This window comes from Hippocampus bargibanti, linkage group LG10 (genome assembly GCF_051943395.1).
Source record: "Hippocampus bargibanti isolate YZ-2025 linkage group LG10, ASM5194339v1, whole genome shotgun sequence".
Taxonomy (NCBI): Eukaryota; Metazoa; Chordata; class Actinopteri; order Syngnathiformes; family Syngnathidae; genus Hippocampus; species Hippocampus bargibanti.
The window spans coordinates 6,196,249-6,340,427 of NC_142743.1; the positions used below are offsets into that span (position 1 = coordinate 6,196,249).

At 43.4% G+C, this 144,179-nt stretch overlaps 5 protein-coding genes across 8 annotated transcripts; 2 read left to right on the top strand and 3 right to left on the bottom strand.

The window, feature by feature from the left end:
• Positions 1–30,280: 30,280 nt before the first annotated feature.
• On the top strand, positions 30,281–49,540 carry LOC148892220 (high affinity choline transporter 1-like). 2 transcript variants are annotated; one of them, XM_089006341.1, is made up of 10 exons: positions 30,281–30,341; positions 30,445–30,604; positions 34,302–34,502; positions 34,751–34,864; positions 36,428–36,583; positions 45,532–45,680; positions 46,092–46,235; positions 46,421–46,574; positions 46,644–46,861; positions 47,244–49,540. In XM_089006341.1, the coding sequence occupies exons 3-10, from the start codon at positions 34,319–34,321 to the stop codon at positions 47,775–47,777; spliced, it is 1,653 nt and encodes a 550-aa protein (XP_088862467.1). In that variant the 5' UTR covers positions 30,281–30,341; positions 30,445–30,604; positions 34,302–34,318; the 3' UTR covers positions 47,778–49,540. The 2 variants fall into 2 exon arrangements, with proteins under 2 accessions (XP_088862467.1, XP_088862468.1); XM_089006342.1 differs by lacking the exon at positions 34,751–34,864.
• Positions 49,541–57,690: 8,150 nt separating this feature from the next.
• LOC148892221 (RIB43A-like with coiled-coils protein 2) lies at positions 57,691–59,749 on the top strand. Its single transcript, XM_089006623.1, has one exon. It carries the CDS (start codon positions 57,766–57,768, stop codon positions 58,768–58,770), a length of 1,005 nt encoding a protein of 334 aa, XP_088862749.1. The 5' UTR covers positions 57,691–57,765; the 3' UTR covers positions 58,771–59,749.
• Positions 59,750–61,590: 1,841 nt separating this feature from the next.
• On the bottom strand, positions 61,591–74,939 carry LOC148892222 (coiled-coil domain-containing protein 40-like). The gene is made up of 5 exons (XM_089006299.1): positions 74,868–74,939; positions 74,654–74,768; positions 73,488–73,676; positions 73,265–73,423; positions 61,591–62,517 (listed from the first exon to the last, which is right to left on the bottom strand). Exons 1-5 carry the CDS (start codon positions 74,933–74,935, stop codon positions 62,260–62,262), a joined length of 789 nt encoding a protein of 262 aa, XP_088862425.1. The 5' UTR covers positions 74,936–74,939; the 3' UTR covers positions 61,591–62,259.
• A 13,229-nt stretch (positions 74,940–88,168) lies between these two features.
• Positions 88,169–113,722, bottom strand: LOC148892223 (coiled-coil domain-containing protein 40-like). Its single transcript, XM_089006423.1, has 18 exons — positions 113,594–113,722; positions 113,417–113,504; positions 111,150–111,268; positions 110,761–110,844; positions 110,414–110,633; positions 109,909–110,066; positions 108,944–109,066; positions 108,421–108,542; positions 107,980–108,223; positions 107,721–107,903; positions 95,263–95,508; positions 93,984–94,197; positions 93,716–93,885; positions 93,554–93,645; positions 93,340–93,454; positions 92,143–92,331; positions 91,920–92,078; positions 88,169–88,210 (listed from the first exon to the last, which is right to left on the bottom strand). Exons 1-18 carry the CDS (start codon positions 113,720–113,722, stop codon positions 88,169–88,171), a joined length of 2,697 nt encoding a protein of 898 aa, XP_088862549.1.
• Positions 113,723–114,869: 1,147 nt separating this feature from the next.
• Positions 114,870–142,647, bottom strand: LOC148892224 (testis-expressed protein 2-like). Of its 3 annotated transcripts, none has more exons than XM_089006087.1 (13): positions 142,496–142,647; positions 141,027–141,118; positions 125,995–127,495; positions 125,640–125,840; positions 124,577–124,883; positions 124,153–124,376; positions 123,896–124,060; positions 122,400–122,499; positions 119,558–119,675; positions 118,923–119,036; positions 117,998–118,213; positions 117,736–117,856; positions 114,870–116,526 (listed from the first exon to the last, which is right to left on the bottom strand). In XM_089006087.1, exons 3-13 carry the CDS (start codon positions 127,474–127,476, stop codon positions 116,383–116,385), a joined length of 3,192 nt encoding a protein of 1,063 aa, XP_088862213.1. In that variant the 5' UTR covers positions 127,477–127,495; positions 141,027–141,118; positions 142,496–142,647; the 3' UTR covers positions 114,870–116,382. The 3 variants fall into 3 exon arrangements, with proteins under 3 accessions (XP_088862213.1, XP_088862214.1, XP_088862212.1); XM_089006088.1 differs by lacking the exon at positions 142,496–142,647 and adding an exon at positions 141,592–141,831 and having other exon boundaries at positions 118,923–119,030; XM_089006086.1 differs by lacking the exon at positions 142,496–142,647 and adding an exon at positions 141,592–141,830.
• Positions 142,648–144,179: the final 1,532 nt, after the last annotated feature.

Genomic DNA, 144,179 nt, shown 5'->3' on the forward strand with positions numbered 1-144,179 from the left:
ATTTTGGATGGGAGAAAGGTGCACATTTCTCCCCATCCAAAACAGTTGAGTTGGGCGACCACTAATTGACTCTGAGAAGGTGATTGCAACCACCTGGGAATGGCCAATTGCCGCTGGGACCTGATTGGCCAGAAGCTCAGGTGAAGCACCTTTAAAGCCAGCCTGAGCCAGTCACTTCGAGGAGGAAGAAGAGGGACAAAGGACAACCTGGAGAGTAGTGTTACCTGGGGTCTGCCGAAAACTGATATCAACTTCAAATAAAGAAAACTCACAATACCCTTCCTGCATCTGGCTGAGTGAACTTTTATCAACTTTCCACGTGCATGCTGTCTCACCGCACGACAGAGACAGTATGCATTTCAATTGCCCATGTCTGTTTTAACCTTATAGTTCCTTTGATTTTTGAAATAATGGGGGTGAGCGGGGTGTATGGCCTACATTTCAGTTGAGAATGTGCAATACTGTAAGTGTCAGAACGTGGGACATTTGAAAATATTTGCTGGCATTTTCATACTGGGACCTGTTTTGCTTAAAACTGGCAACATTGGGTAAATTGACCATGAACCATAATGAATGAATACATGTAATCGTTTTGCCACACCTGCCCCTTCTTTTTCGAAAGCATCAGTTGATACTTTTCACCCTTTGTATAGATTTACTATATCTCCTAATTGCAGAGGTGATATGACCTCATTCTTAACATTTGTTTGCCACTACAAGACGAGAATGCTCTATATTTATGAGACACAGTGTATTTCATGTTTACAAAATTGTCTTGGAATGACAGTCGAAAAACAAATGTCAATTGAAAAAACAAATGTTGATATTTGTTCGCCATATTTCATTTTTTGCAAGTTGTTCCTTGCAGAAAAAAAACAGCAGCTCATGATGAGAGAAAACTTTTGTGTGTGCGTGTGTGTGTGCTGTGCATGTGTTTGGAGGGGCAGGGTGGCTGGTGGATATGTGGGAAGATAATAGGTATATCCTGAAACATGGCGAGTCAAATGACATTCCATGGCAGCACATCTTGGTGGAATTTCCAATCTCACTCTAAGTAGGTGGAGAGTCTCCATGTTGTTCCTTCGTACATTCTAAAAACATATGTACATGTTAGGTTAATTCAGTGGCTCTTAGTTGCTGATTGATCTGCAGACATTCAGCGAGCGAGACATGGTCAAGGGTTCACTACCTTTTGGTGCGTACAAAGGGGAGTAAGCCTCTTCAGATCCTGACACTGTATCTTATAATGTTTGTTCATATCCATTCCTTCTAAAGGATAGTAGCAAAAAAAGCAAGCAAAGGAACAGACAAATGTTACAAAGATTTACAGTCATTTTCTGAACCGTTTTATGGTCACTCGGATCACTTGGAGTGCTTGAGCCTATCGCAGCTGTCTTCGATCAAAAACCCTGAATCGGTTTCCAGCCAATCAGAGGGCACACAGTAACAAACAGCCTTCCACGCTCACACACAGGGACAATTTGGAGTGTTCGATCATCCTGCAATGCATGTTTTTGGAATGTGGGAAGAAAACCGGAGGACCCGGACAAAACCCATGCGTGTGTGTGTGTGTGTGTGTGTGTGTGTGTGTGTGTGTGTGTGTGTGTGTGTGTGTGTGTGTGTGTGTGTGTGTGTGTGTGTGTGTGTGTGTGTGTGTGTGTTTTATGTAATGTCATGAGAGGCTAGCTCTCAGCGGGACAGGACAAGGAGCGCAATGGGCGACAGGTTTGTATACAAACAAAGGTTTTAATAAAGGGTTTCAGGGGGGAATTCACAAGTAACAAAGGCAAGAATAGTGTCTCTTCCAATATTTAAATCATAATAAAGTCTCTTCTGCGGTGAAACTGAAGACGGAGTTCTTGTCCATGAGTTTCTAGGCCTCACCCCTCTTGACGTCCTCCTCATGTCGCCTAGCCACCTTTAGCAAGGTCCGAATCCAGTGTCCTGTCGTGTGGTCCCAACTGGCAATGAGTTCCACGCGGCAATCAGTTTCTCCACAGAGCCCAGCAACAGAGCTTGTCTCCCCCCCGGGGCCCACACTCAGAGGCTCTCCGCCTTAAAAGCCTTGCCTGCCAATCAAGCCGTGATCAGCCACAGGTGTGGTGTTTGAATTGCTTCCTTCCACCAGATGGGGCCAAAACTCTCTCTGGGTGAAGCCATTTTAGGGGGATGTATTTGCCCTCCAGAACCCAGCCTCTCGTGACATCACAGTGTGTGTGTGTGTGTGTGTGTGTGTGTGTGTGTGTGTGTGTGTGTGTGTGTGTCTCCTGACAATCACTGAACATTTTAGACAAGGCATGTTCTGGGAGACACTGTCCTGCCATTTTTTCATCTCTCATGGTTGCAACACGCCTGGTTCAAATGGTCAGCTACTCAGTCAGCTCTAAAGTAGCATTAGAACAATCCTCATTATTTGACTCAGGTGTGTTGCGGCTGAGCGAGAGGAAAAACAAGGTCAGAGGCACTCAAGGACCAACTTTGAAAACTCATCACCTCACCGCTTCATACGCTAGCTTGCTTTACATCAATGGTGTCATTTTTGCTGGGGGCCACATTATAATTACCGTAAAGGACAACCACCAAGGCACATTTCTTCCGTTGAAATTATCTCGGGGCACACCCCCAGCTGAAAATATGGGGAAAAAAGTAAAAACTGTTAATGTATGCTTTTTTTCCACATTTTTTATTATATTATTAATAATTAACAATATACCAGCCACAGCATACACAAAACACATAATGTGCAACACAATATGACAGGTCCTAACATATTGTTAAAAAAATATTTATATAACAATATGTTATATTGGTAATACAGTGATACCTCGGTTCTCGACCATAATTCGTTCCAGGACCCTGTTCGAAAAGCGATTTTTTCGAACACCGAAACCATCTCTTTGCTCCTGCCACTTGCGAGTTGACAGCGGGGGGGGCTGCCTCTCCCGGCCGTTCTCCACCTGCAGTCAATTCTCTCATCACGGACACAGGGCATTTATACGGTTCGCGATCACCTCACCAATGCCGGATCATTGTCTCACCGCGCCACCGTACTTGGACTCTTCCTTCGATGCACGAGTGTATCCGGTCCGAGGTATTTTCCTTGCGTCTCATACATTTATGTCATCTTCCGGCATTGCGTAATTTTGCACCCTCGTGTGCCATTTGCTTTTTGGCGTAGTAAGCGGATCGGATCACTCCCTGCCTTCTTACTCGCTGTGTTTTCTTTTATTTGTGAATAAACATCCTGCTTGGGTAGTATACGTCTTTGCCTTGGGATCCCAAACATTCCACTACGTTCCGACGAGTCAGCTGCCGTCACTCTCGCTCGGAACGTGACAGCTACGGATGACGCGGCTACAGGATGTTCTTTTCTGTTAAAACATCTATCCAATGACACTTGCTCTCACTCCCACAGTCACACCCTAGCCAGATCAGACACTCGCACACGCCCTTCATATTTTGCGATTATTTCTCTCTTAAATGCAATAGTTCTACTCACTACTTTTCTTTTGTCACTTTAAGCAGCACTTACTTTCATTGGAGGCATGATTAGGGGCTAAAACTCTTCGTACACCTATATTAAACGCTAGAGCAAAACGGAGCACGTCCGCAAGCGACAACAGTTGGTCACGGAGAGAGCGATACACCCGTCCGCCACTCAGCTACCCACCCTCGCGTACGCACTCATGCGTCGTATTGGCGTTCGAACACCGATTGATGTTCGAACGCCGAAGCAAGAATATCTCGAATATTTTGTTTGAACACCGATTTGTTCGAACTGTGAGGCGTTCGAGAACCAAGGTACCACTGTATAAGCTTTTTTTTAAACATTGAAGAATGATGTTATATTATAACATAGGATTTAACTAAACACTTTATAATCTCTCATATTTATATTTACTCAGTGTGAAACCTGGGCCTGTTTGGACGAACATAGAGCTGATATCCTGGCCGGGATGGATGAAAGACACAGACAAAGCTCTTCCTCCACAGCTCTCAGTCTTTCTCTGTCTTTTGTTTTTACTGCAGTCAGGCTTGAAGAGCTCACCTCACACAGATATGTTGTGGAAAATGGGAGCAATGTCAAAATATCTTTGTTAGCCAGCATGGAGAACTCCTTGGCAACTGTAGGTATCAATTGCTCTGCCACAGTGTGGGACTTTTTTGATTTAGCCACAAGTTCAGCGACGTGGTAGCTAGCTTTAAGGCAGGGGTCACCAACGCGGTGCCCGCGGGCACCAGGTCGCCCCTAAGGACCACATGAGTCGCCCGCAGGCCTGTTCTAAAAATAGCTCAAATAATGCCACCGAACACCGGTGAGCTGCATCATTTTTTTGCTATTGTTCTTTAAAACACATTATAAAAAAACACATTTATTAAATAAAAAGTAAAAAATTACAAAAAAAATCTTATTTATGTTTTGGTTTCCTCCAACCAGGGCTGTTGGCTCAATGGTAGAAGGCTCAGCTCAGAGATCCGATAGCGTGAATTCGATTCCCGATGCCCACACTTATTTCTAAAAAAATGAGTGGGCTAGCAGACCCACAACATCTTAGATCAAGATCAAAATGATTAGTCAAAGCACCGGATCGTGTATGGCAGGGGTGATCCCCAAAAGGTGATTCTCTTTGGTTAGGTTATGTGGACATTGTTTCCCCTTATGTATATGTTCCATCCAAAATTTCAAGTCTGACTCACCCAGATATGATTAAATAATACACCATGTTTGTTTGTTTGTTTTTTTCCTCCAACCATACGCTTTCGCGCTTTGACTACCGACAAGCAACAATATAAAAAAACGCCTTGAAAAGTGTTTAATATAAATCAACTTTGACCTAGTATTGTTGAAAGGTCAGTAATGTGGGCATGCGTAAACCGCGGAGTTTGTGGAGAGCTAGCGGGGGCAGCGAGAACAAGAGGAGTTAACCTCAAAAATGGCTGAGAAAAGAAAGAAAACGTATCATTTTCACGATGACTGGGAGGTAGAGTTTTTTTTTACCACTGTGAAAGGATCCTGTGTGTGTATTATTTGTGGGGCGACTGTGGCGACGGCAAAGCGGCACAATGTGGAGAGACATTTCACAACGTGTCACAAAAGCTACCATGCTAACTACCCACCGGGCAGCGCACTACGAGCGGAAAAATCCCGTGAGTTAAAAGCAGCGTTGCGCAAACAGCAGTCTTTTTTCACGAGACCAGTTAAAAACTCCCAAAAAGCAACAGAAGCCTCGTTTAGAGCTACGGAATTCTTGATAAAGAAAAAGAAAGCTTTTTCAGACGGGGAGGTTGTCAAGGAAGCAATGATGTTAATTGCTAAAACTATACTTAAAGACGAGACGTATGGAACCAATGTACTCTCCACTCTCTCCGATGTTCAACTCGGCGCAACTACAATGGTAAGAAGAGTTTCGGCGATGTCTGGGAACTTGGCAGACCAGCTCGACCAGGATCTGGCGAGATGCAGGTGGTTTAGCATCCAGTGTGACGAGTCGGTGGACAGTAGCAGGACGGCGCAGCTGACGGTCTTCATCCGGCTGGTGTTTGATGATTTCTCCACCAAAGAAGAACTTCTGACAATACTACCCCTGAAGACAACTACGAGGGGAGTTGACATCTATAATGCGGTCAAGGAGTTTTTGGTGGAGAAAAAGGTGCCGCTGGAAAAGCTAGTATCAATGACTACAGATGGGGCTCCTGCTATGGTCGGCCGACACACAGGATTCATCGCTCTCTGTAAAGGTGACTCAAACTTCCCAAACTTTCTGCATTACCACTGCATTATTCACCAGCAGGCCTTGTGTGCAAAACTGATCGGCTTTGAGCACGTAATGACTCCCGTCGTAAAGATCATTAACAGCATCCGCTCCAAAGCTAAAGAGCACAGAACATTCAAGGAACTTTTGGAGGAGCTGTCAGCTGAATATGGTGACCTGCTACTACACACAGAAATATGATGGCTCAGCAGGGGACGGATTTTGCTTCGTTTTTTGTCACTTTTGGTTGAAATCAAAGAGTTCATGCAGTCCAGAGGTGAGGACACCTCGCTGCTGGAGGACACTGAGTGGACACTTGATCTTGCATTTTTGACAGACATTACTGGGAAACTGAACAGTTTGAACTGTGAGCTGCAAGGCAAAGGTAAAACCATTACTGATATGATTAGTGCTTTAAATGCATTTAAAGCTAAGATAAACATTTTCTCTGTGCACTTACAGAGAAAAAAGGCGCTGCACTTTCCCTCTGTGCACATGATGCTGAAAGACAATGCTTCTGCATCTGAGGCCTTTGACAAAGTTGCAGAAAAGTACTCTCAGGTCATAAACAGAGTTGGGCAAGAGTTTGAGAACAGGTTTTGTGACCTCGATCAGCTTGAGCCATGTGTGTCGTTCATTTCTAATCCTTTCATGAACGTGGACATATCATGTATTGCTGAACAGTTAAGTGCAATGTTCAGCCTGGATGCTGAACAGCTAGAGATGGAAATTGTAACACTGCAAAATGACCTCCCCCTCAAAGCCCATCAGACTGCACCAACTTTTTGGTGCTTTATTGACACAGAAAAGTACAGTGGTGTATGCACAGCAGCTATGAAGGTTGCAAGCCTGTTTGGTTCAACTTGTGTTTGTGAATCAGCCTTTTCTGACATGAATTTCAGCAAGAACAAACACAGAACACGGCTCACTGATGCACATCTACAAGACTTACTCAGAGTTGCAGTGTCAAGTTACACACCAGAGTACAACACACTGGTGAAAAGCATGCAATGCCAGGCTTCCCACTAACTGACAAAGAAACAGATAACAGATTTGGTGTCCAGTTCAAAGTGTGACATAAATTATTTAAAAATCTGACTGTTAATTTTTTATTCTTGTATTTTTGTATTTAATTGATTCATAGAAACACTGGATATGATGTTTTCATCCAAAGTGCTATGGACTTTGCATGCCAGGGGCGTCCTTCCCAAAGTAGTGCATGATTTGTCAAAAAATGTAAGTGGTTAGTTAAAATGAGACTTTTCCTTTTCCTACAAAAGTGATCATTTGAAAAAGTTTCGCTTAAAAAAAATATAAAGTGCTGCATATTGATTTTAATCTCTTTATATATTTATTGTGAGAAATCATTTAACATGATCAGTTTCTTCACATAGAGAAATATCACTAATTATTAATAATAACATAGATTTGAAGGTAAATTGAGCAAATTGGCTATTTCTGGCAATTTATTTAAGTATGTATCAAACTGGTAGCCCTTCGCATTAATAATTCCCAAGAAGTAGCTCTTGGTTTCAAAAAGGTTGGTGACCCCTGCTTTAAGGGCTCTCTCGTTTACTTTTGTGGTTTTTCTCATGAAAATTTCCTGTTTCCCCGTTTGTTCACGCAGGCGAACACAGTATTCCACATTTTTATTTTGGACTGAGGGGTGTTTCGTTTTTCACCACAGACCAAGCACAATGGAGTCGTGCCGCTGCATCTCCGGTAAAAGTAAATACAAATGAAACATAGCTTTCGTTGGATTGCCTCGCGCCAGAAACTGCTCGACATCACTGTCTTTGCTTTTTTTTTACCTCCATCCATACTAGGTCCTTCATTTGGGTCCGGGTTTTGTCCAGGGTCCACTTCTGAGTCAGCATTTTTCCTCTTCAAAAACCTCTCCATCACTTTCACCGTCATCCAGCGAGCCACAATCTACACTTGCCGCGCTATCAATGTGTCACTAATTCGCTTGTCTCAAAGCGAATTAGTGACGCACAACTACCCGCTATTGCCACCTGCTGGTATGGAAGAGTACTACATGATTACTCTGCCAGGCGCTAGACTGCATAGGCACACAAATCGGATAATTTCCCGCGGCACACCTGACAATAGCACAGTGGTGTCCCGCGGCACACTGGTTGAAAAACACTGCTTTAAAGGGCCATCAGGACACAAACAAGTCAAGATTAATGTTTTCAATGATTGTTGAAGTAACTGATGTGGGGTTTGAAAATGCTTCCAACATGTCACTGACTTGGACATTTTTAAAATTTTGCTACAGATTTTAGCAACCTCATGAAAATTGTCACCTTGATTAGCTTTTGCGCACGGGCCTTGAGTTTGACACTTGCGCTTTTGATGGACGGACATGTAACTGAGATCTTCATATGTGTCTGTAAAAGAAAAAAAAAACTGTACGTAGTGCAAGTATAAGAAAAACATATTGATACATATATAACTGTATTGCATCAACATAAGGGGGCTGTGCTATTTACAATACAAGAGTCCAGGTTTTTTTTTCAATTAGCAGTCGGTAGGAAAGTGTCGCGGTACCTCTCCTTCTTGCAACGCGGGTGTAACAGTCTCTTGCTGAGGAGCTACCCAGTGCTGTCAGGGTGAGCAGGTGGGGGTGGGAGGGGCTGTCCATCATAACTTTTAGTTTAGCTAGCATCCGTCTGTTGTTCACCCCCTCCAGAGAGTCCAGCGAGCAGCCCAGGACGGAACAGATAATAAATAAAAGCCCTGAATTGAGCAGGTAATATTCCGCACAGCACAAGAACAATGTCACAATGAGCTGGATCCCGTCACAGCCTATTTTGGCCCAAAATACAACACACATACCGTATCGAGAAATCACCAAATTGACACCCATGGGTAATTTGAAAATTGTATTTAACCCTCACATGAAAGTTTATGAGCTGTGGGGAGGAACCTAGACTATGCATATGACAGTCCCAGACAGAGGTCTGATCAAGCAACCCCAAACCATCCAGCTGGAAGGCAGACATGCTGTCAGAGAAGTTTGTTCGGACACTGTGAACAAAGGCTTCAACACAGGAAGATTGCATTTTACTGCCGGTAGGGGACGCAGCCATTCATGACCGACGCCCAACGTCTGCAGCCCTCTACCAAGCTATTTATTGAGATAATATGCAAATGTAAGTGATACATTGGTCAAACACAGTCTTCTTGATTTGAATACCACACCCCTGAACGTCCGAAGCAGCAAAATACATAAACCAACAGAACATAATGAAGGAATATTGCTCATTATAGTTTGTTTCGTTAAACCTCTGCCTTACTATTTTGCTTTTCTCAAGATATGTAATGATGTGCGTTGATGTACATCATAAATAATGTCATGATGTGTGTCTTCAATAATGTCATGATGTGTGTCTTACGCCACATTTACTCAAGCCTGTATACCCTCCTGATACGCAGAGTGAACCAAGTTCATTCTTGGAGCCATCTGTTAACCCTGATACACTGCTTACTGGAGACTTTGTGGAGACAGATTGACAAAAGCTCGGAATTGTTTTGGAAGAATGCGCCATAGTCTTGATATCGCCCTTCTGATGAAATAAATGTTGTGTGTCCATGATTTCCAGCTACTTCCCTCAGGCAGGCGCTACCGTTCCATGCGCACCAAATCCAGCAGACATTTAAACAGCTTCTTCCCCCAAGCCATTAACTCTTTGAACTCTTTCAACAGTAGCCAAAATGGAACTGTATAGTGCCACTTAGCAGTTTTTTTGACGACGATACTACACTGTAAACCCGAACAGTACTACTGACTCAAAGTCATTGAGGTCAGTCAACTCAAAAGCCGATTTTTTGTTTCAAAAACTCAAACGTTTTGAGTTTTTGAATGAGTCCTGCGTTTTTAATTTGCAGTAGATCAATACTTTTGAGTTCATGGCAATCGTTCACTCAAACATTTTGAGTTCACGGCAGGAAACTGCGTGATGACGTCACTGCGCGCTCTCATTGGACGCCATTTGAGTTGAACATCTCAACGGCTGAATCTGGCAGAGACCGACGGATTATTTATTTTAAATTAGGGTGGAAAGACAAACAATCGTATTTAATATACTATATATGTATATTACAAGGACCCGGTGTGTCAATGCTGTAGTCGCTCCACAGGAAAGGAATATTTTGAAATATCCGTTTGGGGCTCTTGCCGCCTTTGCTGCGAGCAAAGCTGCTAGTTTGTGGTGCTTGCGACTGACGACATCATCCACCACCCTAATGTTACAAGCTCTTCTGTGGTAAGTAGGAATTTTTCTTAAACGTCTCTTGTTTGTTGAAAGACACAGCAGGGTTATTAAGAGAATTGTACCGCGAAGGTTTGTTTGGGCGGTGGTGGAGTAATATCTATCACGGGGTGTTGCGAGTTATGTTTGTGTCCGCGAAGGTTCGAGAATAATAGTCAAATGTGTTGCATCTCTTGAGGCTTGGAGGCAGGACTCAAGAGACGAGGGAAAGCGGGGATTCGGATCCAAAGTACACGGCGAGACAGATACTTGTGAACCAAGAAAAGTCTTTACTGTGAACATGTGCAACAAACAAAACCAATGGCGATGAGTGAGGGAAAAAGAATGCAGACCTGACAGAAGGGAAGTCGCGAGGGTAGCTTTCTGAATACTCCGACGGAGACTGTATTGCGCGATCGGTAGATATAGTCAGAAGGCACAATCAAGGGAATGACAAACAGCTGTGGGAACCCAGGTGCGTGATGATGGGAGGGGCCGTCTCCAGGGAGCAGCGGAGGAGGTGAGAGGAGGGGCGGGGCGCGCCCAGGACGGCGACGAGATGTCACAGTGCCCCCCCCTCAACGGACGCCTCTTGGCGGCCCACCAGGTTTGGAAGGGTGAGCCGCATGGAACGCCCGGATGAGAGATGGGTCGAGGATCCAGGCACGTGGGACCCACTGTCGTTCCTCCGGTCCATAGCCCTCCCAGTCGACCAGGTACTGCACTCCTCTGCCCATGCGCCTGGAGTCCAGTATCTCCCGCACTGTGAAGACCGGTCCGTCGGCCAACATCCGGGGGAAAGGTGGGGGGTGGGTGTGGGGGCTAAGGAGCTGGTTTCCACTGGCTTGCGGAGGGAAACGTGAAAAACGGGGTGGATCCTCATGGTGGGTGGCAGCCGGAGCCTCACCGAGACCGGGCTGAGGATGGCCTCGATGGGCAAGGGACCCGTAAAGCGTGGGCCCAGCTTGGCTGAAGACCCTGCCAGCCGAAGGTCCCTTGTGGACAGCCACACCTCCTGCCCGACCTGGTTGCTTGTCTCCGATGACGGTCCGCCACCCGCTGGTTCCGTGATGCGGTGCGTGTTAGGGCGTCCCTGGTCCTCTTCCAGACTTGGTGGGCTCGTCTGAGGTGATGTTCAATAGACGGGACCTCCACCTGGCCCTCCTGTGTGGGAAACAAGGGCGACTGATAGCCACAGGCGGACATAAATGGGGACCGACCTGTGGCTGCGGAGACCAGAGAGTTGTGGGCGTACTCCACCCAGGGTAGGTGCAGGGCCCACGATGCCGGGTTGTGGAGGCACACGCACCGGAGGGCCGCCTCCAGGTCCTGGTTCTTCCTCTCCGTCTGTCCGTTGGTCTGGGGATGGTATCCAGACGACAGGCTCGCCGACGCCCCTAGGGACCGACAGAAACATTTCCATACCTTTGACACGAACTGCGGTCCCCGGTCCGACACGATGTCCGTCGGAATCCCGTGGAGACGGATGACGTGGTTAACCAGGAGTTGAGCCATTTCGATGGCGGACGGCAACCTGGTTAACGGGACGAAGAGGGCCGACTTGGAGAATCGGTCCACAACGGAAGGACGACCGTCTTGCCACGGGAGGGGGGGAGGCCTGTCACGAAGTCGACGGAGATGTGGGACCAGGGTCTGGACGGTACCGGTAGCGGCCGGAGGAGTCCTGCCGGGGGCTGATGGGAGGCTTTCCCACAGGCACAGGTCGGGCAGGCCTTCACGAAGAGGGTGATGTCCCTCCGGAACCCCGGCCACCAGAACCGTTGGGCGATGAGTTGGATCGTCCTGTTGACCCCCGGGTGACAAGCTATCTTGGAGGTGTGCCCCCAGACGAGCACCTCCGTGCGAAGAGGGGGGGGACGAACAGGCGATCCTTAGGACAGCCCCTGGGGATGGGGGTCGTCCCCTGGGCTTGCTGTACTTTTCTCTCAACCTCCCACCTCAGGGCACCCAGGATGCGTTGGGCCGGCAGGATGTTGGTGGTGGTCTCCTCCCTTTCTGCCGGCTCATGGATGCGGGATAGGGCATCGGGCTTGGTGTTCTGTGACCCTGGGCAGTAGGTGAGAGAAAAGTTAAACCGGGTGAGGAAGAATGACCATCGGGCCTGTCTAGAGTTTAGTCTCTTGGCCGACCGGATGGCCGCCAGGTTTTTATGGTCCGTGTAGATGGTGAAGGGGTGTTTCGCTCCCTCAAGCCAGTGTCTCCATTCCTGCAGGGCCAGGACGACCACCAGCAGTTCCCGGTTGCCGACGTCATAGTTGGCCTCGGCGGGGCTGAGCCGACGGGAGAAGAAGGCGCATGGGCGTAGCTTCTGGTCTGTGGAAGAGCGCTGGGACAGGACGGCCCCTACTCCGGACTCCGATGCGTCAACCTCGACCGTGAACGGGAGATCCGGGTCGGGATGACGCAGAACAGGCGGATTGGTGAAGGCAAGACGGAGGCGGTTGAATGCCCCCTCAGCGTCGGGCGTCCACCTGAAGGGAATCTTGGAGGACGTGAGATTAGTGAGGGGGAGTGCCTTTTGACTATACCCGCGAATGAAGCGGCGGTAGAAGTTGGTAAACCCCAAAAACCGCTGGAGCTGTTTGCGCGTCTTCGGGATCGGCCATTCCACCACCGCTTTAGTCTTAGTGGGGTCGGCCCTGAGCTGCCCCTGCTCCATGACGAACCCTAGGAAGGACAGAGAGCGGACATGGAACTCGCACTTCTCTGCCTTCACGTACAGCCGGTTTTGCAGGAGCTGCGCCAGGACCTGTCGGACATGTTGCCGGTGCTCCTCTGCAGAACGAGAAAAAATAAGAATATCATCCAGATAAACGAAAACAAAAACATTGAGGAAGTCCCTGAGCACATCATTGATCAAATTCTGGAATACGGCGGGAGCGTTCGTGAGTTCGAACGGCATCACCAGATACTCAAAATGTCCTAACTGTGTTGTAAATGCAGTTTTCCATTCATCCCTATCCCAGATGCGGACCAAGTGGTACGCACTGCGGAGGTCTAATTTGGAAAAAAATGGTAGCGGAATGAAGGGGCGTGAAGGCTGAGTCCATGAGGGGGAGGGGGTATTTGTTTCGGATGGTGATGTCGTTCAGACTCCGGTAGTCGACACACGGACGCAGGGTTCCGTCCTTCTTGTCAATAAAGAAGAACCCTGCGCCCAACGGAGACCGTGACGGCCGGATGAGTCCCGCCGCAAGGGAGGAGTCTATGTAAGTGCTCAGGTTGTGAAATGTGAAAAAGTCTGGAGTCCGGTAGTGGAGCCCCTGGCTGCAAGTCGATGGCACAGTCATACGGTCGGTGGGGTGGCAGGGATTGGGCGTTGTCTTTGCTGAACACCTCCCGCAGGTCATGGTAGCATTGAGGCAGATGGCCTCGGGCGGGCCAACGCGGGAGGGATCTCGCCCTGCCGTAGCCGACCGTAGGCAGTTGGCAGTAGCAGTAGGGGCTCCAGCCCTGAATGGTGGGACCCTCCCAGGAGATGGATGGGTCGTGGGTATTGAGCCAGGGGAGACCCAATACCAACGGCGCATTCCGGGAGGGCATGACTAAAAATTGGCGGTGCTCAACGTGGTTCCCCGCTACCCGGAGTTTAAGCGGGGCCATGACGTGCGTGACTCGTGCTAACAGTCCTCCGTCCAGGTCTACGATCTCCTTGGGGGGAAGGAGGTCGATAAGCTGGCAGCCCAATGAGTCCGCCAACTCGGGATCGATAATGCACCCGTCGGCCCCCGAGTCCACGCGTGCCCGCACGGTTTGGGAGCTGGAAGGCCCAGTTAATTCACTTTCCAGCTCCAATCGCGTTACGGGGGTAGGGGGTTTTGCCTCCCGCGGTCGCCGTGGTCGCTTCGTCGACTGGGATTTACAGGTGCCGGAGGTCTTTGGTTGGGGGCCTTGGGTGCGGCGAGCCCCGGGATCGATGCGGTCGATCCCCCCACCAATCAGCATTGGTTCAGGGGAACCCTCTCGACGTCGCACGCGGTCGCTGCTGGGGTTGGTTGTCCTCGACCGGCTTCGTGGCTCGTCGGGCCGCCGACCGCTCAGCTCCCTCTGTCGCTCCCGGAGGCGGTGATCTAGGCCGATGACAATGTCGACCAAGTCGTCGAAGGTGGTGCCAGAGTCGCGTGTTGCCAGTTCGTCTTTGAGACCGCGACGAAACACCCCCCTCAACGCTCGGTCGGTGTAGCCGCTGCCAGCGGCCTGATTTTGGAAGGCGACGGAGTACTCTGCAGCCGAGCGGGACCCCTGGATGCAGTTGAGGAGTCTTCCTTCCACCTCGACCTCCGTGACCGGATGGTGGAATACCCGGCGTATCTCGGCCACGAAGTCCTGGTAGGAGGTGCACAGCTCTGGTCGAGACTCCCGGATGGCCAGCACCCACGTCTCGGCGTCTCCCCTCCATGCATACCTACGAGAAGATGACTCGCAGTTCTTCAAAACATGCAATGTATGTATTGGCTGACTTAACACAAATCTCTATTGATGTATTTTGCAGTGGGAGGAGGATCCAGACATTGAAAACATTCCTGTCGCACTTCTCTCCGTGACAGCTGACAACTAGCGCCATCTTGTTTAACCCCAACAGCATTTCTGGTGATAGAAGATGGCATTATTGTGAGATGTCTCCCCAGGTTGGCTGATACACACCTCCTCTTGTTTGGTTTAATGTATGCACTGCATTGAGATTCTCCCAAAAAAAATTAATCCACACATTCACCTTCATTCAGAAAATACTGCTGTGTCTTGATGATAACAGACCACTCAAACCACGCCTGCTAAGTTTGAAAAATGCTTCGTTCCGCAATATTGAAGGCACCAGTGCCTCCAATATTACGGAACAAATCAATACTGGATAAGTAATTTCATAGTTTTCTCTGCTTTGTATACCTAAACATTGATGTACGGTTTGTGACTGATTTTCTATTCATAATTTGATGTGTAAACCTGGATTTCACCAAAATGTCTTTTTTCATTTCATGAATACTGTTTGTTTTTAGTAAGTTTTACTTTGATTTGCACCTTATAACGAGTACATTGAAATGTATTCTCTTGTATTTATCCAAGTATATGCTTGTCAGAACAGCCGAGTATAATTTGTTGTTTTTTCTGTTGTACAGATGACGGCTGAAGAAACCTTCTCATCGATGGACCACTCCTGTACGACTGAGAGCTTACACAGACGTTTTTTCTGTTTTGTTTTGTTGTGTTTATTTCACATCTTTATCACGATGTTGTGTTAATTACTAAAAAAAGAACTGCTCAGGGGTTTATTTGTTGTTGTTGGTACGTGGACATGCTGTGCATTTGATACGGTTATCATGAATGTTTTATCAAAGGTTGTTTTAAACCTTAATAAAAAATGTGCACTAAAACAGACGTGAGGCGGGTTTTTGTTTTTAGACATAGAAGGCAAATGTAAAGACAGTATCCATATATTTTTTCATGTAACATTATAAATTTGAGTTGGTTACACTTAAATATTAAACCTAATTTTAACTTAAAAATTAAGATAACAAGAAAACATTAGAGTAAACTGAAAGTACATCTTTTAAGTTCAATCAAACTCATAACATTTATGTCCAAACAAACTCATAACATTTAAGTTCAGTCAAACTAATAACATTTATTTCCACTACTCAAAAATTTTGAGTACAGTTTACTCAAAAGTTTTGAGTAAACTGTACTCAAAAAATTTGACGTAATCAGTTGCCATAAAAATTTCGAGTACTTTCAACTTGTTGGGTTTTACAGTGTAGTGCAGCATGTTCTACCGGAAACAAATTCCTTGTGTGTTCTACATACTTGGCAATAAAGATGATTCTGATTCTGATTCTGATTCTGATGATGTGGACCCATTTGTGATCATGCAGCCATTGTCTGTAAATCCCGTGTGTCCGGAATATTCTGCGAACAGTACCTTCAAAGGGTTTGTTTGCACTCCAGCCTTTATTTGGATTACCAACATCCTCATCATCCAATATTAGCGAACATACGGAGGAAAGAAGGCCGCTCTCCTCCAACAATAGCCATCTTAATGGGTGGCCTTTCCATGAACGGATAGATTTGTAACCTGGCCACTGAGCTCTTCTCGTACAAGAGCGTACAAAGTACTCCCTTCCGCTCTGGGTTGGGTATCAACAAATACTCCTTTCTGCCCACGGCTCGATTTATTACCCGAGGATGACAGTTTGCTCTTGTCAAAGTGCACATTGTATTGTAATCATACATGTTCGGCCAACTAAGCATGAAAGGGATATTTATCGTTTACCTATACCATTATATTTTATTTAGGTTTTACATTTACCATTTTATAATTTAGCTGATGATATTTTACATAACATTTAAATTGTTTAGAGCATTCATTCGGAGTGGAGCATTGTTGCACAGACATGCTCTGTTCTCTGCCTAGACCTGAGGTCACATAACTTTGGGTGATAAGGAAACCCCCAGCCTTTGCTGAGACTCCCTGGAAAAGTACTGAGGCGTGGACACCAATCTGAAGACGACAACTTTGCTTTCTGTTTATGTTATATTGTCCCCCCTGCCCCATGGGGGTGCAGGAATACACACAGGACTTATAAAAGTGCTGTGTCTCCCTGTTTCTTTGTTCTTCCATTAATTGGGCTGGTTGAACCCAGATCTGCTTAGAAAACTGTTAGGGCAAATACAATTTTGGATGACACTTCTGACTTTTGGTTTTCTTCCGATCTCTATGAAATGAACACGCACAACTGCTTTGGGTGAATGATAACAAAATTATTAACCTCACAGCATATAACAGGACAAAACTTTTAAACATGATAACTACTCTGTCTATTCTCTGTCACATGCGTACCACATGTTCAGCCGAGCAATGACATTTCTCAGACTTTCATACACATCCAGAGGTCTGGACTGGTGACCTCGATGTCTTAACACATTTTTGGGAGGAATTTTATAAACATAATTGGAAAAGACGGCAACCCATGAGCCAAGTGGTTAGAATGTCAACCCCACAGTGCAGAGGTCCAGGGTTCAATTCCTACTCCGGGCTACCTTGTGGCGTTTGCGTGTTGTACCAGCGTGGGTTTTCTCCGGCTCCTCCGGTTTCCACCCTCATTCCAAAAACATGCAAGGAGCACTCCCAATTGGCCCTAGGTGTGAGTGTGAGCGCGAATGATTGTAAGGTGTCATCATAATGTCCCTTTTAGAGGGCTAAAGCGCCCACAATTTTTTGGACTGAGCCAAAGCTGACAGCAGAGGGCAGTGTTCTACTTGTCAGACGGACGAACATGCAATGCATTTCAATGTCGGCGTTTGATAGCGTCACATGCCTTATTCATACCACTGAGAATTTTGATAGCCAGATAGTACCTTCCATTAGCGTTACCGCCCTACGAGTTAATTTAATATTATAACGCTTTTGATGTATTCCATGTATTGTAAAGGTTACACAAACCCATTGCACAATTTCTCATGGCTATTTTATTTTTATTAGTCTATTCATAGTCTGTCACAACTTTATGTGACGACCTTCGTGCCTGTTCTACCCGTGAATTCACATTTGTCTCATTGTTCATGAGTTCTTTGTATAATCAATATGCTTATGTCACAGGTGTCAGCCAGCCAGCTCATTTTATGTGGCCCACCAAAGTAAACTTGCTAAAATACCAAAATTGCAAAAGGTCTTCACTTGTTAAACCTTTTGAATATTGAAAGCATTTTTGTGACGGATATGTCTTCATATAAATTGAATATTTCAACAAAAACTACAATTAGTCATCAGTTTGCTTTGTTTATGAAATACAGTGAGACCTCAATTTACAAACACCACAATTTACAAACTTTTTGTCTTACAAACATCAAATTTATGAAAATTAAACCTTATAATAAGCACTATTTTCATAATACACACCCACCACGGCTGGCGGAGTGATCTTCGGCGGAAGCACACGACCGAACAGCACCAGAGGTTAAGTTACCAACAGTCCTTATGGAAGGTGACTCTCCTTCCATAAGCCATCAACGACCATCAAAAAGGTAAATACAACTTTATTTTACAGCAGTTTATTTCTTTAATTACAGTCGTCATGTAATGCGCCTCTCTTTCCAAACAGCAACCTTTGACCTTCCACCTCCAACGCCATTCCATCAAGCCATAAATGACCATCACAAATGTAAATAAAGTGACATTATGATACAATGCAGTGTATTTCTTTCATTACAATACAATAGCACATTTATTATACATAGAATAAGGTATGTTGTGTGTAGTTTTAAGGCTTATTTAGTTGAAAAGTATATTTTATGGAAACCCGGGAACGGATTATTCCCATTTTAATGGTTTCCTATTCGATTTTTTTTTTTTTTTTTTTAGATACACACTTTTCGCCTTACACACTCTGTCTGGGAACCAATTAAGTTCGTAAGTTGAGGTCTCACTGTATGAGACAATTTGGGTGAGAAGTTATCATCCCTCAACCCCCAAGGAAATAAAATTGACAGCCATGGCTTAAATCTGTTGTCTACATGTATTCCCCCTTCAGATGGCATTTACCAGTTGCTGGGAAGATATCTTCTGAACCAGGTGTCCTGTCGCAATAAATCACTGATATGAAAGTTAATAACGCACATGTTAGTAACTTTTGACAAGTTCATTGATAAGAATGTGTTTTTTTCTCCAGGAAATTATTTGGCCTCACTTCATAACTGCTGCATTTGGAAACATCTTAAATGGAGTTTTAAATTATGTCTTCCTACATCTTCTGCATTTGGAAGTGGTGTAGGTTTCCGATTCTAACACAATTCTTTTATTTTGAAAAAAGAACTCATTTGTTTTTCCAGCAGTAATGATGAACCTGCTGTTGGAACCATAAGGAAATATTGAAAATCGATTTCTGTTATTGGTCACAATTGTATGTGTAAGCTCTCAGTTGTATGGGAATGGTCCATCGATGAAAAGGTTTCTTCAGCCATCATCTGTACTTTGAAGGTGTCGGACATTTCGATTCTCATCCAAGAGGCTCTGTCAGGGAACTAATTTTTTTGCTGGTAGCTCTGGCCTTATATATACTGTCCAGAAGTGGAGGTGCCAGACCTCTGCTATGAAAGGTACCTGCTTTAAGGTTGGGGGGAGCATAGGACGATTTCCTGAGGCTACACTAATTAGTTCTATTGTCCTGACTGATTATGATGTACGACTGGCCTGATTGCCTCACTTGATCTGGTATTACCCCATTACAATAACTAAGCCTATGTGGTAACAGTCTCAGAAGTGTATTGTAAGCACAATCCAAATTAAACCTCACACCACCATGGCGATTTAGTGAAGGGTTTTGCTCTTTTATAAAAATAGATTATTTTACTCCCCTTTCAAACCATCTATTTTCTTTCGGTAAGATTTTAACCTCATTGTCGTCAAATGAGTGGTGGCTAGCTTTTAGGTGCATATTGTAATGCCCCTCAAAACGTTTGATTTAAAAAAAAAACAATATTTTTTTTTTTTTTTTTCCTGGAAAAACGGTGTCGGCCACCCGGGCAGAGAGGTTCTGGAAGTTGTACGCCTGACGTAAAAGTTACACGCCTCGGTCATCCGGACAGACGTTATTTCAAACACTGGCATAACATAATGTGTTTACGCGCGTACATGTGTGCGTGTGCGTCGACAGTTCCATAGTAAAAAGAGGCATACGTACAATATATATTATTCTGGGATTGAAATGCATTTCTAACTTTCCGAACATTTTTGCGTGTCTGGTGTACCTTGAAATTGTGCCATTTCATTAGTCAGAAAATGAATAATTAATTGCGGGTGAAAGGAAGAGAGTTTAAATGCTATCCCTTTGGTTCACAGAAGGGAGGGCAAAACTGTCCATCATGTTGCAGTTCATTTGCATTACAACAAAATAAATCATGGCTTTCCGTACATTATGTGTTCATTGTGACACGATGATCGTTATTTCTGTGTTTTTGTTTCGTGGGGTGCTTTGCGATTGTTGGTTTGCTTGGTAAAATTTGGGGCTAAAACTGTTGCTGTGCTAAATGGACTATGGAAGAAATATACACAACTGTATTGCATCGGGCCTCGGCCCATGACTAAGGTGAGATTGCTTGCCTTTTGTTGACTTGCCTAAAGAAAGCATATATTATTTCATCTTTCACTGTCATGCTGAAATGTGTAGAAATTTCCCATTCAAACTTAATGGAATATGTAAATGAGTGCTGTTGTTTATTTTATGTGCAATGACAAAATTGGTTTCCTACTCTGTTTCCAAAAGGCAACAATCAAATGCTGAAACTACCAAGATTGGCATACACAAGCATAGTTATTGTCGGTTGAAATAATGCCAATACACAACTAATCAATAATCGTTGACATGTTCCATGAACGCAGCAGAGCAGAAAACTAACGAACTGCTATGTACGCTCACACATTTACCAGGTGATATCGCGTTCGCGTGTAAAACCAACGAATCGAGGTACGTGATAATCACTATGCGTGCATTAAAAAAAATCAGGCAATCGGGAAGAATGATCGAATGTTCTCATAAATCACGTCAGTTTATTATATATTCGGGAAAGCCAGGCATAAATATTGGAAAATTAATGAATTTACTCACACACTCGTTTAGCAATGCTGATGCGTTTTCCCAGCGACTAAAGTGACGCCTTGGTGCTGCTGGCAAAGGGTGACAGTTTACTCTTGTGTGATGTAATATCGACAACAACAAATAGTCGTCATGTGTCGACGCATACAAAAATGGACCCTAAAAAGGTTCACGTTAAACGTGACATACGTTTTCGTTGCTGACAGAATTACGTCTCGTCCATTCGCTAATTAACTGCTTTAAAATTCTACTTCGCTGCATGTATAAACACACATTTTCAAGTAGAAATTATTGCACAGAAAGGAAAACAAACCTAAACGTGAGTATGTGTACGTGTTAAAAAAACATTTCGCACATTCATCTGCGGTGCTCTCAAATCGAACCGGCGGCCAGCCGGAAGCTTGACTTCGGAGTTGTCCACGACAACACTTGAGTTGGACCAATTTGCCAAACCGTAACGTTAGAGTCTACAACTCGTTTAATCAAAATGTGAAAACGTTTGTTCAAATTCGCAAACGTTTATTTGAAGCCATAACATGTGTAATCACAGGGGACTCTGGTTTGCTCCCATATTTCTAAAACCTGCACGTCTGTGGGTGCCCCCGAATTGACTGGCAACCAGTTCAGCAGATAACACCACCACCACTGCACAAAACAGTAAGTACAGTATAGGCTTCATCATGCCCATGACCCTGGCCATGATAAACATCTTGGATTTTTTATATCTATACACATACATACAGATCATTGTAATATGATGAAGACATTTAATTAACGTGGCCTGTGACAAAAAATACTTTGACACCTCCGATGTACAGAATATAATTTGCGACCTCACCACATTGCACAACGGCAAGTCAGTTGCACTCACTCTGCTACACTGTGACTGTTTTCCGAGGCAATGCAGGCTCCCCTCCCATTCCTTTTAAGACGCAGCCAGCCTACGTTAGAAATCAGTATCTTTTGCTTGAACAAAACTCAACATCCTGAGTTTCCGAACAGTACTGTAATCATGCTGCTTTTGGAAATCACAGGTGTCACACTCAAGACACGGGCCCCATTTCAAAACATTTCAGCATGACATTTTATGTGGCCCACCAAAACAAATTATGGATGAGAAGGTTTCTTCAGCCGTCATCTGTACAAATTTGAAGGTTTCGGACGTTTCACCTCCTATCCAAGAGGCTTCGTCAGCGAACTAAAGTCTGACTGGTCGTATCGGCCCTATTTATATATCCCTAATGTCCAGACATGGCGGCACCGGACACAGCTATGATAAGTCCCTACTCTCAGGTTGGGGGGAGCAGAGGACCACTCCCTGTGGCCCCACCGATTGTTCCTACATTCCTGACTAACGACTGAGAGTAGGGACCTATCATAGCTGTGTCCGGTGCCGCCATGTCTGGACATTAGGGATATATAAATAGGGCCGATAGGACCAGTCAGACTTTAGTTCGCTGACGAAGCCTCTTGGATAGGAGGCGAAACGTCCGAAACCTTCAAATTTGTACAGATGACGGCTGAAGAAACCTTCTCATCGATGGACCACTCCTGTACGACTGAGAGCTTACACAAACAAAACAAATTATATATGTCAATTTAATGTTGTCATCCACTTTCAAAAACATTGAGATGCAGCAAGCATTTTTGTTCAAAATTCCCCTTTTAAAATAAATGCAATCTTTCATGAGGAAACAGACATTACGATCTCTGAGTTCAACAAGAGTTATCCATATATTGACAGCATTTGGGTTCATGGTCATAACAACAATCTGCAGGAAACCTTAACGACATTGTGGGCCATGACAAAAATCATTTTGACACCTCTGCTCTACACTGACTATGATTATTAAATGTGAGCGTAAATGGTGGTTGCCATTGGTTGGTGACTAGTTCACACTGTACACCACCTTACCAAGTTAGCACCACTGCTGCAATGACCAATCACGACTGACTTGTTTTCAGCTGGTCATATGACATTCACAAGCTGACATGTGATTGATCGTTCCATGAGCAACGAGTGGCGAAATTGACCTTTGACAGATTTATATGTGTGCATTTTAACAATGACAACAATAATAATAATAATAATAATAATAATAATAATAATAATAAGAAGAAGAAGAAGAAGAAGAAGAAGAAGAAGGAGAAGAAGAAGAAGAAGAAGAAGAAGAAGAAGAAGAAGAAGAAGAAGAAGAAGAAGAAGAAGAAGAAGAAGAAGAAGAAGAAGAAGAAGAAGAAGAAGAAGAAGAAGACGAAAAATTTAAAACACAATTTGTTACTTGAATTAAAGTAACCTGTTTCAACTATTCATAGAATATATTTAAATAATATGTTTTGTGTTTGGGAGCCTTTTACTGAGCCAGTTGCTTGGTCTGTAGCCACAGAGGGACATATGTCTTCTTGTGCCGGTCCCAAGCCCGGATACATTCAGAGGGCCGTGTCAGGAAGGGCATCCGACATAAAAGCTTGGCCAAAACAAACATGCGGATCAAACCTCTAAAGATGGAGGACACTGATTTGTTGTGGCGACCCCTTGAAGGGAAAAGCCGAATGGAAAAGAAGAAGTTTTAATTGAGTTCCCCTTTAATCATCTATGCTTCACGTTTTTTCCATGACATGTGACACTACCAAAGGGAGGCCCGGTAGGTGAGTAGTTAGTACATGCACTTCACAGTGCAGAGGTGCCAGGTTCAATTCCAGCTTCTGCCTCCCTGTGTGAAGTTTGTATGTTCTCCCCATGCTTGCATGGGTTTTCTATGGGTCCTCAGGTTTCCTCCCACATTCTGAAAACATGCAAGGCTGATTGAAGACTCCAAAATGAGTGTGATTGTGAGCGTTTTTGTGTGCCCTGCGATTGCCTGGCAACCGGTTCAGGGTGTCCCTCCTGCCTACTGCGCAGATCAGCTGGGATAGGCTCCAGCACCCCCTACGGCCCTACTTAGGATAGGGCAGTTCGGATACTGAGAGAGTATTACTTACTACCAAAGATCTCAATCAAACTCACCCTCTCATGATTTTTCCTTGTAGCTCCATATGCGCACTTTAACTATGAAGCTGGAAGGTCACCGTTTCAGTCCCAATGCTTGCAAAATGTAACTCCTTCTTCTTTTCCTTTCGGCTTTTCCCTCCAGGGGTCGCCACAGCGAATCAATGTCCTCCATCTATCCCGGTTTTGTGCATCCTCTTCTCTCACACCAGCTCCCTTCATATCCTCTTTGCCCACATCCATAAACCTCCTCTTCGGTCTTCCTCTCGGTCTCCTGCCTGGCAGTTCAAGGCTCAGCATCCTTCTCCCGATATAGTCACTCTCTCCTCTGGACATGTCCAAACGATCTCAGTCTAGCCTCTCTGACTTTCTCTCCAAAGCCTCTAATATGAGTTGTCCCTCTAATGTACTCATTCCTGGCCCTATCCAACCTGGATGGCTCCTCATGCAATACCACAGCTCTTCCCTGGGCACCCTGTCACTCCCAAAGAAAACCTCAACATCTTCAGCTCTGCTACCTCCATCTCTGCTTCCTGTCTTTTCGTCAGTGGCACTGTCTCCTGTCCAAACATCATGGCTGGTCTCACCACTGTTTTATACACTTTCCCTTTCATCCTATCTGAAACCCTTCTATCACACATCACACCTGATATTTTTCTCCAGCCGCACCAGCCATCCTGGACACGCTTCTTCACCTCTTTTCCACACTCTCCATTACTCTGGACAGTCGACCCCAAGGACTTAAAATCCTCCACCTTCTTTATCTCTTCTCTTTGTAGCATCACTCTTGGATCCGTCTCATTCACACACATATATTCTGTCTTGCTGCGACTGATGTTCATTCCTCTCCTTTCCAGGGCATATCTCCACATCTCAAGTTTCTCCGCCACCTGTTCCCTGTTCTCGCGACAGATCACAATGCCATCTACAAACATCATGGTCCTAGGAGATTCTTGTCTAACATTGTCTGTCAGCCTGTCCATCACCATAGCAAATAAGAAGGGGCTCAGAGCTGACCCCTGGTGGAATCCCACCTCCACCTTGAATTCCTCAGTCACACCGACGGCGCACCTCACAACTGTCTTACAGTCATGATACATGTCTTGCATGTCTCCTCATGCAATACCACAGCTCTTCCCTGGGCACCCTGTCGTACGCTTTCTCCAGATCTACAAAGACACAATGCAATTCCTTCTGACCTTCTCTGTACTTCTCTATCAGCATTCTTAAAGCAAACACGGCTTCTGTCGTACTCTTTTTTTGGCATGAAGGCATACTGCTGCTCACAAATGTTCACTTCTGCTCTTAGTCTAGCTTCGACTACTCTTTCCCAGAGTTTCATTGTATGGCTCATCAACTTTATTCCTCTGTAGTTAATAATACAACTCTGCACATCTTCTTTGTTCTTAAAAATGGGCACGAGTACACTTCTTCTCCATTCTTCAGGCATCTGTTCACCATCTAAGACAGGGGTCTCAAACTCAATTTACCCGGGAGCCGCTGGAGGCAGAGTCTGGGCGAGGCTGGGCCGCATCAGGATTTTCACAAGAAAAGCACAGATAAAACATTGCAATGTTCTCAAAATCTTTATTTTTAACACACAAAAAATGAAAAATGGAAAAATGAATAAAAATAAATTAACCAGTAATAAATAACTAAAATAATTATAATGATCATAAGGCAGATACAGACGACTGAAAAAAAAACACAGGAAACTAATTATTTTAATTAAGTTTCAAATGTCTGTATTCACAGTTATTTAACCTTTATCTTTCTGAACATCAATAAAATATTGAACATGAATTGTCCTAAACAGCTAAGCTTCTCTTGCCTACTTGTTGTTGCTCGAGACCTGGCAGCGCTTCTTTTCACAAAGCCGAGCCACATTTGGCTTGAGGAGGAGGCAGTGGAGAATCTGAGTAGGGCTTGAAGATGCTCATCAGTAAGTCTGGACCTGTACTCGGACTTATTGAAGTTCAAGGTGGAGAAGAGCTTCTCACATCAGTATGTGCTTCCAAAAAGACACATGGTCCGCTTGAACATTTGGGAAAGTTCAGGGAACCTGGGGGTTAACTCTCTCAAACATTGCCCAAGGTTGTCTGCTTTTCCATTCACATCCCTGAACTTGGCTTTGAGTGCAGAGTGGCACTGTAGGTCACAGAGCTCCATTTGAACACAGGAGATCTTGTGCATCAAAAGAGAATGGGTCCGCAAAATTTGAAATGTGGCTTTGTGTGTCTTGAAGTCTGCAAATCTGTGATTAAATTCCCTCTGTAGCTCCAAAATGTTGGTTTGTTCCATGGTTTGTTCAGTGGTGTGTTCAGCTCCACACACAAGTTTCATTTATATCAATCATGCGGGCCGCACTAACATTAATCTTTCATGTCAAGGCGGGCCACAAAATATTCTTTCGGGGGCCGCAGTTGGCCTGCGGGCCGCGAGTTTGAGACCAATGTTATTCAACAAGATCTTATATTGTAAGATCTTGTTGAATAACCCAGTCAGGAACACCACCGCCACCTCTCCAAGACACTTCCATACCTTGCAAAATGTAACAAGAGCAAATAATTGTTGGCGAGCTTCTGATCTGTTTTCTTGATACTGTCGAGGTGCCTTTGAGCAAAACACTTTTGGTCATTTCTTGAACTCTGATATTTGTCTTTGTAATCTTGATTTCTGTGTACTTCTTTTGGGTCACGAGTGTGGTGGAGTTGATCCCATCTGTCTTTGGACATAGCAGGTTACACCCTGAACTGGTGTCCAACAAATCACAGTCTGCGTGCTATGCAACCAAAAATGCACAGTTGAGTGAGACTTGAATTTCTTCAATGGCACAAGCTGTTTCAGCTCGGATTCCACATACAAACAAAATGGTATAATCTCAATCCAAACTAATTGACAGTTTTCACTGTTCATGCTTTATTTGGCAATGCTTATTAAATTCCCCAACATGTCATCAAACCAACCAGTTTTATCTAGTCAAATTATTCAGGTATCTTTTTTGTCCTTTGCGTTTCTTCGTGTTACAGGTGAATCATATTTGTTCTTTACAAAATCACAGGACATACGAAAAGTCTTCCAACAGGGTGTTAACTTAATTTTGTAGTTGAACTTTTCACCTCGGTCGGGTCTGGTGCCAGGGAGGTGCTCACTGTGTGTTGCATTTCCCAGATGTGCGTAATGTTTGTTACCAAGTTTGGTCAGATGACGCAAATGAATCCCTTGGCTTTTGACACTATTTATGGTTGGTGATTGTTGGATTGTTGGTCATACTGGGCTGTGTAATCACTGCACCATCAGGAACTAAAAATGGATATATTGTATGTAGTTGTTCTCCCCCTGCCCAAAACTGTTCTTTCACACCCAAGTCATCCAAGTGTGACCTTGTTTTCTACACGAGAACAGAAACAGACATTTCCCCCACACTTCACCATAAAATTGGAAGCATACAACTGTCTTGAAGGTCTGATCAATTCCTTGACTTAAAATTGTCAAAGAATTACCACGAATAGCTTTACAATTATCAGATTCGTGTTTTGAAAGTGGGCATGCAAATTAAATTTTTTTGATCATGTAAAGTAATATGAGTTGACATTTTTATCATGTTGTTTCTCTTTTACCTTGAGAAGTGAAACAAATTACCTTAGCTGATATTTGCTAATAATTGCACGAATAAAGTCTGGAGGCAAGACATAGTTGCCAACAAGGGCACATTTCTTTTTGTCAATTTAAAGTTTATGATGATTTCACAGGTCCATACAGTCAATGAAAAGGAAAAAAAGCATACAACTCACTTCTACGTCCATCAAAATAACCAAAACTAGGTGAGCAATACAAAACACGTAAGGACTAGTAACCATTAATACAACTGTGTAACCATTTTTATCATATAATGAAATGAAAACAAAGAAAAAAGAAGAGAGACAAAATGAAATAAAATAAAATAAAATGTAGTTAAATGTAAATGTAGTGTGTGCAAACCTCATAGCACAGTAAGAACACGGCAACCCAATTTATTAACTGTCTTTCAAATGTGAAAAATAGCCCTTAGCAGTTCATAAATTTGTCTCAAGGAATGTGCAAGATATGGCATTTACATACTATTTCGCAGATACTGGGAGGAGAAAATGTAAAAAGATTAAAATATAACATACTGTGATTTATCAAGATTGCGTCTGTTTTTAATAAGTTTCAATCGAAGGTGCAAAGTTAAAGAAATCAATCGATGAAAAGGTTTCTTCTGCCGTCATCTGTACTTCTTTGAAGTTGTCGGAAGTTTAAAGAAATCAGTTAACAATACATCTGCTGATGCACAAACTTGGACACATCATCAGTGTTGATTCCTAGAATCACTGGGTGTTTCGGGTCTTTCAACAGACACCCTCCTCCAGGCGACCCGACCGGGGTTTGCAAGGCCCCGGCCTGTGTCCAAGTGGCATGCTACTGCTCCACTGCCCCCACGGCTCTCCCCTCCTCAACCAGAGCCATCTGGTGGCTCTTTCTGCTGCCTCCACGTTGTTCTTCGGTTTGTACCTATTATGCCCAGTGTGCCATAGGCTTTGCAAAGTGCGCATGGATCGATAGCGCCTGCCTGAGGGGAGTAGCTGGAAAAGGTGGTGGGCTGGGTGCGGAGGGTCCAGTAGGATTTTCCAAGCCCTAGTTTGGATTCTTGCAGTGTGCAAGTCCTCGAGAGTGGGTAGGGCGGTGCCAATGATTTTTTCCGCCGTCCTAACTGTCCGTTGAAGTCGGATTTTGTCCACTTTTGTGGCGGCCCCGAACCAAACGGTGATGGAAGAACACAGGATGGATTCGATGACTGCCGTGTAGAATTGTCGGTATGCAGACTCGTCACCGTCTCATTTTCCGTACCGCTTATTCCTCATTAGGGTTGCGGGGGATGCTGGAGCCTATCTCAGCTGTCTTCGGGCACGAGGCGGGGGACACCCTGAATTGGTTGCAAGCCAATCGCAGGGCACACAAAGACATACAACAGTCATTCTCACACTCACACCTAGGGACAATTTGGAGTGGTCAATCTGCCTGCCATGCATGTTTTTGGAGTGTGGGAGGAAACCGGAGGACCCGGAGAAAACCCACGCGGGTCCGGGGAGAACATGCAAACTCCACACAGGGAGGCCGGACCGGGACGCGAACCGGCGACCTCTGCACTGTGAAGCCGGTGTGCTAACCACTCGACTACCGGGCCGCCCCCCATCTTCTTTTGTCTCCCTTAATCTTTTTGTATATAGGTAGATAGTGAAGCGGGAACAATTTTGTCAAATCTCATGAAATATTTACCCCTCTGTAGCTAACTGATTCCGAATCCCATTGCAATTGATATTTATTTCTCACAGCTGCGGAGGGGCTGTATTTGAAGCAGAGAATTTGTGTTTTGGGAACATTAAGCCTATATCCTGAGAATGATCCATAGTGTTCCAAAAGAACAAATAGCCAGTTCAGAGAATGTTCGGGGTTGGATAAATATACCAATATGTCATCTGCAAATAATGAGATAACTTGTTCTCCCCCATTCATCAGTATTCCTTTAATCTTGTCGTCCTGGTTGATCCATTGGCTCAGGGGTTCGATAAAGATTGCAAATAGGACAGGGCTGAGTGGACAGCCTTGTTCCTCATTCTAGTAGGAAGGGATTGGATACAGCTCCATTACTTTTTATTCTTGCCATTGGATTGTTATAAAGGGCTTGTATTATTTTGACCAAATTATTGTCAAATCCAAATCTATCCAAAACTTTATATAAAAAGGACCAATTCACACAGTCAAATGCTTTTTCTGCATCTAGCAGAAGGGCACATTTCTTGATTAAACTCTTTCCTTCTGCTACAAAGTTTCTTCCCATGTCATTTTCTCACTACTTCATGCAGTTAACTGGATGGACTGAAACAAGCTGGGTTTCATGGAAGTCTTAAGCAAGGAGGTACATATCCACACAGTTCACACTAATCAACCTGAAAGGGAGAAACAAAGTATTGACACAATGGAAAACATGTCATTTAACTCATAAATTCATAGTCACCTGACCTATGTGCGTGCAAAATATATTTATTCAAGAGGCTCGTAAACTATCTCCATATTTGGACTTCCTTATGGGAGCCGTCCGCATCTCGCCTGCATCCTCTCGTCTGCGGCGTGTCAAAGAAAGTCAATGTATGCACTCAGTCCTATGATCGTTTGATGATACACAGAAACTGCAATGGAAGCGGTAATAGCCTGGTATCTTGTTGGTAGATTAAAAGGGTGAGAGAATTGAAAGAATGATTGTAAAAATATATTGTGTGCGTGGTGCACACCAGCTGTCATCATGCGGCTGGAAAAAGCGCGCAATTGCTCACGCGCGCGGTGTTAGAGGGAACATGGGAGGGGGTAGGGTTGGGGGTGCTGTGAAATGATATTATTTAAATCTAGTTGGGAAAGGACATGGCCAGAACGAGGTTAATCAGCTGAACACAAGAGGCAAGAGGTGATATAATGACTTTCCAGGAACAAAGCATGACTATATGGATTGACGTTAAACATTAGTGAATTGTGCTCACAGCTAATTGGCCCAAGACAAGAGCCTTGGGACCAGGCACCAATCAGATGGTCATGGTTACGTTCACCCACGTCCCCTCCACCTTCTCACTTTTACCACTTCGTCACGCCCCCTAGAAAGCCTTAAAAGAAAGGCCCGGGTGCTGCTTCAGAGAGTTTCACCCTCCCTCATTGAATCTTAGTTGAGGTCAGCTTTTTTTTTTTTTTTTTCACGCCAAACCAATGAAATCACAATTGAGTTAATTCGACAATTTTTGTACATTGTCTTTCTTTGTGTTCTTTCTGAGCAGTTGTGTGATCCCATTCTGGTTGAGTGCATAACAACTCTCCCCTCTTCTTTTGGACGACTCAATCTTGTTGGGTGTTCTGTGACGTGTGAGAAAAGCATCATTGCCTTCCATCTTCCCATCATCGCCTCGGTCTGAGACGTTCCGTGTAACACCAAATTGGGTTTGTATCTTTTTTTCCAGTTCAGTTGTGTGCATGAGGTGCATTGACATGAAAATGCGTGTGTGCTTTTTCGCGTTACATTTTTTTTCACTGCTTGAAATGGTTGAGTGAAACTATTAGAACCACATAAACTGGGCACCCCACTATGGTGTACAGTTTAACGATGTTTTGTGAATTTTTATTATTGTGATTCATTTACCACTGCTACTGAGATAAGAACTGACGAGATTCGTCCGCGGAAAGCACAGCAAAATGACTTATGTCTTCAGCGTCCCGGAACAGTTATCTCAGCACAAGGAAAGAATTCCCTTTAGACTGCTGCCGTTTTTCAGTACACAAAACTAACAATAGGTTACTGTCATCAAGATGACAATCACCTTTCTGTCAAAAATCTGTCTTGTTTGCTTTGTCACAACATGGGGTAATTGCGTGACGTTTTCACAAGTTCATGAGTGAATCGTCATTACAATGTTGTTTGTCTTAGCATGCTTTTTAAATTCTAACAAAGTGCATGTGTAGCTGTTTGCAGATAGTTGGTTATTTTGGAGAGCCCCTTCGTTGAGCGTATGCAAAATATTTCACACTGAAGTGAGACAGATTCTGTGAAGGCGAATAGCCTGATTTTGAAGTTGAGGGGGACGCACGCCCCTTATTGCTTCCTCCCACACTACAGTGATTGTGCATCATTTTCCATTTCTGGAAATACTCCTGTTACAGTCTTCTCCGAATCAGAAAGCCTTTAATAGTCCCACAATGGGGAAATTTATCGAAGTATGAGACAAAAAAGCATTACTTGAAAGCATCTAAGGCAGAAGTGCCCAAATCCAGCCCTCAAGAACCCCGACTCAGCTTTTCAGAATCAGAATCAGAATCAGAATACCTTTATTCGTCCCGCAATGGGGAAATTTGCATTTTCACCTTCCTCTAACCAACCCGAAATGATCAGATCATCCGCAAGCTCTTCAGATACCTGACATTGAACCTGTTCATTTCAATCAGGTGTGTTGCAACAGGGAGACTTGGAAAACATGCGTCACGGCGGCCCTCGAGGACCGGAGTTTGACACCTGTGTCAGGGGTGACAAATTCAAGGCCGTCTTGGATGTTTTCATTGTGAAAATTCAAAGGCCCATATTTCTTCTGAAATCTTGTAGTTGAAATTTGATGGATTTGGGGTAAACAAAAAAAAATCAAAACAGCCCCAAACCTTTTCCTCCATTTCGAGGTAAACCATGCAGTGAACATTTAGGGTGGCGTGGGCACTCTTGCGTGTCATGGTCCATGATGTACATGAGCTAAATCAGACTTTATTGTGTGACCTTGGTACCTCTAGATTGCTCTCAGTTTACCCCAAATTGGTAGTTGGCTCTGAATGTTTATGTTTGACAGAAACAGATTATATTGCTCATGTATTAAAACACATGTTCTCTTTCGTGGTGTCACAGGTCGTAAAAGGTCAATTTTATCCTGTATACTCTCTGTCCATATTAGTGTAGTGGAACTTTGGCAGCATCACCTTTGGACAATTCTGGAGGGTTTCCTATTGACAAATCAGCATTTTTACATTGCTGAAAGATAAAAACATTGATTTAGTATGACAAATGAACCTTGATGTATTTTTCCTCCTATCATTATAGAACACACACACATAAACCCAGCATGTTTGACTTTGCCTACTGACATTTAAAGTTGTTGCATCAGAGAGCTCAATTCATTTATTGCCTAGTGTAATTAGAGTAACTTCAGACATGGGGGCACTCTCGGTCTAAATAAGCCATGTCTTCTAGTACAGGTGCAGAAGTGTGATTTGGCTCTTACTATCTATGAATACTTTCCTCCCGAGCCGCATGTCTCCATTTCCCTGCCTCTCAGTACTTTTCCGCTGCTGCTCACTACTTTTCCATCAGACCTGCATTCATGCGGATGGGTTATTATTCAGTACTATGACTATGTGCATGGCATTGCATGCACCAAACGGCATCCAAAACTTGGCTGGAATGGGAAATCCACATGTTTAGCAATCTGTGCCGCTTTATTAGTCTGCAGTTAATATGTATTATTATCTGTTATCAGAAAATTGGTGCCAATTGCCTGCCATTAGTGATATGTACAACACACGACTGTGATTCAATTCATAACCTGTTCGTCATCAGGAGGGACACATGCAAACCAAAGCGATAGAGTCAAACTGGACTGTAAAGTGTCCTTGAGAGTTTTGAAAGGCGCTTATAAATGAAACATATTATTATTATTATTATTATTATTATTATTATTATTATTATTATTATTAATTAATTAATTAAATATTTTTTTAATTAATTATTACATAAGTTCCACCGTTAAGATATGTCTGTGCCATCTAATGATTGAGTCCATCCAAAAATAATACAATCACAAGTACTCCTAGTTACAAAGCCTCGCTCATTCTTCATAGAAACCACCTTGCATGTACTGTATTACAAGACTGTACTTGAACGGGGGTTCACAAGACTACTCTAATCTTCATATTTCGAAACGGCCATTGACATTGAATTGTCAAAGAGAGCATTCTCAACACTTGTTCAACAGATTGGCTGGTCATTTGTAAAAATAGCGCAGCTGCGTTGGGACTCCCCAACATTATTATTTGTGAAACAATTTGTACTGAACAAATTTGGAGGTTTTGGCCCAGCGCCAGTGCGATGCAGTTACATGATATGAACTCTGTAATGATAGAGAGCTATGTGCTACTGTGCACACATCCACACTTATAGATTGCACAAGAAGCCATACAAGTGAATTTACAAGCATTGGTTGACTTTGCCACCAATCCCAGTTCCCCATCCAGTCCTTCTATGACTTCTCATAAACACACGCACTGTCCCATATGCATACACTCTCATGTACACACACACACACACACACACACACACACACACACACACACACACACACACACACACACACACACACACACACACACACACACACATGCTCCCCTTACCTTGCATTTTTCAGTCCCTTTCCCTTACAAAACCCCCCAACCCCATACCCAAATGCAAGTGAATGCCTTTTGGCATCTGTAATTTGATTACGGTTTTATAATGTATTGAATAGTTTAAATGGATTTTTAACTAAACAGGGGTGATGTTTTGTTTTTCCCTCCGTAAAAAAATGTTTGGATTTATATCAAAAGTAGGGGGGCAAGTAACACATTTTCCAAGGTACTACTCCTTTTACAATTCTGAGAACAGTGGGGCCTTATGACAGTTGCATATATGTTCCTGAAATTGACTATAGAATGGCCGGACCATAATAAAAATGTACTGTAATGCCCCTCAGTGTGATAAATGATTCACTCAGTCGCTGGTATAGCGGGCCAGTCTTTTAATAAACAAAAACGAAGCAGCCTCTCAAACACGCAAATCACAAGCACCGGACGTTACACAACATAGTGACATTTCATGTACTGATCTACCTTGCGTTGTTTCCACTTCATGTATTTGGGGTCAACACATGGTTCCATCCAACCACTGAATAACTAGACAAAACCCCTGTGTTAACCCAAGACGTACCACTTTGTTTGTTTTAGACGTTTGAACATGAACATTGAACTTCGAGCTCTCCTTCCACTGTTCCCACAACCATTCTATGATTTATTTTCCCCCTCAAGTTAAAACATCTTTTTTTAAAAGAATGCCTCTTTTCCTGTTACACAGAGAGACAATAGCCAACCATGGCTTTGAACGTGCCGGGTCTGGTGGTGATGGCAGCCTTCTACCTACTGATCCTGGGAACAGGCATTTGGGCTTCCATGCTCTCCAGGAAGGAGGAGAGAAAGTGCTTAGGAGATGGAATGGAGATCACACTACTCGCCGGACGGAACATCAATTTGCTCGTGGGCGTCTTTACACTTACAGGTAAAAAAACGTTGCTAATGTCTCTGTATGAAGAAAAAAATAACAGTTGACCAATACAGTAAAGTCTCGTTATATCGATATCGGATATATCGATAGTCCCGGTTATATTGATACTATTTCTATGCACGCACGGAGAAAATTACATGCAAACAGGGTCGGATATATCGATAGTCCCGGTTATATCGATATTTTTTCGGACTCCCTTGAATATCGATATAACGAGACTTTACTGTATTTTGTCTTTCCAGCCACATGGGTTGGAGGAGGTTTCATCCTGGGTATAGCTGAAGCCACATACAATCCGACATTAGGAGCAGTGTGGGCACTCATGCCGGTGCCCTATGTTGTTACATTCTTCTTGGGTGAGTGCTCCTTGTGACGCAGAGGGTGAAGCCAAGAACTGAATCCTCAGTCCCCACCTACCCATCACACACTTTTTTCCCTCATTAGTCCAGAATCAGATCAGAATCAGAATCATCTTTATTGCCAAGTATGTAGAACACACAAGGAATTTGTTTCCGGTAGAACACGCTGCACTCGTATCGTCGTCAAAAAAACTAATATGAAAAACCAAATGATTATACTCAAGTGTAAAGGGTTTGAAATTGAAACCCGGCAAGTAGCAGGGAATGCCTGTCAGATTAGTTGTTGACAGGAGTGTTTCCGACTGTAAATTATGCAACAGTGACAATCCCCCTGACTTAAATGGATATGCAGGCTTTTCAGGGTTGGGCGCAACTGGAACATGATCTGCAGTTTTAATGGGTGGGTGCGCTTCAGGATCAGTCAACATCTTTCATTTTATGACATACTGCAATATGATGCTTGACTATAAATTAACACAAATAACCCCATGCGTGGCATAAAAAAAGCAAATTATTTTTCCGTTATTCATACCAATAATAATGTCGCTGACAACTGACAGATCCTCAATATCTCCACACCAGCGAGCTGACTCCGCAAAACTGAAAGTGTCACTCAGGTTAAAAATACGACGAGGAGGAATGAAGTTAGGATGGTCATATGAGGCAACAGGTGCAAAGATATGACTTGAACCAAATCGACCTCTAATCGTTGCGAGAGACTCATGCACATACACATTTGCAACGGGTGAGGCGAACACTACGCTGGGCCAATATCACAATGGCCAGCACAGTGTGATAATTGAGCAGAAGAGAAATCAGCAAATGCAGGTAACATCCGAGTTACAACCGGGTTCCGTTCCGACAAAACGGTCATAAGTCAAACTGTCGTAAATCGAAAAGCATTCAAAATGGCCGACGCGAGGTTTATATGACAGAATACTATATGATGTCCATCTGTTGTTTCTAAGCAACATTTTCTATTGTATACAATATACCAAACTGTTTACAGTTGCTTACCCAAATATGCACGGCTCCCACGCATGCGCGCTGTTGAAAAATTGCTATTCCTGCTAACGGAGAAGCCAGAAGAGGTCGCCCGACACACACGCTTCGACTTAGGCGGACACCGAAGGAAAAAAAGTCTCAGGGACGGCTGGGACCAATTCTCAATGCTGAACGGCTGTGCTCAATTCTCACACTGCAGATCTCAACAGCTGCCACTGTAGCCAGCCGTAGAATAATAAAAAGGGTCTGGTGGTCGTGGTCGTAACTTGCACCGGTCGTAAATCGGATGTTACCTGTATAATGTGCAGCTTTGTTCTTGGCCGCTTATTGGCTGTGTGGACGCCTGCGTTTAGCTAACAGCATTTTACTCTCTTTCGAGGACACTTGCTTTCCATGATGTCCACATGTATCATCATCACTCTTCTGATTTTCCGGTGATAGAAATGGAACATCTTTCTACAGCAGTAGTTCTTAACCTATGTCGAATTCCACAAAGGTTGTGGACTACAGCCAAACACCTCTTGTTTTGAACAAATACTTTCGGTTCATTTCCAGGTGGCTTTTTCTTCGCGAAGCCCATGAGAGAGAATAAGTATTTGACCATGATGGACCCTTTCCAGCAAAAGTATGGCAACTTCGTAAGCAACGCTCTGATCCTTCCTGCATTGATCGCAGATGTTCTTTGGGTGTCACGGACCCTTGTCAGCCTGGGTGAGTTCTGTCGAGTTCTGTGAGTTCTGGTGAGTTCTGTCGAAGTGCGTATGTGACACAAAATATGTGTTCATGCATTTTGCAGACATGAAACATGTAAGCACACCATGGGTGCAATCCTTATTGGATGAGGCCATATCATTGATGTTGTGATACTCAAATTTTCATGATGGGGTGTTGACAAGAGTTTTTACGACATCACTTGTTGAAACTTTACCCTTGGGGCTAAATTATGAGAATTGACACTTCTGTAAAGCTGCAAAGTCTTTGTATTGGTGGGGAGTGACGGGTGGGTGTCCCTCGGCCCAATGTAAGTCAAGGACAGCTATTGAGTTATATGAGCATTGCACACACGCCGAAACAAGGCGCGTGTTGTCACCACGCTTGGTATTTGCAAAACGCTTGAGACTAATTTATCTTAACAACTCATTTGGAGTGACACTAGTTTGAACTGCGTTTTAAAAGGTAATGTTCCAGTGTGATCAATTAAACTACTTGTAGTGTCGTTATGACAATCAAAGGCATTTCAAGGTGACAGTTATGGACAGCACCTAACTGAAAAGGGACAATCACTTAAGATAAGAGGACAACATGTGGCGGTCTGGGCTGCTTTGTTGCAGATAGTCAGCTCTGATTCTGTCCACTGATTTGGAGAAAGTGACCATATTTCAATGACGTGAAACATGGAATCCGCTCAAAGTTGATTCAACAAAACAAAACTTAAGAAGATCCATTAAATGAGGGGTGCCCAAGCCCAATCCCCGAGAGCCCTGATCGAGCTGGCTTTTTGATGTCTCCCTTTTTCAGCATACCTGATTGATCGTTATCATGATTATTGGATCTTGACGATGAGCTAGTGTTTATGAGTGCATTGTGCCAGAACAAGTAGACATCTAAAACTGACTCTGGAGGACTGCACTTTTGGCACCTGAGATCATGACTTGATCTCAAACTGCTTTCGGCAAACATTAGCTATGATGAATTGATAGGATTTTTCAAAGTTCAAATTGTTCTTGGGTCCTATGATTTTGTACTGTTATCCTTGCAGGTTTTTCTCTATGCTTTTAGGGGTGTCCCCATCTGGTATGGATCTCGATTCGATATTGACCCCTACCTCCCTTCCCCAAGTCTCAAATTTTATTGGTCTCCATCCTAGATCTCAAAAATGGGTCTATTTCAGATCCCATTATCCCAATGAACTGAATATGTAATTCTGAATCTACTGAAGTAGACTTGAATTATTTTGCACACAGAGCGTATACCGTATTTTCCGGCAGCGCCCAAAAGCCTTGATTTGATTCAAAAGATGACCCTGCGCCTTATACGCAGGTGCGCCTTATACGTGAAGTAATATTAAGCCACAACAGGTCTCGGAACTACAGTACTGTCAGCAGCCAATAACTCAATTTCCCACCAATAATAATAATAATAATAATAATAATAATAATAATAATAATAATAATAATAATAGGGTGGCCCGGTAGTCGTGTGGTTAGCACACCGGCTTCACAGTGCAGAGGTCGCCGGTTCGCGTCCCGGTCCGGCCTCCCTGTGTGGAGTTTGCATCTTCTCCTCGGACCCGCGTGGGTTTTCTCCGGGTCCTCCGGTTTCCTCCCACACTCCAAAAACATGCATTGCAGGCAGATTGACCACTCCAAATTGTCCCAAGGTGTGAGTCTGAGAGTGACTTGTATGTCTTTGTGTGCCCTGCGATTGGCTGGCAACCAATTCAGGGTGTCCCCCGCCTCGTGCCCGAAGCAACCCCCCCGCGACCCTAATGAGGAATAAGCGGTACGGAAAATGAGATGAGATGAGATAATAATAATAATAATAGTACATTTAATTTCTAAGCGCCTTTCAAAACTCCCAAGGTCACTTTACAGTCGCAGGATTTTTTTTGTGCGCCAGCGTAGCACCTTAGAATGTAATGTGCCTAATACTGTATTTGGAAAACCTTTTTTATTCATTGAAGGTACGCCTTTTACTCCCCTGTGCCTTATACAGTGGGACTCGGTTTACGAACCCCTTGGCTTACGAACTTTTCGGTTTACGAACGTTACATTTGTGAAAATTTTACCTTGACATACAAACTATTTTTCGGGATACACACAGAGCTGCCACAATGAGTGATGTGTCGTTCGTGAACGAGCGCGTTCTCCAAACAAGGAAATGGCAGCGGACTCTTTTTTGTCCTGTATTCCCCGCCCCCAGTCGTCGGTTAAAGCCATGTGATTGGTCAAGAACGCAGCAGTGGTGGATGGGGTTACAGACAGAGAGAGAGTGAGGCTGTTCTCCCAAAAACAAAATGGCGTCTTCGGTTAAAGCCACATGATTGGTCAAAAACCAAACCACCAAAAGTGTGTGTGTGTGGGCGGGGGGGTTAAATATTAAAGAGACAGGCAGAGAGAGTGAGAAAACACACACACACACACACGAAAGGGAGAGGACAGAGCTTCAAACGAAAAAAAAAGGAAAAAAAAAGAAGTAAAATGGTGAGAAAATGAATAGAAAACAGTAAAATTTTGACCCATTTCAACTTTGATAGTTCAAAATCAGAGTGTAGACTGGAAGGTCAAATATCCCATCAATCAGGCTCCACAAATAAACTGCACGTCATCTGTACACTTGATGCAAAAGATATCAACCCAGCTAAACAGATCAATTGCTGGGAGCCGACTTTTTGTCCTCTATTCCCCGCCCCAGTCTTCGATTAAAGCCACACGTGATTGGTCGATATCCGTGGTAGAGGAGGGAGGGGAGAATTACAGACACACGCAGCAGTGAGGAGAAGGAGGGGTGAGGGGGGTTAGGGTAGACAGGTGGACAAATGTTGACCTTAAGTTGTTATTATTATTCAATTATTATATTTTTTACTAGTTGGTATGATAACATTATTAATATGAAAAGCAAATTAGTGACAGCTGATCATCAGACAAGAGTAACCACAGGGAAAGTGAAAGTTTGTGGATGCTCTCTGTGCACATATAAATCAAGCCATATAAATAAAAATATTTGATATAGTGTATTTTTTACATAATTTTACATGATTTGGGGGAGTTAATTAATTTAAGCAACAAAAAAAACGCACAAACTGAGGAGCCATTTGGGAGCCAAATGAGTGAGCCGAGCCAAAAGAACCAGCTCTATGAAAAGAGCCGGAATTCCTATCACTAATGTGTACGCTGTGGCCACACGCCAGTTTCACGGCAGTATCACGGCGCGTATGGGCAGGGCACATTCGCGCCATTCTGCTCCAATTGGCTGCGTAGCGTACGTAAACTGTACGGCATTATTGGGTGGACACCTGTCACTCATTGAGTTACATTGCAAAATGTGCGCTACATCGATGTTCTTGTGTGCTGATTATGTGCAGCAGTGCGCGATTGCGCACACGCGCAGCTTAGAGCGAACATTGCAGTACAGTTTATTTCTTTAATCATAATACTATATCACATTTATTATACATAAAAAGGTCTATTTTGTGTAGTTTTAAGGCTTAGAAAATTAGAAAGTAGAAAATCATGTTTTATGGGGATCTGGGAACGGATTATTCTCATTTTAATGGTTTCCTATGGGAAATTAATTTTTGGGATACACACTTTTCGCCTTACACACTCTGTCTGGGAACCAATTAAGTTCGTAAGCAAAGGTTCCACTGTATATGGAAAAAGTTCAATTGGAAAAAAAATAATTGGGAGTGTAAGGTGCACCGCCTTACACTCCGGTGCGCATTATACACCGGAAAATACAGTAATTTGTATTTATTGACTTTATTCGAGCTACTTCTCAAGATCTCTTATTTTACTTTATTTTGCTTTTATTTGATTTTAGAGCCACACATTGAATTGATGTAACTCAAATGTGTGTCCTATTTTCTCATGTCTGCTGTTGCTGATAGTTGTTCAAATAGTATCACTGGATAAGGGCTCTTCCTCTACTTAAAGGACAACTGACGTCACTTTTTTGTTTCCTAACTGACATCAGAAAAACGTTTTATAGCATCTAAAATGCCCAAAACACACAGTATGATATTTTTATTCAATTGCAAAACACCAATAAAAATTACTTAAAGTGTCCAAAATCTGCAAAAAAAATTGAGCTGCGAATTGGGCATTTTCAGAAAGTCCCGCCCCCAGTCCGTGACGTCACGCCAAGACGTCTTGCATTGCTGGAGAATCAAAACAATGGTTTCAGATTCGGAGAATATGCTTTCTTGTTACACATCCAGTTAGGAATATTATTCAAATAGTTGTGAAGAGGAAAGCATACATGTTTGCAATCGATTAAAGGAATTTATTCCGTGCCATTTTGAGGCAACATTGGGGGGAAATGTCTCACCCAAAAAGCGGCAGAAAATGGCCACCGAGATCCTGTGAGGAATGAATCAGCCCGTTTCCACAGGCTGATAAATTCCATACATGGAGCTTGGACGCCCTCTTCTGGCTCTTTCTGGTGCAACACGAGGTTTTCAGACCAAACAAGCATTGACGTGATGGAAGGACTGCTACAATGTGTCCTTTTTTTTTTCGGTCAGGGGCGTTCCTTCAGTGACGTCACGTACGAACTCGTCACCAACTCAAAAACAAGACTTCCGGAATATTCAGCACGAGTCTTAAAACGTAAAATATAGCTATATGCGGTGGAATCTTTGTAAAATACGCTCAGTAGAAGTCATTTCAAGCCATTTTACAAATTATGGACACAACTTGTCCGGAGACGTCGGTTGTCCTTTAACACTACAAAAAATTAAAAGCATGTATTATTCTCCGATTGGACCCATCTCAGCATGAAAACTTTATCGGGACACCCCGAGTAAGGTTTATGTTGTCATAAGTATCCATGTGTGCGCTATGCTGGGTATAGTGCAATGTTGTATGAGTGCGTATGTTTTTGCGTGTGTTTTCATGCTGTCTTCTTTTCCAGTGGTATTTGAAAAATCAGGATTTTAAGGATCGAGCAGCCTGTTGATTGTGAAAAGTGATCAATTATTTAAACCGGGTTGTTCATATCATGACACACTTTTCTATTGGATTGGATTGGATTGGATTGGATTTGCCTTTTTTTTAGTCAACGCAAACAGATACAAAAGCGGATGCCCACATAGCAATACCAGAGTTGACAACTTTTATTTTTAACCAGCCACTATGTTTTTCATTTTAAAAAATGCAGATTTGTGGTAATTGCTCACTTTTTCAAGATTTTTTATCTTGTAAATTTTAACTAAACATAATTTGTCGGCCGATTGTGGCGCCATTGAATATAAGAAAGTACAGTAAAGTCTCGTTATATCGATATTCAAGGGAGTCCGAAAAAATATCGATATAACCGGGACTATCGATATATCCGACCTTGTTTGCATGTAATTTTCTCCGTGCGTGCATAGAAATAGTATCGACATAACCGGGACTATCGATATATCCGATATCGATATAACGAGACTTTACTGTATTTGACTTTAGGCCAGGCTTCATATGTTGTCAGGCGCCATCCAAAGCCACTGTCAAATTTCTGGAGGGAAGGAAATTGATCAATGGTGTATATTGTGTATGTGTGTGTGTGTGTTTCTTCAGCTACTCAGTGTGTATCCGGGTAGGCAGAGGATCTAAAACCAAGGGAGCATATAGCAGCCTGTTTTCTCTTACCTACCCTAGTGCAACCCGTGAAGCCAAAGAGGCGCCGATTCTCATTCCGCCTCCTATTTTTTTGGATACTAAATTTAGTGCGGCGGTAAAGGGCATAGCTCCACACACGAGAGATATGCCACTAAAACCATAAAGCATACCAAGCGGGTGTGCTTTACGATTCGGTCAATGTTATGTGATGCGGGCCATCTCTTCGGTAATAAAAGTGACGATGTGCTTGTGTGATGTCAACGTATCCAAATAGATTAAGTTCACAGCTGAAATCAGAATAGAGTGGCACAATTTTTCCTGAATATACATTCAGGACTGTTGGCATTGACTGTCATATAAAATTTAACGGGGCCACATGGATTCCTTCATTTGAAATGTATTCTTTTAGGAAAAAGACAAACGAGAAAACTTTTCCCCCCTATTTGGGCATCTACCAATACCACAATACACTGCAAACAACCACTCTCCAATGGAACACTTTGCCCCTAAAATGTGCAGACATTCACCACAAGCTTGTTTTATTTGTACATGATAAATTCTTCAAACGAATCACAGGGAAGAACTTGCAGTGAGACAGGAAGTGTGTCCGCATGAATGTATGTGTGAAAGGTGGCAGTGGCATTTTGGAGATTTGTCACCCAAGCGTTTCATTTTATGTCACTCAATATGTGGGAATGCGGACGGCACAGTGTCTCTTTTGTGCTTTTGCACTGAGCTCACAAAGTACATTTTGACATTTCAGTAAACTGATCCTTGACGACCAGTCAGAGTTATGTCAAGGTTCTTAGCAAGATGGCGGCGCGTGAACACGCAGCGGCTCCCCTCTCTCGGCAAATTGGCGTTTTCATGTTTATTATGTTTGTTAAAGTCATTATAAGTGCCTTGCACGCTAGGTCCGAGAGGACAGTAATTTCATCTGTGCTGTATGTCATGCATATTAGCATATTTGACAATAAAGCTGACTTTGACTTTGACAAAGGGAATAAAGGCTTTTAACAACAAATATGACTACGACATGAAGTGGGGAGAGAAGAAGCGTGAACTGACCAAACCGTAGCAATGTATATATATATATATATATATATATATATATATATATATATATATATATACACACACAGTAAAGTCTCGTTATATCGATATCGTATATATCGATAGTCCCGGTTATATCGATGCTATTTCTATGCACGCACGGAGAAAATTACATGCAAACAGGGTCGGATATATCGATAGTCCCGGTTATATCGATATTTTTTCGGGCTCCCTTGAATATCGATATAACGAGACTTTACTGTATATATATATATATATATATATATATATATATATATATATATATATATATATATATATATATATATATAATTTTATTATTTATATATATTATTTTAATAAAAAAAAAGGATGTTGGCGTGAATCAAGGGTGGGTATGGTAGGTTATAAGGATTGTAAGTGGCGATAGATGGTCCAAATCTGACAAAGACATTGTTGTGGTGTGGCTGCAGGCTACGGCTGGGGGGACCCTGGCAATGTGGCAGAAGAGAGAGTAAAGGTAGAGACGTTTTGCTTCCTTGTTTGGGTAGCAAGATGTTTTTTTTTCCTTTTTTGACGCTTACTTATTTACTATGCATTTACTTATTCTTTAAACCTTCAGTTGGTTCACTCGGCGAAAACCTTTTTTTTCCTTTAAAGGTCAGTGTCGAATGTTAAAGGTTAATGGAGTCACAATCAATAGGCTGCTTCACTTATTTGTTTTTTTTAAATCTTGTTGGTTTATGTCTGATATGCTTTAGGGCACCTGTGTCAAAGTCAAGGCCCGGGGGCCCGCCACATCGTTTTATTCAGCCCGCGAAAGCAAATCAAGCATGTCAAGCGCCATGATGCTTGCGAAAGTCCAAAACAAAATGTCAAATTGTCCCATGTAAACCACAAAAACAGTCATTATTTTTTACTTCAATTTTGAAAACTAGTTATTCATTATTTTGTTGTGTGCTATGTATACAATATGTGAAAAATGAAACATTTATATGGTTTTCCAAAATTCATAACGGCCCTCCATGGGAAACCGTAACTATGATGTGGCCCGCAGCAAATATGAGTTTTCCACCACTGCTTTCGGGGTTGTTTTTAAGACGTTTAATACAACACTTTATCTGCTCATGTGTAACCTTATGTTAGGCAATTGTATTATGAGTGTTGTTTTTCAGGATTGGATTGAATTGGATTTGCCTTTATTAGTCTCGCAGTGGAGAAATTTACATTTCACAGCAGCAAAGTTATGAAAGAAATGAAAGTAGAAAATAATACAAAATACAGGAGCTGCTGGAAAGGCAGCCACTCTTGCGGCGCCGTCTTGAAGTCAAAAGAACAAAAAAACTAAATAACAAATAACATGACAAAACAAAAACAGAGAGACATCTATTTAAGCACTTTCTGTACCCTCTTTATGACATGAAGCAGTTCCAGATGAAAGAGGAGAGGATCAAAGTGTCTCTTCACCAGTGGATCAGGGACATCATGGTGGATTGTGCATGTCGACTACAAGCTAAATGTTGAAAGCAAACATGCAGCTGTAGCATCCATTGACGAAAAGAGATTGCCTCACATCTCCTGCCCCTCATAAATCCGCTTCAATTCCAACCCGCGACAGTTCCATATACTGTATGCATCGGCGCTCTGCGTTGACGCTCCTTCCTTCTTATCGCGGGCTCCTCAAGCCATGTATCCATCCAGCCGCAGACTGTCCAACAGCACCGACCTTCCGTCCAGTGATGACAGTCGAATGGCACCGACATTCCTCCCATTCAAAAACAGTACTGGCATATTCATGCTGCCGAAAAGGCGCAACCGCTTAGCGCAGTCTCCTCCTTGATGAATGCCGTGGCCAACAATGCTGAAAAACAATCCGTATCCGTTCCACACGACGCACAACAGCACAAAGTGACAAAAGAAAACACAAAAACAAGACAAAAACAACAAAAAAGCAAGGCTCATGAGAGCACTTGCTGACGGCTGCCTACTCGGGCGCCATCTTGGACTCCTTTAGGAGGATAGGAATCAAATAACAAACCCAAACAAATATGTAATTCACAGCTCATTAAAATTGGATGCATGTAAAGTATATGTGTGTCTGTATGTCTGTGAGAGAAAAAAAATAAAGAAAAGCAAAAGAGGTTGAGAACATAAAAAGTCACTTTAACCATGCATCACCAAAATACAGTATGTAGCATGTGTCTCCAGTGTTGAATATATGTGCAAATGCAAATGTTGTCCCAGCCATTGCCTGCTGCTCACTAAGATGCCATATTTTTCCAGGGGGAACTATGCGTGTGATTCTGGACCTTTCTTACGGCTATTCCATTATCATCTCCGCCGTCGTTGCCATTGTCTACACGCTCCTGGGAGGGCTTTACTCTGTGGCTTACACAGATGTGATCCAGCTCACCCTCATCTTTATCAGTCTGGTACATCAATACAATACAATGCAATACATTACAATACATATTGATTTATGTAGCGCTTTAACAGCAGCTGAAGCAGTGGAAAAATATAGCAGTCACAAAGATAGTAGAAAGAGCACGTGATTTTTGAGGCAGGTTTTAAAGATGGGCAGGGAGGGGGCTTGCCGAATGTTCAATGGCAGCTCATTCCATTTCGTCAAAACATATTTAGCCCATGACAGCACGTTTGCCATGTTTGGCAAAAAAAGGTATGCAATTCCTGCATTTTCGGTCAGATGTTGTTGTTCAATCACTTGAATTTAACATGATAGTCTGTACTTCAATTCTGGTCAAAATATTTTAGTCTAATGAGGTTGCATGTTGAGCCCAACTTGTGGAAATTGTGTATCGGTTTGTTTTTGTTTGTGTACACAGTGGGTGTGTGTCCCTTTCCTGTTGACCAACCCTCACTCTGTGGACATCTCACTGACGGCTTACAACCAGACCTTCCAGGCTCCTTGGGTTGGCAAAGTGAATCTTGATGAAGCCGGCAAGTGGTTTGACGACTTCATGCTGCTGGTGAGTCGGTGAACACTTGATAAATGCACACTGGATCGTAAAAATATCACATTCACAACTCTGCTAGGTTTTCAGGCTTTTTCCTCAAAGGGAGCTTCAAATAGGGTTAATAGCAGCTGTTAATTTCCTTAGGTGTGAAAATGACAGTCATTGTCGCTTAGGAGATTGACTCTGTATGTTGACAGGCTCTGGGTGGTTTGGCTTACCAAGCGTTCTACCAGAGGATCCTGTCTACCTCGTCTTACACCCAGGCTCAAATGACCTGCTTTATCTCCTCTGCATTTTGCCTGGTGCTGGGTATCCCTTCAATTCTTGTGGGAGCTGTGGCTGCATCTACTGGTATGTTCCACTCTTAATTGCAGGCCGTCTTCATTCCTAATCGCTTTTCCTTCTATAATCATTCCGTAGATTGGAACTCGACAACCTATGGACTGCCAACTCCATATGATCGTGGTGAAGTAGGATCCATCCTTCCCATCGCCCTGCAGTACCTCACGCCCACCTCCGTGTCTATCATTGGAATCGGAGCTGTCGCCGGTGCCGTCATGTCCTCCATGGACTCAGCCCTGCTGTCCTCTGCTTCATTGTTCTCCTCCAATATATACAAGAACATCCTTCGGAAGCAGGTAAGACTGTCAACGATAATTTGCACTGAAAGAGGTGGAATTATTGGGGGTGGAAGTTGTTGAAGACTATGAAGAATGCCTGTATCAAACTCATTGTCATTTTTTTCCCTGTAATTTTTTGAGGTTCTCAACAATAACACTCTCAGGACAATTTAAGATATTGGTTAGAAATAGCTCTTTAAGTAACATGTATTATAAGATCAGGTTCACAACATTCATGAAGTTAAACAACAAGACACGTTCATACGATGTGACCCAAAAAGGTTCTCAAATGGAATGGGACTCTTCTGTTTTATCTTGACTGAGTCTTTGTCTTGGCCTCCTGACGACATCCGCAACTCTTTGATTCATTTGGAAGCGCTGCCTGTCTCTCTCATCTCAGGCATCAGACCGCGAGATGCAGTTGGTGATCCGGATCTCGGTGGTCGTTGTCGGTCTGGCTGGTACTGGCCTCACCTTCTTGGACAGCAGTGTGCTGGTCTTCTGGCTGGTGGGTGTGGACATGTCCTACACCATTATGTTCCCTCAACTGGTCTGTGTCCTTTTTTTCAAGTCATCAAATGCCTATGGGGCCACGGTAGGCTTTTTCATGGGAATCACGATGAGAATCCTGAGCGGTGAGCCCCTTGTTGGCCTGCCGCCCATCATTCGCTTCCCCAACTGTCGTCTGAATGCCGAAGGCAAACTTACTCAGTACTTCCCCTTCCGTACTGTGATCATGCTCTCCTCGCTAGTCACCATCGTCATCGTGTCTGGGCTTTTGTCTTGGGCTTTCAACAATGGTCTTTTGCCCGAGAAGTGGGATGTGTACAAGATCAAGAAGCTCAATTTGCCCAAGCCTGTAGAAAAGAGGACCACTGAAGAAAACCAAGAAATGGACTGGACACCAGTTGCTGAGGAGTCTCTTGAGCAATAGGTGGCTTGCGACGGGAAAGGCAGACACACTTGTCTGTTCAATGGGGATTCATTCACCGAGGGCCGTTAGCAGGAGTGGCATAGTGTTTTCAATATAATGTGGTCAGAATGTAGTTTCGCATACCGAAAACCCCAGGGTCGGCAATATCCATCCATCCATCCATACGTTTTTCTGTTCCGCTTCATCCTCATTAGGGTCGCAGGGGATGCTGGAGCCTATCCCAGCCGTCTTCGGGCACTAAGCGGGGCACCCTGAATGGGTTGCCAGCCAATAGGGTCGGCAATCCCTGAATTTCCTAGCGCACATCTTTGTGATCAGTTTCCCTCTAAAATCAAATAAACCTTAAAAAATGTCAATTTAGCTTGTGTTATGATTGTCAACTACCTATTAAACAGTGTAGCATAAAATGTGATTCATTCAAAAAGATCCAGTGACAGTCTTGTTATCAGCAAATGACACATCTTTCCAACAGACAATAGGAGCAAAGACTTTTAAAAATCATTTCCAATGTGGAACACAAAAGATGGCATTGACACATTGTTGATGTTCCTTTTTGGGCGCAAACATAGTCCATTGACTCAAATTTGCATGAATCACACATGCACAAGAAAGGAAAGGACTATTCAACTATGCAACTGAAGACCTGGTGAGCTACTTTTCAACTCCCCTTTAACTCATATGTCTCATCCATAGGGTTATATTGATTGACAGAACCAGTTGCAAAAGGAAATCATGACATCCATTACTCAGATTCACCACAATTTGGTTCATGTGGCACTTGTGGCCATTTCATCTACGCTTGTAGAATACTCCCCAACCTGTGAACAACCTTCTCATTGTTTCAACATGTTGCATTGTAGCCATAACGGAATAAAAAGGTACACTCGTCACAAAGACACTTACCGACAATGGTTCTTTGTTGATAACCAACAATATGAATAGATATTAATATGTTTGAACCTGCCCATAATGTGAAAACTTTCTTAAGCAGAGGTACTGTCGATAGAGCCAGGCATGTTCGTGAACATGTCCGTAATGTGATTACACTCTCAAACAGAATTACGCTCGTCAGAAGTGAGCCATTTAGAAATCATGAGCTGTCAAACATTTTCTTGTACAAGGCACACGACACCGTCATGTGTGACAATCCAACCTACAATCTACCTAAATATCACTGTAAACTGACCTGCTTCACCTGTTTAAGTTTATTTTAATTGACGCTGTTGAACGGGTGTATATGGAAGACCTTGTGTAGTGGGCACATGTTTCTGAATGCCATTTTAATGATTTGTCAGGTGGCCAAAGACTTGTAGAAATACAGTAAAACCGAACTCTTTGCATGCGTCTTTTTGTGAGCTCTGTGAATGTTTCATACTCTTGTATAGCCTGATCACAATTTGTATATTGATTCATATTTTTATATCAAAGTGGATTGCAACACATTGTTAGTTTTAGAGGAAAGGCAAAAAAAATCACCTTCGGTTTTGCTGAATAATGAATGTAGACCTGAAATCACTTAACGTTCAAATTCGCCTTCTGATTGGCTCGCACTTTTTAGCAGTGTTATGTGTTGAAACGGTCACAATTAACACCAATACCTACCATGTGTGTTTTTTACTATGATGCATGTCAGTAACTATGTATGCTGAACCTTTGTGAAGGCTGTTCTCTCTTGCCACTTGGCAAGGTTCTGCATTGTAATGAATTCATATAAATCCCCATGGGTTGAGCACCCAGAATAAAAGCTGACCTAAAATATGGAATACCGGCTGTGTTGCATTCTTTGACATGACTGCATGACAATAGTGTTGAGAGATGGAAATGAAGACGTGTATTGGCTAAAAAAAAAAGGAATATAGTGGATGGAAAACCATGTCTTCTTCTTTTCCTTTCGGCTTTTTCTTTCAGGGGTCACCACAGCAAATCCGTGTCCTCCACCTACAGCGATTTGATTCGCATGTTTGTTTTGGCCAAGCTTTTATGTCGGATGCCTTTCCTGACACAACCCTATTTATCTGTGCTTGGGAAAACCACTTCATTTTTAGCAAGTCAGGTGTTGTTGGTATAGAGTAAAGTGTCAAGTCAAGGCCCGGGGGTCTAATCTGGCCCGCCACATTTTCTTTGTAAAGCAAATCAAGCAGGTCAAGTGCCATGATGTTCACAACAGTCCGAACCAAAATTAACCAAGAGATAGATAGATAGATAGATAGATAGATAGATAGATAGATAGATAGATAGATAGATAGATAGATAGATAGATAGATAGATAGAAGAAATGTTTACACAATATCCATCCAGTCATCCATTTTCCGTACCCTTATTCCTCATTATTGGTCACGGGTGCTGCTGGAGCCTATCCCAGCCATCTTCATGCACGAGGCGGGGGACATCTTGAATTGGTTGCCAGCCAATCGCAGGGCACACAAACACATACAACAGTCACTCTCACTCACACCTTGGGACAATTTGGAGTGGTCATTCTGCCTGCCATGCATGTTTTTTGGAGTGTGAGAGGAAACCGGAGGACCCGGAGAAAACCCACGCGGGCCCGGGGAGAACAGGCAAACTCCACACAGGGAGGCCGGACCAGGACGCGAACCTGCGACCTCTGCACTGTGAAGCCAGTGTGCTAACCACTCGACTACCATTCAAGGCTGGATTCATTCTCTGTACAATAGTGCTTTTGAATGAATGTGGAAATAAACACCTTTATGAGCTAAATTATTTCAAACCTGGCTAACTTTGGAGTGAGGGTGGATTTGCATTTTCCAACTAGAGTTATTCAGGTTGTAAATGACATCAGAATATTTTGAAAAGATATCCAGTCCTATATTTTCTATTGCTTGTCCTCATTCGGCCTCATTAATTAGGCAACAGATGTGGGCCAATTGGAACCTATCAGTGAAATCAGGAGAGACAGAGAGAGAGACAGAGAGAGAGAGAGAGAGAGAGAGAGAGAGAGAGAGAGAGAGAGAGAGAGAGAGAGAGAGAGAGAGAGAGAGAGAGAGAGAGAGAGAGAGAGAGAAAGAGAGAGAGAGAGAGAGACAGAAAGAGAGACAGAGAGTGAGAGAGATGTGCCTACACATAGAAATACACACCTATTCAGACTCACATTTATGCCGCTATGCACAATTGAGACCTTTCAATGAGAAAGAAATAGACTTCTGTGCATGGGACGAGCCATTGCATCTTGCTCAAGGACACCACAATTGTGTAGTGGGGAGGGAAGGTTGTCCAGCTGATATCAGTGTCAACACTTGCCCCCCCCCCCCCCCCCCCACACACACACACACACACATTCTTCTGCCAGTTAATGACTTGAAGCGGGCCCCACATGGCCACAGGTGACCCGGTGGCCTGTGATTCACTCGATCCGTTTGTAGTCTGACTTGTGCCCCCGAAACAGCTGATGCGTATCGGGGTGTAGATGAGCAAGATTGGGTTAGGTTTTGTTTAGTTTATGTTGTAGCCTGAAATGGAGGGTAAATTGCCCTTCCACACATATCTGTGACTCTGGGTTTGAATTTTGCCATTGACCTTGTGGTCCCTGTGCTTGTTTATGTTTCACTCCATGCACTCTGACTTCCTCACACAGTCCTAAAACATGCATTGGTTATATACAATATACAATACAATACAATACAATACAATATACAATACAATACAATACAATACAATACTAATTGATTTATATCACGCTTTAACAACAGCTGAAGCTGCAACAAAGCGCTGAACATGGACAACTATCATATACAGTACATGAAATAAAGCAGTCACAAAGAAAGTAGAAAGCACCAGGGAGTAAAACTAAGACTGATATGCTAACTCAGTGTTTCTTAACCCATGGAGAATTCCCCACTAGTGGGCAATAGCGGGTTGGCCCAATGGGGAATGACGGGTCGGAAAAAAATAGACGAGGAATTATACTCACTTTATAAAACCACCTTTGGTTTTAAAATTGATTTATTAAGCTGTGTTAAATTAGTGAAAGTGTAAGGCAACGCAGGCTAGCACTCACTGCGCGCTCTCTGTCATTCACTCCCTGTGCGCTCTCTCTTTCATGCGCTCTCTCTTCATTGTCCTACTCAACACGAGGATAAGGACCGTACATAGTTGCCCAAAACGCGAGTTTGTTTTTCATAAACAGCCTTCGCTAAGGAGTCATTTATCATGTTGAGAAACTGCTCTTCAATGTCTTCTTCACCCGGTAGGTTTTCAACTCGAAAGCTGAACGGATCCCTTGTAAACTCCATCAAAAGGTTGTCCTCTCTAAAGTCCACCTACCTCTGTGGTTTTAATGGTTGTCATTAAAAGCAAATCAAGGAACCGTTTGATTGACTTGGAGTCAGACTTGCGTTGTGCCATTTCTTCTGTTTAACCGAATATTGATGCCCTAGTATGTAATAAACAAACAAAAAAGTCTAATTGAAACTATCGCTGAAATGGTTTCTTCAGCCGTCATCTGTACTTCTTTGAAGGTGTCGGACGTTTCGCTTCTTATCCAAGAGGATTCGCCAGCGAACTAAAATCTTTTGCTGGTAGTTTCGGCCCTATATATATATATCCCTACGGTCCAGACGTGGCCATGCCAGATTCTGCTAATTTAAATCTGGCCTTTTCTAAGATATGTACCAGCAGAAGGATGTATCTCCCAAAGTTGGCAGCAATATGTCTATGTAAGCTCTCAGTCGTACAGGACGAAGAACCGAAACGTCCGACACCTTCAAAAAAGTACAGATGACGGCTGAAGAAACCTTTTCATCGATGGACCACTCCTGTACGCCTAAGAGTTTACACAGACGTCTCATTCAAACTGTATTTTTGACTTATCATTGTTGTCGTGGGGAACCGGGAGTTGGCCAATAGGAAAGTAGGGAATTGAGGAAAAAAGGTTAAGAACCGCTGTGCTAAATTGTCTCTATGTGTGAATAAATATGAGTGGTTGTCTGTGTGCGTCATGTGATTAGCTGCAGGGAATAGACCAGAGTGTATCCCCCCGCCCCCTCTTGCCCAAAGTAAGTTCGGATCAGCCTCAGGTCAGCCACCATCTTAATTCGGGCAAGCGACATCGATCATGCATGGATGAAATCTTTATAGTGCTGTACTACTTTATTTCTCCACTTGATGTCATTCTTGATGAACAAAGGTCATGCAATCTCTCAAATACATGTTCAAACCTCAGTCTTGCATTGTAATTGTTTCTTTCATTTGGACAAGCCCTCTTGATGACCGTGCATTTATGGTGATCAGTTGACTAATTCCGTTATTTGAGACTTGACATCTGAGTCATGCCAGGGACTTCTTAGAGAGGACACAACCCCCACACATGGCTTCTTTTTACAGGCACAAAACCTTTTTAAAGCCACAAGTCACTGATCAATTATGTAAATTAAGGTTCCATCCTTTGTAGTTTTTATGTCAGGCTTTGTGCAGAGGAAATCCTCAGGACTGAATGAAGGTGTTTTATTTATTGTATTCTATTTGTGTTTGTATTTTATTTATTACAGTACGTATGCTTGTCTGTGACTGTAAAGTGTCCTTGCAAGCTTTGAAAGGCGCTTAAAATGTAAAATTTATTATTATTATTATTATTATTGTAATTATAGGTGACACGACTCCTATATGTGGTGTTTTATTCATCTTCATGAACGAAAACAGTTGCTCGCACAGATATGTGCTCCCGAAATAGAGTATTTGCGCAGCTTGGAGTTCGAGCAGCGTGTCAGGGAGGTAAGGAGGAAATTGCGCAGCACCGACAGTCATATTTTGACATGAGCGTGTCGTGACGCTGCAGCTCAATAATCTCCATTTAGAGAATGCTTGGTGCGTTATTCACATCAAACGTAAAGATGTTGCTAAAAATCTACAAATCTCCAGTTTTGGACTTGAAAGTTGGCAAATTTTCGGGCATAAATGCCGACACTTCAAGCCCCGAGTATCATCAATGCCGCGACATTTTCGGCAATCAATCCAGACAGTTCCGGCACTTGTAGAAAAATACTGCTGCAATTGCGGGATGATTGGCACACATGGAGGCTGCTCCATTTCCCTTAAATTCATGTTTTTAAAGGAAAACCGACACCTCCCGACAAGTTGCGTCCATAATTTCTAAAATCACTTAAAATAACTTCGACTGACCGCATTTTATAAAAATTCCACCGCATATATATCGCTATATATCACTGTTTAAAATTTGTGCTAAATATTCATGAAATCTTGTTTTTTAGTTGATGCCGATGCCAGAAGTGACGTTAAATTGTGGACTTAAAGAGTTTGATGGTTCTCTTTATTTGTAAGTAGGTTCGTTGTCAGATCTCCCAGGCAGGTGACGTGCAGAGCTTGATCGTGGCGTGGAGTTGAGCAAGTCATGCCGTGATGTCCGTCCGACGCCCGGCGTGAGTCTGAGAGGATTCTGCCCCGTGGTTCGCCCAATCTCTCTGTCCCGCGACCGCTCCTTTTATACAATTTGCAAGCGTGTGCTATGCGTCAAGGTGATACGCACATCAAGGAGATCAAGGATTTGAAAGACATGAAAGTGTTGAAAGGCGCACTTCAAAATCATACACGCGTGTGACGCAACAGACTCCCCTGACCGAGAAAGCGACACACATTTTGGGTACTTCGTTTCATCTGAAAACACTGTGTTGATCGCGAAATTAGATGGAAAACTACAAAAATAACGTGATGGTGAATCATTGTGGTAACACGCATAAAGAAGGTGTAAGTAACAAATTCACAGGGCACATTTTTCCCCTATTATAAATTAATTAAATCTTAATGGAACCTGCAGTTTCTTGTTCTTCTTCCATTGTTTTGAGTTCAATACTCATTTTTTTCACACATGTCATTTAAACTCTGCCGCTTTGTAGACACATTTCCACTTTGCAGCCACATCGCTGAATCAAGAGTTGGAACCACACCCTCAATTCCACTGGAATAAGAATAAGAAAACATGAATTCGTCCCACAATGGAGACATTTGCGATCCACAGCAGCCCAATTGAGGGGAGCGAGTTCAGAAAAGAAAAATAAAGTGTTACACAGTTGTGTAATACTGTGTTTGTTTAAGAATTAATAAAAATAATTATAATTAAGTGGAGTGAATGGCAAAACTGATTTATAAATTAAGAAATATCTTTCACAACTCTAGATTTGTATTCATTGAAAAGGCATTGAGGTCAATTTACAGACGACAAACTGAACACATTTCATTAAGAATTCCCTCATCAAGCCTGGCCATGTGTTGAAGGACAGTGAAGATCATGTCTCTCTCAGATTTTTGACCTTGCGAGCTGTTGCCTTTGAAGTGTTATTTTTTTAAACCTTTGGCTGTATTCACAGCCACCTTTGTACATACTCGTTTGTTAGTATTTTGGTTATTTACTCTTTAATTCTTTTCCTCTAGTTGGATTTTTGACATTTTGTTTTGCGTCTATTATGGACCCTTGCCTCTGCTAGCACTTTTTGTTTCATGCATTGTTTATTCCTGGCTACTTGTGACGAGTGATTGCAATTCATACTTAGTCTGCGCAATGATTTTGTTCTGAATAAACATGCCCGGTGGTCAAGTGGTTAGCACACAGTGCAGAGGTCACTAGTCCAAGACCCAGTTCGGCATCCCTGTGTGAAGTTTTCATTTTCTCGTCGGGCAGATCTTCTGGTTTCCTCCCACATTCCAAAAACATGCATGGCAGGCTGATTGAACACTCAGAATTGTCCCTATTTGTGAGAGCGGATGGTTGTTTGTCTCAGTGTGCCCCTAGCTGGCAACCCATTCAGGGTGTCCCCCCGCTAGTGCGCGAAATGGCTGGGATGCGAACCTAATGGGGAATAAGTGGCACATATAATGAATGGATGGATTTTTGTAATTGCATTTTGTCTCATCCGGCATATTTGGAATTCTAAAACATGATTATTTTTGGTGTGAACCTAACAATTTTCCCCACCAGATCCACATGTCATTGGATCCAGACCACTGCATTGCTTGTGCACCTTGACTGGGCAATATTTGACCAATGCCACTTTCAAAAGTTGACCAACTGTTTTTGAAACCAGTTGTACCTCTGATAAAACACACAGTGCTGGTTAAGAAAAATAAAAAGAAAAATGCTAGTTGTATTAAGTTCATCCTGTCTACCTAAAATACACTGTCTGTATGAAAACAATCTGTTTTAAATAAAAAAAATGCTGTCGCTGGATTGACAGTTAGACACTTTATTCCTTTTATTTAGTGGTGACCATATAGGATGTAATAATAGTGTAGTGTGCAACCCATGGCACAAACACAGATTTGCAAAATGTCGACAATTGTACGTTGTTGCTGTGATGTCATCCTTTATGGTTACTCTTGGTGATGTATGACTTTGAAAACTTTATGATCACACAGAATGTAAGAGTATGTGAAGGATGAGTTAAGCTGGGTAGCGAGGCGTCAAGGGCTTTGTTGAACGCTGATGTCACCCCTTTAACCAACTGGGTGATAAGTGAGTTTCATTGATTTTGAAGGTGATGCGATGAGTTGTATTGAGTTTGTTGTTGATCAAGTAAACCGGATTAGTCAATAGAAATGCAAGGGCTGAAAGCTTTTTGAGGGGAGGAAGTACTTTACTTGGATTACGTCAGGAGGTTGCAGGATAAACAGTAATGTGTGTGCTTTTTTTTTTTAACGTGACAGGATAGACAACGGTGCTGCCCACGGTGAGACAAAACCGGGTGATTAAGTACCAAAGACAGCTTTTGTTTGACGCTGTTCCCCAAAAATGTCTGGATGCTGTTTCCAAAGTCGTAAAATAAATGAAGTTAGATGTTAGACGATATGACAAAAAAGTATGACTGAAATTTAGATTTCCTTCTGAGGGAAATGATGGGTGAGTAAGATAGTTTTGGTTTTCGAACAGCCTTCTGGAACGAATTATGATCAAAACCGAGGTATAACTGTCTAGGGCGCATTGCATTATAAGGGCACATGGAATAGAAGCTACAATTACTGGCTCTGGTCGCACCGTGCATCCACGAGATGAAGCTACACGACAGGGAATTTAATACATACTTCATGCTGAGCACAAGTGTCAAAGTCGAGGCCCGTGGCCCAATTCTGGCCCGCCACATCATTTCAAGTAAATCAAACTTGTGAAATTCCATGAAGCTTGCTAAAGTCTGAACCAAACTTTCAAATTGTCCGATGTAAACCACAATAACAGGCATTATATTTTAGTTCAAATTTGAAAACTAGTTATTGGTTAATTTGGTGTGCATTCTATATGTCATATATGGAGGGTATTAAACATTCCATTGGCTTCCCCAAATTCATAACGGACCCCTCGAGAGGAAGCCGCCTACAATGTAGCCCGCAGCAAAAAAATTGTTTGACACCATTGATGTAGCACATTCACAACATCTGCAGCTGTAACAATGTGAACTAGTCACAGACATGGGCATGTACCATATAAATAACAAATGCCATTATAAAACAAACCTTGTGGGTTCTCATCCAGAAGGGGCTAAATAGTCTTAGAAGTCTTGCTTGTCTCCCATTTCCTTCGTTTAGTCTTTACAATGCTTTTTGTGTTATCTTTATTTTGTAATGGCAGTGTGGGTGATTGCACATGTCAATTGGTGTGCGGGTAGAACCTTTTAGGTTCCAATTGATTCCTGCTAATAATCAACACACTAACAGGGAAACTGTTGGGGACTCAATGGGGAATAGCAAGCCATATATAAAGCACATCAGATAGTGTGGAAAATACGGGTAATTTGTTGGTTTTAAATGTCTTTTGTCTGATTTCCAGCAAGAAGCATAGAAAACAATCATAGATGAATAACATTTTAAGTGTGTGAAGAGTCTTTTTCTTTTTGTTAGTTTGTTTTTGTGCATTTTGTGTTTCAGGACCAGCCATAACAGAAATCTAGTATTGTACATTAGTGTGCTGGTGAACCACTCCCAACAGGCTGGTCATTTTAACACCCTTCATATTGAATTGTCAGGCAAAATGTGGAATGGCTCTCGCTTTGAACAGGCAAGCATCGAGAGACGTCGCAACAATGAACGAGAAAGAAAAGAGCGCATTTTTAATGACAAGCTCAGAACCATTGGTATCGACAAGGAAGGTCTTGAAAAGCAGGTGGATGACAAGAAGAAATGCAAAGATGCAGAAAAATTGGAACAGGACACCTTTGAGGCCCAATATCTACACGATAGCAAGCAAGCGTACCTTCTCCATGTGAAAGAAGAAAAGGAGAAGCAAGCAATCGAGAGGACCAATTTTCTGGAACAGTATGAGCGTGCCATTCAGGATAGGGTGAACCGGGATGACTCTGAGGAAGCAGTGGAACACATGATGCCTCCTGGAATGGCCGGGGAGGACCCCGACAGCGAAAGCCGAGTATACAGGCAGAAAGAGCAATTGAGAGAGTGGCTGATCCAGCAACAGACAGAGCAAGCCGTGGCGAAAGAAAGAAAGAGAATGGAAAAGTTGTCCGATGACCAATTCAGGGTTCATATCGACAATGTAGCTCTGGGGCTGGAAAACGCCGAGCTGGAGAAGAGGAAAAAAAATGCCGTTGAAATGAACGAGTTCAATCAAGCCATAGCTGAAGAGAGGCAACGGTACCAACGGGAACTGAAAGACGACCCCAGAGAGATACGACCCAGTCAGGTCGGGGTACCGGGTATGTTTCACAGCTACGACAGGAGGCCACGTCCTGAGAGTTGGCAGCAGATGAAAAAGTTTTGGAACCTTCAAGTTGAGGAGAAAATGATGAGCAAGTTGGAGGGCATCCGAGAGAAGCAACAATACGCTCGCTGGTGCTTGAACACGGAACGGACGGCTCTGATCCTACAGCGGCAGCAGGAACGGCAGAAGAAGGAGCTACGGCAAGAGCTGGACCACAACAACAGCACCGCCGCTGAATATGACAGACGCAACAGACCTGACATCAAAAGAGGACGCATCGACGAAAGTTTCTTCGCCAAATTTAACACCTGCAGTCGCTGAAACACTCGGGGCTTGAACATCATTTAAAGGACAACCGACACCATTTTTTTGTTTCCTAACTGACATCAGAAAAACGTTTTATAGCATCTAAAATACCCAAAACCCGCAGGCTGATATTTTTAGTCAAATGCAAGACACCAATAAAAATGACTTAAAGTGTCCCAAAACTACTTCAAAATGACTTCAGAAAGTTTCAGTTTCAGAAGATCCCGCCCCCTGGTTCGTGACATCACGCCGGGACGTCTTGCCTTGCTCGAGAATCAAAACAATGGCTTCAGATTCGGAGAAGATGCTTTCTTGTTACTCATCCAGTTATGAATATGATTCAAATAGTTCTGGAGAAGAAAGCATATTATTATTTGCAATCGATTAAAGAAGTCCTTCCGTATCAATTCGAGCCGTCTGGACTCCAATGTAGCGCCCAGAAAATTCACAAGATGGCGCACAAGGTCTGTGGGAAATGGGCTGATTTGTCTGCTGGGAATTTGACGGGATTAAAAAAAATGTCGGAATGTATTATTTAAAATAACTTTGTGATAATACTCACCATTAATATGAATAGTTTTCCGTTCCTCATGATTGGCAAAAACATCCAGCCAAACAATTGGAATGAAAGTCCACTTGCTGGGTCCATATGCGAAGTTACTGCTCGCTAGAATGCACACTGCTCATTAGCTTGCACGCTTGCTTTCTGCTGTCTTTCACAGAAGTATATTGATGCTAATGTTAGCATGTGGCTTGTCAAAGTGCCACTGATATTCAACTGTTTTATTCATGGTATTGTTTCATTGCAAATTAGAATCACGGCAGAACCTTTTCTCCCCACAAAGGCGAATGCTTTGTTTTTTTTTTATACTCGTCAGGCATATTTAAAAGGGGGGTGTTAACCTGTTTTGACATCAACGGCCATAGGTCAGTATCATCCAATCAAAAATGTGATGTCCGCCAACTGCCGCCCAAACCGGAAATGAACAGCAAAAAAGCGAGATAATGTATTTCATTTTATCGACAAGCTAGATGCAATCATCAAAAGAATCATATACGGCTCACGAGCCATAGGTTCCACAGTAAGAACTCTGAATAATTTAGAGCATTCAATCAGCCTGCCATGCTTTTGGAATGTGGGAGCAAATTTGTGGACCCAGAGAAACCCCACGCAGGGAGAACATGCAAATGTCATTTATTTGATGACATTGAGCGAGAATCGATGCCAGCACCGCTGCGCTATGTTACAGACGTGCTTGCCAGCCGAAAATGATGCTGCCCCCTGACCACCAGTCATTTCTTATTCAGTCAAGTTCATACTTGATGCGGCGGCCTGGTCTTAAAAAAAAAATATGTGATTTTATCACACGTTCTACCTTTACTAATGTGGGTTTTCTTTGGGTACCTTACCTTCTTCCGATCAGTCTGCTGTATTCCAAAAAATGTATATTGTGTTTGGGATCAGAGAAAACTCATAAATAAATGTTTAACAAACTATTGTGTCACGGCACCCATTTTACAGTAGTAAAATTTCACAGCACTCCATCAAACAAAAAATATCACTCCAATAATGATAATCTCAGTTCAGGGTATTCACAATTGATTGAAGCATAAAATCTGTGCCACAACTCTGATATATACTGTCTGAAGGAAGCCATTGCTGACTGCCATGCAAAGGTTTATTGTCGCTTCTGCCATAGAATGGAAGAGCATTTAAAGCAGCAGTGTCAAACATACGGCCCGCGGGCCGGAACCGGCCCCCCAAGGAGGTTTGATCAGGCCTGCAGGATAATTTAAACATGGAAAAAAAATGCACAAACGACATGGAATTCATATTTTAATGAGGTCCACTATAAAATTATTCTTTATACATTTAAAGCTATCCATTACCTTGGCCCCTATACCTGTCTCTCTCCCTCTCGTTCCCTCACATCCTCTTCCTCCCTCCACCTCTGTATGCCCCCCCTGACATCTCAGGATGAAGGGTGACAGAGCCTTCAGCTGCTCTGCCCCCGAACTCTGGAACTCACTTCCTCCCAACATTCGTAACATCGATTCTCTTCCCACCTTCAAGTCCCATCTCAAAACCCACCTCATTAAAATTGCATTTTCTGTGGAGCTCTCTGTCTTGTTGTTGATTGCATTCTAGTTATTTATTATAGTACCTATGCTTCTCTGTGACTGTAAAGTGTTCTTGAGAGCTTTGAAAGGTGCTTAAAATGTAATGTAATGTATTATTATTATTATTATTATTATTATTATTATTATTATTATTATTATTATTAGGGGGCAGGGTGGTTCGGTTTCAATTAACGTAGAAGAAAACCGCAGTGTTTTTTTTCAACTGCTGTCTTTTTCTTTCAAGCGCGGTTTCAACATCCTTATTAACCAAAATGTCAAACTCATCACAGTGAAAAATATGACTGCTTGCAAGGACAACTGAGCAGAGACAAGTTTGACGAATTGCTGGCAGGTCTGAGGAAACAGCAGTCAACTTTCACCCAGAGCCAAGAAGTCAGTGAAGCAGCAGTAAAAGCCAGTTATCTAATTGCTAGCGAAATAACATTAGCATCAAAGCTGTATTCCGACGGTGACTTTGTTAAACGATTCATGTTAAAGGCAGCTGAACTTGTTGAAGGCAGCTGAACTTGTTGTTTTGCCAACATTAGCCTGACGAGGAATACCATCGCAGAAAAATGGGAAAAAGTACATTTCAGAAAAAGTACATTTCAGAAGCCAATTTGAATTTGATTCAGGACTTGCTTGTTAATTTATAAATGAAAATGTGAATGGGTTTTTGGTGTAATTCCAAGCGCTAGTGCTCATTACCAGTAATATTATTGTCCGTATTGATTGAGATAACCAAGAGTAGTTCAAAAGATCTACATGTAGTTAGTTACTTACAGAGGAATAGAAACAAACCAGAAATAACAGCAATTGGAGGACAATACAATTTGGACCAACAGAATAGTATATCCTCTACAACAGAGGTGTCTAAAGTCGGTCCTCAAGGGCCGCTGTCCTGCCTGTTTGCCAGCTCTCCCTGGAGCAACGCACCTGATTCAAATAATTAGGACCATTTTGATGCTGCTTAAGAAGTGGCTGATGAGCTGATCATCTGAATCAGGTGTGTTGCAGCTGGGTCAGATGGAAAACAGGCAGGACAGTGGCCTTGCAGGCCTGGAGCTGGACATGTCTGCTCTACAATTACTGACATCACTTAAGGTGAAGGGGGTTACTTGCACTGACTTGAGCAGGCAGTCTCGGTTCACTCCCCACTCAGTGTTGACAGTGCATATAGGTGAGTCTGAATGGGTGTATTTCTGTATACCTGCACATGGTATTGGCTGTCAACCAGTCCAGGGTGTCCCCAGCCTTTCACCAAAAGACAATTTGCCCTCTTCATGAACATATTAACATTACACCACTGCCTCGACGGGATTCATCAGGCCAATTTAGGGAGCAGCTCTTCAGTATTGTGTCTGTCTATGTTTTGCATATCACTCACATGTTGCTTCCTTCTCCCGGAGTCTGTGTACCTGCTTCCAAAGGCAGGAACAGACCACAGAGAGCTTCTTTGTGATCAGGGAACTCCTCACACACACGGCGGAGAATGGTGCCGACCGCGAGCAAGCGCCCGTTTAGGTTCTGTGTAGCATCATCCAGTGATTGACTCGTTGAGGATGATGGTCGATACTTCCCATCAGTGACCTCTTGGAGTTTCTTAGCCCTACTCTGAAATTCCATCAGTTGAACTTGGTCCTAGAAGAGAAGTAAAAAAGATGGGTGGAGAACTATGTGATTGTGATGCTGTCACCGGGTTATACGGTAGCATTAGTTGGGCTATGTATATACAGGTAACATCTGAGTTACGACCGGGGTCCATTTTGACAAAATGGTTGTAGGTCAAAATCCATTCAAAATGGCCGCCGTGACGTTTACACGACAGGAGAGTATATGATGTAAATCTGTTGTTTTTAAGCAACGTTTTCGATTGAATAATATGATATACCAAAATGTTTACAGTTCATTTATAAATTGTATAACTTTTAGTGTCATTTTTATCATTTTATATATCGTATTATCGATTTTTATTACTCTATAACTGTACCTGTAATGTATCCAAAACTGTTTCTTGTACAGTTCATTTATAAATGTTATACAGTGATATATATATATATATATATATATATATATATATATATATATATATATATCATCTCATCTCATTTTCCGTACCGCTTATTCCTCATTAGGGTCGCGGGGGTTGCTGGAGCCTATCTCAGCTGACTTCGGGCACGAGGCGGGTGACACCCTGAATTGGTTGCCAGCCAATCGCAGGGCACACAAAGACAGACAACAGTCACTCTCACACTCACACCTAGGGACAATTTGGAGTGGTCAATCTGCCTGCCATGCATATTTTTGGAGTGTGGGACGAAACCGGAGGACCCGGAGAAAACCCACGCGGGCCTGAGGAGAACATGCAAACTCCACACACCGGACCGGGACGCGAACCGGCGACCTCTGCACTGTGAAGCTGGTGTGCTAACCACTCGACTACCGGGCCGCCATATATATATATATATATATATATATATATATATATATATATATATATATATATATATATATATATATATATATATATATATATATATATATATATATATATATATATATATATATACAGTGAGACCTCAACATACAAACACCTTAACTTACAAACTTTTCGTCTTACAAACGTCAAATTTCTGAAAATTAAACCTTATAATAAGCACTATTTTCATAATGCACACCCACCACGGCTGGTGGAGTGATCTTCGGCGGAAGCACACGACCGAACAGCACCAACAGTCCTTATGGAAGGTGACTCTCCTTCCATAAGCCATCAACAACCATCAAAAGGGTAAATAAAACTTCGTTGTACTAAATTCATCCTGTCTACTTGATAACTAATGTTAAGCAGATTCCTTTCTTACAGACAGTGTATTGTCGGTGTTCAAATACCTGACATGTTTCGGCGACTACTTCCGCGGAACAACATTTTCCAGCAGTTTATTTCTTTAATTACAGTCCTCATGCAATTCCCTTTGACCTTCGACATCCAAGGACATTCCATCAAGCCATAAATGACCATCACAAATGTAAATAAAGTGACTTTATGATACAATGCAGTGTTTTTCTTTCATTGCAATACAATAGCACATTTATTATACATAGAATAAGGTATGTTGTGTGTAGTTTTAAGGCTTATTTAGTTGAAAAGTATATTTTATGGAACCCCGGGACCGGATTATTCCCATTAATGGTTTCCTATGGGAATTCGTTTTTTGAGATACACACTTTTCGCCTTACACACTCTGACTGGGAACCAATTAACTTCGTAAGTTGAGGTCTCACTGTATATCAGAATCAGAATCAGAATACCTATATTCGTCCCACAATGGGGAAATTTGCAGTCCACAGCAACAATTGAAAAGGGATGGGGTAGGGGTGGGGGTGAAAGGATAGAAAACAAGATATTATAAGCATAACAAAATAAAGTGTCAATGTATACAGTGCAGATGTAAATGTGCAAAACCGTTCCATAAGAAAAACTGTCCATAGTGCAGAATCAAGAAATGCATATATATATATATATATACAGTGGTACCTCGGTTCTCGACCATAATTCGTTCCAGGACCCTGTTCGAAAAAGCGATTTTTTCGAACACCGAAACCATCTCTTTGCTCCTGTCACTTGCGAGTTGACAGCGGGGGGAGGAGCCTGGCTGCCTCTCCCGGCCGTTCTCCACCTGCTGTCAATTCTCTAATCACGGGCATTTATACGGTTCGCGATCACCTCGCCAATGCCGGATGATTGACTCAACTCGCCACCGTACCTGGACTCTTCCTTCGATGCGCGTGTGTATCCGGTCCGAGGTATTTTCCCTGCGTCCCGTAAATTTATGTCATCTTCCGGGATTGCGTAATTTTGCACCCTCGTGTGCCATTTGCTTTTTGGCGTAGTAAGCGGGTCGGATCACCCCCTGCCTTCTTACTCGCTGTGTTTTCTTTTATTTGTGAATAAACATCCTGCTTCGGTAGTGTACATCTCTGCCGCCTGCTTTGGGATCCCAAACATTCCGACGAGTCAGCTGCCGTTACTCTCGCTCGGAACGTGACAGCTACGGCTGACTCGGCTACAGGATGTTCTTTTCTCTTCAAATATCTATCCAATGACACTTGCTCTCACTCCCACGGTCACATCACTAGATTTCACAGCCTCCTTATTTTTTAATATCGTACTGATCGTAGATTTATTCTTCTTCTTTCTTCTTTTCCTTTCGGCTTTTCCCCTCAGGGGTCGCCACAGCGAATCAATGTCCTCCATCTATCCCGGTTTTGTGCATCCTCTTCTCGCACACCAGCGACCTTCATGTCCTCTTTGACCACATCCATAAACCTCCTCTTCGGTCTTCCTCTCGGTCTCCTGCCTGGCAGTTCAAGACTCAGCATCCTTCTCCCGATATAGTCACTCTCTCTCCTCTGGACATGTCCAAACCATCTCAGTCTGGCCTCTGACTTTCTCTCCAAAGCCTCTAATATGAGTTGTGCCTCTAATGTACTCATTCCTGATCCTATCCAACCTGGTCACTCCCAAAGAAAACCTCAACATCTTCAGCTCTGCTACCTCCAGCTCTGCTTCCTGTCTTTTCTTCAGTGGCACTGTCTCCAGTCCAAACATGGCTGCTCTCACCACCGTTTTATACACGTTTCCTTTCATCCTAGCTGAAAGCCTTCTATCACACATCACACCTGACATTTTTCTCCAGCCGCTCCAGCCTGCCTGGACACGCTTCGTCACCTCTTTTCCACACTCTCCACTGCTCTGGACAGTTGACCCCAAGTACTTAAAATCATCCACCTTCTTTATCTCTTCTCCCTGTAGCATCACTCTTGCACTTGGATCCCTCTCATTCACACACATATATTCCGTCTTGCTGCGACTGATCTTTATTCCTCTCCTTTCCAGGGTATATCTCCACATCTCTAGTTTCTCCGCCACCTGTTCCCCGTTCTCGCTACAGATAACAATGTCATCTGCAAACATTATGGTACAAGGAGATTCTTGTCTAACATCGTCTGTCAGCCTGTCCATCACCATAGCAAACAAGAAGGGGCTCAGAGCTGATCCCTGGTGGAGTCCCACCTCCACCTTGAATTCCTCAGTCATACCGACAGTGCACCTCACAACTGTCTTGCAGTCATGATACATGTCTTGCACCGCTCTGACATACTTTTCTGTCACTCCAGACTTCCTCATGCAATGCCACAGCTCTTCTCTGGGAACCCTGTCGTACGCTTTCTCCAGATCTACAAAGACACAATGCAATTCCTTCTGACCTCTGTACTTCTCTATCAGCATTCTTAAAGCAAACACTGCATCTGTCGTACTCTTTTTTTTTTGGCATGAAGCCATACTGCTGCTCACAAATGTTCACTTCTGGTCTTAGTCTAGCTTCAACTACACTTTCCCAGAGTTTCATTGTATGGCTCATCAACTTTATTCCTCTGTAATTAGTACAACTCTGAACATCTCCTTTGTTCTTAAAAAATTGCACAAGTACACTTCGCCTCCATTCTTCAGGCATCTGTTCACCATCTAAGATCCTGTTGAATAACCCAGTCAGGAACACCACCGCCACCTCTCCAAGACACTTCCATACCTCGATTGGTAAATCATCAGGCCCGAGTGCCTTTCCCCCCTTCATCCTCTTCAGCACCTTCCTCACTTCATCCTTGCTAATGCTTGCTACGTCTTGGTCCACAACAGTCACGTCTTCTACTCTTTGTTCCTTCTCATTTTCCTCATTCATCAATTCTTCAAAGTACTCTTTCCATCTTGCCATCACACTACTGGCACCTGTTAATACACTGCCATCTCTATCCTTAATCACCCGAACCTGCTGCAGGTCCTAACCATCTTTGTCTCTCTGTCTCGGCAGCCTGTAACGATCAGTCTCACCTTCCTTGCTGTCCAGCCGAGCATCCAAGTCATCATAGGCCTCTTGTTTGGTCTTTGCCACCTTTACTTTAACCGTGCGCTGCATCTCCTTGTACTGCTGTCTACTCTCGTCCGTCCTCCCAGTGTCCCACTTCTTCTTTGCTAACCTCTTTCTCTGTATACACTCCTGCACCTGCCCGTTCCACCATCAAGTCTCCTTATCTACCTTTCTTCCACTCGATACACCAAGTACTTTCCGACCTTTGTCTCTGATTATATTCGCTGTAGTTCGCCAGTCACCTGGAAGGACCTCTTGCCCACCCAGTGGTTGTCCTACCTCCTTCCTAAATGTCATGCAACACTCTTCCTTTTTGAACTTCCACCATTTTGTCCTCACTTCAGCCTTTGGTTTCTTCATCTTCCTCACTGCCAGCATCATCCTACACACCACCAACCTATGCTGTCTGGCTACACTCTCACTAACCACTACTTTTCAGTCACTGATTTCCTTTAGATGGATGCCGTTGACACAAAATGCAGTCTACCTGTGTACTTCTGCCTCCACTCTTATAGGTCACCCTATGTTCCTGTCTCTTCTGAAATAAAGTATTCACAATAGCCATTTGCATTCTCTTAGCAAAGTCAACCACCATCTGTCCTTCAGCGTTCCTCATCTGGAGTCCAAACCTATCCCATCACTTCCTCATCATCTTTGTTTCCTGCGCCAACATGTCCATTGAAGTCTCCACCAATTACAACCCTCTCACTTCTCGGGATGTTCTGTATGACTTCATCAAAGTCCAACCAAAATTTCTCCTTCTCCGCCAGCTCACATCCTAGTTGTGGGGCATACCATACCAACAACATTGACCATCACGTCTTCAATTTCTAGCTTCAGACTCATCATTCTATCTGATACTCTTTTTACTTCTAAGACATTCCTAACAAACTCCTCTTTTAAGATAACCCCAACTCCAATTCTCTTTCTGTCTTCACCATGATAGTTAAACCCTGACCCTAAGCTTCTAGCCTTGCTCCCTTTCCACCTGGTTTCCTGGACACACAGTATGTCTACCTTCCTTCTCTGCATCATGTCAACCAGCTCTCTACCTTTACCTGTCATTGTTCCTACATTCAAAGTTCCTACTCTTAGTTCTATAGTCTATACTCTTGGCGTTCCATTTCTCTCTTTTCCTCCGGGCACACCTCCCTCCTCTCCTTCTTCGACCAACAGTAGTCCATTTTCCACTGGCACCCTGAAGGTCAACAGTACCAATGGCGGCCGTTGTTAACCCGGGCCTCGACCGATCCGGTATGGGATTCAGAGGTTTGATTCGCATATTTGTTTTGGCAACATTTTTTACGTCGGATGCCCTTCCTGACACAACCCTCTGTATTTATGCGGGCTTGACTTGTGCCCCCTTGTGGCTACATTTTATATATATATAGCTATATATATATCTCGGTAGTCGAGTGGTTAGCACGCCAGCTTCACAGTGCAGAGGTCGCCGGTTCGCGTCCTGGACCGGCCTCCCTGTGTGGAGTTTGCATGTTTTCCCCGGGCCCGTGTGGGTTTTCTCCGGGTCCTCCAGTTTCCTCCCACACTCCAAAAACATGCATGGCAGGCAGATTGACCACTCCAAATTGTCCCTTGGTGTGAGTGTGAGAGTGACTGTTGTACGTCTTTGTGTGCCCTGCGCGCTGGCAACCAATTCAGGGTATCACAGTAAAGTCTCGTTATATCGATATCGGATATATCGATAGTCCCGGTTATATCGATACTATTTCTGAGATAGGCACAGCAGCCCCCGCGACCCTAATGAGGAATAAGCAGTACGGCAAATAGGGTCGGATATATCGAAAATCGGATTTTTTACTCCCTTGAATATCGATATACTTTATATATATATATATATATATATATATATATATATATATATATATATATATATATATATATATATATATATTGCAGCCACCACCCTCAGACCAGACTTGGTGGTCTAGTCCCCTTCACTCAAGGCTGTCTACATCGCAGAACTTACAGTCCCGTGGGAAAACTGTTGAAGCGGCCTATGAGCGCAAGAAGCTGCGCTACACAGAACTCGCAGTGGATGCGCAACAGCGAGGATGGAAAGCCAAGGTATATCCAATTAAAGTTGGATGCAGAGGGTTTGTGGCTTCCTCCACCATCAGGCTGCTAAAAGACCTGGGTATCCACGGACAGGCTCTGCGGCACACAGTTAGATCAGTCTCTGAAGCCACAGAAAGAAGCAGCCAGTGGATCTTGATGAAGAGGAAGGACCCTTGTTGGGCTCATAGAAAAGCAACCTATGACACAACACCCCTCCCTCCCCACCAGCTTCTCAACATCTGATTGGCATGGGACACAAGCGCGGGCGTGACAAACCTGTCGCTGGCCACCATCGATGAGGGTGTCTAGTGATTAAAAGGCCGAAACACCTAATGATTCTTTGGCACACTACTGACGATGTGTCCCAAATTCACAACCTCCCATCCCTGAGGCACAGCTCCCACACCACTCTCAACATCAAGGCTAATCTCATGTGAGGACCATCCATTGGCACAAATGGACAGAATAACATCAGGTCCAGTGTTTCATGATTCTTAGTATCTGAAAGTCATCCAGTGACTGCTGTGAAAAGACAGCTGACAACATAGGAAAGTCTGCGTGACAGCTTGGAGAGACAGCTGACAGGAGGGAATAGACCCCACTGGGGCTGTCATGGGCTAGCTACCCATGGTGGCAGTCACCAACGCTGGTTCAGTTTGTTGGAGACACCCGCTAAATGCTACAGAAAGAATACAGAGAAAGATACCCCTAGCCTAGAGCCTGCGAGAGCGGGGGATGCAAGATGGCTCAACGACTGACAACACGGTTACCGACCCAGGAACGAACCTGACTACGAGCAAGAACATGGCACATGAGACAACGGCAGCAGGATACTCACTCAAGGTGTGCGTCTGTGGCTGGGCAAAAGTAACATCAGCTATCGGGTTAAAGATCCACCAAGGGAAGAGACAGTGCTTGGGAAAGCAGAGACAAGGGCCTCGCATTGACCAATATTTCTTACGAAGTCAGACGTCAAATAAGTCGAGTGAAGCACAGCGACGGGACGACAACCAAAGTTCGCAGAGCGTCTACACCCCTGTCAAGGAGGATGGTAATGCACTTACAGAACGAAAGGTGGAAGAGCCCACCCAACCACAGAGACCTCCCAAGGAGGACAAGATCAAAGGGCACAGACCAAGTGTGAAGTGGCCAAAAGCTATCGAGAAAAGAGAGTGGGAAACCGTCAATAACGAACTGACCAAAATCTTGGAGCGACAAGCGGGCACAGCAGAGAAAAAGCTGGAAAATATTGGTGACATCATCTGTCACTACGGGAGGAGCGCTTTGGAGTGTACATCCGGAAAACCGCCAATGCAAGACCACCACCAACCAAATCCAGGAGGCAGCAAGAGATAGACAGACTGGTCAGAGAAAGAAGGGACCTGCGAAAACAGTGGAAGAAGGACTCTGATGCAGAGAAAGAAGGTTTCATGCTGCTCCAAGGGGACATCAAATGCCTGTTGGCAACCTTACGAAGGGCAGAAAACTTGAGAAAACATCACAAGAACAAGGAACACACAAGAACACGGTTCTATAAAATCCCCTTCAAGTTTGTCAAAGACCTCTTCGCTAAGGACAAAAGCGGAATCCTGAAAACCTCCAAGCAGGAACTTGAAAAGCATCTGGAAAAGGTCCACCAGGACACGAAAAGGCAGGAAAAACTAGCTATCCCACATGACATCCCCCCTATTGAACCACCAGCATACATGGATGACATGACCACCTTGACCACTACCGCAGCTTGCACCAGGCGGCTTCTTGCAAAACTGCAGGAAAACATCAAATGGGCCCGGATGAAAAAATCAAGCCGAACAAGTCACGCAGCATCTCAATCGTCAAGGGACAGCTAAAAAATGTGAAGTACTGCATTGGTGATGACCCAATACCAACGGTGTCTGAGGAACCGGTCAAAAGCCTGGGCAGGTGGTACAATGCAAGCCTCAGAGACAAAGATCAAGTGCAGCAACTCAAGCAGGACATCACCAATAGTCTGGAAAACATCAACAAGACTCCACTGCCAGGAAAGCTCAAGCTCTGGTGTCTGCAGTTTGGACTTCTCCCTCGGGTAATGTGGCCACTCACAGTCTATGAGGTCCCACTCTCAACTGTGGAGAAGATGGAGCGAGCCATCACTAGATATGTGAAAGGCTGGCTTGGTGTTCCACGCTGTCTGTCCAACATTGGCCTTTATGGCAAAGGGGTCCTTGAGCTTCCAATCACAAGCCTCACCGAAGAGTACAAGTGCGCTAAAGTGAGACTTCAGATGACCCTCACAGACTCCAGAGACCGGAAGATCAGTCAAGCTGCACCCATCAACTGGACGGAAATGGACGCCATCCATTGCAGTGCAGCAGGCCACAGCAGCCCTAAGGCACAGCGACATTGTGGGACACGTTCAGCTAGGAAGAGGGGGGTTTGGCCTTACAAACAAACCTTCTTGTCGTAAGGCTTCAACATCGGAAAGAAGGAAAATGGTGATGGCAGAGGTGCGCCGCCAAGAGGAAGCTGAAAGAACTGCACAGGCTGTCTCACTTGCCAAGCAGGGATAATGGATGAGGTGGGAAGGCCTGGAGAAGAGAAAGCTCAGCTGGAGGGATTTCTGGGAAATGGAGGCAAGCAACATCAGCTTCATCATCAGAGCTATCAATGATGTGCTCCCATCTCGAAAAAACCTCCACCAATGGTATGGCGAAGATCCAACCTGTGACCTCTGTTGAACTCCAGGAACTCTCAAAGACATCCTGACCGGTTGTAAGACCAACCTCACACAAGGCTGCTACACCTGGAGGAATACAATCAACTCCTTGCCAATAAGAGCCACCACGTCCATCACAGCACCATTGATTTTCATCCGAGAGCAACAGAAAAGGCCCAACCATCCTCCTGCCAAACCAGAAGTTGGACAGCTATCCAGGGCCCGCGATTGGGAGATGCGGGTTGACATTGGCCAGCAATTGGTTTTCCCAGCGGAGATTGCAGCCACCACCCTCAGACCAGACTTGGTGCTCTGGTCCCCTTCACTCAAGGCTGTCTAGATCTCAGAACTCACAGTCCCGTGGGAAAACTCTGTTGAAGAGGCCTATGAGCGCAAGAAGCTGCGCTACACAGAACTCGCAGTGGATTGGATTGGATTTGCCTTTATTAGTCTCGCAGTAGAGAAATTTACATTTCACAGCAAAGTTATGAAAGAAATGAAAGTAGAACAGCAAAACACAGGAGCTGCTGGAAAGGCAGCCACTCTCGCGGCGCCGCAACAGCGGGGATGGAAAGCCTACAGTGTATTTGAAACATATTCATAACTGGATGTGTAACAAGAAAGCATATTATCCGAATCTGAAGCCATTGTTTGGATTCACAAGCAATGCAAGACGTCTTGGCGTGAAGTCATTTTTATTTGCATTTGAATAAAAAGTGACATCGGCTGTCCTTTAATACACAGTATGGAATGTTAATAATTTTCAAAATCATCGCGCTTCAGCAGACAAAACAAGAAACATTGTTGCAAAAAACGATTGCATTCATATACAGTACAGTGGGCATGTACATAACACAACAGGGAAACTGCAACGCTTACATCTTACTGTATTATGTATACAATTTAAAAAAAGTCATCAATCTTCTTCTGCTTCCCATTTTTACCTTTTAACACAAACACTTCAATCTCGTCTGCTACACACGAGCTAGCGTCTGAAAATGAAAATGGCTCTGCTACACGGGTGCTGGGCACGTAACCTGACCAAGTCGACCAATGGCGCGACTGATGGCGTGACATGTAACCAAGACACGTGACCAAGTTGACCAATGGCGCGAACGATGGCGTGTCACGTGACAAAGTCACACGGCCAAGTCGACCAATAGCGCGACCGATGGCGGCTCATGTGACCAAGTCGACCAATGGCGCGACCGATGGCGGCTCACGTAACAAGACACGTGACCAAGTTGACCAATGGCGCGACGGATATATCGATATAAACAACAAAAATGGCCGGTGGGGGATGAAAAGGAGCACCGTAATAACCGGATTATCGTAATAACCGGGTATCGTACTAAACGGTACTAATTATACATAAAAAGACTAGAAATGTGCAAGGGAAATGAAAATAGTATCGTAATAAGCGGTACTATCGATATAACCGATATCGATATAAGGAGACTTTTATATATATATATATATATATATATATATATATATATATATATATATATATATATATATATATATATATATATATATATATATAGTGTTTCAGAACAATTATGTCACTATGGCACATATTTTACATTTAAACAATGTGTGCATATTGTTGAGATTTCCCCATTTGTTGAGGCTTGGGACAACAGTGGCAGATTTGTTATGCATTGTGTGACTTGATGTCACAACATACCTTGTTTTTGGCATCCTGGATTTTTGCCAGACCACTCTCAAGGCCACGATTGGTACCAGACAGGTTCATCAGCTGTTGCTTGTGATGTGCAACAATGTTGCTGAGATTCACCTGGCTCTCCTGCAGTTCTTTGAGCTCCTGGTCCCACTCTTTTACCATCTTAAAAACACATTGCCAGGTTATTACACAACAAATAATGTATACAGACAAAAAAAAGCATCACCTTTTGTGTTTCTTTTATTTTGCGCCGCAAGCCATCATTGATGAGATTTAGTGCGCCCTTTGTAATTAGCTTTTTCATGCTTCGAGCCAGGGTATCATTGCGCTCGATGATGTTTCCCCTCCTTTCCACAACTATGACACTTTCCTTCACTAGCTGTTCCCGCTGTTTCATCAGCTGATTGAGCTGTCTCTGTTTAGCACATAAAAAAAGAGGTGCAAAAAACAACATTACCATAAATGACAAAACCATACCATTAATAGGTTTGCAACACGTATTGTTGACTGATGACAGAATAATCCACATTTACTTTTTTGTCCTCTTCATTTGGCAATATCAGCGACAATGTAAAGTTGTGGTTTTGTCCTGATTTCTTCAGGGAGGACGTTTTTGGAGTCGTAAATGACTTATACTTGGTGGAATAATGTGTGGTTTTCGATTTAAATTTTCCGCTTTTAGAAAGCAAATAAATGTATCACGCCATTCACTCGTTCATGTGATTCGTTTGAGTGCTCTTTGTGTCGACTCTTTGGGAGCACAACCAGAAACTCGGCTGCTCACACTAAAATTGGGATGATCTATATAAATAGTGATGACTAAAAGTAAGATTAATCCAACAAAAATGTACGGTTTAATTTGAATAAAGTTGTCATAAGTTGAAAAATAAAACATTTCAACACTGTCCTTTTACAGAAACCTTTCCATTGGTAACAGCAGTCAGCCTGCATTACCTTTGGGTGGCTAATTTCGGTCTAAGTTTCTGGCTGTGTTTAAGCCAACAGAGAAAATGTTGCTGGCACTGAAGTTTGAGAAATTTTAGAGCGAGCCATGGTCAATGCTCGGAAGTCTTGTAGCGAAGTCTTGAATATGGACTGGGCAAGATATCATGAGGGAACACCCTTATATAATGGTTGCTTGACTGAGCGTAGGCACATTCAACTGCGAGCCATTCACTCCCCCAACAAACCCTCTCTGGAAAACCACTGACACCCAAAAGCATCCCGAGTCGTACCATCTTCAATTAACCAGTAAGATTATATGAACAGTGATGACTTTTATCAATTGAGGACAATTATGTCATAATTATATAGGGCGATATATTTTAGAAGGAATGAAGACCAAAATGAGCAGCATTCAAATATGTTTTTCAGGAGAACCAGTTCACGTACCTCCATCCGGTGAATGTCATCTTTGGTTACCTGGATATCTACATGACCCTCTTCCACAATTAAACGTGTTTCTTTCATCAGGTGAGTCTTCTTTTCCCACAGCATGATCTGTCGTCTGTCAAAAACATGAGATATATTGAGTGCATTGGATATGTGACTTCTATGAGATGCATGTCTCATTGATATGTGAATTCCTATTGAGCAAACGACTGACTCAGCCTCCACTAAGCTGCTGAGAAGTTTCTCTTTTCCCCGCTGGGTCTTCTCCAGTTTGCATTCCATCTCGATTGATTCCCGCTCTGCCTCCTAATCACATAACATCAGCGACACAGCATTCAAACCACTTGAAGATTTGTGTCAGACAGAAAGGGTATACCTTAAGTTTGTGAAGGAAATCGGTCTCTATCGCAGCAGTCTCCTGCTCCAAAGCGTCGCATAGCTGCATGTTCTGGCTAAGAAGCATGTTGAGCTTCTGCAGGTCTCTTTGAAGCATCTTATTGCTCTTCTCCACCTCGTTCTCCTCACGATGGACAACTTCAAGATGGCCTAGTTGTGGTTTCAGTAAAGATTACTACTCATGCATTACATTTTGCAAATTGGAAATCAGATTTGGGGGAAAATGTGTCAGAAAATATGCAACATACGCTCCAGATGAATCTTCTTTTGACAGGCGACAGTGTACTTTGCCTGAAGCTTGTTGAACTCCTTGTTGTATGCCTGAATCTCCAGTATCAGTCCGACAAGTGTGCTCTGAAGCCTCAGCCACAGCTGCTGATCATTCTTGATTTTTTCAGCTAATTCCTCAGTTTGAGTCTTTATTGCCTCCATTTTGATTTGCATAGGACTGAGGTCTTCATGCTGTGAAAACAAGCACACATGCACACGCACACACACACACGCATGCACACACATGCACACACACACACACACACACACACACACACACACACACACACACACACACACACACACACACACACACACACACACACACACACACACACTTTAGATTATTTGGCAAAGAACATTATAAAGGTGCATCACATTCATTTTTACTTTCACCATTAGATTCACACCAGTGATACAAACTACTATATACTGTTTCTTTATAAACAACAACTTGTATTTGAAATGAGCCTTTACACATACGTATATGATGGGCAGGCTCGAATTGAGAAATATTTTGTCTTACAATTATAAGACATGACAGCAAACACAATCTCATTCACTTCAGGGATGCTCTGTGCTGTTATTATTAACTATATTTCTCAGCATAATGTATAGAGTAGATGTTTAAATTTACCCTTGTTTATTGATTTATTTTACGGGGGGCGGGGGTTAGTTTTAGTGTTGAACTCGTATTTTTTCCCAGGGCATTTAAATTGATGTCAATTCTACAAAATGTTTGTGTCTTAATGGACCATGACTATGTAGAAAATAAACACATTATTTTTAAAGACGGGATATATTGGTGAGTCTTCTGATTGAATCTGTGATTTGTTGTTTATTTATTTATGGATTTATTTTTCCTTTTTGATCCTGATTATGTAAAGCCTATTTTAAACCTAAAGTACTGGAAAGCAGTGACAATCACATATTTAATCAAGCAATAATTGTTCCATCAATTAAAAAAAGTCTGTGTGTGTGCGCTGTGTGTGAGAGAGACAGAGACGTACACACACACTGAGAGACACAGAGAGAGAGAGATTAAGCGGGGGGGGGGGGGGGGGGGGAGAGATACACACAGAAGGAATGCATTAAAATGCTTGTGTCTGTTAAAATGAAGGTACAGAATTCTTGGATGACATAAAATGATGTGAGGCAGACCGGGACGCAGGCCTTTGAATCTGAACCTGGGGTTCCAAATTTGCACAATATAGTATATAGTGTCGCGTATATTGAATATATGCGACATGATCAAGGCTTCCTTACCCCAGTGCGAGCAGCAATGAGATCCTTTTTTCTGTTGTAATTAGTAATAGCAGCCTGTTTCTGTGTGATAAGTGCATCAATGGAAGAACCGTCAGCATGGTTTGATGCGACCATCTTGTTGTACGCTGTGATTTCCTCATCGAGCTCCTTCTGAGATTTGGCCAAGTTTTGCAGTTTGTCATCAATCACTTTACTTTCCACCTTTGCAGCCATTACTTCACTCTCCAAATGCCACAACTGAAAGACCTAATCGGACAGAAGGGATTGTTAAATCAGATTGGTCTGTGTTGAGTGTGCGTGTGTCAATGTTGTGCTCTCCACTATGGGAAGGGAGATACGGTGTTGTGGGATCCAGAAAAAAAACCACAAGACAAGCAGTGCGATACGTCTTGACTCAAAAGTGGTTTACTTCGAATGCCCAGATGTAATGCAAACATATGAGTACAACAACTTCCTGCAACCCTGTAAATCGGTCCGACACGAAACACTAACCGAAGCAAGCGTTCCTTGTTTAAATAAACATTTTCGATATACAGCAAAGTCTCGTTATATAGATATTCTCGGGAGTTAGATTAAATGTCGATATAACCGTTGATACAGTAAAGTCTCGTTATATCGATATTCAAGGGAGTCCGAAAAAATATCGATATAACCGGGACTATCGATATATCCGACCTTGTTTGCATGTAATTTTCTCAGTGCGGGCATAGAAATAGTATCGATATAACCGGGACTATCGATATAACGAGACTTTACTGTATATCCGTCCTGCGCCGAACTGCATTAACAAAAGCCGCCAAAAGAGGGCATCCAAGCGCCATATAAGAAACGGAGCTGGCCATGAGCTCGCCATTTTGTCCCTCTTTTTTTGGGGTGAGAGATGTTCCCCGAATGTTGCCTCAAAATGGCACATATAATTCTTTAATCGATTGAAAACATGCATGCTTTCCTCTTCAGTGCTTTCCTCTACAGTGTATTTGAATCATATTCATAACTGGATGTGTAACAAGAAAGCATACGATCCGAATCTGAAGCCATTGTTTGGATTCACAAGCAATGCAAGACATCTTCGCGTAAAGTCATTTTATTGGTGTTTTGCATTTGAATGAAAAGTGACATCGATTGTCCTTTAATACACAGTATGGAATGTATGCTAATTTTCAAAATCACGCTTCAGCAGACAAAACAACAATCATTGTTGCAAAAAACGATTGCATTCATATACAGTACAGTGGGCATGTACATAACACAACAGGGAAACAGCAACGCTTACATCTTACTGCATTATGTATGCAATTTAAAAAAGTCAAACTTCTTCTGCTTCCCATTTTTACCTTTTAACAGAAACGCTTCAATCTCGTCTGCTACACACGAGCTAGCGTCTGAAAATGGAAATGGCTCTGCTACACGGGAGCTGGTCACGTAACAAACTCACGTGACCAAGTCGACCAATGGCGCAACCGATACAGCGACCAATACAGCGACTGATACAGATTTCGATAATGGTGGTACTGTATAGAACCCCTAAGCAAACATCGATTCATCTTAAATATCTTTTGTATCAATATAAACACAGCAAAATGGGCGGCGGGAGATGAAAAAGAGCACCGTCTTCTTCTTTTCCTTTCGGCTTTTCCCCTCAGGGGTCGCCTGTCCCTCATCTTGAGCACGCCTACTTTGCATGGAATAAAAAGTGAGCTATGCCTAGCTATAGTGAATCTCTCATTTGTTGTTTTTACACGATACTCATGCGCTTGTCCCACACTAACTGCTTTCATGAAAGTGGCTGCTTTATTGCAGTTAAGGTGGGGAAAAGCTAGTCTAACCGATTTCAAGAGCTTTTCATTATCCCCTTTTTACGTCTAATTAGAGAGACTATCTAACACAAATGACATTAAACCCTACGATATTACACTGTTGCTGGTTACCTTTTAGTACTAAAACTGGTACAAGTAGCCCTGGATCATTCGCACCAAGTTTAAATGGTATCTCAAGCCATGCTACATATATAGATATATACATATCTGTTCCATTAGCTGCCACAATATTGAGAGTAAGATCAGGGTCAATAAGCTCATTCACATTTTTCAATGACACGTCAGGTCAGTTTGTTTGTTTCCATAACTCATCTACAGCACACACCTGTGACCCCAGTCCCAAAGTGCTTCAACCCTTTTGTTACCCAAAAAGCACCGAATAAGACATTTCTTTCCCACTAACTCCCTGACCGAAGGTAATTTGCCACACTGTTTCTTATCTGTACGCTCGACAAATGACTGCTCATGTCTCTTCTGAACGGGGCCACATGAGTGGGGCTTACATTCCATTTTCATCTGTCGCTGTGGTCACACCATGTCCCACTGGGGTAACCCTTTCTAGTTTAAAGCATGGCTTCTGGTTGAGTTCTATGCTTTGCAGCCTGCTCTGAAATCCTTCCACATTTAAAACAGTGCTGACAATATTCATCATCTGTCTGAATACAAGAATAACACCTGACGGGGCATGTGGTACTGCTCAGGGGTGAACCTCTGCTGGAACTGTGCTGCCCCCCTCATTGGCCTGGGACCTGGTGCCTGTCACGGTTTGCAAGGTGGTGATGGCGGGTTCGGATCCCAAAAAGCAGGCAGGAGGGAGCAGGAGGTTGTTTGACAAATTGTATTAAAATAAAGGTCAGCAGTAACAAAATGTAAAACATCAAAATGATCTGAATGGAAAAAATACAAAGTAGCAAAAGAAAACCAAGTGTAAAAGTCCGCCAAGGTTAAACAAACACGTACACGATGCATGCTGCAACCAAGCAGCAAACAAACAATGAATCGGCACCGGATGATCGTGCCAGGTGTCCTTTTAAGTGTTATTGATTATAATGACCAGCACCTGCGAGGCTGCCGGCAGGGCTGACGTCGCTACCCGCTGGTCGCCAATCTGATCGGGACGACCAGCACCTGTGCAGGTGCAGACGGGGCCGACAGCGCCCCCCGTTGGTCGCCAACCAGATCATGACAGTACCCCCCCTTCAAGGGGCTGCTTCCAGAAGTCCCAACAGTCTCCCAAAAGGTCCACTCACCAGGGAACGGTCGGTGGAGAGGGCAACCGCTGCCTCTCCAGCATACGACGGGCGGCAGCCTGATGGGAACGGGACTCGGCCTGGGGTGGACGAAGACGCGGCACGGATCGTCGTGGGCGTGAGTGTGATCCCTCTCGCACGTTCACGCGACGGCGCATGGCTCTGCGTGGACGTCAAACTGCCAGGCGCAGAATGGCACCCCGTACGGCCGTATGGGACCAGGTCTCGGCCGGAGGCCGACGTGGGCGTGAACTGCCCGGCTCCGGTGGAACGAGACCAGTCCAGAGCCGCTCCGGGATCCAGCGGTGAGTGGGGTCTCGGACTGACATTGACGCGGACGTTGCACGGCTCGTCGTGGATGAGACTCAATTCGTCATGCACGACGACAGCGTGGCTGGACGTGGGCGTGCAATGCCAGTCACCCAGTGTCACCCTGGACGGCCACCTGGAAGGAGGTCTCGGCCGGACGTTTACGTGGACGTTGCGGCTCGTCGAGTGACGCAATTCAAACTCTACGAGGCTTGCGCTAACGTGGACGTAGCATTGCCAGGCACAGGGTGGAAATGAGACGGGTCCGATGTACCTGCGGGATCCGATGGTAGGCCGATTCATTCTGTCAGGTTTTGCGAGGTGGTGATGGCGGGTGCGGATCCCAAAAAGCAGGCAGGAGTGAGTCGGAGGTTGTTTGACAAATTGTATTAAAATAAAGTCAGCAGGAACAAAATGTAAAACATCAAAATGATCTGAATGGAAAAAATACAAAGTAGCAAAAGAAGACCAAAAGTAAAAGCCCGCCAAGGTTAAACAAACACGTACACGATGCATGCTGCAACCAAGCAGCAAACAAACAATGAATCGGCACCGGATGATCGTGCCAGGTGTCCTTTTAAGTGTTATTGATTATAACGACCAGCACCTGCGAGGCTGCCGGCAGGGCTGACGTCGCTACCCGCTGGTCGCCAATCTGATCGGGACGACCAGCACCTGTACAGGTGCAGGCGGGGCCGACAGCGCCTCCCGCTGGTCGCCAACCAGATCATGACAGTGCCAGGTGGTACTGCTGAAGAGCTGATGGGGAGTGCTGGGTGTAGTAGTGCCTGGCTGGTGGATCTACGTGTTATGGTGAAGGTGGAGTGAAGACGACCTGTCCAGGGTAGTGGTCAGGCAGGCGTTCAGGTCCTCCGCTGGTGGGCTGAGAAGTGGCTGTTGGTTTCTGAATAGTCTCTTTGATCTGGGACACTTCCGCCCGCAGCTCCTTTAACAGCATCATCTCTTTGATCTCTGAAAGGAGTTCATTCGGCACAGTAACAGTACTCTGCTTTAAGACTGTCTTCTTCCCATCAATCGGGGCTGGTGTGTCATCTAACTGGACAGTGTTTACCGTGGTCACCCGCGGAGCAGCATTTTTCTTTTTTTCCTGTCGCTCTTTTTCATCTGCACATGCTATGTTTAATTTTTCTAACAGTACTTCATCTGATGTGGTGGTTAGCATGAGGAAAGGTTGCATGTCACTCTTTACATTGTCACTCTGTAACCCTGTCAGAACTGCGTGCAGGAATAAACTCTGGCCCAATGTAGGATCATACGTCAAACCTGATTCGGCCTCTTGAGATGCAAAAAGAATCATTTGACGAAGATCCATTGCCCTCAGTAGGAAGTTCTGTGGAGACTCTTTATTGGTCTGCACTTCCGATGAGAGCTGCTTGTACAATTCAGTGGCTCCACTCTCCTGATAGTGAGAACGGAGAATCCTTCGTGAAGAAGGTAGGGTGAGGTTCCCTTTCCCTTTGAGGTAACTTCTCAACTGCAGACCCAGTGTTATGGCACAAACCACTGCATCGATGATCTCGTCCCCGTGGTAGCCTTTCCTGAGCCCATTTTCTATCTGTCTCACCAAACTAGGAAATGTGAGTTTATCTTTTTGTCCGAGCTCACCTATTTGTCCAGATATCTTGAAATCTTTGCGCCAGGGGCCAGTGTCTGGGGGCACTATGTTTCTCTTTCGCACTGCATCTTCACCTTTTTCACTTGGTTTGGCTATTCCTAGTTAAACATCTTTTATACTTTCAATCAAGTCCTGTATATGTAGCAAATCAGACATTCCTCCATCTTCTCACTCTAATTCAGCTTTCCCGATGTAGTTTGACAAAATATTAATTAGTTGGCCTCGAGTCTTGCCTGTAAGTTGTTCTCTTTTCAGTCCAGATATTTGGATTTCAGCATATAACTGTGACAACTGTTGAAAATTCAGTCCAAATAACTTCAGTCCAAAAATCAGTCCAAATAACTTGACGTCAACTGTAATTCCTCTAGCTCCATTTTCGAGAGGGTACACGCAGTTCAACTGGCCGGATTCACTTCATAGACTTCCAGTGCCCTCTAGTGGTGGATGTACGCACAGAGATGTAACCAGAGCACATGTAGGAAAAAAAACAGTAAACCGATGCCACTCCGACTGGGTTGATTGGGGGATATTCGGCGCGAGCTTCTACCCACGGCGAGTAAACAACACTCGAACGCAAATATCCCAGCGATGCCTCCAAAACGTTGCGCTCTCCACTATGGTAAGGGAGATATGGTGTTGTGGGTGTTAAGAAACTTAGATTGTATCCTCATTTTGTGTAATGCTGTAATACTGAGCTGATCTGGCAACCCAGCCACTACGCGACATCACGTGATTTGACAGCGATCAAAGCCAGTGTATGTGTATGTGTTTGACTGCTCGTACGACGATGACCGCAGCTGCTGGTCTTTGTGCACCGGCAAATAAATATCCTACTTGTATGATCTAAACAAGAGGACTCTGTATTCTCCCAAATGCATCGCGAAAGCGCTGAAGGTCTCAACAGGTTATGGACACAGGAAACGTTTGGGAGATAAAGTGAAGCCAAAAGAGTATCCAGACTTGAAAGAGCGGTGAGCAAAGGAGGCTATCGCTAATCGGCTAAAACAGCGGTCAAGATTGATCAAGGAAGGGCAAGCAGGCACCTTCGACTGGCATGCGACGGAGATGAAGACAAGTACGAGATATGGGAAATGAAAATGCCCGGACATTTTCATTTATTGGGACTAAAGAAGACCGTACTAAGCAAGCCGGCGACGAGTTTCGAAATGGCTACGGATGCAGAGAAAAATGCAGATGCGTATTCCGAATTGATAAATATGCTTAATGACAAAAGCCTCTCACTGTGAGATGCACCTGATGATGGAAGAAAGTCTGACGTCTGAAGAAAGTCTGACGTCTGAAGATATTGAGAGAATATTATGCCGGGAAAGGAAAACGACGGATAATAAATCTGTACACCACGCTCACGCCGCTTCAAAAGAGAAACGATGAAAGCGTTACAGACTATATCATCAAAGCCGAAACTGCCATCACAGCACTCCGAAATGCGGGTGAAACTTTGGAGATGGACTACTTGTTGCCATGGTATTAAAAGGACTTCCAGCAAGTTTCAAGCCATTCGCAATACATGTGGCGCATTCAAATGATGAAATCAAGTTTGCAGATTTCAAGACTAAGCTACGGAGTTTTGAAGCTGAGAAATTGAACACTGAGTCAGGGGACAGTGTGATGAAGACACATGGTCGGAGTGGACGACAAACCACCAAAACCAACACCCGTGACCAGCACAGTGATGATACAAGCATCGTGTGTTTCAAGTGTGGGATCAAAGGCCACAAAGCAAAAGAATGTCGACAGAAGACATGGTGCAGTCATTGCAAAAGCAAGACACACAAAGACGCCACGTGCAGGCGTAAGGACAAGGACAGACGAGATGACGCCAGTAAAGCGTCAGAAGATGGCGACACCGACAACGTGCTCAAGATGAGGGACGGCGGACCCTGGGAGCAGTTGGGTCGCGACATCCGAGAGAGGGGATTGATGGTGGGTGGACACAAGAGCCACTTCGCATATCATCACAGACGTGACCATGTTCAAGAATTTCGACAGCACCTTCAGACCGGAAATACACAGCGTAGAGCTGGCGGACGGCACACAATGCCGCGGAGTCGCACAGAAAAGAGGAGATGCTGAGGTCTCTTTGATTGACATCAAAGGACAAAGACATAAAGCAACGCTGAGAGACGCTTTATACATTACTTCATACCCCCAAGACATTTTCTCTGTAAAGAAGGCAACCACCAACGGGGCAACAGTGATATTTAAAGAAGGTAAAGATTCACTGATTACGAAAGGTGGGACAAAATATGGTATACATGTGTATGGAAAATTGTACTACTTACATACTGAAAATAAGCCTAATGACAAATGTAACACATGTCGCGATATACGAGAATGGCACGAGGTATGAGGCCACTGCAATTACGATGATATTCTTAAATTGCAGAATGTGGTTAATGGCATGCAGATTAAGGGTAAAGCATGCAAACCTGAGCAAGAGTGTGAGGTGTGTATTCAGGGGAAATACACTCAGAATAAAAACAGGAATCCTGATACAAGAGCCAAGAACCCTCTCGAGTTATACACACTGACCTTACAGGCTATATGCGCACCGAATCTATATATGGGCATAAATATGCAATATCATTTACTGATGATTATTCCTGACATTTTTCTCCAGCCGCTCCAGCCTGCCTGGACACGCTTCGTCACCTCTTTTCCACACTCTCCACTGCTCTGGACAGTTGACCCCAAGTACTTAAAATCATCCACCTTCTTTATCTCTTCTCCCTGTAGCATCACTCTTGCACTTGGATCCCTCTCATTCACACACATATATTCCGTCTTGCTGCGACTGATCTTTATTCCTCTCCTTTCCAGGGTATATCTCCACATCTCTAGTTTCTCCGCCACCTGTTCCCCGTTCTCGCTACAGATAACAATGTCATCTGCAAACATTATGGTACAAGGAGATTCTTGTCTAACATCGTCTGTCAGCCTGTCCATCACCATAGCAAACAAGAAGGGGCTCAGAGCTGATCCCTGGTGGAGTCCCACCTCCACCTTGAATTCCTCAGTCATACCGACAGTGCACCTCACAACTGTCTTGCAGTCATGATACATGTCTTGCACCGCTCTGACATACTTTTCTGTCACTCCAGACTTCCTCATGCAATGCCACAGCTCTTCTCTGGGAACCCTGCCGTACGCTTTCTCCAGATCTACAAAGACACAATGCAATTCCTTCTGACCTTCTCTGTACTTCTCTATCAGCATTCTTAAAGCAAACACTGCATCTGTCGTACTCTTTTTTTTGGCATGAAGCCATACTGCTGCTCACAAATGTTCACTTCTGGTCTTAGTCTAGCTTCAACTACACTTTCCCAGAGTTTCATTGTATGGCTCATCAACTTTATTCCTCTGTAATTAGTACAACTCTGAACATCTCCTTTGTTCTTAAAAATTTGCACAAGTACACTTCGCCTCCATTCTTCAGGCATCTGTTCACCATCTAAGATCTTGTTGAATAACCCAGTCAGGAACACCACCGCCACCTCTCCAAGACACTTCCATACCTCGATTGGTAAATCATCAGGCCCGAGTGCCTTTCCCCCCTTCATCCTCTTCAGCACCCTCCTCACTTCATCCTTGCTAATGCTTGCTACGTCTTGGTCCACAACAGGCACGTCTTCTACTCTTTGTTCCATCTCATTTTCCTCATTCATCAATTCTTCAAAGTACTCTTTCCATCTTGCCATCACACTACTGGCACCTGTTAATACATTGCCATCTCTATCCTTAATCACCCGAACCTGCTGCAGGTCCTTACCATCTTTGTCTCTCTGTCTCGCCAGCCTGTAACGATCAGTCTCACCTTCCTTGCTGTCCAGCCGAGCATACAAGTCATCATAGGCCTCTTGTTTGGTCTTTGCCACCTCTACTTTAACCGTGCGCTGCATCTCCTTGTACTGCTGTCTACTCTCGTCCGTCCTCCCAGTGTCCCACTTCTTTGCTAACCTCTTTCTCTGTATACACTCCTGCACCTCCCCGTTCCACCATCAAGTCTCCTTATCTACCTTTCTTCCACTCGATACACCAAGTACTTTCCGACCTGTGTCTCTGATTATATTCGCTGTAGTTCGCCAGTCATCTGGAAGGACCTCTTGCCCACCCAGTGCTTGTCTTACCTCCTTCCTAAATGTCATGCAACACTCTTCCTTTTTGAACTTCCACCATTTTGTCCTCACTTCAGCCTTTGGTTTCTTCATCTTCCTCACTGCCAGCATCATCCTACACACCACCAACCTATGCTGTCTGGCTACACTCTCACCAACCACTACTTTTCAGTCACTGATTTCCTTTAGATGGATGCCGTTGACACAAAATGCAGTCTACCTGTGTACTTCTGCCTCCACTCTTATAGGTCACCCTATGTTCCTGTCTCTTCTGAAATAAAGTATTCACAATAGCCATTTGCATTCTCTTAGCAAAGTCAACCACCATCTGTCCTTCAGCGTTCCTCATCTGGAGTCCAAACCTGCCCATCACTTCCTCATCATCTTTGTTTCCTGCGCCAACATGTCCATTGAAGTCTCCACCAATTACAACCCTCTCACTTCTCGGGATGTTCTGTATGACTTCATCAAAGTCCAACCAAAATTTCTCCTTCTCCGCCAGCTCACATCCTAGTTGTGGGGCATACCCACAAACAACATTGACCATCACGTCTTCAATTTCTAGCTTCAGACTCATCATTCTATCTGATACTCTTTTTACTTCTAAGACATTCCTAACAAACTCCTCTTTTAAGATAACCCCAACTCCAATTCTCTTTCTGTCTTCACCATGATAGTTAAACCCTGACCCTAAGCTTCTAGCCTTGCTCCCTTTCCACCTGGTTTCCTGGACACACAGTATGTCTGCCTTCCTTCTCTGCATCATGTCAACCAGCTCTCTACCTTTACCTGTCATTGTTCCTACATTCAAAGTTCCTACTCTTAGTTCTATAGTCTATACTCTTGGCGTTCCATTTCTCTCTTTTCCTCCGGGCACACCTCCCTCCTCTCCTTCTTCGACCAACAGTAGTCCATTTTCCACTGGCACCCTGAAGGTCAACAGTACCAATGGCGGCCGTTGTTAACCCGGGCCTCGACCGATCCGGTATGGGATTCAGAGGTTTGATTCGCATATTTGTTTTGGCAACATTTTTTACGTCGGATGCCCTTCCTGACACAACCCTCTGTATTTATGCGGGCGTGGCTTGTGCCCCCTTGTGGCTACATTTTATATATATATAGCTCGGTAGTCGAGTGGTTAGCACGCCGGCTTCACAGTGCAGAGGTCGCCGGTTCGCGTCCTGGACCGGCCTCCCTGTGTGGAGTTTGCATGTTTTCCCCGGGCCCGTGTGGGTTTTCTCCGGGTCCTCCAGTTTCCTCCCACACTCCAAAAACATGCATGGCAGGCAGATTGACCACTCCAAATTGTCCCTTGGTGTGAGTGTGAGAGTGACTGTTGTACGTCTTTGTGTGCCCTGCGATTGGCTGGCAACCAATTCAGGGTATATACAGTAAAGTCTCGTTATATCGATATCGGATATATCGATAGTCCCGGTTATATCGATACTATTTCTATGCACGCACGGAGAAAATTACAGGCAAATAGGGTCGGATATATCGATAGTCCCGGTTATATCGGTATTTTTTCGGACTCCCTTGAATATCGATATAACGAGACTTTACTGTATATATATATATATATATATATATATATATATATATATATATATATATATATATATATATATATATATTGCAGCCACCACCCTCAGACCAGACTTGGTGGTCTAGTCCCCTTCACTCAAGGCTGTCTACATCGCAGAACTTACAGTCCCGTGGGAAAACTGTTGAAGCGGCCTATGAGCGCAACAAGCTGCGCTACACAGAACTCGCAGTGGATGCGCAACAGCGAGGATGGAAAGCCAAGGTATATCCAATTAAAGTTGGATGCAGAGGGTTTGTGGCTTCCTCCACCATCAGGCTGCTAAAAGACCTGGGTATCCACGGACAGGCTCTGCGGCACACAGTTAGATCAGTCTCTGAAGCCACAGAAAGAAGCAGCCAGTGGATCTTGATGAAGAGGAAGGACCCTTGTTGGGCTCATAGAAAAGCAACCTATGACACAACACCCCTCCCTCCCCACCAGCTTCTCAACATCTGATTGGCATGGGACACAAGCGCGGGCGTGACAAACCTGTCGCTGGCCACCATCGATGAGGGTGTCTAGTGATTAAAAGGCCGAAACACCTAATGATTCTTTGGCACACTACTGACGATGTGTCCCAAATTCACAACCTCCCATCCCTGAGGCACAGCTCCCACACCACTCTCAACATCAAGGCTAATCTCATGTGAGGACCATCCATTGGCACAAATGGACAGAATAACATCAGGTCCAGTGTTTCATGATTCTTAGTATCTGAAAGTCATCCAGTGACTGCTGTGAAAAGACAGCTGACAACATAGGAAAGTCTGCGTGACAGCTTGGAGAGACAGCTGACAGGAGGGAATAGACCCCACTGGGGCTGTCATGGGCTAGCTACCCATGGTGGCAGTCACCAACGCTGGTTCAGTTTGTTGGAGACACCCGCTAAATGCTACAGAAAGAATACAGAGAAAGATACCCCTAGCCTAGAGCCTGCGAGAGCGGGGGATGCAAGATGGCTCAACGACTGACAACACGGTTACCGACCCAGGAACGAACCTGACTACGAGCAAGAACATGGCACATGAGACAACGGCAGCAGGATACTCACTCAAGGTGTGCGTCTGTGGCTGGGCAAAAGTAACATCAGCTATCGGGTTAAAGATCCACCAAGGGAAGAGACAGTGCTTGGGAAAGCAGAGACAAGGGCCTCGCATTGACCAATATTTCTTACGAAGTCAGACGTCAAATAAGTCGAGTGAAGCACAGCGACGGGACGACAACCAAAGTTCGCAGAGCGTCTACACCCCTGTCAAGGAGGATGGTAATGCACTTACAGAACGAAAGGTGGAAGAGCCCACCCAACCACAGAGACCTCCCAAGGAGGACAAGATCAAAGGGCACAGACCAAGTGTGAAGTGGCCAAAAGCTATCGAGAAAAGAGAGTGGGAAACCGTCAATAACGAACTGACCAAAATCTTGGAGCGACAAGCGGGCACAGCAGAGAAAAAGCTGGAAAATATTGGTGACATCATCTGTCACTACGGGAGGAGCGCTTTGGAGTGTACATCCGGAAAACCGCCAATGCAAGACCACCACCAACCAAATCCAGGAGGCAGCAAGAGATAGACAGACTGGTCAGAGAAAGAAGGGACCTGCGAAAACAGTGGAAGAAGGACTCTGATGCAGAGAAAGAAGGTTTCATGCTGCTCCAAGGGGACATCAAATGCCTGTTGGCAACCTTACGAAGGGCAGAAAACTTGAGAAAACATCACAAGAACAAGGAACACACAAGAACACGGTTCTATAAAATCCCCTTCAAGTTTGTCAAAGACCTCTTCGCTAAGGACAAAAGCGGAATCCTGAAAACCTCCAAGCAGGAACTTGAAAAGCATCTGGAAAAGGTCCACCAGGACACGAAAAGGCAGGAAAAACTAGCTATCCCACATGACATCCCCCCTATTGAACCACCAGCATACATGGATGACATGACCACCTTGACCACTACCGCAGCTTGCACCAGGCGGCTTCTTGCAAAACTGCAGGAAAACATCAAATGGGCCCGGATGAAAAAAATCAAGCCGAACAAGTCACGCAGCATCTCAATCGTCAAGGGACAGCTAAAAAATGTGAAGTACTGCATTGGTGATGACCCAATACCAACGGTGTCTGAGGAACCGGTCAAAAGCCTGGGCAGGTGGTACAATGCAAGCCTCAGAGACAAAGATCAAGTGCAGCAACTCAAGCAGGACATCACCAATAGTCTGGAAAACATCAACAAGACTCCACTGCCAGGAAAGCTCAAGCTCTGGTGTCTGCAGTTTGGACTTCTCCCTCGGGTAATGTGGCCACTCACAGTCTATGAGGTCCCACTCTCAACTGTGGAGAAGATGGAGCGAGCCATCACTAGATATGTGAAAGGCTGGCTTGGTGTTCCACGCTGTCTGTCCAACATTGGCCTTTATGGCAAAGGGGTCCTTGAGCTTCCAATCACAAGCCTCACCGAAGAGTACAAGTGCGCTAAAGTGAGACTTCAGATGACCCTCACAGACTCCAGAGACCGGAAGATCAGTCAAGCTGCACCCATCAACTGGACGGAAATGGACGCCATCCATTGCAGTGCAGCAGGCCACAGCAGCCCTAAGGCACAGCGACATTGTGGGACACGTTCAGCTAGGAAGAGGGGGGTTTGGCCTTACAAACAAACCTTCTTGTCGTAAGGCTTCAACATCGGAAAGAAGGAAAATGGTGATGGCAGAGGTGCGCCGCCATGAGGAAGCTGAAAGAACTGCACAGGCTGTCTCTCTTGCCAAGCAGGGACAATGGATGAGGTGGGAAGGCCTGGAGAAGAGAAAGCTCAGCTGGAGGGATTTCTGGGAAATGGAGGCAAGCAACATCAGCTTCATCATCAGAGCTATCAATGATGTGCTCCCATCTCCAAAAAACCTCCACCAATGGTATGGCGAAGATCCAACCTGTGACCTCTGTCGAACTCCAGGAACTCTCAAAGACATCTTGACCGGTTGTAAGACCAACCTCACACAAGGCTGCTACACCTGGAGGAATACAATCAACTCCTTGCCAATAAGAGCCACCACGTCCATCACAGCACCATTGATTTTCATCCGAGAGCAACAGAAAAGGCCCAACCATCCTCCTGCCAAACCAGAAGTTGGACAGCTATCCAGGGCCCGCGATTGGGAGATGCGGGTTGACATTGGCCAGCAATTGGTTTTCCCAGCGGAGATTGCAGCCACCACCCTCAGACCAGACTTGGTGCTCTGGTCCCCTTCACTCAAGGCTGTCTACATCTCAGAACTCACAGTCCCGTGGGAAAACTCTGTTGAAGAGGCCTATGAGCGCAAGAAGCTGCGCTACACAGAACTCGCAGTGGATTGGATTGGATTTGCCTTTATTAGTCTCGCAGTGGAGAAATTTACATTTCACAGCAGCAAAGTTATGAAAGAAATGAAAGTAGAACAGCAAAACACAGGAGCTGCTGGAAAGGCAGCCACTCTCGCGGCGCCGCAACAGCGGGGATGGAAAGCCTACAGTGTATTTGAAACATATTCATAACTGGATGTGTAACAAGAAAGCATATTATCCGAATCTGAAGCCATTGTTTGGATTCACAAGCAATGCAAGACGTCTTGGCGTGAAGTCATTTTTATTTGCATTTGAATAAAAAGTGACATCGGCTGTCCTTTAATACACAGTATGGAATGTTAATAATTTTCAAAATCATCGCGCTTCAGCAGACAAAACAAGAAACATTGTTGCAAAAAACGATTGCATTCATATACAGTACAGTGGGCATGTACATAACACAACAGGGAAACTGCAACGCTTACATCTTACTGTATTATGTATACAATTTAAAAAAAGTCATCAATCTTCTTCTGCTTCCCATTTTTACCTTTTAACACAAACACTTCAATCTCGTCTGCTACACACGAGCTAGCGTCTGAAAATGAAAATGGCTCTGCTACACGGGTGCTGGGCACGTAACCTGACCAAGTCGACCAATGGCGCGACTGATGGCGTGACATGTAACCAAGACACGTGACCAAGTTGACCAATGGCGCGAACGATGGCGTGTCACGTGACAAAGTCACACGGCCAAGTCGACCAATAGCGCGACCGATGGCGGCTCATGTGACCAAGTCGACCAATGGCGCGACCGATGGCGGCTCACGTAACAAGACACGTGACCAAGTTGACCAATGGCGCGACGGATATATCGATATAAACAACAAAAATGGCCGGTGGGGGATGAAAAGGAGCACCGTAATAACCGGATTATCGTAATAACCGGGTATCGTACTAAACGGTACTAATTATACATAAAAAGACTAGAAATGTGCAAGGGAAATGAAAATAGTATCGTAATAAGCGGTACTATCGATATAACCGATATCGATATAAGGAGACTTTATATATATATATATATATATATATATATATATATATATATATATATATATATATATATATATATATATATATATATATATATAGTGTTTCAGAACAATTATGTCACTATGGCACATATTTTACATTTAAACAATGTGTGCATATTGTTGAGATTTCCCCATTTGTTGAGGCTTGGGACAACAGTGGCAGATTTGTTATGCATTGTGTGACTTGATGTCACAACATACCTTGTTTTTGGCATCCTGGATTTTTGCCAGACCACTCTCAAGGCCACGATTGGTACCAGACAGGTTCATCAGCTGTTGCTTGTGATGTGCAACAATGTTGCTGAGATTCACCTGGCTCTCCTGCAGTTCTTTGAGCTCCTGGTCCCACTCTTTTACCATCTTAAAAACACATTGCCAGGTTATTACACAACAAATAATGTATACAGACAAAAAAAAGCATCACCTTTTGTGTTTCTTTTATTTTGCGCCGCAAGCCATCATTGATGAGATTTAGTGCGCCCTTTGTAATTAGCTTTTTCATGCTTCGAGCCAGGGTATCATTGCGCTCGATGATGTTTCCCCTCCTTTCCACAACTATGACACTTTCCTTCACTAGCTGTTCCCGCTGTTTCATCAGCTGATTGAGCTGTCTCTGTTTAGCACATAAAAAAAGAGGTGCAAAAAACAACATTACCATAAATGACAAAACCATACCATTAATAGGTTTGCAACACGTATTGTTGACTGATGACAGAATAATCCACATCTACTTTTTTGTCCTCTTCATTTGGCAATATCAGCGACAATGTAAAGTTGTGGTTTTGTCCTGATTTCTTCAGGGAGGACGTTTTTGGAGTCGTAAATGACTTATACTTGGTGGAATAATGTGTGGTTTTCGATTTAAATTTTCCGCTTTTAGAAAGCAAATAAATGTATCACGCCATTCACTCGTTCATGTGATTCGTTTGAGTGCTCTTTGTGTCGACTCTTTGGGAGCACAACCAGAAACTCGGCTGCTCACACTAAAATTGGGATGATCTATATAAATAGTGATGACTAAAAGTAAGATTAATCCAACAAAAATGTATGGTTTAATTTGAATAAAGTTGTTTATTGTGATTATTTTTTGAAGGAATGTATATGAATAAGTTGACAAATAAAACATTTCAACACTGTCCTTTTACAGAAACCTTTCCATTGGTAACAGCAGTCAGCCTGCATTACATTTGGGTGGCTAATTTCGGTCTAAGTTTCTGGCTGTGTTTAAGCCAACAGAGAAAATGTTGCTGGCACTGAAGTTTGAGAAATTTTAGAGCGAGCCATGGTCAATGCTCGGAAGTCTTGTAGCGAAGTCTTGAATATGGACTGGGCAAGATATCATGAGGGAACACCCTTATATAACGGTTGCTTGACTGAGCGTAGGCACATTCAACTGCGAGCCATTCACTCCCCCAACAAACCCTCTCTGGAAAACCACTGACACCCAAAAGCATCCCGAGTCGTACCATCTTCAATTAACCAGTAAGATTATATGAACAGTGATGACTTTTATCAATTGAGGACAATTATGTCATAATTATATAGGGCGATATATTTTAGAAGGAATGAAGACCAAAATGAGCAGCATTCAAATGTTTTTCAGGAGAACCAGTTCACGTACCTCCATCCGGTGAATGTCATCTTTGGTTACCTGGATATCTACATGACCCTCTTCCACAATTAAACGTGTTTCTTTCATCAGGTGAGTCTTCTTTTCCCACAGCATGATCTGTCGTCTGTCAAAAACATGAGATATTTTGAATGCATTGGATATGTGACTTCTATGAGATGCATGTCTCATTGATATGTGAATTCCTATTGAGCAAACGACTGACTCAGCCTCCACTAAGCTGCTGAGAAGTTTCTCTTTTCCCCGCTGGGTCTTCTCCAGCTTGCATTCCATCTCGATTGATTCCCGCTCTGCCTCCTAATCACATAACATCAGCGACACAGCATTCAAACCACTTGAAGATTTGTGTCAGACAGAAAGGGTATACCTTAAGTTTGTGAAGGAAATCGGTCTCTATCGCAGCAGTCTCCTGCTCCAAAGCGTCGCATAGCTGCATGTTCTGGCTAAGAAGCATGTTGAGCTTCTGCAGGTCTCTTTGAAGCATCTTATTGCTCTTCTCCACCTCGTTCTCCTCACGATGGACAACTTCAAGATGGCCTAGTTGTGGTTTCAGTAAAGATTACTATTCATGCATTACATTTTGCAAATTGGAAATCAGATTTGGGGGAAAATGTGTCAGAAAATATGCAACATACGCTCCAGATGAATCTTCTTTTGACAGGCGACAGTGTACTTTGCCTGAAGCTTGTTGAACTCCTTGTTGTATGCCTGAATCTCCAGTGTCAGTCCGACAAGTGTGCTCTGAAGCCTCAGCCACAGCTGCTGATCATTCTTGATTTTTTCAGCTAATTCCTCAGTTTGAGTCTTTATTGCCTCCATTTTGATTTGCATAGGACTGAGGTCTTCATGCTGTGAAAACAAGCACACATGCACACGCACACACACACACACGCATGCACACACACACACACACACACACACACACACACACACACACACACACACACACACACACACACACACACACACACACACACACCCACACACACACACTTTAGATTATTTGGCAAAGAACATTATAAAGGTGCATCACATTCATTTTTACTTTCACCATTAGATTCACACCAGTGATACAAACTACTATATACTGTTTCTTTATAAACAACAACTTGTATTTGAAATGAGCCTTTACACATACGTATATGATGGGCAGGCTCGAATTGAGAGATATTTTGTCTTACAATTATAAGACATGACAGCAAACACAATCTCATTCACTTCAGGGATGCTCTGTGCTGTTATTATGAACTATATTTCTCAGCATAATGTATAGAGTAGATGTTTAAATTTACCCTTGTTTATTGATTTATTTTACGGGGGGGGGGGGTAGTTTTAGTGTTGAACTCGTATTTTTTCCCAGGGCATTTAAATTGATGTCAATTCTACAAAATGTTTGTGTCTTAATGGACCATGACTATGTAGAAAATAAACACATTATTTTTAAAGACGGTATATATTGGTGAGTCTTCTGATTGAATCTGTGATTTGTTGTTTATTTATTTATGGATTTATTTTTCCTTTTTGATCCTGATTATGTAAAGCCTATTTTAAACCTAAAGTACTGGAAAGCAGTGACAATCACATATTTAATCAAGCAATAATTGTTCCATCAATTAAAAAAAGTCTGTGTGTGTGCGCTGTGTGTGAGAGAGACAGAGACGTACACACACACTGAGAGACACAGAGAGAGAGAGATTAAGGGGGGGGGAGAGAGAGAGATACACACAGAAGGAATGCATTAAAATGCTTGTGTCTGTTAAAAATGAAGGTACAGAATTCTTGGATGACATAAAATGATGTGAGGCAGACCGGGACGCAGGCCTTTGAATCTGAACCTGGGGTTCCAAATTTGCACAATATAGTATATAGTGTCGCGTATATTGAATATATGCGACATGATCAAGGCTTCCTTACCCCAGTGCGAGCAGCAATGAGATCCTTTTTTCTGTTGTAATTAGTAATAGCAGCCTGTTTCTGTGTGATAAGTGCATCAATGGAAGAACCGTCAGCATGGTTTGATGCGACCATCTTGTTGTACGCTGTGATTTCCTCATCGAGCTCCTTCTGAGATTTGGCCAAGTTTTGCAGTTTGTCATCAATCACTTTACTTTCCACCTTTGCAGCCATTACTTCACTCTCCAAATGCCACAACTGAAAGACCTAATCGGACAGAAGGGATTGTTAAATCAGATTGGTCTGTGTTGAGTGTGCGTGTGTCAATGTTGTGCTCTCCACTATGGGAAGGGAGATACGGTGTTGTGGGATCCAGAAAAAAAACCACAAGACAAGCAGTGCGATACGTCTTGACTCAAAAGTGGTTTACTTCGAATGCCCAGATGTAATGCAAACATATGAGTACAACAACTTCCTGCAACCCTGTAAATCGGTCCGACACGAAACACTAACCGAAGCAAGCGTTCCTTGTTTAAATAAACATTTTCGATATACAGCAAAGTCTCGTTATATAGATATTCTCGGGAGTTAGATTAAATGTCGATATAACCGTTGATACAGTAAAGTCTCGTTATATCGATATTCAAGGGAGTCCGAAAAAATATCGATATAACCGGGACTATCGATATATCCGACCTTGTTTGCATGTAATTTTCTCAGTGCGGGCATAGAAATAGTATCGATATAACCGGGACTATCGATATAACGAGACTTTACTGTATATCCGTCCTGCGCCGAACTGCATTAACAAAAGCCGCCAAAAGAGGGCATCCAAGCGCCATATAAGAAACGGAGCTGGCCATGAGCTCGCCATTTTGTCCCTCTTTTTTTGGGGTGAGAGATGTTCCCCGAATGTTGCCTCAAAATGGCACATATAATTCTTTAATCGATTGAAAACATGCATGCTTTCCTCTTCAGTGCTTTCCTCTACAGTGTATTTGAATCATATTCATAACTGGATGTGTAACAAGAAAGCATACGATCCGAATCTGAAGCCATTGTTTGGATTCACAAGCAATGCAAGACATCTTCGCGTAAAGTCATTTTATTGGTGTTTTGCATTTGAATGAAAAGTGACATCGATTGTCCTTTAATACACAGTATGGAATGTATGCTAATTTTCAAAATCACGCTTCAGCAGACAAAACAACAATCATTGTTGCAAAAAACGATTGCATTCATATACAGTACAGTGGGCATGTACATAACACAACAGGGAAACAGCAACGCTTACATCTTACTGCATTATGTATGCAATTTAAAAAAGTCAAACTTCTTCTGCTTCCCATTTTTACCTTTTAACAGAAACGCTTCAATCTCGTCTGCTACACACGAGCTAGCGTCTGAAAATGGAAATGGCTCTGCTACACGGGAGCTGGTCACGTAACAAACTCACGTGACCAAGTCGACCAATGGCGCAACCGATACAGCGACCAATACAGCGACTGATACAGATTTCGATAATGGTGGTACTGTATAGAACCCCTAAGCAAACATCGATTCATCTTAAATATCTTTTGTATCAATATAAACACAGCAAAATGGGCGGCGGGAGATGAAAAAGAGCACCGTCTTCTTCTTTTCCTTTCGGCTTTTCCCCTCAGGGGTCGCCTGTCCCTCATCTTGAGCACGCCTACTTTGCATGGAATAAAAAGTGAGCTATGCCTAGCTATAGTGAATCTCTCATTTGTTGTTTTTACACGATACTCATGCGCTTGTCCCACACTAACTGCTTTCATGAAAGTGGCTGCTTTATTGCAGTTAAGGTGGGGAAAAGCTAGTCTAACCGATTTCAAGAGCTTTTCATTATCCCCTTTTTACGTCTAATTAGAGAGACTATCTAACACAAATGACATTAAACCCTACGATATTACACTGTTGCTGGTTACCTTTTAGTACTAAAACTGGTACAAGTAGCCCTGGATCATTCGCACCAAGTTTAAATGGTATCTCAAGCCATGCTACATATATAGATATATACATATCTGTTCCATTAGCTGCCACAATATTGAGAGTAAGATCAGGGTCAATAAGCTCATTCACATTTTTCAATGACACGTCAGGTCAGTTTGTTTGTTTCCATAACTCATCTACAGCACACACCTGTGACCCCAGTCCCAAAGTGCTTCAACCCTTTTGTTACCCAAAAAGCACCGAATAAGACATTTCTTTCCCACTAACTCCCTGACCGAAGGTAATTTGCCACACTGTTTCTTATCTGTACGCTCGACAAATGACTGCTCATGTCTCTTCTGAACGGGGCCACATGAGTGGGGCTTACATTCCATTTTCATCTGTCGCTGTGGTCACACCATGTCCCACTGGGGTAACCCTTTCTAGTTTAAAGCATGGCTTCTGGTTGAGTTCTATGCTTTGCAGCCTGCTCTGAAATCCTTCCACATTTAAAACAGTGCTGACAATATTCATCATCTGTCTGAATACAAGAATAACACCTGACGGGGCATGTGGTACTGCTCAGGGGTGAACCTCTGCTGGAACTGTGCTGCCCCCTCATTGGCCTGGGACCTGGTGCCTGTCACGGTTTGCAAGGTGGTGATGGCGGGTTCGGATCCCAAAAAGCAGGCAGGAGGGAGCAGGAGGTTGTTTGACAAATTGTATTAAAATAAAGGTCAGCAGTAACAAAATGTAAAACATCAAAATGATCTGAATGGAAAAAATACAAAGTAGCAAAAGAAAACCAAGTGTAAAAGTCCGCCAAGGTTAAACAAACACGTACACGATGCATGCTGCAACCAAGCAGCAAACAAACAATGAATCGGCACCGGATGATCGTGCCAGGTGTCCTTTTAAGTGTTATTGATTATAATGACCAGCACCTGCGAGGCTGCCGGCAGGGCTGACGTCGCTACCCGCTGGTCGCCAATCTGATCGGGACGACCAGCACCTGTGCAGGTGCAGACGGGGCCGACAGCGCCCCCCGTTGGTCGCCAACCAGATCATGACAGTACCCCCCCTTCAAGGGGCTGCTTCCAGAAGTCCCAACAGTCTCCCAAAAGGTCCACTCACCAGGGAACGGTCGGTGGAGAGGGCAACCGCTGCCTCTCCAGCATACGACGGGCGGCAGCCTGATGGGAACGGGACTCGGCCTGGGGTGGACGAAGACGCGGCACGGATCGTCGTGGGCGTGAGTGTGATCCCTCTCGCACGTTCACGCGACGGCGCATGGCTCTGCGTGGACGTCAAACTGCCAGGCGCAGAATGGCACCCCGTACGGCCGTATGGGACCAGGTCTCGGCCGGAGGCCGACGTGGGCGTGAACTGCCCGGCTCCGGTGGAACGAGACCAGTCCAGAGCCGCTCCGGGATCCAGCGGTGAGTGGGGTCTCGGACTGACATTGACGCGGACGTTGCACGGCTCGTCGTGGATGAGACTCAATTCGTCATGCACGACGACAGCGTGGCTGGACGTGGGCGTGCAATGCCAGTCACCCAGTGTCACCCTGGACGGCCACCTGGAAGGAGGTCTCGGCCGGACGTTTACGTGGACGTTGCGGCTCGTCGAGTGACGCAATTCAAACTCTACGAGGCTTGCGCTAACGTGGACGTAGCATTGCCAGGCACAGGGTGGAAATGAGACGGGTCCGATGTACCTGCGGGATCCGATGGTAGGCCGATTCATTCTGTCAGGTTTTGCGAGGTGGTGATGGCGGGTGCGGATCCCAAAAAGCAGGCAGGAGTGAGTCGGAGGTTGTTTGACAAATTGTATTAAAATAAAGTCAGCAGGAACAAAATGTAAAACATCAAAATGATCTGAATGGAAAAAATACAAAGTAGCAAAAGAAGACCAAAAGTAAAAGCCCGCCAAGGTTAAACAAACACGTACACGATGCATGCTGCAACCAAGCAGCAAACAAACAATGAATCGGCACCGGATGATCGTGCCAGGTGTCCTTTTAAGTGTTATTGATTATAACGACCAGCACCTGCGAGGCTGCCGGCAGGGCTGACGTCGCTACCCGCTGGTCGCCAATCTGATCGGGACGACCAGCACCTGTACAGGTGCAGGCGGGGCCGACAGCGCCTCCCGCTGGTCGCCAACCAGATCATGACAGTGCCAGGTGGTACTGCTGAAGAGCTGATGGGGAGTGCTGGGTGTAGTAGTGCCTGGCTGGTGGATCTACGTGTTATGGTGAAGGTGGAGTGAAGACGACCTGTCCAGGGTAGTGGTCAGGCAGGCGTTCAGGTCCTCCGCTGGTGGGCTGAGAAGTGGCTGTTGGTTTCTGAATAGTCTCTTTGATCTGGGACACTTCCGCCCGCAGCTCCTTTAACAGCATCATCTCTTTGATCTCTGAAAGGAGTTCATTCGGCACAGTAACAGTACTCTGCTTTAAGACTGTCTTCTTCCCATCAATCGGGGCTGGTGTGTCATCTAACTGGACAGTGTTTACCGTGGTCACCCGCGGAGCAGCATTTTTCTTTTTTTCCTGTCGCTCTTTTTCATCTGCACATGCTATGTTTAATTTTTCTAACAGTACTTCATCTGATGTGGTGGTTAGCATGAGGAAAGGTTGCATGTCACTCTTTACATTGTCACTCTGTAACCCTGTCAGAACTGCGTGCAGGAATAAACTCTGGCCCAATGTAGGATCATACGTCAAACCTGATTCGGCCTCTTGAGATGCAAAAAGAATCATTTGACGAAGATCCATTGCCCTCAGTAGGAAGTTCTGTGGAGACTCTTTATTGGTCTGCACTTCCGATGAGAGCTGCTTGTACAATTCAGTGGCTCCACTCTCCTGATAGTGAGAACGGAGAATCCTTCGTGAAGAAGGTAGGGTGAGGTTCCCTTTCCCTTTGAGGTAACTTCTCAACTGCAGACCCAGTGTTATGGCACAAACCACTGCATCGATGATCTCGTCCCCGTGGTAGCCTTTCCTGAGCCCATTTTCTATCTGTCTCACCAAACTAGGAAATGTGAGTTTATCTTTTTGTCCGAGCTCACCTATTTGTCCAGATATCTTGAAATCTTTGCGCCAGGGGCCAGTGTCTGGGGGCACTATGTTTCTCTTTCGCACTGCATCTTCACCTTTTTCACTTGGTTTGGCTATTCCTAGTTAAACATCTTTTATACTTTCAATCAAGTCCTGTATATGTAGCAAATCAGACATTCCTCCATCTTCTCACTCTAATTCAGCTTTCCCGATGTAGTTTGACAAAATATTAATTAGTTGGCCTCGAGTCTTGCCTGTAAGTTGTTCTCTTTTCAGTCCAGATATTTGGATTTCAGCATATAACTGTGACAACTGTTGAAAATTCAGTCCAAATAACTTCAGTCCAAAAATCAGTCCAAATAACTTGACGTCAACTGTAATTCCTCTAGCTCCATTTTCGAGAGGGTACACGCAGTTCAACTGGCCGGATTCACTTCATAGACTTCCAGTGCCCTCTAGTGGTGGATGTACGCACAGAGATGTAACCAGAGCACATGTAGGAAAAAAAACAGTAAACCGATGCCACTCCGACTGGGTTGATTGGGGGATATTCGGCGCGAGCTTCTACCCACGGCGAGTAAACAACACTCGAACGCAAATATCCCAGCGATGCCTCCAAAACGTTGCGCTCTCCACTATGGTAAGGGAGATATGGTGTTGTGGGTGTTAAGAAACTTAGATTGTATCCTCATTTTGTGTAATGCTGTAATACTGAGCTGATCTGGCAACCCAGCCACTACGCGACATCACGTGATTTGACAGCGATCAAAGCCAGTGTATGTGTATGTGTTTGACTGCTCGTACGACGATGACCGCAGCTGCTGGTCTTTGTGCACCGGCAAATAAATATCCTACTTGTATGATCTAAACAAGAGGACTCTGTATTCTCCCAAATGCATCGCGAAAGCGCTGAAGGTCTCAACAGGTTATGGACACAGGAAACGTTTGGGAGATAAAGTGAAGCCAAAAGAGTATCCAGACTTGAAAGAGCGGTGAGCAAAGGAGGCTATCGCTAATCGGCTAAAACAGCGGTCAAGATTGATCAAGGAAGGGCAAGCAGGCACCTTCGACTGGCATGCGACGGAGATGAAGACAAGTACGAGATATGGGAAATGAAAATGCCCGGACATTTTCATTTATTGGGACTAAAGAAGACCGTACTAAGCAAGCCGGCGACGAGTTTCGAAATGGCTACGGATGCAGAGAAAAATGCAGATGCGTATTCCGAATTGATAAATATGCTTAATGACAAAAGCCTCTCACTGTGAGATGCACCTGATGATGGAAGAAAGTCTGACGTCTGAAGAAAGTCTGACGTCTGAAGATATTGAGAGAATATTATGCCGGGAAAGGAAAACGACGGATAATAAATCTGTACACCACGCTCACGCCGCTTCAAAAGAGAAACGATGAAAGCGTTACAGACTATATCATCAAAGCCGAAACTGCCATCACAGCACTCCGAAATGCGGGTGAAACTTTGGAGATGGACTACTTGTTGCCATGGTATTAAAAGGACTTCCAGCAAGTTTCAAGCCATTCGCAATACATGTGGCGCATTCAAATGATGAAATCAAGTTTGCAGATTTCAAGACTAAGCTACGGAGTTTTGAAGCTGAGAAATTGAACACTGAGTCAGGGGACAGTGTGATGAAGACACATGGTCGGAGTGGACGACAAACCACCAAAACCAACACCCGTGACCAGCACAGTGATGATACAAGCATCGTGTGTTTCAAGTGTGGGATCAAAGGCCACAAAGCAAAAGAATGTCGACAGAAGACATGGTGCAGTCATTGCAAAAGCAAGACACACAAAGACGCCACGTGCAGGCGTAAGGACAAGGACAGACGAGATGACGCCAGTAAAGCGTCAGAAGATGGCGACACCGACAACGTGCTCAAGATGAGGGACGGCGGACCCTGGGAGCAGTTGGGTCGCGACATCCGAGAGAGGGGATTGATGGTGGGTGGACACAAGAGCCACTTCGCATATCATCACAGACGTGACCATGTTCAAGAATTTCGACAGCACCTTCAGACCGGAAATACACAGCGTAGAGCTGGCGGACGGCACACAATGCCGCGGAGTCGCACAGAAAAGAGGAGATGCTGAGGTCTCTTTGATTGACATCAAAGGACAAAGACATAAAGCAACGCTGAGAGACGCTTTATACATTACTTCATACCCCCAAGACATTTTCTCTGTAAAGAAGGCAACCACCAACGGGGCAACAGTGATATTTAAAGAAGGTAAAGATTCACTGATTACGAAAGGTGGGACAAAATATGGTATACATGTGTATGGAAAATTGTACTACTTACATACTGAAAATAAGCCTAATGACAAATGTAACACATGTCGCGATATACGAGAATGGCACGAGGTATGAGGCCACTGCAATTACGATGATATTCTTAAATTGCAGAATGTGGTTAATGGCATGCAGATTAAGGGTAAAGCATGCAAACCTGAGCAAGAGTGTGAGGTGTGTATTCAGGGGAAATACACTCAGAATAAAAACAGGAATCCTGATACAAGAGCCAAGAACCCTCTCGAGTTATACACACTGACCTTACAGGCTATATGCGCACCGAATCTATATATGGGCATAAATATGCAATATCATTTACTGATGATTATTCCGGTGCAATGTTTGTCTATAAGAATCAGAAAACCTTTATTCGTCCTACAATGGGGAAATTTGCAGTTCACAGCAGCAATTGAAAAGGGATCGCGTTGGGGTGGGGGTGAAAGGATAGAAAACAAGATATTCTAAGCATAACAAAATAAAGTGTCAACTGTATACTGTGCAGATGTAAATGTGCAAAACCGTTCCATAAGAAAAACTGTACGTAGTGCAGAATCAAGAAATGCATTTTGATATATTGCAACAACCCATATTTACAAGTGTCCAGTTTTTTTTTTCTTTTTTCACATGTGATCATTGAGAATTGTGAAGCCTGACAGTCGGTAGGACCGAGCGGCGGTACCTCTCCTTCTTGCAGCGCGGGTGTAATAGTCTCTGGCTAAAGGAGCTACCCAGTGCTGTCAGGGTGGGCAGGAGGGGGTGGGAGGGGCTGTCCATCATAGCTTTTAGTTTAGCTAGCGTCCGTCTGTTGCCCACCTCCTCCAGAGAGTCCAGCGAGCAGCCCACGACAGAACTGGCCCGCTTGACAAGGCGCTCCAGTCTTTTTCTGTCCCGGGTGGTGATGCTGCCTGACCAGCAGACAATGCCATAGTGGATGGCTGATGCCACCACAGAGTCATAGAAAGTCTTTAGGAGTGACCCCTGAACTCCAAAAGACCTCAGTTTCCTGAGTAGGAAGAGGCGACTCTGTCCGTTTTTGATTAGGGCATCCGTGTTTGTTGACCAGTCCAGTTTATTGTTGAGAGTAACACCCAGGTACTTGTAGGAGGTCACCCTCTCAATGTCCGAACCCTGGATGTTCAATGGTGCAGGTGAGGATTGTTCCCTTTAGACGTCCACCACCAGCTCCTTGTTTTTCCCCGTGTTGATCTGGAGGTGATTCTGCTGGCACCAGTCCACAAAGTCCTTTGTCAGTCCCCTGTACTCCCTATCGTCTCCCTCTGTAATGAGGCCGACAATAGCTGAGTCGTCAGAGAACTTCTGAAGGTGGCAGGTTGGGGTGTTGTAGTTGAAGTCCGAGGTGTAGAGGGTGAAGAGGAATGGAGCCAGGACTGTTCCCTGCGGCGCTCCGGTGCTGCAGAGAAGCCTGCCCGACTCACAGTTCTTTACCCTCACGTACTGTGGCCTGTTTGTGAGGTAATCTGTAATCCAGGCTGTGAGGTGATGGTCGACTCCGGCATGCCGCAGCTTGTCCCCCAGTAGATTTGGCTGGATGGTGTTGAAGGCACTGGAGAAATCGAAGAACGTGATCCTCACTGTGCTCCCAGCATTCCCCAGGTGCAGCAACGCCGTATGGAGGAGGTAGATGATGGCATCCTCCACACCGATGCTGGGCTGGTAGGCAAACTGTAGCGGGTCCAGCGATGAGCTTGCCAGCGGTCGCAGGTGGGCGAGGACGAGTCTCTCCAGCGTCTTCATCAGGTGAGACGTCAGCACCACCGGTCTGTAGCTGTTGAGCTCTTTTGGGTTGGCAATCTTGGCACTGGGACCAGGCATGACGTTTTCCACAGCTGTGGAACTCTGCCCAGCTTCAGGCTCAGGGTGAACAGGTGATGGACAATGACACACAGCTGGTCGGAGCAGGTCTTGAGGAGTCGGGAACTGATATCATCCGGACCTGCTGCCTTCCTCACCTGCATCCTCCTCAGTTGGTTCCTCACCTGCGCAGTTGTGACAGACAGGCAGGAACCAGGAGGCAGAGTGGCGGCTGAGGGTGTGGCAACGGTTGAGAGGGCAGATGTTGGTTGTGGAAAGCTGGTCGTGAGAGGGGGTAGGGAGGGTAAGGCCACAGTGAGAGTTGGTGCAGGAGCAGCTACAGGTGAAGTTGATGGTGGGCCGGGGGCGGCTGGCATCTTGTCAAACCGATTGAAAAAGCGGTTGAGTTCATCTGCCCAGTCCTTGTCTTTTTCGTTCAATGTCACTGGGCTTTTATGGCCTGAGATGTTTTTCAGGCCCTTCCAGACACCAGCGACATTGCTGGCTTGCAGCTGCTCCTCCATTTTCATCCTGTAGGCCTTCTTCCCCTCTCTGATCTTCCTCCTCAGTTGGATCTGCACGGCCTTCAGTTCCTCTCTATTGCCCGACACAAAAGCCCTTTTCTTCTCCTTCAGGAGGACTTTTATGTCGGGATTAATCCATGGTTTGTTGTTGGCAAAACACCGCACAGTCCTGGTGGGTACGGTGTTTTGTTCACAAAAGTTAATGTAGTCTGTGATGGTGTTGGTGAGTGAGTCAATGTCCTCCCCAAGAATCTCAGTAAAGAGCTCCCACCTGGTTTGTCAAAACAGTCCCGCAGAGCTTCTTCAGCTTCTGTGGATCATCTTCTGATCGTGCGGGTCACAGCTGGTTGCCTCTGGACAAGGGGTTTGTACACAGGCTGGAGATAAACCATATTGTGGTCTGCTCTTCCGAGAGGGGGGAGGGGGGAGGGATTGTATGCATCCTTGTCTCTGGTGACACAAGTTACATTTTGTGTGAATGTTGGGAGGGAGGATTTCAGGGAAACGTGATTGAAGTCCCCCGAGATGATGAACAAGGCGTTGGGGCACTGCGTTTGCAGCTTGTTTACAACAGTCATGAGGGCATCGGAGGCAGCGCCGCCATTTGCCGTAGGGGGAATGTATGTCGTCACGGCTATGAAGTGTGAGAATTCCCGTGGCAGGTAATGTGGCCGGAGGCTAACGGCTAGCAGCTCGATGTCACGAGTGCAGAGTTTTTCCTTCACCGTGATGTGCCCAGGGTTGCACCATTTGTCATTCACAAACACGGCAATCCCCCCTCCTTTCTGCTTACCGCTGCCTTCATTTCTGTCCGCTCGTACGAGTTGGAAGCCCTCCAACTCTGCGTGGGCGTCCGGAGTGATTGCCGATAGCCATGTCTCCGTGACGAGTAGCAAGCTGAATTCCCGTGGCAGGTAATGTGGCCGGAGGCTAACGGCTAGCAGCTCGATGTCGCGAGTGTAGAGTTTTTCCTTCACCGTGATGTGCCCAGGGTTGCACGACCATACTCCCTATGGTGCCGCGTTAGCGCCGCCAGCTCGTCCATTTTATTCGGGAGCGATCTCACATTCCTCATGATGACGGACGGGAGAACGTGTCTGTATTTCCTCGTTCTTTTGCGGCGATCTTTCCCGGCCCGACATCCTCGTTTCCTCCTCTTCAGTTCATCGGAGATGTCTGGTGCGGCGGCCGCTAGTCCGCTATTAGCCCGCCATGCTAGTAGCTGGTCTCGACTGTAAACAATGGGATTCCGCGTGCGAGTGGATTCCCCGTTAACAGGAGCGGTGAAAAAGTAAAAAAAGTAAAGTACCTCTTTAATTCACTGCCATTCACAAATTTATTCAGGAATCGAAAATATAACATTGTTAGGGCAATTTGCTATACAAACACATTTTATACTTCTTCTTTTCCTTTTGGTTTTTCCCTATAGGAGTCACCACAGCAAATCAATGTCCTCCTTCTATCCCGGTTTTGTGACAAACAAACACATTTTATACATGGCTGCCGATAAAGTGCTGGCAATGGCCTCTGGAAATGTTTTTTCTTTTCCACAAGGGGTTAGCATGTCCCTTCTTTCCATGTTCGCGCTTTGTTCCAGCTTCAGCTGTTGTTCTGTCACATTCTGGTCGGCAACTAACGGGTGGCACTGTTGGTGCCGTCTGCAGCTGCACAGTTGTTAGTCGTTTTAATCAGTGGGAGCTAAAAGGACTCCCGGCACGAACATTCAGTGTCGGGTCATTGTTTGTTTCACCCCGTTGTTTCATCTTGTCATATTTTTACTCGTGGTTTTGTTTGATACTTTGGACTTTTCTGTTCTGATGACTGATGCTTTAGACTTTGTTCCTGCTGACTTTATTTTAATTCAATTTGTCAAATACACCCTGCTCCTCCCTCCTGCCTGCTTTTTTGGAGTGCAGCCCATCACCAACTCGCAAATCGTGACAGAATGACTCAACCTACCACTGGATCCCGCCGGTACAATGGACTGGTCTCATTTTCACCCTGTGGCTGGCAGTGCACGACCACATTGAGCCATGCTTTGTCACGTGTTTGTTTGAATCGAGTCACATTCGCGTTCACGACGAGCCGTGCCACGTGCACGTCCACGTCAGGCCGAGACCCGTTCCCATGTGGTCGTCCAAAAGTCCACCTGTGCCTGGGGGTGCACGTTCACGTTGAGCCATGCTTCGTCACGTGTTTGTTTGAATAGAGTCACATTCACGTCCACTGACACGACAAGCTGTGTCACTTCTACATCCACGTCAGGCCGAGACCCATTCCCATCAGGCCATCGCCTTCCTGTTCCCTGGTGAGGCAAGGGTAGCCGTCACCTTCTGGTTCCTGTTCCCTAGCAAGGCAAGGGTGCCGTCACCTTTTATTTTCCGTTCCCTGGCGAGGCAAGGATGCCGTCGCATTTTATTTCCTGTTTCCTGGAGAGGCAAGGGTTGCTATCTCCTTGTTGTTCCCTGGCGAGGCGTGCCTTTTGGGACTTCTGGAATCACCACCTGGCAAATCGTGACATCTTCAAGTGCTTTATAAACCAATATGTATGTATTGCATTGTATTTTGGACAGCCATGCAGCAATGCTGTATTAAATGTTTATCTAGTCCTAAAACTCAATATTCTGTGGGTCCTGGAATTCAAGTGACAATGACAATAACCCTCCCACAGGGGTGGACACATTTTTGCACGTCTGGCAGTGATTGAGTTAACCAGGAGTATTTTTGAAATTTAAATTATGCGGGAGTTTGAAACTCAACATCCAGTTGTAACCATGATTGTTCCAATATCAACGATTATTCTTTAAAAATAATGTACCTTCTCCTTTTTGTGGGAGCCTTTCTTGTTGGTAAGTTGCTGGTAGTACTGAGCAGCCTTCTTGTCCATGAACTTCTGCAGAATTTGAGTCATGATGCTGTTCTCTAACTCCAAGTGCGTTTCTTTGTTTTTCTCCAACTTTCGTCTCTGATCAGCGACCTCAGCCTGAAGACGGTTGTGCTCCTAAAGAAAACGAAGAAAGACATTTGTTCTGTGGCCAATTAGGTCACAGCTACCTCATTAGAAGTTCTCTGTCAACCTTAGTCAGTTCTACAAGTGTCCGCTCAGTCTGGCCCACAGCACGGAGGTAGACGCTGTACTCAGCGAGCAGAATTTCATGCTGGCTGTGCTTCTGACTGATCATCTTCTTGGAGACGTCACAGTCCATATCGGTGCACTTGAGCAGCATGGTCAAAGTCTCACTTTCCTCCTGTAGCCCATTTATGGATTTCTTCATGCCTTCGATTTCGCTCTCCAGCACAATCACTTGATGCTCAGCCATGCTGTGGAAAACAAAGTACAGCATGGGGAACTGAAGGACAGAAAATGATGCACAGCTTCATTTTCACGTTTTGTGAATTGTATTCTATTTAAATTGCAGAGGAGAGCATCAGTCACACTTTGCTATAATTGAATGCTTTGTTTTCATCCCCACTTCAAGGGAATTCCACATGAATACAATGTTGGTGTCAATTCTCACCGAGTAGCCTCTTGCATAGCTCTAAAGTCTTCATCACGCCTCCTCAAATCGACCAGGCTCTTGTTCCAATGCTGTAAAAGCTGTTTCTGTGACATCGCCAGAGACACCATTTGCATTTCCGCCTGAATAGGAATGTAAACACACAAGCACATTCAAAATGATACAGCAATGCCTCACAGGGTTCGTGCCTTTTCAGAGTTTCAAAGATTAACCTCAGAGTTCTCTCCGCTCGACGATATTCGTGACAGAGCAGTGATTACTGCACCACCATACATGTACTTGTACTGTTGTAGTCTGTGGCTCAAATATGTCAAGGAATAACACTGTTTACATATTTTAAACAAGTTGGTACACACACTTACACAAAAATTCCTAGAGGGGGAGCCAACCCTCCTTTAGGGTTTCACTCATTGGGCAGGGTCTCTGATAATGTCTCAACAAAGAATGTTTGTTTTCACTACAACTTTTGGATATTGTATTTCCTTCACTGTTGACAAATATTAGTATATTGTGCTATACGTACTTCAGAAAGAGACTCCTTGATTGCCTCCATGGTCTCAACCTGGGCTTTGATCTGGACCTCATATATATCCTTCTGTTGTGTCACTCGCTCCAAGCCCTTTGTGAGGTTCTCCACATATGAGTCCTGTTGGTAGGATCATACTAATAAATCAGTCAACACTGATCATGGATGCAATGGATTCGAAACAGTAATGTTGCCACTGTTTCCAGTTTTAGCCGACTTCAGTTTGACTTACAGACTATATTTGGGGGATTTCTTGACTCAACAAATGTGGTGCTCGGGTGTTGAACTCAGTGAAATTAAACTCAGCCTACCGAAAGCTGTCATTTGTCAGTTACAGTAAAGTCTCGTTATATCGATATCGGATATATCGATAGTCCCGGTTATATCGATACTATTTCTATGCACGCACGGAGAAAATTACATGCAAACAGGGTCGGATATATCGATAGTCCCGGTTATATCGATATTTTTTCGGACTCCCTTGAATATCGATATAACGAGACTTTACTGTACTTTGTGATTGGCTCTGCATTATATTAGTTAGTTTGAGAAACTGAAATCGTTGTCAGTAATAAATATGTAAAGAACACAGAAATTGAGAACATAATTATTTTACGGCACAAGTGGTGAGTATAGTTTTACTTTATTTGAATGCTGCTGTGCCGTTGACCATTTTGTGTTTGGCAGCCATTTACTCATCATCTTCATCTTTGATTCTTCATAGAATTGCTTGTTTCTGTAGCATCAAGGGGACACAAGCCATTGTCTTATTGTGCCAGTCCCAAGCCCGGATAAATACAAAAGGTTGTGTCAGGAAGGACATCCGATGTAAAAGCTTGGCCAAAACAAACATGCAAATCAAAACCCTGAAGATGGAGGACACTGATTCGCTGTGGCGACCCCTGAAGGGAAAGGCCGAAAGGAAAAGAAGAAGACTGTATATTGTGTTTAAAACCGTTTACCTGTTTGAGTTTATGCTCCTCGACTTGGGACTTCTTTACTGCTGTTTTGAGTGTGACGTTCTTCATGGCTTTGACATTAGAATTCAGATCTTCACCAATTTCTTGTGTGAAGTTGAGGTGTGAGTTCAGTTTGTCCAGCTCTGTTTGAAGTTTGGATACTGCGGAAAAAAAATCCAAGTTTTTAAACTACCGCTGAATTCTAAAATTATTCCGATTAAATTTTCATGATTTTTTAACTATTGTGGCAGCTCAAGTCTGTATAATTTGTTTAGATCGAGACAGAGCAGCAATTACATTACAGCTTTTTCGATTCAGGCAGTAAAGATTGAATAGATAAACTGTTCAAAGTGGGGACACTAGCCAGTCCTTCCAAAAATACTCCAAGTGCCTCTACTTCAATATGGTGCCAAAAATTGTACAACAAAACAACTCCATGCAAGATGAGATCAGGGGTTGTCAATGGTTGATGAGGAAAATAAATTTCAGAGTGATTTTAGCATCTCACCATTGGTCCTCTCCTCGTTGTACTGGCTGGTAGTGCTGGACTGGCAAGCTCTTACCACCTCAAGTTCCTCTTGCACACGTCGATGTGTCCCTTCAGCCAAGGACTTGTTCTGCTGTTGGCCATCTAGTCTTGTCTGTAGTCGTTTGAGCCTCTCCTGTTCCCTGAACAACTGCACGTATATTTCTTCAGTTTGGCTCGCCTCTGCCTTCTCATTTCCTAACTGCACAGAAAGCACACACATAAAAGCCTATAAATACATCATGGGTGATTAGGGAAAAGTCAAAAGGAAATGGATGTGAAAAACACACTTCTTTGTGCATCCTCATGAAAAATCAAGCCAATCTAACCTCTTCCCTTAGATCCAATTTGAGCCTCTCCAGCTCCTTGATGAGTTGATTCTGAAGCGCAGCTTGCTTATTTGCAACCAGAGGCTGTCAACATATCCAACATGAAATGTAAATAATTCTGCTCACATTTCAAGAAATTGACATGCAAATCTGTCTCTCAAGACTAGAGCAATGCTTTCCAAACATCAGATATCAACGTTTAACTACATACAGCTTTTAGAGGTTGGGAAACACAGCTGCAGAGCATAATCTTTTTTTGTTTGTTTGTCTTCCAGAATGGAAAACCACAGCATATCTCTAAATTTTAATTGGACGGAATTGAATTTTCACTAACAGCTACAACGAAATTAATTTACAGTATTTTCAGAAATATGTAAGATTTTACAAACATGTTCAGAATCAAGAACAATCAGTTCATCTTCATCCTCCAACAGCTGTTCTTCGTCCAACTTCTCTGATGAGTTTGCAAAGTGGCTTTGTGATCCATCTTGGGAAGAATTGTCCTGTTCTGATAGAGAAAAAAGTTCATAATACAGTTTTTTTTAAAATAAGTCTTAAATGAGGAGTTATGCAAAACTCAACTGTTTTTTTTATATTTTTTATCCTACCTTTTCTTATTATAAACACTGATAGTAATTTAGTATGCATGCAGGGATGCATCTGGGAAATTAAAAAAGGGGGCCAGTGGGCCCCCTTGTGTCTGAAAAGGGGGCCAAATTCTAAAATTGATGTGACCCGATCTAAACTGATTGAAATAAACCAAAGTATTTTGGTTTATTTCAGCATATATCTAAATTCTTCTTTTGCTTTCGGCGTTTCCCTTCAAGGGGTCGCCACAGCGAATCAGTGTCCTCCATCTTCAGAGGTTTGATTTGCATGTTTGTTTTGGCCAAGCTCTTACGTCGGATGCCCTTCCTGACACAACCCTCTGTATTTATCCGGGCTTGGGACCGGCACAAGAAGACTTATGTCCCCTTTTGGCTACAGAACAAGCAACTCGCTCAGTAAAAGGCTCCCAAACACAAAATGGGCAGTGGCACAGCAACAGTCAATAAAGCAAAAGTTGCAAATTAAAAATCATTATTTGAGTAACATCTATTTTTATAATATACCAACAATTTTAATTCAAGTGAAATAATTTATTCATACATAAAATAAACAAGCATTTTCAATTTTCTTTAGTTGCTACAAAATCAATCCTGTGCTATTTTGATATTGTATGGGATTACAGTAGACAAAAAAAACATACAGCACAATATTTCTTACTAGTGTCAGTTTGCTGCAATGTCACTACCATGCGCAGACTTATTTGATTGTTTCTTTAAAAAAAGCAATGTTTTTGTTTGCTGCCTGTTTTTAATGTCTTTAGAGTTTTACTCCTGTTCTCACGCTCCATATTGCAAACACCCGCCATGTTCGATGTGAATACTGAAATGCACCATGGGTAAATAAATACAGGTACCGTCCAACTTACAACCGGCTCGACTTACGACCATACGTACTTACGACCACCACCGTATGCCTGGCACCACAAGGCGCTAGAAGCCTGGCAACGCGTACGACAATTTTGGCCTGCCAGCACCTCACCCTCGCACAGCAATCTACTGCGTGACTACACTCAGTAGCTATACAGATACCGTCTCTGCAACATCTCCTGTATTACACTGTAAATGTTTTACCCAAGACCGTAACCATGGCCCCAAAGAGAAAATCCGCTTCATCCGATGGAAATCCTGCCAAGCGAGGAAGGCAACGACGTACCCGGCGGCGCCTTCTGGGTCGGTTCCGTACGGCCGGGTCACCATGGCAACGGCTGGGGGAGGCTCCTTCAGCCAAGGCAAGTCGGGCATCGGCGCTCGGGCGAGGGGGATCGCCCCGGCGAGAACACCGCGTCGGGCGTTCATTCTGGGTGGGGGGCAGGCGCGTTGGCACTGCAGACGGCTGCGGGGTCGGGCCGCGCGTTGGCCGCGGGGAGCGGGGTAAGGCTGGGGGGAGGGGAACCGGTAAAACACCGGCGACCCAGAACCCGCTCGCCCCCGTGGCGCTTGTGCCGCTTGTTGTGGCGCCTGAATCAGGTCGTTTTCAAGTCATTTAGCACAGAGTCTCTGTTCAACATTTTGAATGGATTTTGACTTATAACCATTTTGACTTCCGACCGGCGATGGGATCTGTACTGTACAGTACGTATTCGATTATCTCTTTTGGCAGTTTCCGGTGGATCACGCAAAAGCCCAAAATATCTACCACGATTTTGGAACGCACCGAAAAAAAACGTGATTATGGCTATATCGGTAAAGCAAGATAGCAGACGACGAAAATTAAAACCTCTGATGGAAAACGAACATGTTTCAATTGCTGTTCAACTAAATGTGTTTCTTTAGCTATTTTAACAGAAGTATGTCATATGTGGCCCGGATGATGTAGCAATATGCGGTAATCGTAACAGACATGCGCCGGTGCGGAGTTACAAAGTTGCGCCAGTGGCTGTCAAAACGAGTAAATGGCGCAAGGACGTGGCCCAGATGCATCCCTGTGCATGTATACCATGCCACATTTTATAGGTCGCTCACACTAGATCTTTGTGGAATTTGTAGTTTTTATACTATGTTGTTTTTCTTTTCAATAAAACTTAAACTACATGAGATATAAGACAGACCGGTACGTCCTGTTGCAGCAGAGTCTCCATCAACACCAGTGTTGTCGACCTGAGACGGTTGGCTGACGTCAACAGGTTCTGATGCTGGCTGATGTGAGAAGAATGATGGTGATTTAGATGGAACTATTTAAATTGAATGCGTTGTCTTCAACCTGGTTGCCGGCTATACACATTTACCTGTGGAGGAGACGTATTTGCTCCAACATCGGCCTTCTTTTGTTCACTGTCAACAAGCAGCTCCTTATGCTCCCCGTTTGCATCCACCCGCCCTTCCTCGATTTCGTATTTCTCTTCGGCTCTCTCCATCCTGGCTGATGGTTAGCAGTAAAACCGCAACTTCAGGTACGATAACATGCAATAATCGTTTGAAGCGGGAAAACATCAATGAAACAAGTGCAATTTGGGAAACTATGAACGAAACTATTTGACATGCAATATGCAATGTCTTAGAGTCAGACATTCCAATATTTTTAATTAAAAGGGGTAGTACGTTGTTACCGGACAAAAAAAAATATAACAATAATGAACAAACCGATATGTGTATTAGTATTAATTGAGGACGTAACTACAACACTCACCGACGTTTCACATCCACAATATATTGCGGCGGACCTCAAATGGTTGCTAGGCAACCCTAAACTTCCGCTGGAGAAAGGCTGAATCTAATCTTAAACGACCTATGTTTTAACAAAATTCAAAAATCTCCTCCACAGTCCACACGGAAAATCAAATCAGCCGCTACAGTAACGACTGCGACTTTGCTTTAAGTTATAAGAGCTTTGCTATTCTTTGGCTACCTTCAAAATAAAAGCGTCACGATATCCAGTCGCACCCGTGGTACAAGAGTGATTAAGCAGGCTGACCACGCGTGCCATAGAACTGGAACCGAGCATTGGCCCAACCTCTATGCCAAAAAATGTGTTTTCAAACAGCTATGCAAACGTTGTGACCCAAGTAACCCAAATGGTAAATTAAGAGCTGAAAAAAACAATTGTCCGCAGCCCACAATGGGATTTGGTTTGAATATCTTGCTCCTCCAAAGACTATGTTGCAGTTTGCATTAAATCTTCCTGGGTTAGTACCTCAATGTCATGGCAGTCTATATTTTATCACGTTATTGAACTTCAGGATCTCAATCAATATGTTGCCTATGGTTGACTTTAACAACGTCTGCTCTCTGCTGAGTGGTAATACTAAATAAGCAAATCAGTGGACGGTACACACGGTAAATATTTTCAAACATAGGTTGGAAAATTATTTAAAAAAAAAAACAAAGTAACCAACAAATAAAAACACTTAAGTATAGATAAAGTACACATCTTTCATGACTACCCACTACGTGTAATGTGCTGCAAGTGAAGTCGCAAAATAATATGTACTTTAGAATTATTGTTTTGTAACTCACACCTTGATTCAGGAACGTCCTATTGAGGGATGGAACAAAAACAAAATAGACTAAATCCACCCAAAATTTTTTTAATCAATTTGAGATTTATTCTGCCCCATAAATAAAGAAGATACACAATGACTGAATTTGGCCTTAAAAATTACAGAACTATTTTAACAGGGCATACATTTCACACACAAAGAGCCACAATCTTCATATACCCTCAAAATCGTGATTCAATTCATTCCAAAGTTGACAAAAACAGAAGCCAACCATTACTTTGTGTAATAAACACAATGATAAAAAGCTGATACTTAGGCATATGGGCAAACAATCACATTGACTCATCGCATATATGTACGTTACAAGAATGGGGGAAAAATAATTCCTGTAAACAAAGATAAATGTGATGCAGCAATTCAAACTAACACATCACATTGATTGTAATGGATGCCTGTGTCGCTTTGAACAGAGATGCCGGCACTTTATACCTGGCGGTAGGGCTTTGGTTAAGATTGGAAGTATGACATAAGGATTTTTCCCCAAAAAAAGTAACCTACAAGCCTATAAATTATTGGCAAGTGAGTTTTTGAGATAAAAGTACCATTATGTCATGAAACATATAGTCACACATACAAGAAGAGTTTACAAATGTTAAGGAGGGCTCTCTGCAAGTTTGAACTTTCATGTTATGTTGTTGAACTCAATTTACTTCAAACTTTTCAATGTTTGTTGACATAAATATTGACACACACCGTACATAGTTTTATCACAAGAACGTCAAAAGGAAAATGTTGTAGTTATTTGAATAACTCAATCAAAAAGTTACACACTTCATGATATCATAAAAGAAGCAACAACACCCATACGTACTTTCAATTGATGTGTTAAAACAACAAAGTTCTCAGTAGACTTATACACCTCTTCCACATAATTCATTAGTTGACGCAGCATTTTTAGGTCATTGCACTTGTGTTCACTTGTAAGTATGGAATGTACACAGTAAATTCTTATTTTCTGCCCTTGAGCATGATTTCAAGACAGCCATGGATCAGGGGCGGTATTGGCATAAGCGTAAGGCGACATTCACGTTGAAGTCACAAATAAATACTTTTCATTAACACCTGATCAACAACTACCCTGCTTTATATTCCAGTTGCCCCTCAACAACAGACACAAAATCTTCTCGCTTTCTATGGCCTCAATAGCGTTTTCTTTTTTTGGGAGGCCTTAAGACGACGGTGAATGCTTCTATATCTGTTGCACAATAAGGAGGTCAGACATTGCACCAGTAGAGATAAAATCGAACCATTCTATTGCCCATTACCATTTTTCTTACATGAAAATCCCTCAAAACGTGACAAATGTGATAAATCAAAGCAGCACATACATTCTTCTTCAGTGACAGTAGTTGCGTGAACTATCTTATTCATTTTCACTTCATATCGGTAAGGTGATACTATAAAGCTTTCACACAGTGAGAGAATACAGTATTTCTGTCAACTTTGGCCCCAATTTCCATTTTGGGTTGTCTGTATTTTAGGGGGAATACTGCATTGTAAACAGGCTTTTTTTGTGGCTAGCTGGTGCAGTCGCTCTCCGGGTGGGACGGCTGTTGGTCCGATGCAGAGGATGCCAAAGTACCAAAAGCAGTTCGTTGGTCCATGGTTGAGTGCATGATCGTCAGCCACACATCATCCATGTTTGGCATGACAAAAATTTTCTGAAAAAAGCCGAGAAAGAATGACAAGATCATTGACTAGTTATTGTTTTACACATTTTGACACATATAAAAAAATGAATCACGGTGATCTTTTCTACCTTGCATTCATATTTGTAAAAAAAACAAATACATAAAAAATAATCAAAATATTCTAATTGGTTAAAAAGATTTACTGCTCCAAGATTAAACCGTCAAAATTCAAAAAATATTTCTGTGGCAAGCAATCGGGCAAAGCAAAGAAAAGCTAATCGGATCCAGATTTCATTTTTTGTTGTATACAGACTATAGCTGGTAACTGATAACTGGGACTAAATCAGTATGCAATTTGATGGACTTGTGAAATCTATACCTCTTCCACATAATTCATTAGTTGACACAGCATTTTTAAGTCACTGCGCTTGTGTTCACTTGTAAGTATAGAATGTGCACAGTAAATTCTTATTTTCTGACCTTGAGCATGATTTCAAGATAGACATGGATCAGCGGCGGTATTGGCATAAGGATAAGGCAACATTCATGTTGAAGTCATAAGGAAATACTTTTCATTAGCACCTGATCAACAACAACCCTGCTTTACATTTCAGTTGTTCTCAACACCAGATCCACAATCTTCTCACTTTCTATGGCCTCAATAGTGTCTTCTTTTTTTGGGAGGCTGCAGAGACCTTTTTTGTTGCTGGTCCCTCTCTTTGGAATGACATCCCAACTGAACATTCGACAAGCCCCCTTGCTGCCCACCTTTAAAACTCATCTAAAAACTCATTTGTAGTCTTTGGTATTTGACACGGCATGACTATGACTTGATCTTAGATGTACTATTTGGGGCTTTCTACTCTCTTTGTTATTGATTGTTTTATATATGATATTAGTTCAATGTAAATCCCTTTGTATTCAGTGATGGCTGTTTTAAAGTGCTCCATAAATACAGTTGCTTAGACTAGAACTAGACACCTAAATCACATTTTCCTGGGAGTAAAATAAAGTTGACAAAAACTTTACGAAACACAAATGGGATGAGGTTGACTAAATGTGATGAAACAAAAACAACCATGATTAAAACAGGATTAAAACTGAAACTAAACATTAAATGTGGATAAAACAAAGTATCAATTAGAACAACATCATTGATTGAACATATCGAGACATTTGACTTTCTAAGATTGAGTGACTTGGAATCTTAATGCTTTGTAATCAATGACGCACGAGTACCTGAAGCTCCTGCTCCAGTTTTTTCTCGATCCAGTCAGTAACATGAGCCTGAGTCACTTCTCTCTCTCCCAGTTTAGGTCGTGCCTTCAATTCCAAGTGAGGGGGCTTCCGAAAGCCGTACCTGAAAAATATAATCCCAAACGTCAGGTTAAAAGTTTACATTTCTGACATCAAGAGGGCAGTTCACTCACTGCAGTTTTTGATGTTAGAAGTACATGACATTCATTTCACAGGGTATAAATATGAAACTTTTTAAACATACCAAATCCTATCAGTGGGTGGGGGAGGTATGTTGACAGCTAGAGTTCCTTGGAGTTTTTGCAACTCCACCGTGAGAAGGAGAGGGGTGTTGGATACTTCCTCCATCTTCTTTTTGATGAACTCTGTCTCTGTGGCTTTCTGGAAGTATTTCGACCTGGTGATCTTGTCGACAAAGCGCATGATTTTGCTCGGTTTGTGTCCTCCAACAAAAGCATATCTGGATGAAAATCACAAGAAAACATTGTAAAATCTGCAGTTGTTTATTCACAATATCCTGCAAAGGATTACTCAGTCATGACGTCACCCCATGTCACTGTCATGAACCAGATTGTATATGTTGCCACTTTTGAGAGCAAAGTTGCCTGAAGGATCATTTTACAGATCAGATGACAGACCAATATAAAAGAGCAGAACTTTCTCAGTTTAATGAATTGATTGCAACTGTTGTCTTTATTAGTTTTCTTTTTTAGCTTTGCCAGATCTCACATTAAGATTGTTGAATCAATGTTTTTTAAAGCAGGCAATTCATCAATTTTGTCGTATCATCCTCTCCTCTTTCGTCTATAAGTGCTTCATACAACAAAGTAGGTGCAGAAAAGTGCTTAAGATTGAATGACTGTCTTTGTGTTATGTCATATTACATTTGACTTCAAAATAGCGCTGCACAAGTGGCTGGCTTTACAGCAGCTCTTATATTTGGGTTTCTACTTGTTCTTTTTCCTTTCCTCTGCTGCTGAGAATTGTGAAAAATTTCCACTGTGAGGATAATTAAAATTAATCTAATCTAATCTTATTTGTGGAGTGCTTTGATAACCTCAACACAGAGCACCACACACACATGCACAGGCAAACCTCTTCTTCCACCACCAATGTCCAACACAAGCTTGTTGCAGCATGGATGATAACTTATAGAGACCCTTCCTCACCCTTCTGCTCCAGGGACTTCATTTGATTGCTCGGTGGCATCTTCTTCATCTGATGAGCCTGCGCTGGAGGACTCCTCATCACTGTCAGCCAGGCAGTAAGTTCGGGGTCTGGGTCTATCACATTTTTGAAAAATGAAATTGAAAGCCCACCCCAACCTTGTTCACATCCTGTCCCACATATACATGGTCTGTGTGAACCCATGAGAAGTATGTTATTCACCCCACCCCCCCAAAAAGTACAGGAACATCGCATATTAATAACATAGCTGTTATACAACTCAATATATAACAATATGTTGAGTTCTACATTTTTGATCAGGGGGTTCTCGAGAATAATATGGGATATAAAATGCCACACCTCAAATTCGACAGGTATAGAATGTTGAATGTGGTCAATCAGCACTTACCAATAACCGAAATGTATCCGTACAACCGCAGCATAAAAGCAGAATCCAAGAAAGTAGAAAGGTGGACGAGAAGTCAGAAAAATCAAGAAAAACCGGTGAAGTTGACTTGACAAAATGTGATTTTTGAAAATGAAAAGTACCGTGGAATATGCTATGCAGGGAAAACCCATGAAACAGAAGATGGAAATGACCAAGACCTTTTTTTCTCCATTCGTTTGGAATTCTTACCCATCCTCCCCAAAACGGAGGCTTTCTCCTTCCTTGCCCAGGCGAATCAGGTTCATCTTAGTTTCAAGGGTCATAAGGAACGAACCACTGTAGGAAATGTCCAAGTCAAACCAAAGACCTATGGGGGGAGTTAAAATGAGAAGGCCAATATTTTGAAAGTGGGCTGATTTGTAGACCAACATGTACAGTGTTAAGTCAGTGTGTTAAGTCTGCCATAAATGTTGGCTCATTTTCTATTTGTTTGCATATGTTACCCCGGGGTACTCCGGTTTCTCCCCTGATTACAAAAACATGTTCAGTTTATCAAAGTTACTCAATTGCATGAATAGTTGTTCTTAAAGAGTGAAAACTACAGTACAGTTATTCATATAAAGACAATACCTGGCTACGGCTCATTTGGCATGCCAAAATCTTGACTAAACATGAAGAATGTTAAAAAGAAGGTATTGCAATTCATCCATTTTTCGATCGCCTTATCCTCACAGGGGTTGCGGGAGGGGAGTGGGGTGCTGGAGCCTAAAAGAACTCTAAAATGTATCGGGAGCCAGTGAAGGGATGCCAGAGGAGATATGTGCTCCCCGTGACGTGTACCAGTCAAGAGACGAGCAGCAGCATTCTGGACCAGCTAGCCTGATGGAGGATTTTTGGCTGACTCCAAAGTATCAGCATTCTGGACCAGCTAGCCTGATGGAGGATTTTTGGCTGACTCCAAAGTAAAGGGCATTACAGTAAACGAGTCGAAATGTGACTCAAGGCATCAATTACTGCTTCAAGGCGCTCAGAAGAAAGGAGAGATTTTATTTTGCCAGCTGATTTTATTTTGCCAGCTGCCTAAGATGAGAGAAGCTCGACTTAACAACGGCATCAATTTGTCGGTCAAGTTTAAAATCACTGTCCAGTTTAAGACCCGAGTTTGACACTGTTGACTTCAGATCAGGAGCCAGGGGCCCCAAGTCAACAAGATGAGCTGTACAGGGGACACTGGGACCAAACAGTATCACTTTTGTCTTCTTTTCATTGAAGTTCAAGAAGTTGTGTGCCATCCAGGTTTTGATTTCCTCCAGGCATGATAAAAGTGGCCTTAACGAGAAAGTGACTTTTTTGCTGAGTGGGACATAGATCTGACAGTCATCTGCACAGCAGTGGAAGAGAATACCATGTAATCATTCACCCTCACACTCACACCTAGGGATAATTTAGAGTGTTCAATAAGCCTGCCAAGCCTATTTTTGAAACGTCATAGGAAACTGGAGTACCCAGAGAAGGCCCACACAGGCCCAGGAAGAGCATGCAGGCTCCAAACAGGGAGGCCGGGAAAGGGATTTGAATTCACGACCTCTGCACTGTGAGGTCGACATGCTAACCACTGGACCACCCGAAACAGATTGTTGATCATTTAATTTGGTTACAGATTTATTGGGATGCTCATTTGGTGTCACCTTTTTGTCTGCGTGTGTCATCAAAAAGAAAACAATCTGGGATACAAACTAAAAGTAGTTGCATGAATACTTGTTTGCAATTTGACATTTCAAGTAAGGATGTAGGATCATGTACTGTATTAGAATCGGTTGTGTAAATTGGATTGGATTGGATATGCCTTTATTAGTCTCACAGTGGAGAAATTTACATTACATAAATAATGCATAAATTAGAATAAGGCACAGTATGAATAAAGGGGTGGGAGTAAGTAACTTTCATTTCTTCCCACTCCTCGAATATGTAACAGTTTAATGTTCCTTGTTATTTTTTGCAAGTGTTTCTATGCTTGTCTATTGTTCTATTATTTATTTTAAATAAAAAAAATGTCAACCATCTGTGTCTGTAAAGGGGGTTATGGGCTCATCATTTTCTAAAACATGCCTACAATACAGCGCTCCATTTCTGCAGAGTTCGCTAGCAATTAGACTTCTTTTTATGCATCTTTGTGTGGCCGTTTTGTGTGATGTGCACCCCTTATCAATAGATTGACAGATTATTTTTTGACAATATTCACATTTTACGGGACACTCTGTGTGTTGTTTTAACTGTAAGCCACAATCCTCAAAATTAAAAGAAATATAGATGTGTTAAAATGTATTTCAAGCATGGGTTTCACTTAAAAAAAATTGGACAACTAAAATTCTACTGCACTACGCAATTTTATTTCAATGCGCCTCTCGCGCATTTATGACTTCAAGGTACGCTTATGCCAGAGGTGTACTATACAGTTTTATTGCATACATGTAATTCTGATTGCAAACAGCGCCAACTTTGTTATTTCCTACTCTTCAAGAAGCACTTGTGACTCAGTGATGTTGAAAAATGACTATATATATATATATATTTAGATATTTTTCACTATTGAATGTCGCCATTTTTTGGGAAGTTTTGCCATGGTTGTTTTTTTCTTGGGAGTGTGGCTGCCTTTCCAGCAGCTCATGTATTTTGTTTTTCTATTTCCTTCATTCTTTTCATAACTTTGCTGCTGTGAAACGTGCATTTCTCCACTGAAAGACTAATAAAGGAAAATCCAATCCAATACGTACAGTGCTGTGAAATAGTAATTCTTACATTCTCAAATTTTAGTTTTCTTGCATAATTTCCCAACTTTAATGTTTGGGTTCATCAAACAAATTTAAATATAAGACAAGAACTCAAATGAATATAAAATGCAGCTTTAAAATAATGTTGTTGTTTTTTTAATCCAAGACAAAAACCTATTCAAAGCTACCTTGTTCCGTGTCAAAAAGTATGTCAGCACCCTTGTTAAATCACGCACTACGGAAATCACAAGTAATCGTTAGAATAGCTGTTTCTAATAGATATTTTTTCATGACAGGCCCAATTCTTTGCTTTTGCTCACCTTTGTAGTCAATGGAAGGACTGGATGCGCCAAGGATCTTCGGTGTGGCCACACCCATGTCTAGTTCTGTCAGGGCGAGCTCATTCATGAAATACGGCAACTGGAAAAGAGAAGAAGAAATTACATTTACATACCCAAATTCCCATGGGTCCTTGTGTGAAACACAAATATAAACAGGTTATTTTAAAATCCACGTTGACCTATTCAATTGGAATAAAAAAAGTAATGATATTTAATTTTCAAATTGATGAATGTAAACAGGTTGAGGGTTACAACAAGCTTCCAAAAAGTTGAGGCAAGAGCATGCAAAAGACTGGGAGAGTTGAGAAAAGTCCAAAAAACACCTGTTTAGACCATTCCATAAGTGAACAGCTTCAATCGAAACAGGTCTAAGTTCTTCACAAGGAAGGATGAGACTAGAGTAAAAAGATCAACAGTTTTGGTCCAATATTTCTCAACAAGCAAGTGATGTAGGGATTTAATCATCTAGGTTCGCTAATATCACAAGGTATTCTGAGAATCTGGCACGACTAGCCCCCGGAAAGGCTTGGGGAGGCCGAGTGGTCAGTATCCGACGCACTGCCATGCCCCACAGTGCTCCCCTGCTTAGACCTTGTTGCTTCCCATACCCTACAGTGCTCCGTTGCCTCAACCTCGTTGCTTCCCTCGGGGCGGCAGGGCGGTGCTCGCTGTGCCCTTTACTCAGACCCCCCCCCCCACGACTCCCAGCGCGGCCTCTGAACAGCGAATTGTGTTGTGTTTTGTGCCGCTGAGGTGCGAATACCTATTTACTCTGTCGAACCAGCGCTTGTCACGACGACTGCTAAAGGCATAAATCCATCCATCCATCCATTTTCCGTACCGCTTATTCCTCATTAGGGTCGCGGGGGGTGCTGGAGCCTATCTCAGCTGTCTTCGAGCACGAGGCGGGGGACACCCTGAATTGGTTGCCAGACAATCGCAGGGCACACAAACATGAACAACAGTCACTCTCACACTCACACATAGGGACAATTTGGAGTTGTCAATCTGCCTGCCATGCATGTTTTTGGAGTGTGGGAGGAAACCGGAGGACCCGGAGAAAACCCACGCGGGTCCGGGGAGAACATGCAAACTCCACACAGGGAGGCCGGACCGGGACGCGAACCGGCGACCTCTGCAATGTGAAGCCTTTGTGCTAACCACTCAACTACCGGGCCGCTAAAGGCATAAATGTGTTTCAAAATTTACAATGAACTTCTACTTGAATTGTTTTACAAAACATCTCAATTTAATTTGAATTGAATGTTCTATACACTACACCTACATAGACATACAACTGCAAGAAACCTAGTTTGTGCATGTCAGTCTCTTGTGGATATGTCTGTGCTCTAACATTTTCCAGCATGATACTGAGACTACATTCACAACATTTTGAAGATGCAAAATGAGTTTCTTCACTGATTAGAATTCTTACGCTTCTCCAGGAAACATGAAATGTGCCTCAAGATACCCACCCGTATCTTGCTAAGTTTCATTTGAATCTTCTTAGAAACAACTTCAGCCCAGTAAGGCTCCCGCAGAAAATCCCAGAAGAGCCGTCCAATAGCTGCATTCACCCAGGCAACAGCATTCTCTCCCTCCTCCTTGAGCTGTTCCTGCTCTGACGTGGCGCCCTGAAGCTATAGAAAAAATGTGTAGATAAACATACATGCAAGTAAAAATACATATTGAAAAGCTTGTGACATCATTGACTACTATCCAATGATGACACCTTCTTTTCAGCTCCAGGGCTGCTCTGGGGGCAGTGAAACGCAGAGCTGGTAGCCGGGGTTTTGAGTGCAATTGGTTTTGTCAATAATGAAGCCATGTAGACAGTGTAGTCCAAAAGCTGGGTTTTGACACTGGCTGCTGTAGGGGAATCGTTTGTCCTGGGCTGTGATGCAAGGGCTTCATCCAGACTGCCGCGGCTACTACTCCGACTGTGAGAGCGCAGCGCTGTGGGCAGTAGTTGAAATATACATAAATAAATAAGTAAATACACAAATAAATAAATAACAAGCTGTAGAATAGACAATTTTCAGGCACTTAATTTGATATGGATAATGATGTCATCAACAATGAAACAGCTACTAAAAGCAAAAATTACTTCAGAGCAATTAAGAATGTTTTGGAAGAAAATTATTGATTGTGCTCACCAAGTTTGGAGCTTGAAGGATTTACAACTTTTTTCAATTCTATCTTCAGCATAGAAGCCGACATAAACCTTTGGAACCACTCCTCCTTCTCCCTCCCAGTCCTTCCAAACAGATAGAGAGTCAGCTCTCTACTGGAGGACACTGGCCGGGTTGGCTCTTGAGTTCCTCCTGTCCCCTCTTCTCTGTTCTCACTGGTGTCACCTTCCACCTTAGATATGAAATCATCCTGTTTCCCGAGTTCGATGCAGATAGGATACTTTTTGTTCCATATCCGTTTTCTGGCCAGGCTCTGGGGCAATAAATATACCTAGAAGATGGTTTGGAGCACATTGGCAAGATATACATAAAATTACATCAAGCAGGCTTCACTAAGGTGGTGCTCACAGGTCCTACTAGGTTTGACCCTCAAGAACAACACGAGTAGGCCGTGAGCCTATTTTAAACAGCTCATCAGTTATGGGATATTGTGATTTTCTAGGAATGTTGGAGAAATGATGAACTGAAAATGTGAAGACTGGCAGGGTGCAAAATAGGTGGGGCACATTGATATTTACCTGTTTCCTAAGTATTATGAGAAACCACCAATGGTTATCTTCACATGTATATGAATTTAACAAATAATCCAAAAATGACACACTAATATTAACATTCATACATATATACAAAGTACAGTAAAGTCTCGTTATATCGATATCGGATATATCGATAGCCCCAGTTATATCGATACTATTTCTATGCACGCACGGAGAAAATTACATGCAAACAGGGTCGGATATATCGATAGTCCCGGTTATATCGATATTTTTTCGGACTCCCTTGAATATCTATATAACGAGACTTTACTGTATTATAATAACATGACTAACGGTACTTTAAACTTGCCCATCAAACAGGTATCGCTTTTCACATTAATCAGTCGCCAAGACATGGCTGTCAGTCTCAGAACGATTAGTGACCCCTGATGTAGTAGAGACAGAGAGAAAGTGTGTGTGTTTAAATGTGTGTGGTGTGAGATAAAGCATGTGTTGCTTTTATGGTGGAAACAAGTCATTCAGTAACATACTTTGCTGTTGGTCAGATCATAGATCTTCTGACTGATGTAGGTGACATCTGGTTTTAGTTCGTTGTGTATGGCACGTCGAGCGATATTGTGGTTTGGTTTCGACAGACGGATGACAGAACCCTCCAAGCGGACAAACACAGAGTGTGTCAATGTCGCATGGTAGGTTTCTGGGTCATAGTTTGTTATTTCATTCATCCAGCCCTAAAGAGAAAGAACATTTGACATGTTTTAAGTTGTGACAAAGACTTTTAACAATGAGCTTTCAATAAATACATATTTATGTGGGCATTTACTTGGCGAAGGAAATGTTGGATGCATACCTAACAATTGAAGTTTACAAAAAATCTTGACTGACCTTAAATATTTCCGGTTCTTTAATGTCTAATTGTGTAAGATTCCATAATTTTCCGTGGTTTTTAGAATATGTGAAAGGTCTGCTAGGTTTTGGTCCTGTCAGCCAGACAACTCCTATTGCGATGAAGAATCCCAGTGCCACTCCAATCAGCACTCCTCTGACATGGTCCGGCAAAGGCAAGATAAAAAAACCATAGACTAGAATCGTAAGGATGAAAAGGGTCTTGTGTGGAACACTAGGCGAGGGCTCAGCATCTTCCGTTTCATTCTCGAAGCGAGGTTCAGTAGTGCCGCTTAATGGGAGCTGAGGCTGCTTATCAGTTCCAGTAGCAATATCATTGTCGGTGGAACTAGATTCAAAGTCCTCACTGTATAAAATGCAAAAGTCCTCATCCTCCTGTTTTGCAAGAGCAGACATTGAGCACTTGTCCAAAGATATTGGGATGGAGGATGATTTGTTGGGGCTCTTAATTCCAAAAGGTGCCATATGAGAATCTGCTGAAGCAGAAGTTCCCGTTCCACTTTCTGGACCTTCTCGCTCCAATTCATTGCCTTCTTCCTCTTTGATGCAGTCATTATTGTTGCTTTCAATGTGCTCATTAACAGAGGTCAAACTGTGGAGTTCGGATGCACTGACAGATAGAGCCTTTGGCCGACTGAGGCTACTGACGCTCCTCTCATCCATGATTTTACTCAGGAGTTGTAGTGGTTCGTAGATGGCCTCAGAGAAACGACGTTTAGTGTCTTCAATTCGTGCTTCAACCTCTGAGACTTTGAAGAAACTGCGGTTATCTGGCGAAATCAGTGGTGAAGAAGGGGCTGTTTTTGAATCAGAAGCTGCTGATGTAGTTGTATTTTGCATCTTGGACTGAGTAAATTGCTTGAAAAGTTGCAGGTTAAGGCGGGACTCTGAAAGGCGATTGGGCAAAGAGTCTTGTGACGTGTCAGACGATAAGGATTTCACCAGGGACTTCATGATATGCCGATGTCTTGTTGTGGGAGCGGTCATAGAATAGACTCCATCTTTAGACTCAATGTCAGAAGATAATGATTTTACCAAAGTGAGAAAGGACTTGTCAGGAGATGGAAAGCTCAAAGATTTTGTGGGTGATGAATTTGAACTTCTGCCTTTTTGCTCAGCAAGATGTGGCAACGAAGTAGTGTGAGAAGTAGAAAGTTTGATAGAATTGGCTGTGTGAGCCACATCCCCGGAACTGTCTGATTGCCGTGCTTCAAAAATGTTCTCACGAGCCTCAACTCCGGTTGCAATATCTAATTCGTCCCGAGTGGTGGATGTGGAGGAGATCGATGTGCTATACAGCTCTTCCTCCTCATCCTCTTCCTCCTTCCCAAGAGCTGTGAAGTGGATTGTAAGGGTGTCATTTGACTCTGATCGACGCACATGGAGCTTAGAAGCCAAAGCTGGTAACTGTTTGTCTGTAGAGTAAGTGCTTTCTGCATGGCTAGGTTGCTGGCTAGTCATTGCAGTCCTCCCGCGTAGTCTGACAGGAATAAAAAGAAAGTTAATGAGTAGTGAGCGCAGAAATAATATTTGAAAACCACGAGTCATTGTACAAATGTAAAAGCCCTTTCATCATAAATAAGGTGTACGTGGTTATTGTGAACGACAGCGTTTCCTAGTGCACATTCTCCAACGGATATAACGGGCAAGCGTGATTCCAATGAAGTTGGAACATAAAACAAATAAAAACAGAGTACAATGATTTGCAAATCACACTGAACCTATATTTAATTACCATAAATAGAAGATGTTGGATGTTGAAATTAACCAACTGTATTGTATTTAGCAAATAACCATAAAGCGTTCCAAAAAAGACAGGTGGCAAAAAATGTTGAGAAAGTTGAAGAATGCGCATTTGGAACATACCCACAGGTTTACGGACAAACTGAGAAGAAGTAGGAGCCCTGATTGTGTAAGAAAAGAATTTCCTTTAATTGCTCAGTCATTCACAAACAAAGATGGAGCAAGGTTCAAGTCATTGTAAACAACTGCGTGAGAAGATGAGCAAACAAGTTTAGGACAATGCTCCTTAAAAATACAATGGGAAGGAATTTAGGGATTTTATCAACTCTGGTCCATAATATTATCAAAAGGTACAAAGAATCTGGAGAATACACTGCATGTAAGCGGCAAGGCCGAAAATCACATGGAATGCCGGTGACCTTCGATCTATCAAGTAGCAGGGCAACAGAAACTGGTTTGGAAATTTGAGGATCAAAAAGGTGAATTCCAGTTACCCAAATGACTATTTTTATTCCTCCAGAAAAATATGCTAATGTAACGAATGACTTATTTTTCAGAAGAGCGATATATAAAACAATTATAAATTTCAGTTTGAATGGGTTGTGTGGCTGACTCGTGATGTTAAGCTAAAATGATTAAACATAGGAAAGATAGAAATCGACAGTAACATAATTTGTATGCTGTGACGAATATGCAAATTGCCAAACGAACGTTCGTTTGGCAATTTGCATACTCGGCACGGCAGCCAATCAGAAGCCTGTTTCGTGCTTCGGACTATACAGTGACTGTAAAGTGTACTTCAAAGTTTTGAAAGGCGCTTAGAAAGAGGAGTCCACGTGGCTTGTAGCGGTCTGCTTGTAGCTTTTGCTTAATTGAATAAAACTAACGATTGAAAAAAAACCCTATTTTTTTTTCTTTTTTTTTTTCTTGAAGAAGTTGTCGGCCACCCGGGCCGGGACGTTTTGAAAGTTGTACGCCCGACGTAAAAGTTGTACGCCCCGGGCCTCCCGGCAGACATTATTTCAAACACTGGTTTTATACATGGCAGGTTTGTTGAAGGGGTCCTGTAGCTTCCATTTATGTTGACATTTCTCATGTGTACATGGCTTCCTTATCTTTTGTCAAAGGAAAAACTCCAATTCTTAACAATAGGAAAGCTTGGGCATGGTGAAACTAAAACTAAGAAACATTGAACACGTTTCAAGAGGCAAATTTAAAAGTGGTATGTATGTCCTCATGGTTTTTGCTTTCATATCACAAGAGAGCTCACATGACCAAGTCCAATTAACCAAAACAAAACATCATTGTTATCAGGGCAATGCAATTGGGCAAAGCATTTCTTAATTAAGCCAAAGTGACAAAGGCTACATTGTCATGAAATGAATGAACAGCTCATGGGAGACTATAATGGGCCACGGCTTAGGTCGTGGTTTAAAAAAACAATCTGTGGCTCATGGTGAGCGACTGCTCAAAATTCTTAAAAGAGTGACATGGATTTGTTCAGAGATAGCGGCACTAAACCTCTGAGCACAAACTGTCTGAATAAAGTGATTTGCTGATGCTGAGGCTCATGACTTTCGAACAAAGTCTTGCCTTGATACAGAAAGAAAGATTAACTTTACACCACAAGCTTTTGGAAAAATAAAGACCGAAGTTAGGATTTTTCTTTAGAATGAAAAGGTTACTGCAGTGCCCGTTTTAAAATCAATTTTGGACTACAGCGACCAAATGTATATGCATGCTTCTTCAACATTGTTAAAACAATAAATGTGGCTACCACTCAGCCCTACATGTCATTACAGATCCATCAGGTGGAACCCACAACTGTATTCTGTATAAAACAGTACACCGATCCATCCTCGACATGAAAAAGAAATACATGCACTGATTTCTTTTTTTTTTTTCAAATCGCTTGTGAATAAGCTTCTTTACACTTCACATCTGCTTTCATACATTAATAGTGTTCACAGGAAAAGGTCTTCAGGAAAATTCACATAAACCACACCATTGACAAGAACAGAATTTATGAAAATAGATTTTTATACCTCTGCCTCTTTGGAATGAATTTTAGCCACATTAAATTTGGAAACAATCCCACCTGTCTAGTTTTAATACTTCCTCATGAGTGAACGATGTGACTATTAACGCTATGTCTTTTCTGTTCTGCATTTTACAGCTGTGGTGAGGGTGTTAAGTATAATTTAGTTGTTTGTGTTGTCGCTTTGTTCTGTCTCAAGCCTGTTGTCCCATTGGATAGGTCTGACATTAGCAAATTAGGCTAATACTAAAAGCCATCACACTTATTTTATAATTTGTAGTTTATTTTTTATTTATTTATTTATTTTTAAACAACTTTAATGGATAGCATTTTTCACAACCCCGTTTGGTTCAGTGTACAGACGCTCACCAACTTACAAACATTCAAGTTATGAATAATGGTACATATGAACATTTTTGCAGCTACAGTGTGTCAAAATGTTTGGACAGAGATTCTGTAAGTTAAGATTTTTTTATTGCACGACTTTTTCCGGCCGAGCTCGGTTGCGATTGGTTGCATACTGTGCTTCACATACGCACATCAACACATTAGAGGTTTAAAGGGCTGGATGCTTACGCGACGGACACCAAGGCTGTGTTGAAGTGTTGCCAACGAGTTTAGGCCCCGATCCGCCGAGCTCGCTAACGATTGCCTGCATAGAGTATGTGGGCGGAGAGGAAATCCCTCTTCCCAGTTTGCGCTCTGAGGAGGAGGTGCCGAGCTCGCTTACGATTGGCTGTGTAGAGTAAATCCCTCTTCCCAGTTGACGCTGCAGGAGGCCGCGATGCATAACAAAACATAATGGCTGCTGGCACATAATTCAGTAATTACGTGCCAGCAGGTTCAGTAATGGCTTACTGAAGACCCAATGATATATGTCATCGTACTACAGTAGATGTGAATTTATTTTATGACTGTTAGAGCGTCTGTGTTTTATACTTCCCTGTTCAGTGTTTGACTTAAACATACATTCCATACAAAATATAGCAATTTACCTACAAATTCACCTTACAAACAACCGCCCGGAACGTATTTCGTTCGTAAGGTTGGGAGCTTCTGTAAATGTCATTGCTGTTGGACAGACTCCAGCTGGATAGATGGATGACTTATGTGAGCTGACGAATGGAGCGTCCTCACACAGTGCTAAAGGATATGTGCAAATGGAAGTCGCAGCTCAGAAATTAAGCGGATTTACATGGCACAAGCAATGTGAGTCAATCTTTTTTTTTGTCAATGGATGTTATCGCTTCTTGTTTGGTTTCAAACATAAGTCGTAGCAGATGTATATACACATTTTAAGCATTTCGACAATGATCCACTACTGAAAGGACACTTTAATTCTCTCCTCTTCATCTATAACTGCTTAAAACAACAGAGAATGCAGGAAAAAATGATTAAGATGTCTGTGTACTATGTGTTGTGTTGTATTATTTTGTCATTTTATGTTAACTTTTCTGCTGATGGTGGTGTGGGTACCCACAGTGGCTCTTCTCTTTTCTGTGGTTGAAATGAAACAAATGTCATCTGTGGAAATGTCATCCGTTGCACATCCAACAAACTGACTTGAAAACTGTACAGTTTACAAAAAAGATATCTATCTAGCTATCTATCTATCTATATACAGTAAAGTGTCGTTATATCGATATCGGTTATATCGATAGTACTGCTTATTACGATACTATTTCTATGAACGCAAGGAGAAAATTTACATGCAGCAGGATCTAGATATACCGATAGTCCGGTGATATCGATATTTTTTCAGACTCCCGAGACTATGGATATAACGAGACTTTACTATATATATATATATATATATATATATATATATATATATATATATATATATATATATATATAGGGCCAAAGCTACGAGTAAAATTTTAGTTCACTGACATACCCTTCAAAGAAGTACAGTATATATACTGATAAGGCATCGGTTTGGCATATGGGAGACGAGCGTTCGAATCCCACTTGTGGCAGAGAAAATGAGCACAAAAACATCATCCAGTGTGGGTCCTTGGGCAAGACCCTTCACGCTAATGCCTACCTCATACAATGATGAGAGACAATGAATGGAATGACATGCCGGCTCAGACGTCGCCCGGCCAAACAAGGTCTGTGTCAGGTACTGGGGAACCAGAGCACCTTGATGAAAAATGGGCTACTGGAACAAAGCGGAGATGGACGAGATGTGATAACATGGCTCTGTTGGAATGCTACTACTCAAGCAACCCTAGTCAGAGGGGTTACATGCGGAGAATGGGGGCTGAATGGTTACAATTGCTATCACAACTTGAGATTGATGAGGTACAACACAAATTCCAAGGTGAAGGGCCCCATGCTGCCACATCAGAGGAAGAGGCTAGACCAGAGATTGGGAGGCAAGCCCCAATAAATGATGAGATTGGGAAGCCAGCCCCAATGAATGAAATGCTGAGCGAAGCAGCAACTGACCTGAGAGATAAGATCATGGCAAGAATGAAAACTGGGCAACTAAGAAACCGATTACAACGGCTATTTGAAGTACCAACTGAAAGTCTCATGGAAACTGTGAATGCAGCACTGAGAACGATCCCGACCGGAACGATCACGGAAACCAATGAGCTGATATACACCTCAGCATCAGTGATCCTAGAGATGCTTGGCTACAAGAGCAACCATGAGAGCCACGAGATTCATTACCCACCATGGAAAAGACGGTTGGAGGCTAAGATCAAGGCGGCTCGGAAAGATGTGAGTCAATTGACGGAGACCCAGAGAGATGTGAATAAAAGGCCAATACCCAAGAAGTACATGCAGATAACCATACCCGAAGCACTCGAAACTGCCAAACAAAGGCTCCAGGCCCTGTCCAGTCGCCTAAAGAGGTACACAAAAGAGAATGAGGCCAGAAGAATCAACACGCTGTTCGCAACACAACCTGCGAAAGTGTACGCTCAGTGGCAGGGTTCTAACAGCAGAGCAGACCCTCCAAGGCTGGAAACTGAAAGATACTGGAAAGGCATATGGGAGAAGGAGGTCGCACATAACAGCAGTGCACAATGGCTGGTGACTCTGAAAGAGGAGCACAGCAACCTCCCTGAACAGAACCCAGTTCACAGATCACAGCGGCAGATATACAAGAAAGAGTCTCAGGTATGAAAAACTGGACGGCACCAGGATATGGTCCACACCTACTGGCTAAAGAAACTCACAGCTCTCCACGAGCGCCTAGCAACACAAGTGAACCAGTTGCTGATAGATGGGACTCACCCAGGATGGCTAACCGAAGGGCGAACAATCCTGATCATGAAGGATTCCTCAAAGGGTGCAGTTCCTTCCAACTATCGGCCAATAACCTGTCTCTCCACAACATGGAAGCTCATGTCAGGCATCATTGTGGCTAAGATAAGTGGACACATGGATCAATACATGAGCAAAGCACAGAAAGGCATTAGTAGAGATACTAGAGGTGCCAAACATCAGCTGCTGGTTGACACAACAGTCGCACAAGACTGCTTGTCCCGACATACCAACCTGTGCACAGCCTGGATTGATTACAAGAAAGCATATGACTCGATGCCACACACATGGCTCACTGAATGCTTGGAATTGTATAAGTCAACAGGACCCTGAGAGCCTTTGTTGCAAACTCGATGAGGGTGTGGAAAACCACACTTGAAGCCAATGGCAAGCCACTAACGCAAGTGTCCATCAAATGTGGCATATACCAAGGTGATGCACTCTCCCCACTGCTGTTCTGCATAGGACGGAACCCCCTCAGTCAGATAATCGCCAAGACAGGATATGGATACCGCCTCAGAAATGGAGCTACGATCAGTCACCTCCTCTACATGGATGACATAAAGCTGTATGCTAAGAGCGAAAGGGACATAGACTCCCTGATCCACACAACCAGGATCTACAGCAGTGATATCGGAATGTCATTCGGGCTGGAGAAATGTAGTCGGATGGTGACTAAGAGGGGCAAGGTAGTCCACACTGAAAGGGTCTCACTCCCTGAAGGAACAATAGCAGACATTGAAAACAGCTACAAGTACCTCGGTATATCACAGGCCAATGGCAACCTCGAACTAGCAACAAGGAAAACGGCTACGACCAAATACCTCCAGCGGGTGAGGCAAGTTCTCAGAAGCCAGCTCAATGGCAAGAACAAGACCCGGGCAATAAACAGCTATGCCCTGCCAGTGACCAGATACCCTGCAGGAATAATAAGGTGGCCAAAGGAAGAGATTCAGACCACGGATGTTAAGACCCGAAAAATTCCTCACCATGCACGGAGGGTTCCATCCCAAGTCCAGCACCCTGAGACTGTACACAAGCCGCAAGGAAGGAGGCCGGGGACTAGTGAGTGTGAGAGCCACTGTCCAGGATGAAACATCCAAGCTCCATGAATACATTAAAGAGAAGGCTCCAACGGATGATGTACTCAGAGAATGTCTCAGCCAATGAGGAACAGAGGATGAGGTGCTGGAAGAGGGACAATCATGGGAGGAAAAGCCTCTACACGGGATGTACCACCGAACCATAGCAGAAGTGGCTGATCTCAAGAAGTCCTATCAGTGGCTAGAGAGGGCTGGCCTAAAGGACAGCACAGAGGCACTCATCCTGGCTGCTCAAGAGCAGGCCCTGAACAGCAGAGCCATAGAGGCAGGGATATACCACACCAGACAAGACCCAAGGTGTAGGTTGTGCAAAGAGGCACCTGAGACAATCCAACACATAACTGCAGGGTGTAAGATGCTGGCAGGGAAAGCCTACATGGAGTGCCATAACCAGGTGGCTGGCATAGTCTACCGAAACATCTGTGCGGAGTATAGACTGGAAACCCCAAGGTCAAAATGGGAAACACCTCCCAAGGTAGTAGAGAATGAGCAAAGATCCTGTGGGACTTCCAGATACAGACTGACAAGATGGTAATAGCCAACCAACCAGATATCGTGGTCATAGATATAGGGGAAAGGAATGCCGTTGTCGTGGATGTAGCGGTCCCGAGTGATGGAAACATCAGAAAGAAGGAACATGAGAAACTCGAGAAATACCAAGGGCTCAGAGAAGAGCTGGAGAGAGCCTGGAAGGTTAAGGTCACAGTCGTGCCTGTGGTGGTCGGAGCACTCGGCAGTGACAGTGACCCCCAAACTCGACGAGTGGTTGCAACAGATCCCGGGAACAACATTGGATATCTCGGTCCAGAAAAGCGCAGTGCAGGGAACAGCACGGATACTGCGCAGAACCCTCAAGCTTCCGGGCCTCTGGTAGAGGACCCGAGCTAAAAAATGGGGGACAGACACCACCCATGAGGGGTGAGGCGAGGATTTTATATACAGTAAAGTCTCGTTATATCGATATTCAAGGGAGTCCGAAAAAATATCGATATAACCGGGACTATCGATATATCCGACCCTGTTTGCATGTAATTATATATATATATATATATATATATATATATATATATATATATATATATATATATATATATATATATATATATATATGACGAAAGTATCGTACACATCTAAACCAGCGCCTAGGTTTTGTCCTCGGGAAGGATGTGAGGGCCTGTTTCTCCATTTCTCCCGTGTGCAGATTAACTGGTGATTCATTTAAAATTATGTGTGTGTGCATGTCTGTGTGAAAAGTGCATTGTAACAATGTCACTGTTACTGCAAAGTAAATGTGAGAGATTCAATATTTGAAGCATTCTTGTTAAATGATGTACATAAACTATACTTACACCCATACAGTACACACAGTACACACACGCACACTCAAACTAAAAACACTGAGTGCACTATGAGCGTATGACTGACGATAAACTCAACTCCAAAGGTCATTTTGACTTAAAATCACCGAGGAATAAATGTCATTACCATGACATAAATTGACACAGTAGCTCAAAAAAAAGCCTAGAACAGATTTGTATCAGCAGTTGAAACTCAATGTCTTGACTCAATACCACCTGACTCTCTCAAAGCTACTGTGAAATCTGTTCAGCATTACAGCAGAGTTACAGAAAATACAGTAAAGTCTCGTTATATCGATATTCAAGGGAGTCCGAAAAAATATCGATATAACCGGGACTATCGATATATCCGACCCTGTTTGCATGTAATTTTCTCCGTGCGTGCATACAAATAGTATCGATATAACCGGGACTATCGATATATCCGATATCGATATAACGAGACTTTACTGTAATCTCATTCAAAACATGATTATAGTTTTGTGCATAATTTCCGACCTGCTTCGCCAACTTTTAGGGCCTCTCCAGACAAAATTTAGACCCTGATTTTAGAATTCAACACTTTTGAGGGTTCTTATTCCAAATCCATAAATTTAATGTTTTTAAAATATCCAGAGGGACCGAAGACATTCATTTGAATGGGAATAACTACTGCATTTTATGACAACCAAAGTATTCATTATTACCATTACAAAGCATTACAAGACACAAATAAAGACAAAATGAAACTAGGCATCTCGATTTCAGCTGCTCAAAGCTCTTCCTGAGCCTGACTTGTGATGAATTTAACCAACAAGAGGGAAAAGAAACCCAAGTGAAACCAAACTGCCACTACCTGTTTTACCGCATTTCAAGACGCAGACAAAGGTGTTTGCCTTTCAAACAGACCGCACACCAACTACTGCATCACTGGACCCTCCGGTAATTTGACCATCGATTGACACTTGCATTCCTCTTCTCTCTTTTTTCAAGTAATGCCTTATGTTGATGTTAAACTCCAGGCCCCAGGGCCAGATGCGGCCCACCACATTATTTTATGTGGCCTGTGAAATAAAATTGTTTGTCAACATGCAGGATAATGAAAAAAAAAAGGTTTGGTACAGCCGCGTCATTGATCCAATAAATGCTAAGTTGTAAAATGTTGCGCCATAAGATTTTTTTGCTGCTAGACACACTGTAAATTTGAGAAACAGAGACTGTATAATTTAGATGATTAAAAGACAAACTATCTTCCCTTTGTTTGTCAACTCATTCGCTGCCATTCACAAATTTATTCGGGAATTAAAAATATGCCGTGCAACACCATTCATGAGTTTCTTTGTGTTTCACTTTTTTTGGGGGCGGGAGAGTGAAGATCAAGTCCCGATCTATCTTGTGTGTGAATTTTAAAACTGTCGGTAATGTATTTCCCTAACCCGAGAGGGGAACAGTTGCGCTTTGCTCCAAAAAAGCAGTCTCCCATCACCCCGTGAAGAACACGGAGGAGGCGGGCCTTCCTTTCAGGGTTTTAATGAAGGAGAGAGTGGCGATCATGGTGAAGCATTTTAGTCACAATTACAAGCAGTCTACGCTGGCACAGTATTGGAATGGCAGCATTGCTGCACAACTAACTGAGGGTGGTCTCTTGGGTGACTCAAAGCCCAGATACTTTGCCCGATACATGACAAACCAGCAAAAGCAGGCCAGACCACCCACCCAAACACACACACACGCACATGCACACATATGTACACACACACACACGCACCTGTATTTAGCTACGTGTACGTATTTCACACACATGCAGGCCTCTGGAAATAGATTTTTATCCTGTATTTCTGGTTCTGAATCTGATGTTATGAATCTAAATAAATGTAGTTTTCTCATCAAAAGTATTGTTTCATTTGTTGTTTCATAGAAATAAACAACTGTCGAGATGTTTATGTCGTCACTCAAAGTTAAACATATGGTCCTTGATCACATTTCTGCTTGAATTTGCTTTTCAGCAGAAAAGGCTCATTTTCTCAGCTTTTTGGGGAAAATCAGATGTTTGGGCTGAAACCACCTGAATTTAACAGCCGATATCTCCAGATCCAAATTACCTAGAATAGAACACTCTGATTAAAGAAGAGAGTCTAAGGTTTCTTACACTGTCTTGAATGTTTATGTATTCCTAAAACTCAAAATTCTGCAATTTGAGTGAAAATGACAAAAGACCCCTGGCACTGGAGTGGAAACATTTTTGCACATCTGGCAATGAATGAGTTAAGTGAAATGTTTTATTCTCCCTTTTTGTCTTTAAATCCTTGACTCAAAAAAACTATATTTTATACAAATACACTTGATATGTCTGATAGGATGTTCAGTGGGATTCTAAAATCCCAAAATAATCAATAGTTGCATCCCAACACGTCCCCTTTTACAGTGTGCTATTTTTCTTGTTTAATTTAAACCCCAGTTTCGAGCCATCTGTATTAACTTGATAAAAATTGCTTCGGAATACAGTATTCTAAAAGTTACCAAGATGTAACCTAATTACAGTAATTCCGAGTAAGAGTCAAAAGGGCAAATACTGACTACAGATGTGTTTTTTTGGGGAGGAGGGGGGGGGGGGGGCACCTTAAAAATGCACCGGGGGTATCTTTCTTTAAAGATGGTGAATCAGCAACATTAGTCAAACACAAAATCAGAGCCACCGCTAAATACTTTGGACACAGCTATTCTGTATAATGTTGGGGGTTGGTCATTGTTTATGCGTTATCTTCCCAAAAACAGTGCTCAATCAGTGATCATCACATGACTTTGTTTGCATCAAACATAGCCTAAATTGTCAGCTAAATCTAGTTGACATTATCTGGGCAGAAGCTACCAAAATAACTTGTGTTATGCATACGGGAGAAGTATATTCCTGGTAATTAAAGGATGGCCTGAGTATCGAGATAGGAACCTCGCAAAGCGGGTTACTAGTAGTTGCAAAATCCCTTTCTTCTATTGACTTCAACAAAGGAAACATTTAAACATGCATTGAAAACATGGGTCTAAAGGGAAACCTTTTCCTTCATCTGAAAACTTGTGCACGAGATCGGTATCTCCTCTCATTAGTCACAGAGTTCTGCAACTTTCTCCACATTTGAGTAATAATAGTCTTGAAGCCTTGTTTCTGGAGAGCTAATTTGCCTATTCCATTTCTCAAAAGTGCCATATCACTCAGCACTAGTGAACATGTATGCGTAGTGTGCTTTGTCCCCTAGAATGTGTTTAGATTAAAAAATAAAATCATATATATATATATATATATATATATATATATATATATACAGTAAAGTCTCGTTATATCGATATCGGATATATCGATAGTCCCGGTTATATAGATACTATTTCTATGCACGCACGGAGAAAATTACATGCAAACAGGGTCGGATATATCGATAGTCCCGGTTATATCGATATTTTTTCGGACTCCCTTGAATATCGATATAACGAGACTTTACTGTATATACATACATACATACATACATACATACATACATACACAGTAAAGTCTCGTTATATCGATATCGGTTATAACAGCTTCTTCCCCCAAGCCATTAACTCTTTGAACTCTTTCAACAGTAGCCAAAATGGAACTGTATAGTGCCACTTAGCAGTTTTTTTGACAACGATACTAGTGCAGCGTGTTCTACCGGAAACAAATTCCTTGTGTGTCCTACATACTTGGCAATAAAGATGATTCTGATTCTGATTCTGATATCGATAGTACTGCTTATTACGATACTATTTCTATGAACGCAAGGAGAAAATTTACATGCCGCAGGATCGGATATATCGATAGTCCGGTTATATCGATATATTTTCCGACATATATATATATATATATATATATATATCAGCTGTCTTGGGCACAAGGCGGGGGACACCCTGAATCGGTTGCACACAAAGAAGTACAGTAAGACCTCAACTTACGAACGCCTTATAATACGGACTGTTCATCATACGAACGTCAAATTTATGAAAATTAAGCCTTATAATAAGCACTATTTTCATAATACACATCCACCACGGCCGGTCCATCAAGCACACGACCTTCGGATCTGGCAAAAGTGATCTTCGGCGGTAGCACACGACCGAACCGCGCTCCAGACAGCGCTACTTTCCATATCACTTCTCATTGAATGCACACGTCGATCGCCTACTTGGAGCTTTTTGCTGATAATTTTACTATTATGGGATGGGAATAAACACCACAGGCTCGTGTTCAGCCTCAGTTCAAATGTGGTGCGTTACTATGAATAAATTGAAGAAACTCCCAGCCGAACACGTCTACTCTGCGCTGTTTGTTTGTCATGCAAGACTTGGGGTGCGTTCAGGTTCGAGAATAGCGCACAACTTCTTATGACTCTAGGCTGTTTGGAAAGCATTGTGTAACAACTGAATGAGCGGTGACAAACACTTGCCAACGTTTTTGTGTTGCTACACTTGAACGCACCCCCCTGTCAAGATGCGATAGAAGATGCTGACCATAATGAGGTCATCAACACAGAGAATTTGATTTGCCTTCAAGAGGACAAGCAGAAGCAGGCCATTCAACAGTTGATGTGGAGGCTTTTATTGAACAGTTCGATTCAGAAAAGGCTATAAGAATCATCAACATGATGAATGATAATGTGATGCCTCAGTTTCGTAAGACCTTACAAGTCAGAAAGCAACAGGTGTCAATTAAGAGCCATCAATGACCATCACAAATGTAAATAAAGTGACTTTATTATACAGTGCAGTGTATTTCTTTCATTACAATACAATAGCACATTTATTATACATAGGATAAGGTAGGTTGTGTGTAGTTTTAAGGCTTATTTAGTTGAAAAGTATATTTTATGGAAACCCGGAAACGGATTATTCCCATTTTAATGGTTTCCTATGGGATTTTTTTTTAGATACACACTTTTCGCCTTACACACTCTGTCTGGGAAGCAATTAAGTTCGTAAGTTGAGGTCTCACTGTACATCAGTCATCAGTCACTCTCACACTCACACTGAGGAACAATTTGGAGGGGTCAATCTGCCTGCCATGCATGTTTTTGGAGTGTGGGAGGACACCGGAGGACCCAGAGAAAACCCATGCGGGCCCGGGGAGAACATGCAAACTCCACACAGGGAGGCCGGACTGGGACGCGAAACGGCGACCTCTGCACTGTGAAGCCGGTGTGCCAACCACTTAACTACCGGTCCGGTCCGTCCGGACGTCCATCCATCTATCCGTCCATCAGTCCATCCATCCATCCCTCTCTCTCTCTCTCTCTCTCTCTCTCTCTCTCACACTCTATCTCTCTATCTATACACACACAAACACACACACACACATTTAATTTTATTCTACTCAGTTTCGCAATTAAGAAAAAAAATCCCTCCTCTTCTGTCAATCTGTCTGGACTTTGTACTCACATAACACCATTTGTAGCTTGGGAAACCGCTTGATAATGAGGTCACATTTACAGGCAAAGTGCATACCTTGTATTCTCAGACCCATTCAGTGCAGCAAGGGACGTCCAACTGCGCACTCCAGAGTCATGTTTCACGTCATCAAGATTCTCAGGCGACTTCTGTAAAAATACCACAACAATATTTTAAATAAAAAACAAAACGACACACCTAAATGTGTTGGAATATACTGTTTGGAGTATTTAACTAATGTACAATAACAGCCATCATAAAAGGCTTTTGTTGTCAAGCAGACGGCAGTGGTAGCTTTTGGTGTATGACCTGTGAGCCAAGTATAAGGAGACATAAACGTCTGTGCTTCAAATGACTTTACGAGGTCTTGACAAATATTAGGCAATGCTGACGAATCATACACGCTGCTAATTGAGCAAACGTAGATTCGAATACCAACATCAATTGACATTATTTCTCAACTCTACAACGTTGACAAATACAGGGTACACGAAAGAGAAAGTGGTTAGCTTTCTTCTACAACTTAAATCCCAGTGTTGGCAAGTCAAGTCCTCGATGGTCGAATGTTACCTCGCCACGATTAAAACAGGCTTGCGAAAATCAAAACAACAAAATAACTTACCCAGGACAACAAACTGTATTTTCCCGAAATAAATCAAACTCTTTCCACACCACAATACAGTATGTAAAAACGAGTGTCATCGAGTGGCCAACTCTTAACCGTGTTGCTGAGCCTGTTGACAACTGACTCGATTCCTAATGTATGAAAAAAAACCACAAAACAACGATTGGTAAGCGGAAAGGCAAAAATAATCAAGCATCGCCAATCGAACACAGACTCTCCGTGCAATGGAGGCGTTTCGAGCGATGTTCCCAAACAACTACTTTGTGAGTCTAGAACAGATGAGGAAGATGTGAAGGAAAACAATGTTGCCATCTAGTGCCGTTGTTTGGTAGTAGGTTAACAAGAAATACAGTATGGGCATGTACACCTCATTTATGTACCAAATGGCAAACGTTAATTCTCTTTTGTCCAGTAAAATGGCTGGCTGGCTGAATAAAAATCTCACTCTTTCAACAAAAAAGATACACAAAGAAAAACATTCATGCCAAACTGCAAACACTCTTTAAATACGGAGAAAATATAAAACAGGGTATTGTAATGCGTGCTAAAGGATGCGTACAGTCGCCGGCACAGGTGGTCAGGCTTATATTAAGCAAACGTAGAAGTTAGCACATTTATACAGAAGTTGTTGATGGCACAACTCACGCCTATGCTAATCGCTCTCAGACTCCTAGCGGACCAGCTAATTGTGGCTCCTCTCTCTCTGCGACATCACACTCCCTCGACTAGGCCAGCCCTCAAACACTCAAATAACAAGCACTGGACGTTACACGATATATAAAAGACTTAAAATAAGTGTAAGATGGGGGCGGCCGGGTACCGAGTGGTGAGCAAAACGAGGTACCGGGTACAATTCCAGCTTACTGCGTGGAGTTTGTGTGGCGACGGCGTGTGTACGTACGCATTTGAAGTGCTCCCTCAAATGCGCCTCCCAAGTGCACCTTTCAAGTCTGCACCTTTAATGTCTTTCAAGTGTGTCTCAGCCTGACGCATTCCCACGCGTGCAAATGCGTAATATAAGTACTGTACTGTAGCGCCGTCCATGGACACACGCACACACACATACACGCGTACACACACACGCGCGCGCACGCACGCAAACACACGCACACACGCATGCACGTTTTGTTACATAGTCGGGACATGGCGTGCAAAAGTTTTGACCCGTGGGAACCCAATTTCAAACATGAAAAAACATATTTATGAAACTCATAAAAATTGGATTTTAGGACCCAAATTGTTTTAGCCTGTGCTCACTCAGGAATCACTTTAAAATGGCATAATTCTTGATTTAATTTTTCCAGGTTTTTCGCAACTCCATGGGGACTTAACGAATCACGTCAAACGAAAACTACCAGCAGGTGGCGCTTATTTTTTTTCAAGAGACGATATTTAGAGCCTTTAAGGTCAGCAATTGTGTTTTGCAGGAGCCATGGTCGTATATTTTTTAACACAAAAATTGTGAAATATTTTGTTCACATGCACAACTGGGTGCAAGCCCCCTCCCATTTTCTGACACGATATCCGACAGAATAATCGAGCACCAGATGTAGGTCTGCCAGGTTCTGTCACAACCAAAAGTTTGACTGCATCCAGTATTGGAATTTTCAATGTGCTATTCTTTATTATTTATCTGTGAATTACATCCCATTGGTGCTGCCAGCAAATGTTTGTTTCATAAATGTGCTGAGTTCCAACACTTGATGTGCTCTTTGTGTAGTTTTTAGATTTGTATGTTTAATCTATGGAAATATCTCTTGTCTTTTGATTACATATTGACTAACAACCTGTGCAGATCGGACCTAAATGACAATGTTTTAATTTTCTCAATTTTCAATCTAAGTTGCTAGAACAAACATACTTTTTCTTGCATATTTATTGGATTGGATTGGATTTGCATTTATTAGTCTCGCAGTGGAGAAATTTACATTTCACAGCAGCAAAGTTATGAAAGAAATGAAAGTAGAAAAGCAAAATACAGAAGCTGCTGGAAAGGCAGCCACTCTCGCGGCGCCGTTTTGAAGTCAAAAGAACAAAAAAACTAAATAACAAATAACATGACAACACAGAGAGACATTCATTCTTAAGCACTTTCTGTACCTTCTTTGTTACATAAAGCAGTTCCAGATGAAAGAGGAGAGGATCAAAGTGTCTCTTCACCAGTGGATCAGGGACATCATGGTGGAATGTGCACGTCGACTACAAGCTAAATGTGAAATCAAACACGCAGCCGTTGACGAACAGAGATAGTCTCACATATCCTGTCCCTCATAAATTCGCTTCAATTCCAACCCGCGACAGTTCCATATATGCATCGGAGCTCTGCGCTGACGCTCCTTCATTCTTACCGCGGGCTCCTCAAGCCATGTATCCATCCAGCCGCAGACTGTCCAACAGCACCGACCTTTTCGCTGAACAAAGCGGGGCTGTGAAGATGCTGCCCATTACCAGCTCAAAAAAGCACAATCGCCCCAGAGCTGTCCAGCGATGACAGTGAAACTGCACCGACTTTTGTCACAAACAAAAACAGTACTGGCACATTCATGCTGCCGAAAAGGCGCAACTGCTCAGCACAGTCTCCTCCA

Bases quoted from the DNA above. Each gene is read 5' to 3' on its own strand.
- LOC148892221 (XM_089006623.1), top strand. From the start codon at position 57,766: ATGTGGAATGGCTCTCGCTTTGAACAGGCAAGCATCGAGAGACGTCGC.
- LOC148892223 (XM_089006423.1), bottom strand. From the start codon at position 113,722: ATGGAGAGAGCCGAAGAGAAATACGAAATCGAGGAAGGGCGGGTGGAT. The intron at 110,634-110,760 runs GTTAGATTGGCT...CTTTCTGTGCAG, and splicing joins AATTGGATCTAAGGGAAGAG to TTAGGAAATGAGAAGGCAGA. The intron at 93,886-93,983 runs GTATGTTGCATA...AACCACAACTAG, and splicing joins AAAGAAGATTCATCTGGAGC to GCCATCTTGAAGTTGTCCAT.
- LOC148892220 (XM_089006341.1), top strand. From the start codon at position 34,319: ATGGCTTTGAACGTGCCGGGTCTGGTGGTGATGGCAGCCTTCTACCTA. The intron at 45,681-46,091 runs GTACATCAATAC...TTGTGTACACAG, and splicing joins CCCTCATCTTTATCAGTCTG to TGGGTGTGTGTCCCTTTCCT. The intron at 46,236-46,420 runs GTGAGTCGGTGA...GTATGTTGACAG, and splicing joins TTGACGACTTCATGCTGCTG to GCTCTGGGTGGTTTGGCTTA.
- LOC148892224 (XM_089006087.1), bottom strand. From the start codon at position 127,476: ATGACTAGCCAGCAACCTAGCCATGCAGAAAGCACTTACTCTACAGAC. The intron at 119,676-122,399 runs GTGAGCAAAAGC...CTCCCCCCATAG, and splicing joins TCCTTCCATTGACTACAAAG to GTCTTTGGTTTGACTTGGAC. The intron at 119,037-119,557 runs GTAAGAATTCCA...AAAATGTGATAG, and splicing joins CTCCGTTTTGGGGAGGATGG to ACCCAGACCCCGAACTTACT.
- LOC148892222 (XM_089006299.1), bottom strand. From the start codon at position 74,935: ATGGAATGCAAACTGGAGAAGACCCAGCGGGGAAAAGAGAAACTTCTC. The intron at 73,677-74,653 runs GTACGTGAACTG...TGTGCTAAACAG, and splicing joins ATGACATTCACCGGATGGAG to AGACAGCTCAATCAGCTGAT. The intron at 62,518-73,264 runs GTATGTTGTGAC...CTTCTCTTCTAG, and splicing joins TCCAGGATGCCAAAAACAAG to GACCAAGTTCAACTGATGGA.